The sequence below is a fragment of the Lygodium microphyllum genome, chromosome 28, assembly GCF_053477565.2.
Source record: "Lygodium microphyllum isolate KBCC chromosome 28, Lygodium_microphyllum_v1.1.10, whole genome shotgun sequence".
Classification (NCBI taxonomy): domain Eukaryota; kingdom Viridiplantae; phylum Streptophyta; class Polypodiopsida; order Schizaeales; family Lygodiaceae; genus Lygodium; species Lygodium microphyllum.
The window spans coordinates 109,080,288-109,224,466 of record NC_141162.1 but is presented as its reverse complement, the minus strand read 5'-3'; the positions used below and the strand labels follow the sequence as shown (position 1 = coordinate 109,224,466).

The 144,179-nt window shown below is 42.4% G+C and overlaps 1 protein-coding gene across 7 annotated transcripts; it reads right to left on the bottom strand.

Annotated features, from left to right (window-relative positions):
- Positions 1 to 41,447: 41,447 nt before the first annotated feature.
- Positions 41,448 to 142,580, bottom strand: LOC148011852 (dynamin-related protein 3A-like). Of its 7 annotated transcripts, XM_087670103.1 has the most exons (19): positions 142,437 to 142,580; positions 141,926 to 142,342; positions 141,449 to 141,734; positions 141,332 to 141,360; positions 141,151 to 141,252; positions 95,631 to 95,699; positions 95,427 to 95,486; positions 95,207 to 95,311; positions 95,041 to 95,089; positions 94,840 to 94,949; positions 94,530 to 94,622; positions 87,500 to 87,592; positions 79,339 to 79,476; positions 79,155 to 79,238; positions 42,984 to 43,044; positions 42,747 to 42,892; positions 42,515 to 42,664; positions 42,335 to 42,387; positions 41,450 to 42,230 (listed from the first exon to the last, which is right to left on the bottom strand). In XM_087670103.1, exons 2-19 carry the CDS (start codon positions 142,331 to 142,333, stop codon positions 42,101 to 42,103), a joined length of 2,166 nt encoding a protein of 721 aa, XP_087526229.1. In that variant the 5' UTR covers positions 142,334 to 142,342; positions 142,437 to 142,580; the 3' UTR covers positions 41,450 to 42,100. The 7 variants fall into 7 exon arrangements, 6 of the variants coding, with proteins under 6 accessions (XP_087526231.1, XP_087526232.1, XP_087526229.1 ...); XM_087670102.1 differs by having other exon boundaries at positions 41,451 to 42,230; positions 141,926 to 142,579; XM_087670104.1 differs by having other exon boundaries at positions 41,453 to 42,230; positions 42,747 to 42,880; positions 141,926 to 142,578.
- Between the last annotated feature and the right edge of the window lie 1,599 nt (positions 142,581 to 144,179).

Genomic DNA, 144,179 nt, shown 5'->3' with positions numbered 1-144,179 from the left:
ATTTTTGGATAGTACCACTTTTCTTCTCTATGCTTTTGGGATTTTGGACATCTCTTCCTAGAGCTTCTAGATCATACATCTTTGTCATATCTCTCATACAAAGCCACTTATGGGCAAGCATCATTTGCTATTCTCAACACCCCCCTCAAATGATGAGTCTTTATCCTTGCTAGCTTTCACCCCCCTTCATGATGATGACATGGCCCCGGAGATTAGCTCTTTGGTAGCCTAGTCAAGTTAAGGCTTGAAACTTTACATTTTCGATAGGGTTTGTTACATCCTCTATGGGAAACAAGATCCAGTAAGGAAAATTTTTGTTGTCAGCACAACGAAAAATTCTTTATTTTCTTCATTTTTCTTTTGCTTCTTTGGCATCCTTTGGTTTTCTCAATCTTCTTGGTCTTCTATTACAGTCTTCTATCTTTGTTGGTCTTGGTCTTATGCTATTCATCTTTAACTTGTCCTTCATTATGTTGTGCTCTAGTCTTCTTTGCGAGGTCCTTTTGGTCTTCTTTCTCAGTGAGTTTGAGATGGGTATGTGCCTTTTTCTCCAGTCTTCTTGACACAATTTTCTTTTTTTGCTCAATGCTTTTGTGATGCATAGACACATGTACATTACTTTGACATCTCTTAAAAGCTATAGCTGTAATAGCATGTGTAACATCAACTATCAAATCATACTTTTGACCATTTGTGTACTCTACATGCTCAACTTCAACCAAGCAGTTGGAAGAACCTTCATAGTCTTCTCCAATTGAAACCTTTTATCCACTCTTCTTAGAGAATATCCATAAATTACTGATGATGCATATACTTGTCCCATTCATAGTTTGCTGATCTGAGCCATATCAATCTGATCCAGTGTATCAGGCTCTCTCTCTCCAAAGACAAGGGTTAAATGTTTCTGAATCTATTCAAATGCTTCATGTGAATGTACCACCTCAAGTTCCCTCAACTTTTCATCGAATTTATCCACCTTGTCCAGCTGGTCATGGTCGTGAGCCACTGGATGGCCTGCTCCACCACATCCTTAATCTTCTTCTTGTCTGCGACATCTAGCTTGTCAGCTATCTTCTCGTCTCGGATGGTGCTCCGCATGTTGTATGCATAGTTCTCCAACAAGTTCTTCGACTCCACCTTCTTCTTATGCTCCTCGTCCTCCAACTTGTACTTCTCTGCACCCTACACCATCTTCTCGATCTCCTCCTTGCTCAACCGCCCCTTATCATTGGTGATCATGATCTTATTCTTCTGCCCCATCATTTTATCCTCGACATAGACATTTAGAATTCCGTTGGCATCAATGTCGAAGTAGACAGTGATCCGAGGCACACCATGAGGAGTAGGGGGGATGCCCAAGAGCTTGAATTTCCACAACAGGTTGTTGTCCCTGGTCCTTGTCCTCTCTCTTTCTCTTTTCCTGTTGTGCTTCTCCAAGCCTGACAAGCCTTGGTGGTGGGTATAATAGATGAGGTTATTAAAAAACCATATTGTAAGAAAGGATTTATTCTTGATGGTTTCCCAAGGATTGTTATTCAAATGAAAAGCTCAATTTTAGCTTGGAGCTTTGAGCTCTTCTTCTACAACTCCACCACCCAAGGTAGGAGCAAACCTATCGATCCCCTTCAAGGTGAAGACCAATCCAAGCTTCTTGATTGCCTTGAGTGGCACCCCCTTCCTTGAGCTTCTTTGCCTCGAACACACACTTGATATTGGATGGCTTTAGAGATTGGAATGAAAGTGGACTTGTAAAAGGAGAAAAATGAAGGAGGGACAAATTGAAGATCTTGCAAAGAAGAAATCATACCACTCTAGCTACCTAGCTCTTAGCCATGGCTCTGGTACCATGTTGAGAATCATAGACCTAGAACTAGACAAGCTATGGTGGATGTAAATCAAACACACAATACATGATTAGAATGAGAAATTGTAATTCAAGTGAATTAGGTTCCATGATAGATTAGCTTGGACTCATAAACACAATCTTGAGTGACTCAAAATGATTGTATCATTACATTGAAATCAATGTCAAGTACATGCCTTTATAGCTTTTTGGATAGTACCACTTTTCTTCTATGTGCTTATGGGGTTTTGGACATCTCTTCCTAGAGCTTCTAGAGCATACATCTTTGTCATATCTCTCATACAAAGCCACTTATGGGCAAGCATCATTTGCTATTCTCAATAGATAAAGAGAGAACACTCGCTTTTTAGCATTTTTTATGACATCATCGATGATAAAGAGAGAACGTTTGCTTTTCTAACATTACTAACTTATCCCTCATTTTATCGTAAGATGCAAAAATGTAATAACATAAAATAGTAATCATTTCTTGATTATCTCCATTCAGCTATCCATCATGATTACGGGGTATGACTGCAACCTTGGTTTGTTGTGGAATAACTGATCCTTCGGGTTGAATGGATTCGGGGGTAAATTTCACTTGCGCTTCAGCACGGAGACTACTTCCTTGGGTTGGGAAGTTCCCCAGGCATGACCTTGCTCAGGATTTCGACATCTCTTGGGAGCCATGGGAGAAGCTTGATGGATTTGAGCAGCGCTTCCGTATAGGTGTGGAGAGAGAGAGAGGCTCAGCTGATTGCAGCAGATCTTCATCATGTCAATAGTAGAGAGACTTTTGCATGGGTTGTTCTTCTGACGTAACACTCTACCCCTATTTATATAGTAATTGGGGGGAGGGGGGTAAAGAGAGAACGCTAGCTTTTTAGCATTTTGGATGACATCATTAATGTAAAAGAGATAATTTTTTCTTTTCTAATATTACTAACTTATCCCTCCTTTTATCGTAATATGCAAAAAAGAAATAACATAAAATAGTAATCATTTTCCTAATTAGCTCCGTTCAGCCATCCATCATGATTACGGGGTATGACCTCAACCTCGGTTTGTTGTGGAATAACCGGTCCTTCGAATTGAATGGATTTGGGGGTAACTTCCACTTGCGCTTCAGTAATGACTACTTCATCACATTGGGGAGTTCCTTGAGCATGATCTTGCTCAACATCTTGACATCTCTTGGGAGCCATGGAAGAAGCTTGATGTATTTGAGCAGCACTTCCACGTAGGTGTGGAGAGAGAGAGAGGCTGAGTTGATTACAACAGAGCTTCGTCGCGTCAACAGTAGAGAGACTTCTGCAGATGTTGTTCTTCTGACATGATGCACTACCCCTGTTTATATTGTAATCGTAGGGGGGGGATAAAGAGACAACTCTCACTTTTTAGCATTTTCGATGACATAATCGATCTTAAAGAGAAAACGTTTGCCTTTAGCATCTTCGAGGACATTAGAGAGGGGACTCCATTTTTGTAGCATGAAGATAAAAATTTACGAATATATGGGCAAGCACCGCGTATCGCGTCGTCAAGCGGGTGTCACACTAAGGCTCACAACTAAGGCGGCGACCAAGGCATAGACCTTGGCATCTTGGCCTTGGCATTCTTGGCAATGGGCTACAAAGGCTTCGTTGGCACTGTTGGCTATGCGCGAGAAGGTCCCACTAGCTTGTAGGAAAATCTTCTCGGGAGGTCACTCGTCTTGGCAGTGTCGTCACCCAAGTGCACTTAACTACCAAGTGACTATCTACTAGGCAAGTTCTTTTTGTTATTTTATATTACAAACATAGTTTCAATAAGCCTATCTTAGAACTCGCATATAATACCTCATCAATTATCTTCAAATGTGCAATCTTTATCATTTTGTTTTCAACATAAATCAATTTTTGGAATGTATACACACATTGTTTATTAAAATAAACTAAGTAATGGGGACATTACAAGTTTTTGAGGGTTTTCATGAAATCATCTCGCCAAGAGCAGTCCCACGAGTTGAGTGAAGATTAATTCATGGTTCAAAAAACAAGGTGATTGTGCCATGCATCATCTTGGATTTGAGTTTCAATGTCACAAAAAAACTCAACATCATATAAACCTTTTGGGATAGATATACAAAAGAAAAGTGAGCTTCAAATTTATCTGTTTCTTTATTTATGTATAGAGGATTTAAAAGTCAATGGTTGGGGTGAATGGCCCTAGTGACCCTCATATAGATCCACTAAGCCTATGTCATGGTCTCACCTGCATGGTGTACAATAGGGTTAAAATGCCCTAGATAAAAGACAAAGATATAGACAAGGTTAAGCCTCTTAGCCTAATAGAGTCTCCATAAATCATACTCTACATTGTTGACTTGATCACACAAATACAATAGTTGGAAGGTATCATAGACCATCCTACATATTGAGTCCACCAGTAGCTCCTATAGAACTGATAGTGAGGTGGCAAAAAATCCATTCAATAAGCTAGAAATGATGCTCACATAGGGGAAAGCTACATTGAGACCCTACTTGATAGACAAGGGGAAACATTTCACAAAATTCTTCTTAAACAAGGTTTCAAAAGAGTGTAAGACAATGCTTAGGTTTATAAGCCTATTTTATTATTCACAAATTATTTCTTGGAATAATGATGATGATGACCCATAAAAGACTTAATATTTATAATTCATTGAGGCTAATAGTTACTTATGAACTTTATAATTTATTCTTGTATTCATTGAAAAGTTCTAAAGAAATTGAGTCTCGTCATCATTTGCTAAAGGATTTTATCACATTAATGGATTCTTATCTTAATTGCAAAACTTTTCTTAATGGATTCTTATCTTAATTCCAAAACTTTTCTTTCTAACTTAAGGTGTAGTAATGACTACACTCTGATACCATTGAAACATACCAACCCCTTAGCCAAGGTTGAGGGCATTTGATAATTGTCTAGGAAAATAGTCTTAGCCATTCTTACCTAAACTACAATGAACTTTTAGATAAAGATGACTAGGGATTCCCTAGGATTATGGTGCAAGAGAAGCATTTGTAAAATGAAGATTTCAAATTTCTTCTTCTAGGACCACTAAAATACCATAAACTTCTTGAGAAATCTCTTTCAGCAACTAACGCTTTGAACATAAGCCTAAGGCAATTCAAGGATAAGTATCCATTCATTAGGGAATGGCCAAGAAGCAAGCTTGCTTACGAGGACATACATAAAGTACTACTGTAAGTGATAGGGCCAAGATCAACTCAAGAGTCATTTGTACAAATTGACTACTAGTGATTCATAAGCAAATTCTATAGCAAGGATTACAATTTTGGCTTGTGGTTATAGAGTTTTTATCACATCTAAATGATCATATATAAAATGTGTTTCGAATGCCACTTCGAAGGATATGCCTTCCACATACACAAATTAAACCCAAGGTTTAAGACAAACTATCAAATACATGATTATTTCAACATAACTTATTGTGTGATAAGGTTATATCAGGCCCATGGAATCAATTTTAACAAGATTTTCTAATTGTCACAACATGGCCTTAAAATATTATTCCTTCCTCTTAAAAAATAACCCTCCCCCAACAATGATGATTATAGAAATAAATATTTATTTCACCTTTCCAATGCTTAAGAATTTTAATCACCTTCCTCCTTTTCCTCCTAACTCAACACATAAGAGTGGTGAGATTGACTATTAGGCAAATGAAAATTGAGAGCCTGTTTTCAAGAAGCTCTTGGTTGTTAAGAGGCATGATTATAGGGACATGAAGTCTTATAGCTACCTTTGATAATTTCCCTAGGCTTTGGCCAAGGAGGTTTAATCGATTTCTTGATGATGCATTAAGAGAATTGTTTATGAATGGGATAGGCCTTAATGCTAGTATAAATGTCACACTAGGTAATCCAAAACCCCTAGCTAAGGCCAAAGAACAAGCAATGGAGTATGAGAAAAATGTTCTAGCTACTTGGTAGAAATTTTGGAGTTTTCCCTTATACATGTGCAGAAAGACTTTCAACACATTTTCCAACAATAAAGTGGAAATAGTCGAGATCTTGATGACTTTAGTCGAGACCCTATATTGGATATTGATATATGATTCAACGAGAAAGTTATTACAATTCTAAAGGTGAAATCATTATCTACACTCCATCAAGTAAGAATAGACTTATGGGATGAAGATATTTAATTACCATGCTCATTTGAATTCAAATCATCAAACAAACTTATGTATATGTTTGATTCAACTTCTTTGTTGATAAGCATTTATGGTGAAGAATCTTTATTGATATCAATGAGAAGAGAAAAGAGTAAGGATTGCAAAGATAATGAAGCAAAAATCTCTTTAGTTTTAGTATAATTAGAATTATTTGAAAGGTAGAGACCAAGTGAAAGTACACAAGCATAAGCGACATAATCCATAGAGGGTGCATAACGATCAAAAGGATAGGAAGCTCTAGCATAGTGTCTTAAAATTAGTTGTGGGGCCTATACGACCTATCCTCTCTATCCAATATCATGATCATGTATAATAAGTGGATCTTGTGTCACTACATCATTGACTATAGGCTGTCCAATTTGTTGTACTATAACAAGAGGCTCCTCCTAAAATATCACATTTCATACCTCAACTACTTGCTTAGGCTGCTTATGAATTTTCTATTCATGAAATGCAACATCATGGCTATAGATAACCTTTTGCACATATGGATCTAAAAAAAATAGCCCATCTCACCTACATCACTATATCCAAGAAAGATACATTTAACATACATTGGATCCAACTTATTGTGCTTCTTCTTGGGAATATTGCAGAAGGCCTTACATCTAAAGACCCTCAAATGAGCATATAACAAAGGTTTTCTAGACCATATCTCCTCTACGACTCGACAACCGATAGTAGTGCATGGGGATCTCTTTATCAAATGAACAACAATTATGACTCCTTCAATCCAAAAGTGCTCAAGTAAGTTTGATTAACTAAGCATACTATGGACTCTTTCCTAAATACTCATATTCATATACTCTAGAATACCATTGTGGGATGGAGTGTAAGGAGAAATCAACTGATGCTTAATACCCTGCTCATCAAAACTGCTTAAATACCTTAGAGATATATTCATCCCCACAATTAAACCTTAGATATTTCATCCTATACCTAGACAACTCTTCAACAAGAGTAGCAAAGCACTGAAATGTATCACAACATCTAATTTATGCTTAATAGGATAAGCCTAGACCTTATGTCAATAATCATCAATAAATGTCACAAAGTACTTCATGCCACCAAATGACTCACATGGCATGGGACCACATATATCAGAATGCATATGAGCTAGAGACTCACCCATGCACATAGAGCTAGACTTTTTATGAGCATTCTATTTGCTTGCCATAAAGAAAATAATCAAGTGAATCAAAATGTATGTAATCAAGAGGTGGAAGATACTACAAATGAGTAAGTACTTTCATTCCTTTCAAAGATATGTGTCCAAGGTGACAATGGCATAAAGATACATGTGGTAGATCAGTCATAGCCAATAATGGTCAATAGACCCAAATACAAAAAAAGGATAGAGGATGCTAGTTGTGGTGAAAAGCAGGAACTAGAGGGTTAGTAGATGAGAAGACATTGTGCACAATGAGAGAAAAAGAGATAGAGACAATATGGAAAGTAGAGTGAACTACAATTAATGATTTTAGTTGTATATATACATGATACATTAAATGAGGTAGGTGAGCTCCTATTCTAAATATCTAGGATATTTACAATGAGGATTATGGGATCCTTTTGTCCACATGTTTGCATATCCTTATCTTATCCAAACTTTATCCTAACATCCCCCTCAAAAGGACTCCATTAAGAATTTAACTAAATACAACTAGCTACAATTGAAAAGAAAAGAGAGTTCCATTGAAGATCATGATTTCCATCTATCTGTAATATCATGCCCCCCCCCCCCCTCTTCAAGCATGCAAAGGATTTGCATTGCAATTTCGTGCTTTAAGTGGGGAAGTGATTTGGTGAGGAAATTAGTAGCATTGTCAGCATAGGAGGGTACATAAGTAAGGGTGATATGGAAATTCTAGTAACTCTCATACATGTTGAAAAATGTGCAATTACACCTGCTTTGTAGCCTCTTTCTACGGAACAAAGCAAAGGATCACACTGACAATAAACATTAGACTCGATCACTTTGTGCATGCTTGATTAAAACTACGGTAAAATGAAATACCATGGTCCCTTTCCACTCTTTGCCACCTACCAATACCACCTACTATAAGCCTATAAAAGACACTCATCCCCACACTTATTTTATCCCATCGCTCTCATTCAGTTGTACTTGCATCATGCTTCAGTAATATCGGTTGTTCTCTTTTGTCATTACTTATGGTCCATTTTGATTGTCTTATTACTCATCAATAATCCACTGTAGCATGTTCCTCAATATTTTAACATGGTATTAAAGTGGATCTTAGTCCTAATTAGTTATTAGGCTCACAAATCAAGTCAAATAGGTCATTATTTTTGTTCCCCCTTCTCTCATGAATCTCTCGCCTACCTCCATAGCCAACTACTTGCCTTGGAGGGCTTGGATCTCTCTTTCTAGGCAGCTCCAGCTCGTAAAATGAATAGGAGTGATCTTTTTCAGCTCAAGGTGCTTCTCTGTATCACTTCAAAACCTAATATTAAGCTCTACTTTCTCCAACATTGCACTTCTTCCTCCTTGCTATCCACTTTTCACCTGATCCATGTCGTATAGTTCATGTTAACGATACCCATAACAATGTCTCCTGCTACCATAGGGCATTTTAAGCCCACTATATGAGTTTCCTCCTCACAAAAAATCTCGCCAAATGAGTGCTTCCTATGAATGAAAAACCTCGGTTGGCACAAATTTGATGTAGTAATGGATGAGATAGGAGCTAAATTGATTTATGAAGTAGTGGGAAGGGCACAAGCTACTAGAGTGGACTGGTTACGTTGATTGTTGGGTGCCATTTTTTGTGTGATGTATCCTTGAGTGGAGATTTGTTGGGCTAGCATTGTATTGGTTTTTGATGTGGCTATAGGTAGGGAGTAATATCCAACATTCATGAAGGAACAAGGAGAAGTGTTGAGATATTTGCAATCACACCTAATGTAGCCTCTTTGTATGAGGCAGTTTGGGCTTAGGACATGCAGGTTGTAGTAATCCCATATGCACAGAGAGGGAAGATTGCTACCCATCCAACAACTATAAAGCATTGTACTTGACTACCACTTTTTACATAGAATGAATACAATGTCATGATGCTTTGTACTTTCAGTTAAGTATCTTGTCATTGTCAGTCATATACAAGATTGTGTTTATGAGTCCAAGTCTCAATCTTGGAGCCTAATTCACTTGTGTAACAAACAGTGTCTTTGTCTCTATCATCATGAGTTCATTCTTCTTCTTCCATCCACCATAGCTCACTGCCATGTCCTAGATCCCGCTCATTTCGACAAGAAGGTGGTGCTAAGTGTGGTGCCAAAAAAGGCCACCAAGAGACTACCATGAGAGCTGGAGGGATAAGGCAAATAGTTGTGGTTAGTGGTAATTAGTGTAGGATTATTAAATTGTTTTTTTGGAAGAGTCTGTTCTCATGTCACAAGTGGTTGGGAGGGTTTGTGAAGTGGAGTGTAGGTGTAAGAGAGGCATGACCCAATATTGTAAATGATATGATAGGGTCTTGAAGATGTGGACCTAAAATGGGGCATATGTGTGGCAGAGGATGAATTGGAAGTAGTGGGACCAACATTGGAGTTGTGTGTGGTAGGGGATGAATTTGAAGATGTGGTTGCAAAGGGTGCAACTAGATAAAGAGTTAGAGATTGAGCGTTTGTGGTGGTTGAAGAGACTAGGAAGAGATGGAGTTTGTTAAATATCGCACTCCTACCATAAAGGAAGACTTTATGCTGTGGATAATAAAATCTATAAGTTTTGTGACCATAAGGCTCACCATATCTAGTGAAGATAAGCTATGTAGCTTTGGGAGAGAGAATTTGGGTTTGTGGTCCGTGTTGAAAAGAAAGGCAGTGCATCCAAATATATTCACATGTGATAGGTCAAGAGGGTGGCCAAACCATAGTTTGTAGGTGAAGAGGGTGGCCAAATAATAGTTTGTAGGGAGTGTGATTGGGAAGAGAGTGTTGAGAATGCAAGCTCAACATGTGCAGACATTGATGATGGACCACACATCTCCACTTAGCACGTTGGTGGTCATTATGATACTCACATGGCCACTAACTTATCACTTATTATATTTAGTTTGTTACACCTACCTACAACTGGCAAAGATATAGCACCAGTCGATTAGTGTAGTCGGTTATGCACTGTTTGACTTAGAAGGCCACTTTCCTTTATGTTGTATCTTATCTACACTTTGTGTACATTGTATAGTGTGCGAAGAAGAAGAAAAATCAGCAAAAAAATGTTTTGGCCTCCATCTCTCTTCTTGTGTTCTTGAGTGAGCTTCCTCTTGTGTATACAGTGTGTGTTTGGCGCTGCAACTCAAGAAAATCCCCCATCATGCGATTCTTGACATGGTATCAGAGCCATGCCACTGAGAGAGGCTGAAGTGAAGGAGAAGAAGCAAGGTTCGAGCAAGCAAGCAACGGGTAAGAAGCTCTCCCATTCTTCCACTCTCTCTCTTGGATGATGCCTGTGGAGGCACTAGAAGCAGGGTAGAGCAAAAATATTAGATTGCTGTGAGATTTCTGTGCAAGCAGAGCATTATATATTCTGTAAATAAGCCCTTTTGGATTCTCCCACAGTTATTTTGGGCATCTGAGGCCGTTTCAGGCCCCGTTTTAGAGCCACAAGGTTGCAGATAGCAGTTTCAGGGTACACTGTGATTTTGATGTATTGACCAAAAGTAGATGCACAAGTTACAGATTGCGAATCTGTAATTTTTGAGATGTTTGCAGGAAGCAAACATAAGATTTATATGCAAACAAGTTGCAGATTATATATACTATTTATCAGTCGTGAAAAAGGTTGCTTGGTGTAGTGCTGTGCACGTGTTGTGAAAGATTGCAGGAGACTAGCTTGATGTATTGTATCCTTGTTTATGATAATGGCAGAGAACAGTGGAAATCCCATTATTGAGAAGCTCGACAAGAACAACTACCCTTCATGGAAGTTCTGTGTGATGAACTTCCTCATTGGAAAGGGCCTTTATGAGTTTGTTTCAGGTGAAGAAAATGAGCCAGAGCTGGCTGACTACAAATGAATTAAAAGCATGGAAAGAATGGAATGTGAAAGACAAAAAGGTGATGTACTGGTTATCTGCAATCATTGATAATACGATGTTGGGACATATCAGGAATGCAAAAACTTCACATGCAGCTTGGACAATTTTTGAGAACATGTTTTCAGTAAATACAAAGGCACAAAAGATTCAACTCAAAATGCCTTGAAGGAAAAATGTCTGTCAATGAGTATATGTTGAAGGTGAGGAGCATTGTAGATGCTTTAGCAGCAATTGATGCAATGCCTGATGATGATGATTTGCACTTTGAGTGGCCTTAACAATGAGAAGGTATGGAAATCATTTGTTACTTCAGTATATGTACGGAAGCCATTTCCAGATTTTGATGAGCTGATCTCTCTCATGGTTACTGAAGAGATCAATATGCAGGGTGACTCATTTGAAAAAAACAGATTCAAGCATTTTACTCAAGTTCAGAAAGGGGACGTGGTAGATCCTCTTTGAGAGGCTGTGGTATGGGACATGTTGGCAATAACCAGCAAAACAGGTTCAATCAGCAAATTGGTGAAATGTAGGTTTCAGGAGGTCGAGGAAACTTTAGAGACAGGGGGAGCTGTAGAGAAAGAGGTGGATGGCAGAATAGAGGTTTTGGAAATTCTGCTATTGTTTGCCATTATTGTGGCAAAATAGGCTATATTGCAACCCATTGCTATGCAAAGAAGGATGATATTCGCATCGTCTTCACGAAAGAATGAAGACAAAAATGAGCATCTGTTTACTATGCAGCATATGATGAATGCAGTTACAGGAAAGGTGACACACGATGATGTATGGTATGTCGATTTAGGTGCATCTAATCATATGACCAGTCATGTTGAATGGTTTGGAGAGATGCAGGACTTACAAAATCAAGGTTATGTGCAGACAGGTGATGATTCATGCCACCCAATTTCACACATTGGAAAGGTTCCCTTGTCCTTGTATGATGGCTAGACAGAGAGTCTGACATATGTATTACTACATGTGCCATCAATTACAAAGAATCTAGTGTCTGTTAGCCAAATGGTAGAGTAGGGGTTGCAGGTCTAATTCAATGGAAAAGGTTGTTTTGTAGAAGACTTTAATGATAAGTGCAGGTTGGTCGCAAAAGAAAGTAGAGTTGGCCGAATGTTCACTTTAGATATTGGAATTCCTACAATGGATGCTGCAATGTATGCTAAAGGAAAAGGAGTAGTTGCAGATATTGAAATATGGCATAAACGTATTGGACATGCAAATGTGCAAAGGCTGAAATTAATGCAGTCTAGAGGATTGGTTACAGGGTTGCCTTCTTTTAGAGTTGCAGAATTACATAAAGTCTGTGAAGCATGCCAGTTTGGTAAGCAGACAAGACAACCATTCTTGCATGACAGAGAAGTGAGTAGAAAAATACTTGATGTAGTGCATACAAATGTTTGGGGGCCTACAAAATGTATCTCTTGGTGGCAATAAATACTTTGTCACATGTATTGATGACTGTTCAAGGAAGTTATGGGTATACTTCGTGAAGGAAAAGAGTGATGTGTTTGAGCACTTCAAATCTTTTATGACAGCTGTTCAAATAGAAACAAGCTTAAAAGTGAAGTGCTTGAGATTAGATGGAGGGGGAGAGTACCCCTCTAATGAGTTTATTGGCTTCTTGAGGACTCATGGGATAAAGAGGCAATTTACTTGCAGGTATACCCCACAGCAAAATGGGGTTGCAGAAAGAAAAAATAGGCATATTGCAGAAGTCGCATGGGCATTAATGGCTGAAAAGAATATGCCCAAATATTTTTGGTCTGAGGTTGTCCATGCTGCTGTCTACATTATGAATAGAACTCCCACAGCTGCAGCTCATGGGATGACTCCTGAAGAGTGCTTTACTAGCAAGAAGCCCGATGTATCGCACTTGAAAGTATTTGGATGTGTTGTATATGTTCATATGCCAGATGAGCTACGGAAGAAGCTTGATCCAAAGGCTGGAAAATGTATTTTTATTGGGTACTCTTTAGAGCAAAAAGGGTATCGTTGTTATAACCTTGTCACAGGTGAGTTCAGAGTGAGCATAGATGTTATCTTCAATGAGATGGGCAACTGGTAGGCACCTATTGGTGATGTATTAGATGATGATGATGATCAAAACAGTTATGTAGCAAAAAGAAAAACAAGAATCATGGAGTCTTAATGGACCAAAAACATCATTTGGTACTATACCTATAGTGAGCCCTTGGTCTAGGAGACTAAGGAGTAGCCCCACATCTTCATGTGGATCTATAAGTGTTGCAGGGAAGGACAAAGGAAAGAAGAAAGTGTTGGATGGGAATGATGCATCTACCAGTCATTTGGGATTTGATGGAGATTCTAGTGGTTCAGAGAGTTTGGATGATGAGCTTGGTATTCCTTCAGTCAGGACACCAGGTGTACAGAGAGCTCATAGTAATGTAAAGGCTCCATTGAGTGATCCGGTGGTACGCAGATCTAGCAGGGTCAGATACCCTGTTGAAAGATTTGGTTTTCAAGGTTATGTAGCTCACCATTATACTTATATGGTGAAACTAGTTGAGGATGTTGAGCCCACTTGTTTTGAGAAGAAGAAGTTTCAGATGAAGGATTTGGGTGAGCTAAGATACTTTCTTGGTATTGAGGTGATCAGATGTGATGATGGTATATGGCTATCCCAAAGGCAGTATGGCTTGGATATGTTATCCAAGTATGGTATGACAACATGTAAGCCTCTTTTCAGTACCATTGGAGCAAAATGTGAAGTTGAGTGTTGAAGTTGGGGATGAGATAGAAGACCCTACTATTCTCAGGAGGATAGTAGGGAGTTTGATTTACATGACTATCACAAGGCCAGACTTAAGCTATGTTGTCGGCCTTATCTGTCAGTTTATGCAGATGCCTAGAAAGCCTCATTTGGATGCAGTTAGATGTATATTACGATATGTGAAGTCCACTTTACATTATGAACTTTTTTATGAGGCAGGTAAGGACGTACATGTCTTTGGATACACAGATGTAGATTGGGCTGGTAGCATGTCAGACAGAAGATCTACAAGTGGATTCATGTTTTCCCTTGGTAGTGTAGCAGTTACATGGAGCAGCAAAAAGCAACCTACAGTTGCTTTATCAAGTACAGAGGTTGAGTATAGAGGAGCTGCTATAGCAGCATGTGAGGTGGTATGGCTACAAAAATTATGTTGTATCTTATCTATACTTTGTGTACATTGTATAGTGTGTGAAGAAGAAGAAAAATTAGCAAGAAAACGTTTTGGCCTCCATCTCTCTTCTTGTGTTCTTGAGTGAGCTTCCTCTTGTGTATACAGTGTGTGTTTGGCGCTGCAGCTCAAGAAAATCCCCCCATCATGCGATTCTTGACAGAGAGGTAAAATACAACCTATTTTGAAGATATGTTGATATAACAATTATTTCTTTCCAATATTCTTTTTCAAGATGTGCTACTAATAGCATAGCTCTTGTAGCATTTAGCAAAATGCGATTCTTATGTTCAACAACTCCATTTTGTTGTCGATGATACGGTATGGTAAGCTCATGGTGAATCCCAAAAGCTTTGCAATAGTCTTTGAACTCATTGGATGTGTACTCTCCTCCATTGTCTATCTGGAGAGCTTTGAGTCATAACTCATTCTTATTCTCCACTACTTCTTTGTATTCTTGGAACTTTAAAAATACTTGTGACTTTCTTGTGAGAAAATATACAAAAGTGTCAAGAATCGCATGGTGGGGGGACTTGCTTGAGCTGTTGTGCCAAACACACACTATATACACAAGAGGAAGCTCACTCAAGAACACAAGAAGAGAGATGGAGGCCAAAACATTTTCTTGCTGATTTCTTCTTCTTCTTCACACACTATACAATGTACACAAAGTATAGATAAGATACAACATAAAGGAAAGTGACCTACTAAGTAAAATAGTGCATAACAGACTACACTAATTGACTGGCGCTATACCTTTGCCAGCTATAGGTAGGTGTAACAAACTAAATATAATAAGTGATAAGTTAGTGGCCATGTGAGTATCATAATGACCACCAACATGCCAAGTGTAGACGTGCGGACCCATCTAGCCAGGGGGTCCATCATCAATGTCCACACATGTTGAGCTTGCCATCTCAACACTCCCCCTCAAGCTCAACTCTATCTCTGCAACTCCACATAAGCTTCAGAACTTTCAGAGCTTCTGTGCATCCAATTCCTTTGTGAAAATGTCAGCTATATGATGATGAGTACTGACATATACCAAGTCAATCTCTTCTACAATAAGTACCTTCTCTCTCACAAAGTGGTAGTGCACCTCAATGTGTTTTGTCCTAGCATGGAACACTGGATTCCCAACTAGCTATATGCTGCTCATGTTGTCACAATGAATGACAATTGGACCGTCTCCCTACACATCCAAATCACCTAATAACTTTTGCAGCAATACCACCTCACATGCTGCCATAGCAACACCTCTATCCTCAACCTCCGTACTTGATAAAGAAACTGTAGGTTGTTTTTTGCTATTCCATGTAGCTGGTACACTACCAAGGGAAAACATGAATCTACTAGTAGATCTTCTATCTAACATGCTACCGGCCCAATCTGCATCTATGTATCCAAAGACATGTACATCCTTACCTACCTGATAAAAAATTCCATAATGTAAAGTGGACTTCACATATCTCAATATACATCTAACTGCATCCAAATGAGGCTTTCTAGGCATCTACATAAACTGACTGACAAGGCCAACAACATAGCTCAAGTCTGACCTTATGATAGTCATGTAAATCAAACTCCCTACCATCCTCTGAACATAGTAGGGTCTTATATCTCATGCCCAACGTCAGCACTCAACTTCACATTTTGCTCCAATGGTACTGAGAGAGGCTTACAAGCTGTCATACCATACTTGGATAACATATCCAAGCCATACTGCCTTTGTGAGAGCCAAATACCATAATCACATATGATCACCTTAATACCAAGAAAGTATCTCAGCTCACCCAAATCCTTCATCTGAAACTTCTTCTTCAAGAATTCCTTAATTTCAGCAATCCCATTGTCATTGTCACCTGTAATAATCAAGTCATCCACATAAATTACTATGATGACCAAACCTGCATCTCCCTTTCTCACATAAACTGAGTGAACAACATCAGAAATACAAAATCTAATATTGAAAATATACTCTCCAATCTTGTCAGACCATGCTCTAGGTGCTTGCTTTAGCCCATAGAGTGCCTTCTTTAACTTGCACACATATGTGGGATGCTCTAAATCCTCATAACCTGCTAGCTGCTCCATATACACTTCTTCTTGCAATTCACAATGCAAGAAGGCATTCTTAACATCCATTTGTTGCGAACTCCAACCTTTGGTTGCTACTAAGGCAATCACACACCTGACAATTGCCATCCTAGCAACTATACTGAATGTCTCTTCATAATCTATGCCATATGTTTGAGCATAGCCTTTTGCAACCAGCCTAGCCTTATAACTGCTAACTAAAACATCTGCATTATGCTTGACTTTGTAAACCCACTTACAACCAATAGCTTTCTTACCCTTAGGCAAGGGTACCAAATCCCAAGTCTTATTGGTTTCTAATGCATCCATCTCCTCATCCATTGCTGCATCCCAATGAACATGACCAATAACATCCTCAAAATAAGTGGGCTCAACATCCTCAACTAGTTTCACCATATAAGCATAATAGTGAGATGCATAACCTTCAAAGCCAAATCTTTTAACAGGGTATCTGACCCTGCTAGACCTGCGTACCACTGTATCACTCAATGGAGCCTTTACATTAGTATGAGCTCTATATACACTTGGTGTCCTGCCGGAAGGAATACCAAGCTCATCATCCAAACTCTTTGAACCACTAGAATCTCCATAAAATCCCAAATGACTAGTAGATACATCATTACCATCCAACACTTTCTTCTTTCCTTTGTCTTTTCCTACAACACTTATAGATACACCTAAAGATGTGGGGCTACTCCTTAGTCTCCCAGACCAAGGGCTCACTGTAGGTGTAGTATCAGATAATGTTTCTGGTCCACTAAGACTCCATGATTCTTGCTTTTCTTTCTGTACATAGCTATCATGATCATTATCATCATCTAGTACATCAATAGCAGGTGCATACCAACTATTCATCTCATAAAAAATAACAACCCTGCTCACTCTAAACTCACCTGTGATAGGATTATCACAATGATACCCTTTCTACTCTAAAGAGTATCCAATAAAAATACATTTTTCAGGCTTTGGATCAAGCTTCTTCCATAGCTCATCTGGCACATGAACATATGCAACACATCCAAATATCTTCAAGTGTGATACGTTAGGCTTCTTGCCAATAAAGCATTCTTCAGGAGTCATCCCATGAACTACAGTTGTGGGGGTTCTATTCATAATATAGATAGCAGTATGAATAGCTTCAGACCAAAAATGTTTTGGCATATTCTTTTCAGCCATTAATGCCCGTGCAACTTTTGCAATATGCCTATTTTTTCTTTCTACAATCCCATTTTGCTGTGGGGTATGCCTGCAAGTAAATTGTCTCTTTATCCCATGAGTCCTCAAGAAGCCAATAAACTCATTAGAGGGGTACTCTCCCCCTCCATCTAATCTCAAGCACTTCACTTTTAAGCCTGTTTCTGTTTCAATAGCTGCCTTAAAATATTTGAAGTGCCAAACACATCACTCTTTTCCTTCATGAAGTATACCCATAACTTCCTTAAATAGTCATCAATACATGTGACAAAGTATTTACTGCCACCAAGAGATACATTTTGTAGGCCCCCAAACATTTGTATGCACTACATCAAGTATTTTTCTACTCACTTCTCTGTCATGCAAGAAGGGTTGTCTTGCCTGCTTACCAAACTGGCATGCTTCACAGACTTTATGTAATTCTGCAACTCTAAAAGAAGGCAACCCTGTAACCAATCCTCTAGACTGCATTAATTTCAACCTTAGCACATTTGCATGTCCAATACCTTTATGCCATATTTCAACATCTGCAACCACTCCTTTTCCTTTAGCATACATAGCAGCATCCATTGCAGGAATTCCAACATCTAAAGTGAACATTTGGCCAACTCTACTTTCTTTTGCAACCAACCTGCACTTATCATTAAAGTCTTCTACAAAACAACCTTTTGCATTGAATCAGACCTGCAACCCCTACTCTACCATTTGGCTAACAGACACTAGATTATTTGTAATTGATGGCACATGTAATACATCTGTCAAACTCTTTGTCTAGCCATCATACAAGGATAAGGGAACCTTTTCCAATGTGTGAAATAACATGACTGGTCATATGATTAGATGCACCTGAATCGACATATCATACATTATCATGTGTCACATTTCATGTAACTGCATTCATCATATGCTACATAGCAAACAGACGCTCATTTTTGTATTCATTCTATCGTGAAGACGATACATAGTTTCCTTGCTGCAATTTACCACTGCAAATATCATCCTTCTTAGTATAACAATGGACTACAATATGACCTTTTTTGCCACAATAATGGCAAACAATAACAAAATTTCCAAAACCTCTGTTCTGCCATCCACCTCTTCCTCTAGAGCTCCCCCTGCCTCTAAAGTTTCCTCGGCCTCCTGAAGCCTACATTTCACCAAATTGCTGGTTGAACCTATTTTCTTGTTATCACCAGCACATCCCATACCACGGCCTCTTGAAGAGGATCTACCACATCCCCTTCCTGAACTTGAGTAAAATGGTTGGACCTATTCACCATTTCTTTCAACCCTATATATTGATCTCTTCGGTAATCATAAGAGAGACCAGCTCATCAAAATCTCGAAATGGCTTATGTATGTATACAGAAGTAATAAATGATTTCCATGCCTTTTCATTATTAAGGCCACTCAAAGTGGATGAAACCAAATCATCATCATCAAGCATTGCATCAATTGGTGCTAAAGAATCTGCAATGCTCCTCACCTTCAAAACATACTCATTAACAGCCATTTTCCCTTTCTTCAAGGTATTCAACTATTGCTGAGTTGAATCTTTCGTGTCTTTGTATTTACTGAAAACATGTTCTCAAAAATTGTCCAAGCTGCACGTGAAGTTTCTGCATTCCTGATATGTCCTAGCATAGTATTATCAATGACTGCAAATAGCCAGTACATCACCTTTTTGTCTTTTGCATTCCATTCTTTCCATGCCTTTAATTCATCTGCAGTCGGAGGGATACCCAGCTCTGGCTCCTTTTCGTCACTTAAAACAAACTCATAAAGGCCTTTTCCAATGAGGAAGTTTGTTACACAGAACTTCCATGAAGGGTAGTTATTCTTGTCGATCTTCTCAATAATGGGATTTCCACTATTCTTTGCCATTATCACAAAAACGGAAACAACACAGCAAGCTAGTCTTCTGCAACCCTTCACAACAACTACACAGCAATACACCAAGCAACCTTTTTCACTGATTGCTCGATAATACATGTAATCTGCAATTGTTTGCAGATAAAACTTATTTTTTCTTCCTGCGAAACACCTCAAAAATTACAGATTCGAAATCTCTAACATGTGCATCCACATTCGGTTCAATACAATCCAAAATCACAGTGTACCCTGAAACTGTTATGACAGCAACCTTGCAGCTTTAAAATGGGGCCTGAAATGGTCTCAAATGCCCAAAATAACTGCGGGCAAGCCCTAAAGGGCTTATCACAATAATATATAGTGCTCTACTCGGACACCAAATCTCACAGCAATCTGAGATTTTCACTCTACCCTGCTTCCAATGCCTCCACAGGCACTATCCAAGAGAAAGAGTGGAAGAATGGGAGAGCTTCTTACCCATTGCTTGCTTGCTCGAACCTTGCTTCTTTTCCTTCACTTCAGCCTTCAAAATCAACCTCTCTCATTGGCGCGGCTCTAACACCATGTTAAGAATCGTGTGGTGGGGGGACTTGCTTGAGTTGTTGTGTCAAACACACACTGTATACACAAGAGGAAGACTCCAGAACACAAGAAGAGAGATGGAGGCCAAAAAATTTGCGCTATATATTTGTCAGTTGTTGGTAGGTGTAACAAACTAAATATAATAAGTGATAAGTTAGTGGCCATGTGAGTATCATAATGACCACCAATATGCTAGGTGTAGACATGCGGACCTAGATGCCATCACTACGCTCACCTGACAGCATCAATACTACATCAGTATGCTAACTCGGGTGGCAGCCTACGAGTGTGCACATCTTTTTCCTTGTGCACAGCATCTACACAACATCTCCAGGGGGCATGTGATAACTCGTCACTAGTCACATGATGCATCTAGTGCACGACATCTCCCTAGTCGCATCTAGTGCATGACATTTCCATGTGCACGACATCATTGATTTCCAATCAGCCCAATCATGTGCAATCAAAGTGAGAGAGAGAGAGAGAGAGAGAGAGAGAGAGAGAGAGAGAGAGAGAGAGAGAGAGAGAGAGAGAGAGAGAGAGAGAGAGAGAGAGAGAGAGAGAGAGAGAGAGACCCGATACAAAATCATAGCCATGGAGTTACTATCATTAGGAGAACATTATGGGTGCACACATCTATTAATCAATAGTCATGCAAGGGTTTTTCACATAAATATTAAACTTGTAAATGCTTTTACTCAGCTCTATGCACCTAGGTCAGTGCTTCACACCTAAAGTACAACTTCTAGCCCTCGACCCACATTGCTAGCTCTAAAAGTCTTCAACATCTCTTGCTAAACTTATCACCTACAAGCCTTTTTCTTTTGTGTCAAATTTCTCCTTCCGTCATCCATAAGTGACTTATAATCAAAAAGCGTATACAAATGTCATTGAAAATGGTAATACCAGAGTACCTCTATCTTGTTGAGATGCGTGGAAAACTAGCTACATCTATTTTAGTCCCTAGACCATGTAGTGACTCGTGAGTTTCACTTGCACCATGTACTACAAATGCTTTTGTTCACACAACTATCACCATAGCATAGAGCATGAATCTCGATCCTACTAAGGTGTTACTCAACTTAGCTTGAAGTGTATGCATAAGAAGGAAGTTCCCTAGTACTCCACAAAAGTTTGTCTCAATCCAAATGGCCAATGTGGAAAAAATGATGGACATCCTTCCTAAAAATCAAGGCCTCATGTGCTTGCTTGTGAACCACATGCCTATACATATTGAAGGATGCCCCATGCAAGTTGCAACTGCTAGTCATAATGAGCCGTACTAAATTTGTTGCTTAAGAAGAATGCTAGAGCACTTAGGATTATTCCTAGTTGTGCGCTTGTCATAGAAATTCAGGATCAATCCCAAGTCAACAAAATCAAATAAAAATGCAACTCTCAATGCCTATTTAAGAATAAATCGTATATGCATCGAGTTGACAGTGCCTGTAGGGATTGTCAAATCATGAGCAATGTAGAGTAGCAATGTACGACCAAAACAATTCAATTGAATCCAACTCACTACAACAACATCTCTCTTCTCTCCATCATCCTCTCATGTAACCTGGTCTACACCCAGAATTAGAGCATCACCCCCTCTTGTATAAAATCCTACTCGAGAAGGAGTTGCACATAGCTAACCACCTTAAGGGTCCCAACCTCTTGACCGACATTGTTACTTATCATTGTGTGTTAGCAACTGGAACATTCGATTTGCATCCTCTTGCTAAGTTAGGTGGGAACTCCTGAGAGATGATTCATATCAATTTTACTTCAATTCTCTCAAAGCTAAGCATCAAAGAGAGACTATTACATTTATTTATGACAAAAATAGATGCACCTTTACTGATGACTAGGATATGCTAATGCTTTCCACAAGCATCTCTCACTGCTAGCCAAGGTTGAGCCCAAGAGTGTTGTTGATTGGTCCTAGTGTGTTGCTAAAATCTTGGATGTGGAAATGGAGAGAGTCCTTGGAACCTTACTGAAATTAGCTTGCTCTTGGATAAAACCATTCATTGAAGGGGAGGTATTATTTGTGCTCAAGTCTATTGAGAGGAGAAGTCCCTTAGCATATATGGGTTTTGGATAGAGCTCTGTCTTGCTTTACAACTTTCAAGATGCATGCTTCAAAGATTTGACTAGCTCACGTTATTGGACCATGAGTACCTCAAACCTTTTGGTTCTAAGGATTGTGTATATGTATGTATGAATACAAGAGTAGATGTAATGGTGAGTGATGTGTGTGTGCGGAGGGATGTGTGTGAGTCATGTGTATGAGTATGTAAAGAAGGAGCAAGGATAAGTAGTATGTGATATGTGTCCATGTATGTACTATGTGTATGAGTACATATGTACATGTGTTGAATGTTTCTATATATATTCCATAACTTATAAATATTGTGGCGAATTTAATATATTCCTTTCAGTATTTTTTTCACATGAATGGCGAAAGAGCCTTCAAAATCTGGATATAACTTAGAAATATTGGCAACTAAAAAAATTTGGAGTTATAACTCAACCTACTCCAGTTTCGAAAAAAAAACCCAAAAAATAAAAGTATAGCCATTTGGCAACTTATAGCCACTAAAATCATCTATGTCGAGGATCATAACCCAATTTTTTTTTCAAATTGACAAGGACTATAGCCAGCTGTCACAAAAGTTACCACATGAACGAGAGTTATGAGCCATATTATTCATTAGTGTCAATGTCTATAGTATGGATGGTCCAAAAATACTAGATTTTTGGACAAAACTAACATATTTTTTATATTTTGGATATTATTTATTCTAAATATCATAAAAAACTATGGAAACTTCTAGAACAGGGTGTCATGTAAAAAAAGAAAGTGGTTTTTCAGCCAATTTTGGAGATTTAATGCAAAAACAAGGATTGGCGAAATCAGATGCATCGTGATCGCAATTTACAAGTAGCAAACAACACTCCGAACAGGGAGGAGTGATATGGAAGATTTTTTAGTAGGTGCCATGGAGTTTTACCCCCCTTTAGAGCCAAGGGAACCATCAGATTTGTGATTTGAGTATCAGATTGCATCTTGGAAGCTTCAAATTACTAATTTTGCCAAGATCCCCTCCATAAAGAGCTCTTCTTCTTAGCCACAACCCTTCTTCTCTAATTTAGCTAAAAATAAGAGGCATGGTGAGCAGTTGAGGGAGGTCCGAGCAAGAGGGGAGAGGCCCTTCTCAAGAGTATAGAGCAAGCTGGAGGAAAAGAGAGGGAGGTAGAAGGATACCCCCTAAAGAGGCTGCGAGAGGAAACTAGAGAGGGGGAGAATTAGAAAGAGAGAAAGACGGAAGAAGATCTCGAGAGGCTATGAGAGAGGGGATTAGAGAGGGGGTTAGATAGGAAACAAATTAACTCAACATTCCCATGTCTCGATCTTCAACTCGACAAGCTGCTCTCACACTCTCCCATCTCGAATTCATTCCACCTACTCTATCTCTCGAACCTGCTCGTGAATGATGGCTCCAAAGCAACAAGGCACAAAGACCCTGAAATCCACCGCAACTAGTCAAAGAATGGGTATTGTATGCACAGATATGGGAATGCCCGAGATTGCCAAAGTTGCCACTACCAAATGGAACATTGAGTATGGCGAATGCAAGTGCAAGCAAAGACAAAATTCCCAATGATATCGTGCCAAACCAAGTTATTCAGAACTCAAAAATAGGCTATTATTTTCATATCGCCACATAAAATAATAAGGTTTTTTTCAAAATCAAGTACATAAAATGTTAGGTTTTGCATTTACACTTACATGAGATGTTAGTTTCATCTAGAGAGTGTATTAATGCATGCACAAACTGTTAACTGCTACCTATGATTTGTAGATAGATTAATCGAGATTATAATTCATAGAATCATGATGAAAATAGTTGCAGGAGGTTGTTGCATGAAATGAGTAAAGGACGTTATGCGCACTCGAGATTCGTAAAATAACTCAATATATTTATTGCCAAATGCGATAATGATTAGGAGTTAATTAACGCTAAAAGGTGAAAGTCTATTTAAAGAATCTTGTAAATCATCTCACTAAATTATTATCACAATATTTTTCTAAGTACCAACTAAAGGAAATTCGCTTATGTTAGGTAAGCTAGTCCTAAATGGGAAATTTGTATCTTGCTTAACAACGTTGAAAGATTTGTACTCAACACTTATTTATGGAAAGAAGAATCCTCATTAGAATGTAAGGTTACCTTGGGTTAAGGATCTACCTTTGGCTATGTGAAGCTATGAACTGCACGATGGTGTAATTGTCATTGTTTGAAAGGATTGTTTGTGTTTGCTAGAATCTAGATCTCTGATTAAAAAATTTGACAAAAAAGATAAAAGGAAAGATCACGCTAGGCTTTCCCCAAGCTAACTACGAGACCCTACTCCAAGGGGGTCATGATTATCGCTTCAAAAGGCTTAGACCGACTCCGTAACGAAAAGGTCTGTCTGTATGGATAGTCTTGAGCAGTAGTAAATGTGGATGCCACAAGGGGGACTCTCGCCGTAAATTCTGCATTACTCTTAGAATATATGACTAGCCCCTTCGCGACCCAGGATGGGATCCTGGAACCCTAATACTAGATACAAGGGAGGAATCTTGGTGGACAGAATACCCTCGTGGAATTCTGTATATCTTCCGTAGGATCAAGAAGATGGAAAATGTAATAAACTTCCAATATAATAAAGAAAAAAAATTCCAAGGGTTGTTTGAATTGTATGCGTGTCCATGAAATAAATTACGTGAAGAAACCTGTGATTTAACGAACTAATTAAGGAAGCTAGTTGTATATGTTTCAATAAATGTGTTGTAGGTAATTTAAAAACTAAATATGGTACCATCATCAAAGGAAAGCCAGTTGTATATGTTTCAATAAATGTGCTGTAAGTAATTAAAAAACTCAAGATGATACCGTCATCAAAGGAAAGCAGGTGGATGTGACCCGCGACGAATCCGTGGTTCCAATTAGCTAGAAGCTTTTCTAAATTGGTGATAGAAATAGGAATTCTATATATCTTCTGTAGGATCAGGAAGATGGAAATTGTAATAAACTTCCACTATAATAAAGGAATTTTTTTTAAATTCAAGGTTTGTTTGAATTGTATGCATGTCCATGAAATAAATTACATGAAGAAATATGTGATTTAATGGACTAATTAAGGAAGCTAGTTGTATATGTTTCAATAAATGTGCCGTAGGTAATTAAAAAACTAAAGATGATACCGTCATCAAAGGAAAGCAGGTGGGTGTGACCCCCGACGAGTCCGTGGTCCCAATTAGCTAGGAGCTTTTTTAAATTGACGATAGAAATCGGAAGACGACGACTAGTCATTAGGTAGAACCGACTTGCATTGTTTTAGGGGGATGGAATGGGATTTTGCATTACGAGCAGGAGGGTTGATGTACCACACTCCCGTCCGTGTCCCATTCTCTTTGAACCAAGTGCAATGGCAAGTCCTGAGTAATCCTGCAGGAAGTGGAAACTTGAAATTATTGACGCTAGTAGCTGGCTGTTAGGAGACCCAGACCCGTCTAATTTTAGGAACCAAAAAATTCAAGTCGATCCTAGTGGGTTCGAAGAGTTGTGATGTAGACTCAGTAGGGCCTAAGTGACAAACCCCGTGATACTCCAAGGGAGCGTTGGGTGGTGTCATTTTGGAAAACCTACTGATGGACTACTAAAAGGTGCGCCTTGGATTGAGATTGGAGGACACCTCACACTATCATTAGGTGTAAAAAGATCTCAATTACCCCTTTTAGAGAGCATACACATTAGTTGTGGCAAAAAAGGATTTGAAAAAAACTGGCTAGGTAGTGGGTTTTTTTTTTTAAACCCTATGCAAGTCCACAACAACTCATCCCAACTTGTCTATGTCATCATCCTCAACATCATAGTCATAATCCTTAGCTTGTCCTCATCTAGCTTATCACTAACATCATCATCCTTGTACACTAACTTTATACATATCGACCATTGCAATTTGCACTCTTTTAAGATCAACCCAAATATTTTTAAATGTGTCATATTCAAATATATCTTTTATTTTTTATTTTTCATAGGGCATAGACCCTTCAATATGGATATACTCTCCCAAAAAATGTGAAATCCTAGTATCCATGCTTGTCCTAGCAATTGAAATTACAAGGGGTTGAGGCAAATCAAGAGATGTCTTACCAAACCTCTCTATGGGAGGTACAAAAGCCAAAATGATTTCTGAAAAATCATGATGGAAAAAAGTAAATGTGGTGTGGGAGTGTTGGAGAGGGTTGTGTGAGGGTTGGACTAGTACAACTTGAGTTGTGTTTCTATGAATGGAGGTTTGGAGACATCTCAACATCTTTCTAAAAGTGCTCAGGAAATAACAGACATCATCCAAAAGAGTATAGATCTTCAATTATGAACCATACTTAAGAAATAAAGGAAGCATGGGGGAAAAGGATATTACTTTTTATTTAGTAAGATACATAGTGAATTCAATTTGTGGATTTTTTAAATGAAAGATCCAATTATATAAACTAGCTCTTACTAATCATATAATGCAATGCATTCTTCTTATTCATGGGTCTTATTTTGTGGAAGAACAAGGGCCTCTAGCAACTTATTGTAGCCAACAAAGAATGGGAAAGCATACTATCAAGAACACACATGTTACTTTCACAGTAGAAGATACAAGTGAGGCATTACAAAAAGCAGTGCTCTTGAGGAGTTATTCAATTGGTTTTTTCAAAGACAACTTCAAATGTTTACAAATTTTGAACAGTCAAAGATACATAGAGCTATCTTCCATTACCCTTTACATCCCCTTCCTCCTCATGCATCTTTCCTCTGTAACCTAAGATATTTCTCCTCTTATGTTAGCCAACTATGGATTTGCTATTTGTTTGATCTTCTATCAAAGCATAAGAGGAAAATGCTAGAAAATATCTAGCTCTAGAGGTAGAGTAGCCTAGAGCATAACCAAAAATTTGAATGATTGATATATTTTTTTAGAAACATTAGTTTATAGGCATTATATAGTAAACCTGAGTAGCGAAGAAGCCTTGTAAGGACTTTTATTAGAGAAGGGTGATAAAGCCTCCTCTAAGAAAGTGCTACGCAAAATCAACAGAACATGAGGATAAATTATGGCTAGGTATGAGGGAGCTACCACTAGTTCTTGATCATTTTTCCCTTTGCCTAAAATTATCCCCATCCAAAATCTCCAATTGGAGAAAAAGAATATAAGATGAAAAGGAGATGTGAAAAAGGACATAAGGTGAAAAAAAGATGTAAAATATCAATGGATACTCACAAGAAAGAAATAAAGTATTACCATTTGAATTTCATCCTTATTTAGCTTACTTGGATTCCATAAGTTGATTAATGATGTTTCCTTGATGTCTATGAGTTCCTTTATATACTCTGACTCTTCTCTCCCAAAATTGGAAATTTAAAGTCTCTCTTAAAGCTCATGAAATTTCTTATTATTAGTAGTAGTCTATGTAATTCCTTCTCAGCATCTTTTGCTTTGGTAAAACACACAGATAGGGCCTTGAGTGCATCAATAAACTTTTCATCTGGCATTTCCATAGCTAATAAAAGAAATTCGTCTTTGGACTCATGCTCAACATCGATTATGCTATCAATGTCTGCAAAATCCTATCTAATAATTACCAAACTATAGTCCTCTATCAAATCAAAGATCCTTTGGATATCAGAAAACAATAAGTACTCCTTATCTTTGATTGGAAATGTTAGGTAAAGAAGGTATAATAAAGCTTAAGGAGGAGTCAGATACTTTGGGGATCTCTACACTTCTTTATTCAATAATAGTCTTGCCTTTAAATTGAGCAACATCTAGATTCTTCGTGACAAATGCTTCCATTTGAGGGTCTCCCTATTCCTGTACATAATTATTATCCACAAACTCCTTAAGTAGGCAATAACTAGAGGATTTCAACATGTCCACATGTTGCTCATTAGATCTAATTGGATAATTCACAATGGTATACACAATCAATGCAGAAAACTTTGACATAAGCTTGCATTTTCTAGAGAGCATATAGCATCTAACGCATAAAATTTGTCCAATTAATGATATCAACACTTCTTTGTGAATATGAGGTGTCCACTAGTCTCAATCCATGGCACACCTTTTAGTAGTCCATCAGTAGGTTTTCCAAAAATGATGCCGCCTGGTACTCCCTTGGAACATCACGGGGTTTGTCACTTAGGCCCTACTGAGTCTACTTTGCAACGGGAGAGTTCCGACTAAACCCACTAGGATCGACCTGAAGATTTGGGTTCCTAAAATTGGCTGGGTCTCCTAGCAGCCAACTAGCATCAGTAACTTTGAGTCCCACTTTTAGAGGATTACTCAATCTAAAGCGGACTTGCCATTGCACTTGGTTCAAAGACAATGGGAGACAGAGGGGAATGCGGTACATCAACCCTCCTGCCCATAAGGCAAAATCCCATTCCGACCCCCTAAAACAATGCAAGTCGCTTCTACCTAATGACTAGTTGGTCAATTTACCATCTTCATATTCTATTGCCGATTTAGAAAATCTCCCAACTAACCGGGACCACCCTACCATTGGATGGACCCTTCGGGAGTTACGCCCAACCTCTTTCCTCTGATGATGGGTCATCTTTAGTTTTTTTAATTACCTACAACAAATTTATTGGAACATATATAACCAGCTTCCTTAATTAGTCCATTAAGTCACAGGTTCCTTCACATAATTTATCTCACCAACACGCATACAATTCGAACAGTAAAACAAACTTCTTTATTATAATGGAAGTTTATTACAATTTCCATCTTTTCGTCCGAGCGGAAGATACACAGAATTCCATAAGGATATTCTGCCCACCAATATTCCACCCTCATAACTAGTATTTACGGTTCCAGGATCCCATCCTGGGTCATGAAGGGGCTCGTTAGATTCTTGGAACAATGTAGAATTTACAGCTAGAGCCCCTCTGGCACCTACAATTCCTATTGTTCGAGACTATCCCTACTAACAGACCTTTCGCCTATGGAGCCGGTCCAAGCCTCTCGTAGCGATAATCATGACCCCCTTGGAGTAGGGTCTCCCTGCTAGCTTGGACGTAGCCTAGTGCGGTCCTTCCTTTTATTTTGTTTGACAATAATTTCAATCAAAGATCTAGATTCTAGCAAACACAAACAGTCCTTTCAAATGTATATCAAATGATGCAATGACAATCACCCCAACATGTAATTCACAGCTTCACATAGCCAAGGTAGACCTTATCCTAAGGTAACCTTACATTCTAATGAGGATTCTCCTCTCCATAAAGAAGTGTTAAGCACATCTCTTATAACATGTTAAGCAAGGCATGAATTTTCCGTTTGGGCTCACTTATCCAACATAAGCAAAATTCCTTAAAGAAATATATTGTGTCAATAACTTGATGAGATGACTTGTAGGACTCTTAAATAGACAATTAATTCCTATAACCGTCTCTAGTCAACTCTTAACCTTGTCGCATTTGACCATAACTATATCGAATGCGTATAAAGACATATGTATAATAACCTTTGGCAATTAATTCTAACCTGATTCTATGACTTAGAATCTCAATTAATCTAGCTATAAATCATAGTGATTAATTGTTTATGCTTGTACTAATATGTTTTCTAGATGAGTTATCAATTTGTGTAAGTGAAGAATATGGAAGCTAATATCTTATGTAATTATCTTATATAGCAAAATAATAATCTAGTAATGAATAACTTGGTTTGGCAGCATGATGACATTAGGAACTTCGTCTTTAACTCGCGCTTGCATTAGCCACACCCGATGTTCCGTTGGTAGTGGCAACTCCCGCAACCTCGGGCACTCCCGTATCATTGGCAATACCCGTTGCTTAACCGGTTGCGTTGGTCCCCATGGTTTTTCCAACTCGTCGCTTTGGAGTCATCGTCCACAAGTGGTTTGAGAGATAGGGAAGGTGGAATAGATTTGAGATGAGAGAGCGTAAGAGAATATGGCTTAGTTAAAGATCGAGACAAGGGATTTGAGCTCTCTCTCTCTCTCTCTCTCTCTCTCTCTCTCTCTCTCTCTCTCTCTCTCTCTCTCTCTCTCTCTCTCTCTCTCTCTCTCTCTCTCTCTCTCTCTCTCTCTCTCTCTCTCTCTCTCTCGCAGCCTCTTGAAGGAGTATCCTTCTTCCTCTCTTCCTCTCTTTTGTAGCCTCTTGGGGTCTTCTTCTGTCTCCCTAAGTGCCCCCCCATGCTTCTTATTTATAGTGAATTGGAGAAGAAGGGTTGTGGCTGAGAAGATGAGCTATTTATGGAGGGGAATCTTGAAAAGATCAATGATCTGATGCACAGATCATAAATCTGATGGTTCCATTAGCTCCAAAAGGGGGGTAAACCTCCAAGACACTTGATTAGAAAGCTCTCAGTTCACTCCTTCTTTTCTCTATTCGAAGTGTTGTCTACTGCATGTAGACTGCGATCACAGTGCGCGCGATTTTGCCAGTCACTTTTCTTTATTTTTCTTTTTATAAAATCTTCAAACTAACTAACACATCACTTGTCTTTTCTTTTAAATGACATCCAGTTCTAGAAATATCCATATCTCTTTTTTTAAATTTAAAAGATAATATCTAAAATATTCTAGTCTTATCCAAAAATCTAATATTCTTAGACCATCCTTACTACGCACATTAACATTAGTGACTAATATAGCTCATCTCTCTTGTTCACGTTATAACTTCCATGAAGGGCGGCTACGGTCCTTGTTAATTCATAAAAAATATCAAGTTACGACTCTGTTTTATTTATTTATTTATTTTTAATGTTAGTTAGTTATTAATGTTAGTTAATTTTTTACTTTAGTTAGTAACCTTACTAACTTATTAATTGACTAACTAACTTTTGACCTAACCAACTAACTTTTATTGCTTGGGATTATTATAGTGAACAATGTCTTCTCTATGGGTGAATTCCCAATGGGTGTGTGAACAAAATCTTTTGAGTCCACTTGCACAATTGGACCTACTAAATATGCAAACTCTGCTTATTACTCCTTGCAAAACTCTTAAGAATGATTTACCACTTGATCTAGATCAAGTTGAATATATCCCTGGCAATTGGAAAATGTGACAAATCAATACCACTCTGAATAAAAAACCTAGAAACCTCTCAAAGAGTGTGATATATATAAATTGGGTGAGGCTTGGGATCCTCAATGGGGATTTGAAATTAGATCAGGGTCAATGTCTTTCTTTCCTTAAGTTGACTCATTAGATACTATGGAGGTCATCCTTCCTTTCATTTTTGGGCTCACACCTTGGTAGAAGAAATAGGAAATAGGTAAGGATCCTCACTCTTCAAACATGACAATTCAAGATGCAAAATAGGGGAAAATGAAGAAAGACTTGGGCAGAGATCTAGAAGTAGAACTCCACAACTGACACAACATGAACACAAGATATTGTAGCAAGCTGGACTTTGTAGGTCACTCTATATCAATAGTCTTCCTTGGTGATAGAGAAAGAAGGTGTGGGGATCTCAATAAGTATTCCAATAGGACATGAGAGGAGCTAGCGAACAATCTAGGGAGTGTATTAGTTGCTTTGTATTAGAGGTCTTACTTGGTGATAGAGATAAGGTGTGAGGGGATCTCAACAATGGAGAATCGAGGTAGTGTACTAATCACTCCATATATGACTAAAAGGGCATGCAAAAATTGTAATGAAAATGGTTAGGGGATACAAGGCAAGGAAGCCAAAAAGATCTTGCAAAAAATCAAATCGGGCCCTTTTATAGGTATACATGACATGTTGCAGAAATTTGACCATTAGCAAATCAAGAGATCACATATGGCGCACAATTCATCATTAGAAAGGGCTATTGAAAACCCTAGCACCAAAATCCAATGAGGGCTTGCCACATGGCACTAACAAGGTTATCACTATATACAAATTTTCTTACCAATGCCAATGTGTCATTTTGTCACCTTATGTCCTGTGAGTGCTTCTCACTGATCAACCAATCAGGGTGCAAGCACAACCTATTCTAGGTCATTCTTGCACCATATATGTAGTGCATTTGTCTATTGTCATAGACCGCATCCTATTTGCTAGATGATATGGTGTGCTTATTACTCTATTGGTTGGAGTAGAAATAGTGCTTCTCATGCCATATTGGAGAGTCCTCTTTCTCACAAACTAACTCCTTGTTGTAATGGTTGTGTTCACCCTTCATCCCGTTGATATGGCACAATTTTTCTTCTACCCTTCGTGAGTTGCACGCATCCTCCTCACACCATATGGAGCCTTATTGGCAAATACGTCACAATTTGATCCTTTTATCAACTATCTATTCTTCTCCTCGCATCATATCAGTACCTTGGTTTTTGTTGTGGGATCCTCTCTCCTGTCAAAGCAGAGATGTTGAATGGCCAAGATCAAGCAGACGGCTAGGAAAGTATATGTGCAACAGCCATCCTCAAAGATTTCTACTATACATATTGAGGAAAATGTTGGTACTATTGTCCTAGGGGGTTCCCTGGTGCTTCATGGGAATCTTGAAGAGCAAGGTACTTCTCGGCCTTTAGTTGAGGCCATACCACCAAATGTTAGTGAAACTCCAACTTCTCCTAATCATTTACCTTCAAGTCTTCCTATTGTTGGTGACTATGGGAAACCTTTAACTCTTAGAAATGCTCTTGACCATGGTGAATCTTCAACTATCCCATTTGAGGTGCCTTCCAAAGTAGTCCCAATGAAGAGAAAGAGGAAGTTAAGGTGGCTCTACATGCAAAGATGCTTTAGAGAGACAAGGGAAGTTTGGAAGGAAACCAACTATCTCATCGCGATGGGAACATTTATCAAAGTGGTCAACAATATTTCAAATAGATTGTCCAAGGTTGCTACTATTGATAGACTTCATAAAAGTGGAAACTTTCAACTACACTTTATTTATAGGAGGCTGCAAATGACTTCATCATTGATCTCATGAATAACTTACATTGTTGCTACCCATCCACATAGAAAGGAGCAAGAGCCTATTATTGAAGATGTTGTATCCTCTACAAGAGGTGTGGCTCAACAAGACTATCCTAGAGGAGAATATTAAAGAGGAGGCTGAAAGTGAGAATGTGATTTGCAAGAGAAAGATTGAGTCTCTTGGCCCAGTTGACTATGAGAGGATGGGCAAAGTATTTGGCAAGATGGTTGTAAATGTTTCTCATAATGCAGAGAAAGGGTATTATCTTAGTATATCTCCAAAAGGTAAGAGCATGTTGGAGAGGAAAGATATTCAGCTCTCAACCTCTATGGTTTATTTTTGTTTGAGGTAATGTCTCTCTTTGTTTTTATTGACTTTTTCAAAGTTTATTACACCTTCATCCTCTTATTTTAGGCTTCATTTTTATACATGGCATAGATTGCTTCTCTTAGTAATGATATTGCTAAGAATATATTGATTGTTGATCCACTTCTCTTTATGGATATATTTTCAAATTTTAGTTCAAATATTCAAGGCCTTTTTAAAAATTTTGATAGCACCACACACTTCCATATCTTTTTTATATGTTGAAAGGTATATCCCTTATGTACTTACTTTTCGCAACAATTTATTTCCATATTTGTTGCTGACTAGTGTTTAGTTTATAGAGGGCATCGGAGTCTAATCCCTACATCGACATTTTTTATTGAGAGGTCAACCTTATAAATTCTCTTTTTGGAATTCATAACATGGCAAAAAACATATTTTCAAATGTTTCCCTTATTTTTTTTGTTTTCTCTTGTTTCCTAGTTTTGTTGTAGGTAGATTCTTTACTATTGGCTAACAATTTTTCATATGCAATGCTACTAGACTTGTTTCTATCCATTTCAACACTAGTTTTGAAGACATTGCTCACTCTCAGATACCTTTTACATTTCCCCTTCAAGAGGTCCTAGTACAAATTGGCTCACACAATTACAAATGGAGAGTCAACTTGAATGTTTGTAGGAGAAAAGATTCAAATTTACTAAACATAGATGGGGTGAATATAATCCTTTTGTCTTTTGCTTTTAAATTGAAGACCTTATGTAATTTCAACTCAATTTTTGTGTGCTATATTACAATGTAAGCATTACCCTCATTCATACATGTGGTGGATAAGGGAGAGGTGTATTACACCTCCTCTCTTCCACCTAAAACTTCTAAGAGCAAAGCCAAGGGACAAGTAAAGGCAACAAGCAAAGGTAAAGGCAAGGCCAAGTCAACCACCAAAAAGGCTAGGGTAGTCTCTACAAAGAAAGGAATACCCAAGCTTTCTTCTTTAAAGTTTGATCCATCTCCTTTGAAGCCTCAATAGAAGAGGGTGCCATGAAATTCTAATTCTAAAAGCAACGATAGAAATAACCCTTTTTAAAGGAACTAGTGATAATGAATGAAAGTGATGAAGAAGAAACTATTCCGAAGAAGAAGAAAAGTCCAAAGAAAGGAGAAACTAAAGATAAAAAAGAAGCTAAAGACTACAGTGTCATTGCCTTTGTAATTTGTACTTCAATTTTTTTAACCTAGATATAATTAAAGTTTTGGATCTTACTCATATGAAATACATTTTTCTTTATAGAATCATATTTATTTTTAAATTTCATGCCAACTGTTTCTCTAAAATGCTCATCAGTATCCATTGAATAATACCTTTGGCAACAATGTTTGTGAGCAAGAACAAATATGAAATTGTTTATATATTCATAGTTCAGAACTAAAAATTCTAGAAGCTAATCACCTCATACAAGAGAGAGAGCATTCAGCTCTTCTTCTAATTGTAGTACCATTGATCTTGAACTTATACCTAGGAGTTGTATTATTTAGAAACTCCAAAGTGTCTCTTTCATCCTTTAGACTCTACTTCAAAGTTACATTAACCTCCTTTGCTTCTTGTCCAATTACTTTCATCTCTAGTTTTAATGGAATACAATCAACATCCGAATCTAACGGAATCCAAGTATCATATATAAGTTATACCTCATATAATCAAAACCCATAACAAGAGATTGTCAAGAGATGTTGTAAGATATAGCTAAAGACTGAGGGCGTGCATTGTACCATGTAAAATCACCCTTGTGGTCATGCTCCCTAAATCTTCAAAATAGTACTAGAATATTATCCAAATCCTCCTATGAAAACTTTCTACTTAGCCATGAAACCTTCGTCCTCTGTAAATTCACTATTTTAAAATAAGCTACAAAGACGCATAAGGGTACAAACCATGACAAGAATATTCTCCTCGAGACCCTTCTAGGAATCATGGTTGTTGAGTGTCTTGGGCTTTTCTAAGTTTGAAGCTCTTTACCATTGCTTTATCAGGAGTCTCCCAATTTAGAGATGCCATGCTTAGTAATGGCAAATCCTCAATACGCATATATGAACCTACTCTTGACAAAACCACACATTGTGCATAATATTCAAAAATCCTACCTTCACTAAAAAAATGCGCTTTGATTAGTATAGATAATATCTAAAAAATCTTTATGAATTGCATAGAATGTGCTAGTAAGCTTCCATAGGTTGTGATTCAAAACTTGTGGATGGAAAGATATATAACGCCAATAATCCACTATTTACTACATGCTTTAACAAAAATAATATATTCACCTATAATATTCAGCTCAAAACAGAACTTACAATGGGTTTATTGAGAAAGCATTCATTTGGAGACAAGTGCTTATGCTTTGTCATGTAAGAATGTTGTGCCTGAGTAAACCACCCTTAGCCTGTGATTTTGAAACCAATTATGCATCCCTTTCACTGATATTTGATATTGTCTTGTTTCATTTTCTTCACCTTGTGAAGGCCCTTGCAAGATGGTAGTATGGTAACCAAATTGTTTATACTAAATGATTTGGACTCCCACTTTCCATCTACACTTTTGTTAAAGATGGTGTATGCATTTAGCAAATGAGGACACCTTGTAGATGCCATGTGAAAATGGGAGTGTAAATAATGTGTAAACCTTTTAGTTCTAATGCAGTGTAAAAGTGAAGCATTTAAGAAGTTTTTGGACTTCAAAGCAATGGTAGACAAGCAACTTGGGTCATGCATAAAATGTCTAAGATTAGACAATATAGGTTAATACATATCAAATCAATTATCTAATTACTTAAGAGATTGTAGGATCAAAAGATAGGTTACATGTCTGTATACATCAAAGCAAAATCTTGTAGTAAAAAGCAAGAATCTAATTATTCCTAAAGTTACTAGAGCCATGATGAACCAAATGCATATGCCATTGACTCATTGGGCTAAAGTAGATACTACAATTCACATTGTGAGCAATGCATCTACAACACTTCTACATCATATGTCACTTTATGAGAAAATGTATGATAGAAAACCTATAGTTGCATACTTTAGGGTGTTCTATTGTGTATGTTATGGCATATCGTTGATGATTTGAGGAGGAAGATAGAGCCAAAGGCAATTAAATGCATCATTCTTGGTTATCCAGATGAAAACAAGAGATATAAGTACTATGACTCTCTTACTAGAAAGGTTTACATAAGCAAGGATATAAGATTTGGTGAGTATGAGTAATGGTATAAACCTAAGGCTACAATTGACATGGATGATTATGAGAGCAGTGATGAGGATGTTTATGCGAAGGAATTTGTCGTAAATAACAATAATGGAAATCAACACATTGAGGATGATTATTATCTAATCATAATTACAATTGAGAAAGAGATTATGAAAGTAAAGCATGGCATGGCTTACACAAGGAGTTTGACATTAAGAACTTTGAACTACTTCTTAGGCATAGAAGAGTGAGAGATATACCAAATGGAATTTGGTTGGTGTAAAGATAATACTCCTTGGAAATGTTGAGAAGTATAGGATGACTGTATATAGGCTAATCGATACACCATTGGACCAAAATGTGAAGATGGTTGTTAATGGATAGTATGTTGAAGACATTACTATGTTCAAAGAGATGGTTGGTAATTTGAGCTACTTAACCATAACATGAGTCATGCAATTGGAGTGATAAGCCAATTTATGCAAAAGCCATGGAAATCACATTTGGATGCACTAAGAAGGGTGTTGATGTATGTGAAGAAGAGAGTGAGTTATGGCTTGTTTTATGAGAAGGGAATCAAGCTTTTGGATATACGGATGTAGACTAGGCAAAAAGTATTATGAATAGGAGATTTACTAGTGGATATGATTTTTCATTTGGTTCAACCATGGTGAGTTGGAGCAACAAGAAACAACCTACAGTAGCATTATCAAGGATAGAAGTGGAGTATAGAGAAGTAGCAGTGGTAGCTTGTGAGGAAGCATGGTTGAAACTACTTCTATGTGATATGGGGATTGAAATAGATGGAGGAGTTATCATGTATTGTGATAACAACGCTAGCATTATGCTTGCAAAGAATGTAGTTTATCATGCAAGAGAAATAACACATTGAAGTGCACCATCACTTTATCAAAGAGAAAGTCATGGATGCAAAGATAGACTTGAAACTAACAACCAAATCATGGATATGTTTAGCAAAGCATTAGGTAAATGTAAGTTTGAAAATTTTAAAAGTGTACTATATTTACAAGCTCATTCTAAGCTTGAGAGGAACTGTTGAGACATATGTCATAAGTTAAGCCTATATCCTATGTATACATGAAATAAAGTAATATTATATGAAAATTAACTTAAAGGTCAAAGAGTATCTATCCACTTTGTGAGATACTCATTGTAGAGTGTGGAGAATGGAAGAAGAAGAGAATGAAGAATGAAGAAGAACATGGATTGCACCACTACAAACTTGTACCTATCTTCCTTCGATTGCATGTCTATGTCAATTTGTTTTACAGTTACCTAGACCATTCAAGCTAACTCCTCTGGCATATAATCCCATTACAATTCCACCCTCAATAAAAGCTATGATAAAGTCCAAGTGCAAAAAAGCCAAAACCTAAACTAGCGGCAAGTCCTATTCTGGAGCACAAGGTGGAGCCTAAAAAGGCCAATCCAAAGAAGCTCGAAACTAAAAAGCAAGTGGTTGCATGCATGAAGAAGACACTTGAGCCTTCTAAACAAGATCTACAACCACCCACGTCCATTGCTAAACAGTTGGAGGTGCAACCAATACAACACCAACCCAAAAACAGGAAACTAAACAATACAACATCTGCATGCTACTACTCAATCTATAAAATGGATCCTATGTATATCACCGGTGCCTCCAAAGGAGACTCAAAAGGAGCCACAAGCAGCTTGCAAACCTTCTTAGAAAGTCAAACCACAATCTACTATTTCTAACAAAGTCACAAATCCACCATAACATTCCTCCACAACTTATGACAAACAAACATCCATTAAACAAGCCACCACTTCTTGCAATTAAAGAAAGAGACCCAAACAATTGCAACCATTTGATTGAAAATCTATATTCTTTTCAACTAAGGAGCCATCCCCTAGGAATTCCACAAAACGAAATTCTCACAACTCATTGAAAAACTCAATTGATTATTCCAATCCAAAGTTTCATGACATGGTTGACTCACCAATCGATCAAGACCAAAACCCAAGCTAATCAAATGCTTACTTATGGAAATGGAAAGAAATGGCCAAGGGACAAAGCAAAACCTTCATGACATGCCATTCCACAAAACTAACTTCTCACAACTCATTGAAAACCTCAATTGATTATTCAAATCCAATGTTTCATGACATGGTTGACTCACCAATCGATCAAGACCAAAACCCAAGCTAATCAAATGCTTACTTACGAAAATGGAAAGAAATGGCCAAGGGATTAAAGCAAAACCTTCATGACATGCCTCGAGGATGTCAAAGACACCTTGCTTACTCTTGCATGTCTTTGAGCAATCTAATATTAGAGTGCTACTAATCTAATATCAGAGTAATCACTACCAGTCTTTTACAACTCATCTCCAAAAGCAGTACTAAAGGCATGAGGTGAAGTCCTTCATATACTAAAAAGTGTAAAATCCTAGAAGAGCAACTAAAGCTTGAGAGAAATGCAAGGGGACAAAAGCCATTTGAGCAATGCCATTTGTATAAAGATTGCCCAAGTAGATGTCAACTAATGGCTAATCCTAAGCAAAGAAGAGCCATAAAGACTTCCTAGTGCCATCCAATGTATATGGTACCCACTTCTCTCAAAGTGTTGGCTACAATTTGGAATTTTCCACTAAATGGCAAATTGCTACAAAATATCCTACTTGACGAAATACTAGAAGAGGAGGAATTTCATATAACCAACAATATGGAACTACATCTCACTCTTGGCCCATGCTTTGCACATACTCTATTGCAATCTAGACTTCTATGACTAGATTCCTCAAGTGACTAAATTTCACATAACCAAACAAAATGGAACTACATCTCACTCTTGGCCCAAGCTTTGTACATACTCTAGTGCAATTTGGACTTCTATGACTAGATTCCTCAAGTGACTAAATTTGTATTATAAAACCCATTCTTTATACATGAAAACTATTCTTTTAACATATTATATTGATCTTTATATAAATAAACCCAAAAATAGAAAACCACCATGCACAAGAAAATCTACACTCAAAATGGACATAGCACCTAAAGACACTAGGAAGCATTGCACTTTTGTTGTTCGAGGGCAATAATAAAAGTCACACCACACTAATCCATAAATTAGAGACAAAAATTCAAGCCATAATTTTTTAAGGATACATCATTACTAGTGCAAGGAGATGTCTTAAGGAGAATAATTGTGTATTTTACAATGTTTGTGGACCAAGACAAAGTCACCAAGGAGGCCAAATGATATTTCCAATGCGCCTTCACCAACAAGGAGCATGCAAGATTTAGGCTCAATCGCCAAATCTTCAAATATAAAAAATTCAAGTTCAAGCAATTTAAGAACCTAGGGCAAGTGGTGGATAAGGCCTAGCATTTAGACTGCTCATTCAGGAGTGTGGCCTACACTAATATGTATGGTTGTTGGAGGGTGATAGACCACCAAATGTGCACAACATTTATTAAGTCCCATAGGGTACGTACCAAGATTGAACATGACCAATAGAGCTCTAAGTCACCTTAATTAGAAGAAATGTTTGGCATACGAACAAACCCTATTATAAAAGTACCAAGGCAATGTGAGGTGTAAACAACTACCTATGCTTAATCGAGATGGCTTCCCATCTAACCTATTACATTATGTGATTGTAAGGCTCCAAGAGATCTCGGGTGATACTGAAAGTGCATCTTGAATATCCAATGTGTCCTACAATGTCAACAAGAATGAGTCTACAAGAGTGATGCTAAGTGGGGATGTTATGGAGCCACTTTTTTTGTCATTCCATTTGGGAAAAAAGGATGAGTCAACACCTCTCTCTTCTCAACAACAATTAGTAGACCAAGCCTTGGTTGCACAACCATGGGCATATGGGAGCTATTTGCTTTTGTGTCACAAATGCACATTAATGCCCAAAAATTAGCTCTCATAAGTAACATACGACATATACTTGCATTGGAGGTACCAAGGCAATGTTATAAGACACTTGGGATATTCTATAGGCATACAAGTCTTAGCTAAGCAACTACTTAGTTGGATTTTAGCTCCCATTGCAAACAAAATTGCTTACAAAAAATCATTGGCATAGCCCTTGTGTACATCAAGGCTTCTTGAGCAATTATGTTGGCCATAATTCCATATTACATGCCATTGTTGCCCTAGTCAAAGATTGCCTTATGGGAAATCATGCAATCCACTTGCTTGATGATGTGAAAGACTGACTGCAAATATTCTATGATCACTTGGTTTCTCTCAGATCACATATGCACACCTAAACAAATGGGGAAGATGCAATCTTAGATGTGGAGACACAAATGATCCTATGATGGTCTTTGATCTTTTGTACTATAATTGAGGAGACCTATAATCACAGATTTATAGCATGGGTCATTACACAACACATCTCTCTACTATCTTGCCATGACATTCCAAGAATTCGATACATCCGAGGGTGTGGGTTTGTTGGAATCCCAAACTGGCAGAATCTGTTCCACTCCACATTCTTAGGCAGTTATCATAGTTGGAAATTCAAAATGCTTTCATTTTCTTTTCCCATTCCAAAGTACACAAGCATATCAATCATTTGCAAGGTTTCTTTCCATGGCAATTGAGCACCATCGAGAATACAAACCTTCTTACCAAGGATGACCTCGTTCCCTAGTGCAATCAGCCTATTTAGGATTCAATAGTTGTGGGCCTCTTGTACTTCTATACTTCAGATGTTACACATTTCCTAATTTTGAAAATAGAAAAAAACAATGAAACGAACATAATACCACAATATTCGAAACAAGTCCCCCAGATCAGCAAAGACATGATGGCCAGGCTATGATAAGCAGTGATGTTACATTATACATCCGCTACCATAGATGCTTGGCAAGAGAGCGTGTGGCTGTGTGATGCTTCAAGAGTGTTTCTTCTTTCTACCTATTACTTACTAACGCGAAGTACTGCAGACCAAAAAATGTGCTTGAAGTTGTATAAAATTTACCTGAACAGCTCTGAAGCGCATCAAGGTGAGAAGCTCAGATAATTTGTCAAACGCTCAGTCAACTGCTATGATTGCTTTCAATATGGCTTACATTTACATACCCCCTGTTAAGGCATTGTCGAATTTCTGAAGTATTATTTTCAAGCTTCTCCAATCAATCTTGGCCATAATATCTTTTTCCATTGATGTTTCAGATTTTGGATGTACCCTTACAAGGTACAAAGATGTTAGTGAAGAAGGCCTTCCGTACACTGCTCAGCTTAAGACCTCAAAAAATCAGCCTCAAGGCCATGCATAATTGCCAATCAGTTATAAAAATCCGATGTGAAACAGGATCAATGGAAGCCCAGACCTCTTCTTTTTGAGGCCAGAAGACAGACTTTATTGTTTTGGAGTGCATTAAAATGAAGGACTAGATTGTCCTTAAGAATCAATGAGCTGTTGTTAGATGTACTACTTAACGAGGTTCTAGTAGCATTGATACTTCATTGCTGATTCATAGATCAAAACCAACGGTGCCAATTTCTGCAGCTGCTTGCTGTAGAACCCGCAATGTCTCTTTACAGTGTTTTCTTTTCACTGTGACATCTTCTTTCTCTTGCAGCAGCTCATTGAAGAGAGGTTCTCTGAGAAGATGAAACAAAAGTAATGACCAATCCAATAGAAGAGGCATAAGCACATCACGAAAATTTTCAGAAGGCCTCATTCTGTGAAAAGTTAAACCACTCACCTATACAGCTTCCTAACCAGTGTATTTAAAAGCCCACGTTTCACATGGTACACCTACAAACATAAACGATTTATATCTCTTTACACATCTGATGCAAGAACCAATTCAGATGTAATTCAACACCTCAGATGCAGAAAACTGACATCTTCAACTTCAGAGAATCTTAATCCAAGCCTTTACCAAAAAATGCATTATCGCTTTTGGGACGGAGTCCTGAACATTTCTCCTGACAATGTCATAGTAGGATTTGATCAAAGACCTTGTGACAGCAACCTCTATTGCCTCCCCCTCTGTTTCTATGTTTGATGTTGCTCTTAGAACAGCAGGGGGCTGTAATCAGAGCAGTATTTGTTAGAGACAGAACAAAATTATGTCAAAAATAACATATTGTGCCATCAGTTACCAAACCCACCTCCTTCAATTGAATTGTTGAAAATGAAGTTTCTAAACTCTGGAGAGGTTCGCCAAAATATTTATTCATGGCCACATCTTTGCCACTGGATTGGACCTCACTTCCTCCCAATATTGATGAGAGAACTTTATTTCCTGTGAGTGCGACTTTTAAAACATGACTTCAAAAGTTGCTGGAAAACAACAAAACAAAAACCTCATCTGAAATTGAAAGAACTGACTTCAGAAAGATTCTCACCAGAAGTACTGCCAGTCTGGGAAGAAATGCTTGCAGGTTTACTTGCCTGAGATGTGGGTTTCTGCAATATCATTAATGTGTTCATTAGCACAACACACGCGCACCCATGCACGGGCGCATACATGCCCACACACGCGAAAACACATTCTCTCTCTCTCTCTCTCTCTCTCTCTCTCTCTCTCTCTCTCTCTCTCTCTCGTAATGGATGTTATATTATAAAGTACTAAATGACAAAAGAATTACAAAAGTCATGGCAAAGACGCAGAGGAAATTGCCATATGCCAGGGAAGTAAGTCCTCCCGAGGGAGTAAGTCAGAGTGCCGAATGAGATCTATCTGCCAATGCAAGAGACCTTTAAGCTTAGCAATATGTCCCTGAACATTAGAGGCTGAATCAAAAAGAAAAGCATTCCGAATGGTCCAATTGTGCCAACAGCCCCAGTATCTAAGAAAGTGAAACAAGATCTTCATATGTGACTGTGCCAGTGTGGGGTATTTGGGCCGCGCAAAAACCCAATCAAAAGGGCTTAGCGAGAAACCAACCACTACTCGCCAAACCGCTGACAAGAGTGACCAGATTTTCTTAGCAAGAGGGCAAGAAATAAATCGATGACGGGCCGATTCCACACTGGTGGTGCAAAAGAAACAATTGCAGTTGGAGATTTGACGCTTAGAAAGGGCTGAAGCAAGAGGAAGACCCCCAATCATTACCCTCCAAAGCAAGACCTTGCATTTGAAAGGGGTCTTGTTCAACACCAACCCTCCATCACAGTTACCTTCCACCATGACTGAGATTTTCTAGGATGAGTGCCTCCTGAGCAATTCCACATCATATCTAGCTTAGACATCATTTTGTACTCATCAGCTATGTATTGTTCGGTGTTTTTTCTCCATTTCATTGGTCATAGCATTAGATGACAGTCTTTTCGGGACATGGGGAATTTCCAAACTTCTCAAATGTAACATTTTGGTCTCATAGACCGATTTGGCCTTGTAGACATAAATCTAGCTCTCTCTCTCTCTCTCTCTCTCTCTCTCTCTCTCTCTCTCTCTCTCTCTCTCTCCTCATAATGGGTAATTGTATTAATTACTGTGAATGGAAACAACAAGAGCCACAAGAGGAAAACAAGTAAACACACACACACACACACTCTCTCTCTCTTTTTTTCGTAAAAGACACACACTCTCTCTCTCTCTCTCTCTCTCTCTCTCTCTCTCTCTCTCTCTCTCACACACAAAAATGGCATGTATTACGTTAGGATTAAGCAACATGACCATGTGCTCATAGTGAACAAGTGAACAGGAAGAGAGAAGAGAGTTGCAGCAAGGTCACATCCACTATGTGAGAATGACAATGAAAGTACAATCCCTAAGGTAATAAAGTCTCAAATGGCAACAAGCCTAACACCTTGCAAAAGGCCTCAAACTTCTCTCCAGAGAGCTCTTGTAAACACATTTGCTAAGTTTGTCTTGTCTAGGGACATAAATTGAGTCAATCTCCCTAGCATGGAGTCTCTCTCTCACATAATAATGACAATGCACCTCAATGTGTTGAGTGCAAGCATGAAATACTAGATTCCTTGCAACTACCGTGGCACTCTTGACTATTAGAATACATAGGAGTGGGTGGTTGTTGCCCCATACTAAGATTGGCTAAAAGGAATCTAAGACATACACGTTCCAATAGCTGTAAATATTGTCCAATATTGAGCTACATAGCTAGATGTGGCCACTATAGATTGCTTCTTGCTTAGCCAAGAGATACATGAATCAGCAAGCATAAAACAATTACCACTAGTGGACACGTGTGTGTCAAAACATCCAGCCTAGTCATTGTTTGTGAATCCATGCAAGAAAAGAGATGTGCCTTTAGGATAGAAAAGGCCCAATGTCTGAGTGCCTTTCAGATAGAGAAAGACAAGTTTGACTACTTGCCAATGCATAGTGCCAAGGCTATGCCTAAAGTGTATTACAAAAATACAATAGACAGCCAACAAACCCCTATTCCAAAATAGCCTTGCAGGCACAAATTTTAGGGATTTTGGTAGCACACATCAATTTCCACTCATAAAAATTGGAGCTTTTGTCCAAAACCCTAAAGTTTTACCAAAAAATTAAGGATTTTGTGTTTAGTGTGCAATATTGCCCAATTTCATGTCAAAAATTTGGGGTTATACATTAGCAGCCAATAAGGAGGAAAGCAATCGAGCTCGTGACTCAACAGCAACTAAGGCAGTGGCAACTAGCGAGCCGAGTGGTAGCGAGAAAGAGACATGGCTTTGATGCCTAGCTCAATTTTCATATTCATCCTTGGTGATGTTGACACACTCTACCTCTTTTCTCATTAGGATGTTCAATTTTGAAAATGCACCTCCATCATTTTCAGGCCTTCCACCTTAGTGTCTCCCTAGGAAGCTCAATTTTGAAATTGACCCTCTATCATTTTAAGGCTCTCAACCTCCTATCTCCTTAGGAGGCTCAATTTTGAAATTAAGCCTCCATCTCCAAGTTGAACCTCTAAAATAAAGAGGCATTGTTAGACTTAGGAATCCAAATGATATGTGAAACCCCACATATCCTTACATAGATGACCCTTGAACTTCTCTCTTTTTGAAGACTCAATTTCGAAATTAAGTCTCCTTAGGAAGAAGAGGTGGAGAGACCTTGAAATGATGGAGACTCAATAGCAGCACTCACACACTCACAATGAACAAGTGAACAACAAGAGATAAGAGAGTTGTTGGAAGGTCACATCAATATCTAAGAATGATTACGTAAGTACAATCCCTAAGAAAGTACCACACCCATTCCTAGGTGTTCAAATGGAGAAAAAGCTCTTCTCCAGCTAGAAGGTTAAATGTACGCATGGATAAGGGAGCATTCACACTAGAGCTACACGAGAAGACGGTAAGTGTAACAATGTGTTGGACAAGATTGCTAAACTTGAGATCGAGGCTGAAGAATGGAAGTAAGAAATAGCAACCCAACAACAATTGGAAATTTAACAAATGAGAAGAGAACTCACAACCTGGGAGAGCAGCATTCGAGAGAAAGGAGAAATACAAGAGGACAGAATATCAAAAAGGAGGTGGAAAAAGACAGCCATAAAGAGGAATTGCATATTGTCAATGCCACTCTAGAGGAAGAGAGGATGAGATAGGCAAGACGCCTAAATGTGAGAGTCAACAACATACCCAACAAAGGGGACACTTCACCCAAAGAGGATGGTAAGGTCCACGTATGCAGCCTAGATACAAAGAAGATAATTCCCTCCCTTTTACCAAGGCTTGAAGGATGTGCAAAAGTGCACACTCATATTGTGATTCCAAGATGAGGTAGAGCGAATGGCCTTCATGAAAAAGAAGGCTATACTGTGAGCACTCCTAGAGGACCCTATCTACGTGACAATGACCTCACCAAAATGCAAGTGAGGGATTCACAACCTATGAGATAGATACTCTAGAGATATGTATGACAATGTGGAACTATAGTGGCTCACTTTGGACACGTCCAAGAAGGGTGAAGGAGGTGATGGAGAATTAGGATTTGATCATGATTACAGAGGCACACTAAAGCACAAAGAGGGGGTCTGCCTAGAGTTCAAGAATACACTTAAAAGTCCACCTATAGATGTGTCACAAGACACCAAGGCACCACACGAGAGTCAAGAGGAGTAGCAGTATTGATCAGAAAAGAGCTACAATATTGGATATGCATCATAGTACGTGATCTTGAAGCTCGATATATCTAGATTAGGGTGGAGATCTCACAGGATTGGATTCTATACATCATCCTATGCTACTTCCCTCTAAAAGGATCAAGATATGCTACTAGGGAGAGAGCAGCAAAGGGGTGAGGGAGATGGAGGAGTAGATGTGGAGTCCCCTTCATAGTGTTGGGTTTGACTCATGCCTACGCTCCCCCTAGAGTGTCAGTGATCCGCAGTAGGACACTAGGGCACCTTTTACTCTCCGTAAGAGAGGCTTTTTTGCCCAATCACATTATTCTCTATTTATGTGTTTATGTTACACAGTTCGGTCACTTCCCGCACTTTACACACTTTCGGGTGTGAATGCACCTTAAGGCACTTACGCAACCCTAAGGTCTAAGGGGTGTAGGTTGTACTTTCACTTACACACTTGAATTGGATCGTGTGTCGAGTTGTGTCTATGCTCTCTCTCTCTCTCGAGAAATCACCGAAACAACGCCCACCAAGGTGCAATCCGAGATCAACGAGCTAAAGACACAAGTAACAAAGGAGCTCAACACGTGGGCGAATATAGTGAAACAAGCACAAGCCAAAGTGGCCGAGAACTCCAAATGGATTGAGGTAGCCAAGAAGTCGCCAACAAAGAAGGAGGAGTTTGTGAATGCGGCACTGGAGGAGGAGAAAAGGAGAAAGCTTAGAGCGCTCTACATCCGAGTGGTCGGATGGAAGGAAGGGGATAGCCCCCTGGCAGATGCCCAACAGATATGTGGAAAGCTGGGAGTAGAGGACCCTCAAATAGTGGAGAATGCATGGTGTGTAGGGAAAGACCTCACCAAGGGAAGGCCTCTTATCCTCAAATTTGCCAACTTAGAATCCAGACGAGCCTTCCTCTCTAAAAGGACAGCTCTAAAAGGGGAAAAAATCTACCTAGAGGATGACCTCACACCCGCACAGGTGGCACACCGTAAAGAATGCATGCCACAGATCCTGGAGGCTCGCAAAAGCGGGAAAATGGGCAGTATACAGAGATGGTCAGGTCATCATCACAGATAAGCGCCAATGACGGGGCGCGGCCTATGAGACCCACCTGAGTTTTGCAGTGTGGAACTGCAACGGAGCTATGAAGACAGATGCAGGATTATTCCAGGAGACCTTCACCGGCAAGGACATCGTCCTCTACACAGAAACCCACCAAAGCCCAGGCACCTACTTACCAGAAGTGAGGGGATATAGATGGGAGACGGCATGCCGCCCTAGAGCCCGAACAAAAGGAGGGACCCGAGGGTCCGGAGGGGTGGCTGTGTTGTACAGGGAGGAGCTACAGCCCACGGTGCAAGTCATGCAGAAAGATGAGGAAGCCCGGTTCATGTGGATTCGGATACACAGATCGCCCCCGAGACATATACATGGCGGTGTGCTATTTCCCACCAGCACACTCCCCATACGCACCACAGAAGGGCGAGTCACCATACCTACCACTGTACGAAGATATCATGCACTACTCCAACTTGGGGGATGTCATGTTGGCTGGAGACTTCAACGCACGCACAGCACAAAGGCAGACCCCCTTCTTCGAGAGTGAAGACCACATGTACAAAGAGATTGCACCGGAGGAGATAGGACTCAACCGGGCGTCACAGGACACAGCTGAGTGCACCGAATATGGCGAACACCTACTGGCGTTAGGGGGGGCACACGGACTGGCCATCCTCAACGGCCTCGACAGATGGCCCGGGTCGGATGCCCTCACATGCTTCCCACACAAGCACGCGGCCAACTGCATTGGACGGGGGGCGCATGGAGCATCCACACAGAAACTGGGAGCAAGCACAGTGGACTATATCCTTGGCCCTCTATCACTTATCCCCCGACGTCTAGTCCTTTAAAATATCACCTCGCCCACTCGCAGTGGCTGCCGACCATGCATACCTACAATTTGACATAACCTGCAGGTATGACCTAACCCCCCCAGCAAGCAACCCCCCAATATTCCCCAGGTACCACTTTACCAGGCTAACTGCGAGCGCATACTCCGACCACCTCTATTGGAGCCTGCAAGAAATGAACCCCCACGCACCCCTGGAGGAGGTCACAGCACAGTTGGCGGGCACACTACACACCTCAGCTGCCGAATACTTCCCCCACACATCCCCCTCCCCCCACCCCACCCCTCCGAACAAGAATGTCCCACAGAATAGCTGGTACGACACAGAGTGCAGGGAAACCCGGCTCCGTCTTCAACAGGACGAAGCATGGGGAGTACACACGCATAAACAGGCACGCTTGATCTTCCGTCGCCTAGTGCGACGGAAGAAACGAGCCTACCTCTCCAAAGTGGAACACGAATTCTACCAGTTATTCTTAGGACAGGACAGCAAAGAGGCATGGAAGGCATTTCAGGAACCCCGAGCCCAGACGCCCATCACCTCCCCGGACACTTGGCACGCATATGCAACCTCACTATACCAAGTACCCAAGCAGCCCCAGCTACCCCGGCCCCCAAGGAGCAGACCCGAATCATCCACATTCTTCAGCACGGGGCGGGTTCGGGACGCCATTGACAGACTCCAAAATGGCCGTGCCCAAGACCACGAAGGCTTGGTAGCAGAGCATTTGACCCATGCTAGAGACACATTGGCACCTCTCCTAGCACACATGTTCAACAGAACCCTATGCGAAGGCTTCCCAGCCAGTTGGTCAGCCAACACCATAATACCTATCCTGAAGGCTGGAGACCCCATGGTTCCCACGAACTACTGAACAATCATGGTTGGCCATGTACTAGCCAAGCTCTATGGATCCATACTGGACCACGAGCTGAGCAAGTGGGCAGAGCAACACCAACACCGAGCAGTAGGACAAGCGGGGTTTAGGAGGGGGTTCTGCACCCTTGACCATATCCTCACACTGAGAGCCATCATAGAGGAGGGCAGAGCACATGGAAGACGGGTGTACTGCTGCTTTGTGGACTACCGCAAGGCCTTTGACACAGTCCCACGTGCGAGGCTCACGCAGAGACTACAGGAACTGGGGGTACCAACCGAAATACGATGGGGGATACTGGCACTATACGAATCGGTAACGGGCCGAGTTCGAGCACCGGGAGGGCTGTCAAAGGAGATCACCAGCACCATCGGAGTCAAGCAGGGATGCCCACTCTCGCCCACCCTATTTGGCCTCTACATTGATGAGATCTCAGAGTACATAGATAGATTGGGCGAGGAGGGATCGAGCCTGGGAGGGACAATGATACATATCTTACTATATGCGGACGACATAGTCCTCATCTCCAGCACACCCGAAGGGCTGTAGCGCCAACTGGACGCACTACAGGCCTTCTGCCAAGACAAAGACCTAACTGTGAACCTGGGGAAAACCAAGGTCATGGTGTTCAACACGTCAGCCCAATGGCTCCGACGGTCGGTACCCCCCTTCACATACGGTGGAGAAACCGTGGACGTGGTCCAAAGATACGTCTATCTAGGGATTACATTCTCTGGACCGAGATTTACCCTGAGAAAAGCCGCGGAAGATAGACTAACCCGAGGCTATGCAGCCCTCGGATCAATGGAGTGTGCCCGTATACAGTTCCAGGAACCCTGGACAAAGCTCTGGCTTTTTGACACCTTGGTCACACCAGCCCTCCTGTACGGGGCTCCCATATGGGGGTCCAATCTCTACCACACGCGGAGGGCCCCACAGGATCAGCCACTGCCTAAGGAGGAGGCCACCTATGAGGGATGGGACCAGATGGAGAGACCCCTAATACTTATGATCTCACGGATGATCCGAAGCAAGCCCTCCATACCACACGAGATCATCCGCGCAGAGCTGGGGGCACCACCCCTCGTGGCTGAGGCCCTCTTCCAGACCGTGACCTTCTTGCGCCGAATATGGGACCTGCCACGGCACCGGTACCCCAGACTCGCCCTGAAGTCATCCAAACAGCTAGCAACACAAGGGGACACTGAGTGCTGGTATGCCCGAACAGAGACCTGGCTACGGCTCCATGGCCTGCACATGGACCACCTCCCCCCACTACAATACAGCCTAGACTGCCCACACCTAGAGCTCAGCCGAGAGGAGGTAAATCGCATCACCAAAATGGATATCATCCAGACAGACACCGCCAGGACATGGGTGACCCCCACATCGGAACCAGGAACCAAGAAGGCTTTCTACCGAGAACACTTCCTGCATATCTCCCCGGACGGCTTCATCACCCGCCCAAGCTACATGGACACACACCTATCTCACGGGGTCAGAAGTGCCATCGGACAGATCCGCACGTCCTCACACCAACTACGGGTCGAAACGGGCTGATACGGGGCCAACCCCCTCCCCCAGAAGACCGAATCTGTCAACTCTGCCATCTCGAGCCAGAGACCGAGGAACACTATATCTGTAAATGCCCAGTGTACTACGAAATCCGGGGACGCTTCCACTGCCTATTCAGCGAGGATTCGGACCACTCTCCAAGGTGATGGAATTCAAAGACCAGAGATGCCTGGGGCTCTTTCTACTGGAAATACGACGCCACAGAGACCACCTCCTACGAACCACGGAGCAAAGACAAGGAGCCACCAACCAACGCACACTCAACGACTTCTACCAAATACCAGCTACCCTCCCCACCACCGAGGCCCCACCAGCCCAACCCGCCTCCCGGCCCCCGAGGACCACCTTAGAAATAGCCACAGCGAGAGGTAAAGCCCAGCGACCACGCCCCGCCGGCCCCCGTCCCCGCAAAAGACACTGGTCGAAGATACAAGGGATACTACACCGCCATCGGAGGGCCCTGCCCCGCCGCTTTAGCCTCTCCATGCTAGACCGACCCATGCAGGACATCTTAGGATGAACACCCCAGGAGCAGTTCCACACCGCACTGGGATTGTATCTAGTCCAAATATCATTTTGTACCTACTCAATTTAGTTCAACATAGCATAAATGTTAGCTTCACTGGGACTTTTGAAATCTCCCAGACATTTGTATGCAACATTTTGGTCTCATAGGCCAACTTGGCCTGTTGTAGACGTTAATATAACTTTCTCTCTCTCTCTCTCTCTCTCTCTCTCTCTCTCTCTCTCTCTCTCTCTCTCTCTCTCGTTCACTCTGTGTATTGAGCTTGGAGCTGCCATACCCATCTCAACATTTGGTATCAGAGCACCCAGGTTCGCCGAGCTCTTCGTCAACTCCAACTTTGTCAGGTTCAGCTCGTCCCAACCAGCCAGCAAGCTCACAACCTTACTGCTGCCCCTGACCGGCATCCCAGCAGCATCCACCTGCAACACCACCGTCCAGTCGTCATCATCCAACTGCACACTGCCCCCTGGTCTAGTCGCCGCTACTTCCCAGCTCCACCAACACAGCCTATAGTACCACTTGCTCTATAGTGCAACAGGCTGCACCGCCTACACCTACACGCTTGCCTGTTTGCTCCGCCTTGAAGCACCTCCTTCAGCTCCATCGACAACTCCCACCACCTATTCGCCAACTTCTGCCAGGTTCTCCAGCTCATCCAAACTGCCGCCACTGGTCCGGGCAGTTTGGTTGGCAGCTCTTGTCTAGGAGGTGACATGTATATTTTACTATTTTATTCAGGAAATCAAAGCTACAGCAAGGGTTTTTGCCAGGAAGGTGCATTTCTGCTCTAGAAAGTGCTTTTGGGCACACATTGCAGAAATTTCTTTGAATTTGTGTCAGAAAATTTGGGGCTTTTGCTTGTTTGGCAGACATTTGGCACATGTACTGAAGATTCAGTCTGAAATTGACAGAAATTTTGCAAATTGGACAGCTAAATTTTGGGGCTTTTGCATTTTTCGTGCTGCTGAGCACTGTTCATGTATTGGACAGCGTGCTATTTACTGAAGTCTGTGGAAATTTCAGCACATTGGACAATAGTGATCGAGTGTGACATAGTTTTGTTAATTACAGCTTGGTGTTTGCTGTGATTTCTGAAAATTTGTAGATTTCTACGTTATTCCAACTTTGGTTCTTGCTCGTTTTTTTTTTTTTTTTTTTGGAAGAGTGACATTTATCATGGCCAATCAAGGACAAAGTGATGCATTCACTTATGTATCTAACGAGGATAGATTGGACAGCAATAACTATTCTCTGTGGTCCTTCATGATGAAGAATGTGCTCATTGTTGAAAATCTTTGGGAGTATGTTAGTGGTGAAGAAGTCCATCATGGAGTTGTGGCTCCTACAACTCCTTCCAAGGAGAACATCAGCCACTTCCCCAAAGAACAGCTGCATAGAAGGCTTGGGACACTTGGGATGCCCAAGCATTGTCACTTACTACATTGGCAGTACAACGGTCCATAATCCTACATATACGATCTACTACTTCTTCAAGAGTAATGATGGGAAAAATGAGACACACATTTATTTCTTGAAGATGTGAAGATGGATGAAGGTGATGCTATGCAAGATCATCTTAACAAAATTCAAGATAGCACCTTCTTATTTGGCCTTTCACACAGTCTTGCATCTCACAATGACAATTTCTCCACAACCCCTTACCTTTCTTCAATTGATTAGTTTCATAGAAACAGGGAACGCCCGTTCCGGCACTTAGGAACGGATTAACGCGTTCCGGGAGGTCCGAGCCCGGGAAACGCTGGGGGAACGTTCCAGCCCGTTTCATGTCCCGTTCCCGTCCGTTTCGGGTCGTTTCCCTGGCCGTTCCCTATTTGGAACGGCCATTCCAGCAGCGGGGCATTTTTTTAAATAAAAAAATCGTCGATCGTGTCATGTCCCGCCTTGCGCTAGCTGCCCGACTCCCGTCTCTCGTAAATACTGTCGCAACTCGCTTATCGTGACTGTTGCCCCACCTCGTGCCAGCTAGGCCCCGCTCCCGCCTCTCCCACCTCTCTTACTTGCCTGGTGCTTCTCCCTCCTGCCTATAATTTCTAGATGAATCTAGACTTAAGTGTTCTCTCTCTCTCTCTCTCTCTCTCTCTCTCTCTCTCTCTCTCTCTCTCTCTCTCTCTCTCTCTCTCTCTATATATATATATATATATATAAATAATGCCGTTCAGTCCGTTCCCGTTCCCTAACTTTGGGTATTCCCCCCATTCCAGGAGGTCCCATTCCCATTCCCCATTCCTGGTAACTATGATTAGTTTACTACTAGAAGAAGAGCAAACAAAGGAGAATAGTGGGGTTAATGTTGTAGCCTCTGAACAAGCTTTTATGGCAAGACAAAAGGGCAAGGGCAGTCCATCTAGGAATGCTCCACAAAGTTTGAGAAGTTCAAGCACTTCACAGAATAACAAAAAGCAAGGGGCACACAAGCGAAGAAGGGCAAGTGCCATTATTGTAAAAATCTAGGTCACTACATGATAGAATGCAAAAAATGCATTGCCAAGGAGGAGTATGGGATGTTTGTTTCTAAGGCACATTCTACTGCTACTGCCACAAACACTTGCAATTATGATTCTTCTTGGGCAGACAGAGCATTCAACTCTACAAAGGATGCTAGCACTTGGTTCTTTGACTATGGTGTTTCTAAGCACATTACATCTCGCAGGGATTTGTTTACCTCTATTGTTGCGTCTCTTGTTAGCAAATCTATGCATTATGCCAACAATGCATCTTATCCTGTTAAGAGGTGTTGGGAGAGATTGTCTTGAAAGCCATCGATGGCTCTACTCTCCATTGGCGAGATGCTTTATATGTGCTAGGGATAAAGAAGAATTTATTATCCATTTCTTCTTTAGCAAGTATAGAATGCAAGTCACATTTGATAATGACAAATGCATGGTTATGGATAAGGAATTCTTGACTTTGGTATTGATTGGCACATTATGTCACGGACTCTTATGATGCTCATTCGATTGATCAGTCGATCTATTTGGACCTACTATTACTTCTGCTACGTCACAAGCAAAATTATGGCATGCTCGCATGGAACATGTTACTATGGCAATTTGATGCTTATGTAGCATACTCAGATGTTAGATGGTTTACCACTCTTCGAGAGACCTCCTAAGCATATTTGTGAGGAATGCATTTTGGAAAAGATGCATCTATTCTCTTTTCTTCGTGATGTTGCTTTTAAGGCAATGGCCAAGTTGCAAATTGTGCATTCGGATATATGTGGACCTATGCAGACAAAGTCATTGGGTGGATGTTATTATTTTGTCACCTTCATTGATGACTTTACTCGCTTTTGGTGGGTCTATTCATTGGTGAAAAAGTCAGCAGTGTATGATGCATTTTTGGCTTCTAATGCACTTCTGGAAAATCAATCTAGTTGTCGGATTAAGACTCTCCATTCGGACCAAGGGGAAAATAGATGTCTTCTTTGCTAAATAATTTTTGAAGCAAAAAGGCATTGCACATCAATATACTACTGCATATACTCCACACCAAAATGGGTTTGCAGAAAGGAAGAATCGGTCACTCATGGAGATGGTCAGATGTATATTGAAAGCTAAAAATTTGCCACATGGCTTTTGGATGGAAGCAATTATGTGTGCTTGTTACGTTTTGAACAGGTTTCATACTTTTGGGTGTCTTGCATATGCTCATAATCTCAAAGTATTGAGAAAGAAGTTGGACAATGAGGCTGTCAAGTGCATATTTGTTGGGTATAGCAGTGAGAGCAAAGGGTACAGATTGTACAACCTTGTTTCCAAGAGAGGCTTTGTCAATAAGGATGTGATTTTTTTGAAAATTTACAACTATGGGAGCACACACACTTGATGATGAGGAGCCTGATTGTTTTGAGAATCCACAACAGAGTGTGCATCAGATGGTAGCAATGCAAGCTGAATTTGATTCTATCATTAGGAATCAAACATGGGATTTAGTGACATTGCCTATTGGAAAGAAAGCCATTGGTACTAAATGGTCTATCAGTTGAAAAGACATGCGGATGGATCCATTGATAAGTACAAAGCCGAGCTTGTGGCAAAAGGCTATGCGCAAAAGAATGGCATTGATTATGAGGAGACATTTGCACCATTAGGTGTATGATTGCTTTGGCTGCCCATTATGGTTGTATTCTACACTAGCTTGATATTAAAACTGCATTTTTACTTGTATGTTCAGCAGCCCATGGTCTTTGTAGTTGAAGGATCCCAACACTTGGTATGCAAGATGAAAAAGGCTTTCTATAGTTTGAAGCAAGCTCTACGAGCTTGATATGCAAAAATTGATGCCTTTTTACTCAGTCAAGGGTTCATTAATAGGCCATCAGAGTTTACTCTTTATGTATGTCAAGAGGGGGGATCCTTGCTGGTCATTTGTCTTTATGTGGATGATCGTCTGCTCATAGGAACACATGCTGATCAGATTTCAGCATTCAAGAAAAATTTGCAGCAAACTTTTGAAATGTTAGATTTGGGGCCTTTGCATTACTATTTGGGCATTTAGTTTATTCATGATGCTAGAGGCATTGGATTGTCACAATCCATATATATTGGTAAACTCCTTGAGAGATTTGGCTTCCAGGATTGCAAGCCAGTTAGAACACCAATGGAGACTCGACTCAAGCTATCTTTGCATGATGATAGTGATCTGTTTGACATTCATACATATGCTCTAGCAGTTGGATGCCTCATTTATTTATGCAACATAAGGCCAAATATTCAGTTTGCAGTTTCAACCCTGAGCAAATATATGCATAGCCCGTGCATGTCACATTGGCAAGCTGTGAAGCATGTTTTTTGTTACTTGTAGGACATCTTGGAATGCTTAATGCCAAGGGGGGATTGTTGCAATTACATACTTACAGTGATTCAGATTGGGCTAGTGATTTTGATTCACCTCACTCTACAAGTGGAAATTGTTTCTTTCTTGGCTCATCTTACATTTATTGGCTTAGCAAGAAACAATCCACTATTGCCACATTGTCTTGTGAAGCTGAATACAAGGCAGCTTTCACTGTTATAGTTGAATGTGTATGGCCGAGACGTTTGTTGGCTGATCTTGATGTATCTGTCATAGAGCCTACTCCTTTGTTTACTAACAGTCAAAGTGCCATTGCAGTGGCACAAAACCCAATGATGCATGATTGCATGCATGAAACACATAGAGATCCACTATCACTTTGTCAAAGAGAGGCTACATGCAAGGGATATCACCCTTGTCTACTGTCCTACCAACAACACATCTTCACCAAAGCTCTTCCTCGCGACAAATTTCAAGCATTTCGCAATGCTTTAAATTTGATCTCCTTTGGTGGATAATCCTTGTATGCTAATCACTTTTCACTCCAGGGGGGTTTGTTGGGTTTAACTCACACCTACACTCATAGAGTGTCGGTGATCCGTAGTAGGACATTGGGATACTTTTTACTCTCCATAAGAGAGGTTTTTTTTCCCAGTCACATTACTCTCTATTTGTGTGTTTATGTTACACAATTCGGTCACTTGTCGCACTTTACACACTTTCAGGTGTGAATGTATCTTAAGGCACTTACACAAGACTAAGGTCTAAGGGGTGTACTTTGTACTTTCCCTTACACACTTGAATTGGATCGTGTGTAGATGCTAGCATGATGAGACATGCCTGGCATGACGAACGAGTCTAGCGCGAGTGACAAGAACTGATGTGACTGTCATGTCCGTCCTACAAGAGGCGGCAGTCTAGTGGGAGCAACAGCAGGACAGTAGTCTGGCGGGACTGGCATGAGTGCTGACCCGAAGAAGTTGCTTTGCAAGTGACTGTAAACAATGTGAAGGCATTTGGGCTTGTAAGAGATTATTGGGCTTGCAAAAATTTAGTGAGGAGCTAGGGAAACCCTGGAAATTTGCTAGAATCACAAAATTTGCTCTGATTTTGACAGTACAAAGTACAAGCTTAGTGGCTTTTCACACAGTGTGTGAGAGATGGATAATGTAGACAAATGCAAGTATCAAACCGTGGAAAATGAATATCAGGGAGACAAATCTGATCAAGAACTAACACAACCGTCCATGGAAGCAATGTCCAACACCCCTTCTAAGAACACACGGTACAAGACGTATGGCCGTGGGGTCCCGTCCCCCCAGCATCTGACAGGCATGGAAATACCTCACACACCATGAATGAAAAGAAATACAAAGAAATTCATCTCATGATTCACAATGAACTACGAATTATGAGACAAGAATTGGAGAAAGAAATACGAGAGTAGGTCAAAGTTGAACTGATAGTAAATCAGAGGGCAGAAATGCAAGACATGTAGATAAAGATTAAGAATGACTTACGGGCATAAATGCTGTCCGAAATGCATACGCTGAAAACTGAAATGTTGAAAGTGGTAGATGCCTACAAATCTGAAATCTTAGAACTGGGGAAAGAATTGAATACATTTAAGAAAAAAGAAATGAATGTGCAAGAAGAACTACAAAAAGAGAAAGAGGCTTTGAAGGAATGTGAAAGGGAGGTTCACTCATGGGCAGAAGTGGCAAAGACAACACAGAAGCAAATAGAAGAAGCCAGCCCATGGATTGAGGTAGTAAAAAAGAATAAGGGAACATCCGTGAACAAGACTGAAGTAATGAATGCTACCTTGGAAGAAGAGACTAGGAGGCGGGCTAGGGTTTTACACGTACGGGTAGTAGGATGGGAGTAGAAGAGCAGCCCACAAGAAGATGCTAAGACACTTGCTGACAAAATTGGGGCTTCAAACGTACCTATCGTCAGTGCTTGGAGAGTGGGGAAAGAGGACTCTTAAGTCCAAGGCTCTAATTCTTCGCTTTGGGGATAGAGAAAAAAAAGGCCTTCCTCTCCAAGAGGAGAGCCCTCAAGGGTGAGAAGATCTATTTGGATGAGGACCTTACCCTAGCACAAATAGCGCATCGTAGAGAACACATGCCCAAGGTATTGGCTCGCAAAGAGGGAAAGTGGGCTGTTTATAGGAATGGACAAGTCATCATCACTAACAAAAGGACTTCATGACAGTACAAGGCCTATGAGACACTTCGAATGTCAATATGGAATTGTAACGGAGCCCTACGCTTGGATGCTTGTTACTTTGAAGATAGCTTCCGAAACATAGATATAGCAATGTACACAGAAACACACCAATGTAAAGGTAGCCGACTACCAGACGTGCAGGGCTACAGGTGGGAAAGTGCATTTCGTCTAGCAGCTAGAAAACTAGGAAGCACTAGGGGTTCTGGAGGTGTGGCCATACTATACCGGGAAGACCTCAAAGGGATAGTGCAAGTAATGAAAAGAGATGATGATGCAAGATATTTATGGATAAGGATACATGCAGGAAGACCACAGGATATATTCATCACAATAAGATACTTCCCTCCTGCAAATTCTACCTATGCCACACGAGATGGATCTTCCTTTGATGTACTTTATGAGGATATCATGAGATATGCTAGCATTGGGGACATATTATTAGTAGGAGATTTCAATGCACACACTGGAGATAGACAGAGTGACTTTTATATGCATGATAATGCCATGTTCAAAGAGATCGACATAGATGAAATAGGCCTACGCAGGAGAGCCCAAGATAAAGAAGTGAGTACCTATGGGACACACCTATTGACTTTGGGAAGTGCACATAGACTAGCCATCTTTAATGGTCTGCCACAATGGCCAGGATCTGACAATTTGACATATTGGAATCACAAAGGAGGGGCAAGTACTGTGGACTACTTGATGGGCTCACCAACATTGATACCAAACATCCAAAACTTTAAGATATCTAAGAAACCAATTGGCATAGTAGCAGATCATGCTATTTTGCCATTCATGCTCTCGTGTACATATGAAACATGAAACACCATGCCTCTCTAGACATCCCAAATACTACTTTACAGAAGACACCTCATATATCTACAGTGGTTCTTTGCAAACCAGTTTACATACATTGGACTTGAGTAGATCATTGGAAGAATATACAAGGGATTTAGTAGAGGCCATGCATGGATCAGCCATGTATGCATTCCCACACACCTTGCCCCGATGTAGACCCACACGATCTACTGCTCCCCAAAATAGCTGGTATGATGATGAGTGTAGATTCACCCAAGCTCGCTTACATAGAGAAGTGGAGCTAGGCACTCAAACACATCGCCAAGCAAAGGCGTTCTTCAAACGCCTTGTGCGGAAGAAGAAACAAGACTACTTAGCAAAAGCAAAAGCAGAGATATATCAACTATTTTTGGGGCAGGATAGCAAGAGCACATGGAAGATGTTTCATGAAAGACAGCCACCCATACAGATTACATCACCAGATGCTTGGCTTGACTATGGGAGATAGTTGTATGACCTACCAACACAGCCACCTATGCAGCCCCCACAAGCTTGTAGGCCAACACAGTGGTCTTTCTTCACATAGAAAATGGTTAGGGATGCAATTTATAGATTACAAAATGGGAGGGCACAGGATGAGGATGGACTAGTAGCAGAACATTTCTCACATGCTTGTGACATATTAGCACCCATATTAGCACATATGTTCAATAGAGCAGTATGTGAAGGTTTCCCTATGAGTTGGTCAGACAATACTATAATCCCGCTATTTAAAAGTGGTGATTCCTTGATTCCTAGCAACTACAGGACTATCATTATCGGTCATAATTTGGCCAAGATATATGGATCTATATTGGAGCATGAACTCAATGAGTGGGCTGAAATGCAAGGCAAGTTGTACACGCATCATGTAGAGATTGCAGGACATTGAAGTACCAGAGGGTATTGATGGGATGTCTATGCATTATATGAGGCAGTGACAGGTCATGTACGAGCACCTGGGGAGCTATCAAAGAGGATTGACAGTACCATAGGAGTAAAACAAGGATGTCCACTTTCACCCACATTGTTTGGTCTATACATAGATGAAGTGTCTGATTACATAGACCGAGGAGGAGAAGCTAGAGCCAGCCTGGCAAGGGTGTTGATACCAATATTACTGTATGCAGATGATATTGTTCTCATTTCAGATTCACCGGAGGGATTGCAGTGCCATCTAGACGCTTTGCATATCTTGTGAAGAGATAAAGACCTCATACTGAACCTTGGGAAGACCAAAACCATAGTTTTCAATACTTCAGCAGCATGGGTGACTAGATCTATGCACCAATTCACATTTGGGGGAGACATATTGGAGCATGTGAGGGAATATGTCTATTTGGGAGTCACCTTCTCTGGCCCACGTTTTTCGTTGAGAGGGGCATTAGAGGCACGTCTGGCACGTGGATACACAGCACTAGGGGCACTCGAGAGTCAATGTGCTCACATACAATTCCAGGAGCCCCGCACCAAACTCTGGTTGTTTGACACCCTAGTCACACCTACATTACTATATGGAGCTGAGGTATGGGGTTGCATCTTGTACCACATGCGTCTTAGCCCACCCATTGATCAGATTGGAGTAGAGATGGATTATTATGATAGTTGGGATAGCATTGAAAGGCTATTGATCATGATGATAGCACGCATGATTAGGAGTAAGCCCTCCACCACTCATCCCTTTGTCAGAGCAGAGCTAGGGGCAACACCTATAAGTACGGAGGCACTCTTCAAGGCAGTGACCTTTTGGCACAGACTATGGGAGCTTCCACGCCATAGATACTCTAGATTGACACTAACCTCATCTAGACAACTAGCAACAGGAGGTGAGAAGAACTGTTGGTTTTCACAGATGGCTATTTGGATGAGCCTACATGGTTTGGATATTGACTGTCTTCCACCTTTGGATTATAGCAATGACTGCCCTACACTTTCTCTCAACCGATCAAAGCTGAACTAGGTAATCAGAGCTGATATCTTGAGGATTGAGACAGCAAGGACATGGATCCACCCACCACTCCCTCTAGGATCGAGGATGGAGTTCTACAGGAGTCATTTCTTGTGTCTCTCTGATGATGGTTTCACTATTCAGCCAACATATATGGACACCCATCTCTCCCATAGCGTACGGATTGCTATCAGACAGTTTCGCACCTCCTCACATAGGCTTCAGATGGAGACAGGCAAATGGACAAATATCCTAGCAGAGGATAGGACTTGCCAGCTTTGTGGTTGAGAGCCTGAGACGGAGGAGCACTACATATGCAAATGCACAGTATACTATGACATACGAGGATGGTACCACTGCCTCTTCCGTGATAGATTTGGACCTCTTCGTCGTGTCATGGAGTATGAGGACCATAGATGCCTAGGTCTTTTTCTCCTGGAGCTCGAGAGGCGCCGAACTGCACTACTGCAAGATAGGAGGCCAGCTCATCCAGAAGGACACACACAGAGAGCAGTGATAGACTTTTTCTACAGAGCCGACCCTACTGACACTACCAGCCTAGCAGAGACAGAGCCACCCCACCAAACACCTTACATGCCACGGCGTGGAGTCACATTGGATAGAGTCATTTCCCTTCGTCGAGCACGACGACCCCGTCTACCAGGACCACGTCCGAGGAGGCCACACCACAGTCAGATTAGCCATTATCACGAGACACCGAAGACTCACCACTAGGCATATCAGTGAAGCAACTAGGGACCGCATCATAGCTGAGATCATGTGCAGATCTTCAGATTAGCTACAACCCAGTCTCCACCACACTTTTGTACATGGCTCTATCAGATTTGGTTCTCCTTTCCTTTCCTTTTCTTTTCTATCGATGAAACAACACTCCACATGGTTCAACCCTAGTATAGTCCCATCGTATAGTTATTTTCAATATATTTTCAGTATTGTTTCATAGGCCACCCACTTATTTGTAATGTTATCTTTACCTTACTGATAAGATGACATTAGACATGGATGTACTCTGGATTTTGTCTCATAGGCCACATTGGCCTTATGTAGACGTTAATATATCTCTATTTCTTTCTTTCTTCTTTCTCTACTCTTCACTCTGTGTATTGAGCTTGGAGTTGCCATCCCTATCTCAACACATAGACCTATCAAATACGATTATGCACTGCTCCAAACTACGAGAGGTTCTTCTTGTGCGAGATTTTAACGATAGGACACAAAGTAGACAGTGTGACACGTGACTTTGAGGACCCCACAAAGAGTACATGTGATGGATATGACGAATCAACACATAAGTAGAAAATCAACTAACATGGGAGAAGATAGCATACCCTATGGTTGACACTTCCAAGGGTTGGGATCATGGCACTATCTCATTATCTACAATGAAATGAGGAAATGGCGGAGTGGCCCGAATGGAGCATAGACCTACTTCCAATCCACCAGGCCCAGTATAGTGGATTATGTTCTAGGGTCCATTGAGACAATGGAACTAATCAAATTCTCAACTATCCCCCCTTTCTAATTTGCACAAATCATGCTTACTTATCCCTCACCATATCCACTTCATCACACCCATATGTACCCTCCATCACCCACACAAGCAACGCTCACCTCCTAGCTCACTTCCATCCTATACTCAAATGCCCTCCAAAGCTTTCCACACTCAAGACATGTTGAGCTAAAAATGCATTACAAACTTAAACTATTCAATTAGCTCTCGAAAACAACCCCAAAACATGTTAATACAAAACTTTCCCAGGCAAAACCCTAATTTGGGAGGTTCCACACATCTACAAATAGAAGGCTGCCCTTCCACGCAACCTATCATGTATTTGCAAATTCTCCACCAAGTAGCACCTAGTCTATGTTAGCAATCATGATTGTCATGCTTTGTCATCTCCTGCATGTGAGCCTCAGTCTGAGTCAAACGACGACTTCAGGAGCTCTGCCACGTTTGTCAACTGTTTTGACAAAGGAGGCAGCTCTATTTGAGCATGCATTTCTGTGCATTTTTTCAGTAGTTGGGTTTCTGTGTGCATTCCTAGGGAAATTTATGCTAGTTTGTCTCCACCTACTAGATATTATCCATATTTGTTAGGAGTTTTTCATGCCCATCTAGCATTTTTCCCTGCATTTAGTCTAGTCGGATCAGCATTAAATGCTGGTCAGCCCATTTTTTTAGGACCTAGGGTGCAGGTGGGCCAAATTTGGGGGTAATTGGCTGTAAATGGCCTCCCGTTACTTTGCACATCATCTTCCTTTTTCCTTGGCAAGTGCACACTCTAACTCCATTATCTTCCTCCGTCTCAACTATTGCTATCATCATTAACCTGATTTGGTGCCCTCACTGACACGGTGGGCTGTGTTCACGAATTAATCAGTCCTCTTTTTGTATTCAGCATTTGTTCCTTGTTTAGTGCAGATTTCTTTCTTATTTCTTCTTGCAGTCTCTCTCTATTCTTTTGTCTCTATGTTCATGTTTCCTTTTTGCTACACACTCTTACATGGTATCATCGACCCTCTATATAGGTGCTCGTATTCCCTACTTTTGCCCAAGGAAGACCGGCTTGATGGTTTAAAGTATTTGCTTTACTCGTGTAAGGTGGAGTGTATCCTTGATACCTTCGATCTTTGGGAGTTTGTTACCCATCCTATGCAGCCCTATGGAATCGGCTCAACTCTTGAGCATGATCTTTCCTCTTTGTGAGCTTATAGGATTCTGTCCTAGTGCATGTGCGCAGGTTGCGGAAAAAGTAGCTAAGGTGTGGACAAAGCTTGCTTCTTTATACCATCAAAAGACATTTGCCCACCACATTACTCTTGAGAAGAAATCATGGATGCTCATTGTTGATGACTCTTCCATGCTGAAGGACCACATCAACATGTTGGAGGATATGAGGGATGAGCTTGCATCCATTGGGATGATGATATCTTCATAGGATCTGACTATGATTCTTTTGACTTAGCTGCCATCTCCCTTGTTTGATATCTTCTACACCAGCCTTCTTACATCAAGGACCCATGAGAAGCTTCAGTGGAAGGAGCTTGCCCCACTTGTTTTGGTGCATGATGAGCGAGCCAAAGATAGCGTCAATGGATCCAACTCCACCAAAGCTTTTATTGCAAGTTCAGGAGAGGGGAAGAAAAAGAAAGAAAAGTCAAAGCCTAAACAACAAGAGAGTTCTTCAAGCTCAAACTCTGATTCAGAGAAGCCAAAATGCCCATTCCATGCAAAGGAGACACATCTAGAGGAGAAATATTGAAAGAAGTACCCTCACCTTCCTCTGGGAGCGAAGGATGGAGCTAAATCATCCAAGCCTTCCTCTACCTCTACACCAGCTATTACCCACGAGTCCATGTTCCTTCATATCCATGTGTTGGAGGAGCCTTCTTCAATGGTTGACACGTGCTTCACAGGGTCTTTGGCTCATTGACAGTGGTACTTGGAGTCATATGACTTGACTCCATGAGGAGATATGCTACAAAAACTTCGTCCATCTGAGGGTTTAGTCACTATTGGTTATATTTGTTTGGTGCCTATTAGTGATGTTGACACGTTGTCGTTATTGTCAAACCATACCTTGCTCTCGCTTTCAGAAGTCCTCTATGTTCTAGACTTGGATTATCCACTCCTCTCCGTTTCTGGCCTTACTAGACTTGGTACCCACGTTGTCTTCACCGAGCAAGCCGTGGTTATTGAGGATTCTTCTTCAGAAGAAGCTATTTTAGTGACAAGTTGGCAAGAGAACAGGCTTTACAGGTTCCATTCCCCTTCTTTTACGCAAGGTCCTCCACGGTAGTTGTCTATTGATGCACACGTTCCCACTTGTGCACCATCTGTTCCACACGTTCTTCCCATCCCCCGCCCTCTTCTTTGGTGGTTCCCTTCTTGTACCCCCAATCCCTTTCAAAGGGAAACGATCTCAATGATGTAGTTGTGGATTTCTTGGCCCCTAGTGTTTCAAAGGAGGCTTCCCATGATCATGAGGAGCTTCTTCATCGGCATTCTCCATCAACAGACTTCATTGACATTGGTGTTCCTTTTGCCATCCCTTGATTTGTTTCTTCTTTGGCCTTCTGCCACATCCAAGATCTAAGAGGGGTATTGGGAGTCATGATTGTCATGCTTTGTCACTTCTCGCTGCCTGTGAGTCTCAGTTTGACTCAAACGAGGACATTAGGAGCCCTCACATGTCTGTCACTTGTTTTGACGAAGGAGGCAACTCTATTGAGCATGCATTTCTGTGCATTTCCTTCAATAGTCGGGTTTTTGTGTGCATTCCTAGGGGAGTTTCTGCATTATCTAGTCTATCTCCGCTTGCTCCACATTGTCCACATTTGTCAAGATTTGTTCGTGCCCATCTAGCAGTTTTCCCTACATTTATTGCTGTGGGACCAGCATTTAATGCTGGTCAGCCCATTTTAGGGCCCGGGTGCAGGTCGGCCAGATTTGGGGATAGTTGGCTATATATACACCCCCCCCCCCCCCCCCCCAAAACACTCACTTGGTGGATCATCTTCCTTCTTCCTTGGCAGGTGCACACTCCGACTCCATCATCTTCCTCCGTCTCCAATGCCGCTGTCATCATCAGCCTAATCTCATGCCCTCATTGACATTGCGGGCTGTGTACAGAGGTTGATCAGTCCTCTTTCTGTATTCAGCATTTGTTCCTTGTACAAGGCAGATTTCTTTCTTCTTTTTTATTGCAGTCTCTCTTTGTTCCTTTGCCTCTACATTGCTGTTTCCTTTCCACTGCGCACTCTCACAACTACATTGTTGTATACAATCCTCTTGCCAGATACCTCAGATCATGTTGCAGCCAGCCCTTCTCCAGCCTGAGGTGCCCTTGGCAGCTATCATCATCAATCCTATTATGCTTCAGAGCTGTCAGATTCCTGTGTTTACTAATGCCTATTGTCGCTCTATTGGTCTAGCCATTCTCCTCACAAACAGTCACCAGATTTGCAGCCAAGAGGCTGTGTTTGCAGCTGCCTACTGCCGCCCAGCATCATCTCACCCTCTTGGAGTTGTCACCTCTACAGCCAAGCTTGTGTTTCCAGCCTGATCTACATATTGAGGCTGCTTCCCTAGCATTCTCCACTGTGCAAGCTGCCCTACTGCTGCTACCTTTGATCAAGTTAATCCAAATAGGTTCATATGTTGGCCTGGGTGTTATATCCCTGGACCTCAAGATGGGTGCTCGTAGCATTGGTCACGGTGGTTACAAAGTGACTTAGTGCAAATGTACTAAGAACCATAGTTGTTAGGTACAAAAGGTACAATACGGTACGGTACTAAATGGTACCTTAAGATTTTATAAGGTACGGTACGATATTAGTACAAGAAAAATAACTTGATTATTTTGGACTAAAGATAATAGAATAGATACTTCAAGTTTAAATAGCAATGCTATTAGAGTATATAAATGAGTACTTGAGGGTAACATGCCAAAACCTAATGTTGCATGGGCAACATGCACTACTGCTACCTACAACTTATACTACATAGATGGGAGTGGATACATCATACAAGGCTTGAGAGAGAGAGAAGGTTGAGAGAAATTGTTTGAATCTCAAATAACCTAATCTCATGGGAGAATCATATTAATATAAGGAGCATTTAGCTAGTCCCAAAGTGAAGTTCAAATGGGAAAGATGTATCCATTAAGTTGGTATCTTATGGTACTAATACGTAAGGTACGGTACCTAAAGTACGGTATACTATGAAACCTTTCGTACGTGGTACTAGTGCAGCTACGGTTGAGAGAAAGGAAGAGGCTAGAGAGAGAGAGAGAAAGAGAGAGAGGGTTGAGAGAGAGAGAGAGAGAGAGAAACTTGAGAGAAAAAGAGGGTGTGAGAAGCTAGAGAGAGAGAGAGAGAGAGAGAGGCTGGGGGGAGAGAAATAATAAAGAAATAAGAAAGAAAAAAGTTGTAGGCTTGATGGATAGTGACCAAAAAGTGCCTATTTTTTCGTACTAAATCATACGGATACGTACCGTACGGATCAGTCCGTACTACTTACAGGGACAACCCTGCTAAGAACACTTTGGGGTTAGGACAGTTGAGTCCTATAAATAAGACTCAATGCCCTATTGTGCACATTCATTGTGTAATCACCACTCTTGGACTCTTAGCCCACTGGCCAATGCATCCGTACATCAGGATGGCGTGGGCTAGTGGTGTGTAAGGTTGTCACGTCCGATGGCCTCTGATTAGTACCGTCCGATACTAGTACAATACTAATCCAACTAATAAATATTGGACCTATGTCCGATGAAAAAAATTATACACATAATTCTAATGCCTATACTTAATGTTGGGACTCAAAATAATACACTTTAAACATTCAGAGACTTTATACCAGGAGTTTACATATTAAGAGGTTGAGGATAGAGAGGATGGTCAATGGAGAGCTTGAAAGTGGAGGTAGGGTGGAGATATGGTGAAGGAGAGCTTAAGGGAGTGAGGTTAGAGAGCTTGAGGAAGAGAGTTTGAGAATAAAGAGCTTGAAAGTTGAGCTTGAAATTTGAAAGTGAAATTAGAGAAAGAAAGAGAGGGAGAGAGTATATTGCTTTGCGGGGGCTTGGGCATATATACAAGTGTGTTGTGGAGAGGAAGCCTAAACAACACCTACAATTTACCCCAAATGGTCACAAACAAGCACTTTGAAACAATCGGACAGTTTCCATCAAACACCATCGGACGTGTCATACTAGACAAGATGGACCAAACGAGTTGACCCGTCTGTCATAGGTGGACAACTAGGGTGGTATGGGATGCCAACTCTTGGGATGTGGTCGTGACTCAGATTGGGAGTATGTACAAGTGTGTTGTGGAGGGGAAGCCTAAACAACACCTACAATTTACCCCAAAAGCAACCCCAAATGGTCACAAACAGGCACTTTGAAACAGTCGAATAGTTTCCATCAGACACCATCGGACATGTCGTACTAGACAAGAGGGATCGGACAAGTTGACCCGTCCGTTCAGACGTGGACAACTAGGGTGGTATGGGATGCCAACCCTTGGATGTGGTCGTGACTCAGAGTGTTGCTAGCTCTAGGCTCAAGAGTGAGCTTGTTTGGCTCTACAGTTGGGAGGTGAGTCTGATGTCCAATCCCTTTTATGGTGAATATGGCTTGTGTCGTGTCTTGTGTGCAAGTTGGATCCTACGGGGATGTTCATTGGTATCAAAGTATTAACCTACAATTGGGCGCAAGATCCAATGACGTGCACAAAACCATTTTTTATCACACAACCATGATGGTTTGCACGTAACAAGTACGCCTTTATCTCATTAAGGGTGGTATGGAACATTGTTGGAGGAGAAGCATGCACTAGGTGTTGAGAAACAACTTCTTCCATGTATCCACTTTAGTTAGGGTTTCACATTGGCGGCCCCAAAAAGAACTGGTGTCCTCATTCTGGTCTTTGGGGATGGCTATCTTCGCATAGTTATCTCTCCTCTTGATACCCAAGATCTTCAACTTCCACTTAGGTCACGGGGCTTTGGAGGTTCAGCCGCGACTTGGTGAACAGGCCTCCAAATTCCTTCCAACATGGAGTTACTAAGCTAATGGCTTCTCTCCAGAGGTGAAGTCTAATTCCACACTTCATCCAATCTATTGTTCCTTACTACAGGAGGTTACATTTCAAGTGTAAATCTTCGATCTCCAAGATTCTCTGCATCTTGTCTCTTCAATCCCCTTTCTTTATCCCTTTATGAGTCTAAGAGGGAGTGTTGAGAAACCACTTCTTCCATGTATCCACTTCAGTTAGGGTTTCGCACTGACAGCCCCAAAAAGGGTTGGTGCCCTCATTCTAGTCACTTTTTTAGTAGGCGCCCACACAATGGTGCACCACCCTAGACAGCTAAGGCCTATAAGTAGGTTGCCCCTTTATTCATTCCACACTGTCACCCCTCTTTCACCTCTTTGTCACTCCAACACCCTTCTCTCTCGTCGCCACTGCTACTCATATCCTTATCAAAAAACATTGAAGTTTGTGGTTATCATCCACCATCTCCACTTAATGTTGTACTACTATGTTTTACTATCATGTTCTACTGCAGCGTTCTACCTATTGCCGCATTCTATCGCCATGTTCTACTACTGAATTCTAATGTGGCGTTCTATTGCTGCATTTTGCAACCTAGCGTCCGAGAGCTGCACTTTGCTCCCTTGGCAGCTAGTGATCATCTTCTTACCCCTAACACCATTAAAAGACTACATTCCGCTTCCTCGAAAAGACGTCCTTCATCTTTCAATGATTACTTCAATAGCCCACTACTCGAAGGATTGTGTTTCACTCTCTTCACTATGCAGATTTCCTACAAGTATTGCTACCTAAGTCAAACAAGACAGTACAACCATCGTCCAAGCTTCGGCTCCGCTCTATCAGCTTTTCTTCTCACAGCATGATTCAATGTATCATCGTCGTGTTCTCGTGTTTTGGAGTGTCTCTTCTCTCTCAATGTTTATTGTACACACATTGTGTTTCTCCCCGCAAACCCTACTGTCTCTCACATATCTTGACATGGTATTAGAGCATACATGTTATCTTGACATGGTATCACAACATACCTGCTATCTTGACACGCAGGGTACGTGTTGTGGGTGGTGAACTTGGGTTTTTGTGTTGGGGTGATACTAATGCAAAAGATTTTTCGATTGTTCCAACAATTGGTGTCAGGGCAGCTCCCACTCCCAGGCTACGGCAGACCATCGTTGGAGACAGAAACCTTCTAGGCCGAATCAGCATCAGAAAAATTTCATTAACAATAATTTAATATTTAATGTTAATGTTAGCATTTATTTTGATGTTAGTGTACTATTAAATTTTAATATTGCTATAACATTTTTTTGCTTATGTTAATGCTACCATTAATTTTAATATTTACCTGATTATTAATATTAAAGTTAATCTTGTGGTCAAGGTAGGCTTTGGGTGTCAGAGAGAAACAAAAAGAGGCAAGCAGGGAGAGAGAAAGTCTAAATTTTGAAAGCAGATGAGGAGAGAGTGTGTGATTTGTCATGTTTGGCCTACCATCTACAAGCATCTGCAAGCCGAGAGAGAGAAAGTGTGATTTCTCCTATCAGGCCTACCATTGCAAGTGTTGTTTAGGCAAGCATCTTCCTGTGATCGAGATTATCTCTGACAAGTAAGGGATCCACCAAAAGCTTGATGAAGGGCTTTATGTGCCCAAGATGAGAGAGATTATGCTCAATGCATCAAGCAGATACAAATCATGTTACAAGGGAGAGTGTACGCTTGGTGGGTGGCCTTACATCCTAAGCCAGAATCATGGACTGATCTCCAATCCGTTTTTCAAAAACGTTTCATGATCGATGATCCGATTGAAAATTTCCGAAAATTATTTGAGTTTGATATGGGGAAGAAAATCTCAGATGCATATTCTCAAGAAGTTCAAGATTTATTGCATAAGTCGAAGTCCTTGGATGATCCTCAAGCGCTACTCTACATGCGATACATTTTTGGATTGCCACCGAACTACCAAAATGAGGTGCTTCGCAATTCTCTTCACTTGCTCAAGAATGCCTACAAATATGCAAAAAGTTTTGATATTACTTTGGCTGCAATTCAGAGCTACAAGTCGACTAGGGATTTCCATCAAGCTACCTCAATCTTTTAAGTCAAAAAAGCCATCTACTTCAAAAATAACTCGTCAGCTGACTTCGGAGTTGCATAAGAAAAATACGGCAAGCGTAAGGTCACTCACAACAAGGATTGTTCGAAGGGTCGTCGTTTCACCTACCATCATACCGGTCATTTTCACAATGATCGCAAGTATGCCCAAAACAAAAAGGTGAAGTCTACTTCTAAGACTTCGATAAATACTCTCGAAGCTCTAGGTTTTTTTTCTATTTTATTCGAAGAATGCTTTCTTAAAGCTAGCTATAACAACAGTAATTCCATTAATAAAATTATTTTTAGCCCACATGATCTTTTAAAAGTCATAGGGTGTATAAATGGCTAAGATATTACAGTTTTATTTCACAATGGTTCTACTCATCATTTTATTTCTTTTCACTTGATGCAGAGTCTGCAACTTCACACGGTACCTGCTAACCGAGTTTATTGTGTCTAATATGCGGAAGGCCCTATGGCAAATCACTAGGATCCGATGGTGCCAGAGTTGGATCTTTCAATCCAACAGTATCATCAAATTATGAATTTCCAACTTATGAGCCTTGACCATGTGGATATCATTCTTGGCATGCCATGGATCTTTCAAAAATACTCCTCCTTGTATGTTGACTATACAAATCACGTACTTTCTTTTGAGCTTGAAAGTCATTTTCATGGCTGTTTGGCCTCTGGGATCACTGAAAATAATATATATATGATTTCAACAATGGAGTTTACTCAATGTTTTTCTAATCTAACTATTACTACTTACATTTGTTTCACTGAAAAAGTTCAATCATTTGATAATCAATGTAATTCGATTTCTTTTAATAGTAACCGTAATATGAGTTCAAATGTAAGTGAGTATTTGGATCCAATATTACATGAGTATGCCGATGTATTTCCATTCAAGTTACCTGGTAGACTTTCACCGTCTCACGAAACCTTAGACCATAGGATTGAAACCTTGCCCGATAACCATCCCATCTATCAATAGCCTTATAGGTTTAGCTCGAATGAGGAGGACAAGATAGCTAGGCAACTTCAAAACTATTTTGCTAAGGATTATATTCAGCCAAGTAAATCCCCGTGGGACGCACCTCTTCTTCTTGCCAAAAAGAAGGATAGCACGGAGTGCTTTTGTGTCGACTACAAGGGTCTCAATAAAGAAACCATCAAGAATAAATAGCTATTGCCATGAATGGATAATATTATGAATCAACTTTGTGATGCGCACTATTTCACCAAAATCGATCTAAGGTCTGAATACAATCAGATACGAATAGCTTCGGAGAATGTTCCAAAAATTGTGTTTTGAATGCAATATAGACATTATCAATTTTTTGTCCTTCCTTTTGGATTGACCAATGCTCCCGCAACTTTCCAACACATCAAGAATGATCTATTTCATCCATATCTAGGAAAGTGGATGGTCGTTCTCCTCGACGACATTCCTATTTATAGTAAGTCCTTGTAGGAGCATGCCAAACACTTGCGTATTGTCTTATGTCTATTAAGATGAGAGCAATTATTTGCTAAACTATCCAAGTGCGAATTCTCCCACATGAGCTATTATATCTTGATCATGTCATCTTGCTTAATGGCATTCGTATTGATCCTGAAAATGTATGAGTAGTACTTGATTGGCCTATTCTAGGGACCATAAAGCAAGTTAAAAAAATGTTAGGTTTCACTAGATTTTTCCAAAAATTCATTGAGGACTATGCTCATATTGTTGAACCCTTAACACATTTGCTTAAGGTTATCCGAAGCAAGAACAAGCGCGTTAGTCCGCCCATTGTTTGGACTAGTGAGCTCGATCAATGTTTTCAAACATTGAAACAACTTGTTAACACTACACTCATGTTGCAAATTATTGATCCAAATAAACCTCTTGAGATTCATATGGATGCAAGCGATTATACTTTAGGTGCTATTCTTTATTAGGAAGGCCAACCTATCACATTTGAGAGTCGTAAGCTCACTGATACCCAAATGCATTAAACCACCGAAGACATGGAATTGTTGGCGATCATCCATGGGCTTAAAGTATAGCATCATTATTTATACAACGCCCGGTTTATTATTTTAACAGACCACCACTCATTGCAATACCTACATGATCAACCTAATCTCTGTGGCCACAAGGCAAGATGGATGAAGCTTGTCTAAGAGTTGGATTTTGAAATTTGCCAAACGGTGTGACTAATTTAGTTGCCATACTCTTAGTCGAACTCTTGAAGACAATGTCTTGTCCTTCTCTGAAATTTCGACTCGATTCTATCTTTCTCTTAAAGGGCATTGCCAAAACGATCTTCACTTTTGCAAGATCCAGCAACTAGTTCAAGAGAGACCTAGTAGCCCAAGAAGCTTGAGCGGTCTAGACACCCTAAGGCTGGTTACTGAGAGGAAGATGGCGGAAAAGTATTATCTTCAAATTACTTTTTCAACAAGACCAAGTGTGTGTATCTGCTAATCAACATATCCGCAATAAAATTTTATACAAACGTCATGATACCCAGAGTGCTAGACTTTGGTCTTGGTTACCCGTTGTGCCAACTTAATAAAGATAAATGGCACAGACATGCCAGGATGTTGCATCCTTTATAAATCCCTCATAGGAAATGAAGGGGCATTTCTATGGATTTTGTAGTAGGATTGCCTCGTACAAATCAAGGTCACGGTCGACTGATTGACAAAAATGGCTCGATTGATTTCTACAAAGACAACCATAAAAAGCCATGAATTGGTTGTTCTCTTTGTTGAACACCTTTATAGACTTTATGGTTTGTACAATGAAATAGTCAATGACCAAGATCCTAAGTTCACTAGCCAAACAGATGAATGAATGAATCAAACCATGGAAGATATATTTCATGCAGATGTCTCCCGGAGACAATCTGATTGGAAGTATTATCTTCCTCAAATTAAGTTTGCTTATAACAGTGCTAAGCGCTCTACTACTAGATATAGCCCATTTATGCTTATGTACGGTTATGAGTCGAAACCACTAATTGGCACAGAGCTCAAGGGGGTGATTAACATTGTACTCCTAGAGAGCTCCAAAAAGGCATGTGGATTTACCTTTAAGTCCCAATGGACTCTGATTCAATGACTAATGGCAATTGCTATAAATTATCTTTGAGGTATTACGATCTTTTCCAAATTACCAAGAAGATAAGTAGCGTATCCTATGACAATCCGAGTTCACCTAGTGTTCCAAGTTGTTTGAAAGAACGACTAGGACAAGGTGAGCAAATTGTTACGATTGAGAAAGTCCCAAGGCTAAAGGATACTGCTCGTTATGTTCCACTCCAACCCAAATTGGTTCTTGACCTGAGGACTAAACGATCCCGTCCAACCATTTATCTCGAGTATTTGGTCAAGTGAAAAAAAATCTCAGAAGCAAAGACTCCTTGGGAGTCAATACATTCATTGAAGAGTCATTTTTCTCTCTTCATTCCTGAGGATATTACTGAGAATAGCAATCATTCATAAGGGGGGAAGTGTTATATCCCTGGATATCCTAATGGGCGCTAGTAGCATTGGTCACGGTGGTTACAAAGTAACTTAGTGCAAATGCACTAAGGACACTTCAAGGTTAGGACAATTGAGTCCTATAATAGAACTCAAGATCCTATTGTGCAGATTCATTGTGTGATCACCACTCTTGGACTCTTGGCCCATGCCGACACATCTGTACACTAGGATGGTGTGGGATGGTGGTATGGAACACCAACCCTTGAGATGTGGTTGTGACCCAGAGTGCTACCAACTCCAAAGCTCAAGGGTGAGCCCGTTTGGCTCTACGGCTTGGAGGTGAGTCTAATGTCCAATCCCTTTTATGGTGAGTTTGGCTTGTGTCATGTCTCGTATGCAAGTTGGATCCTAGGGGGACGTTTCACGAGGCATAAAGTAATTGCTCAATTAAGTGATAGAGAATGAAAGATTATTAATGAATTAATCAATGCACAATGATACTCGATAACAAAATGAGAGATCGTGTATTAATGACTAAAAGAGAATACGAAACTCAAGGCAACCACAATGAATAATGCCACGTGCTGGAGATGCACAAAGTATCTTTTCCAAGTAAAATCAAACCCTAAATGGCTTAACCATCATAGAACACTCTAACTAAAACCCTAACCCTAGTGTCAAGACACTACGCACAAAAACTATATTTAAAGACTGTTCAAATGCTTAGAGAGCCCCACTCATGGATCATAAGGCATCAACACATAGCCCTAGTTGTCCATCTCTAATAGACAAGTTAGTTCGTCCAATCTGTTCCGTCCCATACCACTCATCCCATCCTATATGCCATTGTCCAATTGCACCTAGTTGAATATTGTCGCAGGTCAAAAGTTGATCAGTTAAGATCTAAGCAAACATTTTCTTACTGCTCCCACATGCAACCAAATGGCTCTAGCATATCTCTCTCTCTCTCTCAAACACACACCCTCTTCTATAAAAATTTCTCCCTCTCACCCTTCTCATTCATCCTTTCTACTCACTTGCGCTTTCCACTCTCTCTACTCCCACAAGGTCTCCTACCATCTCAAACTCTCTACTACCTTAAGCTCTCTCTACTCTCTCAACCTCTCTACCCTTTCCCTCTCAAGCTCTCTCTACTTTCTTAACCTCTCTACTACCTCAATATTATGTTTTAAGTCTAAACATTAAGTATAGACTTTAAATCATATGTATAAACTTTTTGTATCGGAAGTACATCCAAGTTTTATTAGTCCGATTAGTACTATACTTGTACCGGACGGTACTAATCGGACACCATCACATGTGACAACCTAGCACGTAGCTCATGTGATTGGCCTACAAACTCCTCTCCATTGGAGATGGATAAACTAATCTAGGAAAGATAACAAAAACCTAGAAGAAATAATGTTTATAGTCATGGTTGCACGTGTTCATCCAAGTGGATATAGCAACCTATGACAACACAATGAATGACAAATCATGTTTTAAAAGGTATTAAATGTAGAGATAGCCGAATAGCTCAAAACTATGATGATGAAACAGCCTTCATAAAAAGATCGGTCAAAATATCTTCTGAATAACCAACCAAATCTTAATTCATGAATCCATGCATAAGAGAAGAAAGAGCCCTGAAAAAAAGGCTTAAATCCTTAGTGTCTTTGAGATACGTGAAGACACTCTTCATTGCTTGCCAATGATTCACAAAAGGGTTGTCAATGATGATGCTTGATTGGGTAGCTGAATACTCTATCAATGATGGAAGGGCAATAAAGACATGCGCTTGGGATCTCGACCCCATCGGATTTGCTATTTATGTGGAAGAGGAAGATGGCTCAGCATCATGAGAGCCACCTCTCGATGTGGAGGTGAGAGGTGGTGCCGGTGTTTAAGAAGCCAGCCTTTGCTCAACGGTACCAATCACAATATTCCGCAAATTCTTAGCGACAAGAACATGTTACATCATGTATTCCCACATAGAATAATTGGTGGTGTCAAGCTTGTCATCAGCCACAAGTATGCCTGATAAATCATTATCATTACTCGCCATGAGTGCAGATCAATAATAAGATAATAATTTTTAATGAAGAAAATAAATCCCTAAATAATGATGAACCATTGATAGAAGAGTTGATGGCCGCTTCAATGGAGTCTAATAATATCAAAATAATACTTCTCTATTTCTTTGTCCTGCCGAGGAGAGAGAAAAATATGCTGAAAATAATAATCTTGTGAAATGAAATATATTACCCAAACAAGGCAGCAATATGCTGAAATCGGAGATAAATGGCTGAGGATACTCCAATTATGTAGACAGCAGTAGAAATAAATAATATTCGTCCAATAAATGTGCCCAAAAGAATCAATTTCTCTTCAATCTTGATGGAAATCAGCATGAAAAGTCCCATGAAGGAAGTCTTCAACACACACCAGCCAAAAAAGATGATTTGACACAAAAGCCCCAATTTTCAGCAGCCCAAAGGTGAAGAAGCACAAAGACAATGTTGGGAGGGGCGGTTCAGATGCTGAGGAAGTGAAATTGGGCAAAAGATAAAATTGCAGAAATTATGAAGATTTATTACCCAAATGTCACCCGATTAATGCCAAATGTCGCACCTAGAATGATTAAGCTTTGATTTTGATGAAATTTGCTGAATTTCAGAAAAGCCCCATTTTGTCCGAAGAAATTTGGCCAAAATTTGAGCTCAAACAGCAAAAAACCCCAAAGTTTACCACAAAACTGAAGAGAATTTTGAAGAAATTTTGTGAAATTTTTACCAACATAATGCAAAGATGCTGATGTCAAATTTGTTGATGAATTGGGCCTCAATTTCAATAGAAAAGGCCCAAATTTTTTGGTGAAATTTGATCAATTTGATGAAAAGCCCCAAATTTGTTGATGACTATGTGGAATTTCTTCAATCCACTGATGAATTTGGGGCAATTTATGACAATTACCAAATTTTGTAAACAACCCCAAATTTTGCCAAATTTGTGCTTGGGAAGGGCAAAGGTGGGAACACGGGTTTTGCTACTAAAAAATATGAATGAATAGTAGTATCAAAAAAAAACAAAGTGATGTGTCGAGGTTGTCCGTAGAAAGGCAGCACGTTGTGTGATCACGTGTCAAACGTGTTAGATTGTCCGCATGAAGAAGACAAGGATAGTGTACTGGACTGTTGCGACACACATTAAGCGTGGGCAGGTGGTAGGATGTTGGCGTGATGGTCGTGACCTAGGGCAATGGTTGAGGCGACTAGCATGGCAAGCTAAGTGACGACGTGCCAACTCGGACAACAAACAGGACAGCATGTCCACTATCAAGTCCTGGCAACAAAAGCACGGAAGTTGATGCAACAAGGAGAATGGATGGCATAGGCTGCAACAACTAGTGCACGGCACAGACAGCACTGTCAAAGCTGATCGCTGGCAACGCAATCTTAAGGTGAAGCTGGCAATCGCACGGAAGAAGAGATTGAGTGGGGGCGACAATAGCAGGCACGATGGTGTGCAATTGTTGGTAGCCACTAGTTGGGGCGATGAAATGTAGCATGGTGGCAATGGCTTTGTGTGACACATGCCCAAGGTGTGGTGCTCAATGGCAAAGAAAATGATTGCCAGTGATGACGATGTAGGCAAGTGGCTTTGATACCATTGTTGGCCCTACTATCAATTAATCATCCGTTAATCAAAAAATTGGAGATAATGTATTAATGACTAGTAGAGAGTACAATGCTCAAGATGACCACAATGGATACCACACTTATGTGCCATGATGCACAACGTATCTTTTTATAGTAAAATCAAACCCTAAACAGCCTAACCATCATAGGAAACTCTAACTAAAACCCTTTAGCAGAAGCTGCTTTTGACACATAAATCACTGAATTATAGTGAGTAGATGACTAACTGTACTGTGATCAGCTGACAAGGGTCATGATGAGGTCATCATTGGCCATCAGCTAGTTTGCTAAAGGAGCACAAGCATGTGGAGGGTGTTTCAAGCTTCTCTCGAACTGGTCATAATGAGGATAGGCACAACTTTTAAAGGAATCACTGGAAATGGACTCTGCGTGTGTGTGTGTGTGTGTGTGTGTGAGCGAATAGGCAATAAGAATGAGTAAAATGATGAGGAGCTTGCACATAGAAAAATCGGCAAAGGTAGTAGTCAAGCCCACAACAACTTGAACAATAGTACCTATAACCCTGTTTTAAACAACACACAAGAACACAAAAACTGTGGAACCAAAATCCGGCTAACTAGTAATATTGCAGTGGTTGTCATTAATTGTTTAAAGAATCAAGCTGATAACTTATTTCATGTTGGAAAACAGGGGTGTGAACTTATTTGAACACCCTCATCAATTTTCGCAAATACTTGTGAGATCCTTTTAAGTTTGAATCTCAACCTATTGTATTCCAGAGCACATTGAGTATTACTTGCATGTTGCAGACAAAACAAGCATGGTAACAGATGATATCCTCAGAAACTAAGAATACCAACGTTTATGGACTCAACCTTTGGAATCTCTCAAATTTTGAGAGCATAACAAAGAACAAAAGGATCTTAATAGCATGACTCAGGAAGAGCTTTAACCTTGGTACGATGTTGCTGAAGAGCTAATTCCACAGCTTTGTTGCCACCTACAAAAGAAGGGTGTGAAGAATTGATGTAATCCATCTGTACCACAAAAGCATAAGTAAGATGTTGATCTATGGCTCCAGCATCGACAATCGAAACTGCAATACTTCCAAGTTGTTTAACATGAACAAAATAAAACCTCCATGTCAATAAGATGGCAAATCATTCTCTCTGCAGGCTGTAGACCTTCACGCAAAAAGCTGGCCACAACTTCTTCAACTCGCTTGCGCAAAACTGGAAATTGTTGCAGCTCATAAGTCTCACAATGATGAGAGATCTGAAAAATGGAGTTCAATCAGTTGTGCTCTATACTCAGAAAGATCTCTTACAATTGAAGGAGGAGATTTAGACTTATGCTATCATTATGAAAAAAAACCATTGTCCATTAATAATCATCTCGTTGCAAGAAAACACCACATGAAAGTAGCAAAGATCTACCTTTCAAAAAAGCTAGATTGGACCAATTTTAGTACATGCATCCCTCTAGTATGAGAGGCTAATGTTATATCTTATTTTTGTGGGCCATCTCATGGGCTATACATTTATGCCCTTTGTCCCTGATTTGGGCTCCCTAAGCATTTAAATTGACATTCAACGTAGTCATAGCCCCTAGTGTCCTACACCCTAAGTGACACTAGGGTTAGGGCTTCCTATGATAGTTAAGCCATTTAGGATTAGGTCTTACTATAAAAATGCACTTTGCGTGTCACTAGCACATATGTATGGCATTATTCATTGTGATCACCTTGAGAGTTGTACTCTCTTTCCAATCGTTAATGCATTGCCTCACACTATTCATAGTGGTCGTTTTGAGAGTTGTACTCTCTTTCCAATCATAATGCATTGTCTCTCATTTTGCGATTGAGTATCATTCTACATTGATTAATCTTGCATTACCTTTCATTCTCTTTCAATTAGTCACACAATTACTCCACACTTGGACCAACAAATTTATGTAGGTTTAGTGAAAGACCCATCACTAATTCTTTTTCACATGTGTAAATGGCTTAAAATAGCAATTGATGTAAGGCTAGCTGAACCCCAACTCTTTAAAGGGGTGCTCTTAAATCATCATGGTGGCTTTCATAAAAGAAAATTCTTGCAATATTGCAGTTCTAGAGTTGTCTCAAAGACTCCAAATTGACAATATATGGATTCGATGCACAACGTGCAAGTAATAGCAAGTTTTTAATGTAAAGTCTATCAGAGTAAGCAGTGTGGAAGTGTATGACAAAGACAAAGAATGTTGTATAAGGATGCAGATATGTACACGGGTGCTGAGAGGGTGTCTACGTATGTCTCCACCTCGAAGATCTCACACTCTGTGAACCCTGGGGGCAATCTCCATCATCAACAGCCTGGAAACATGAGTTTAGAACTAAGGAAGTGTGAGGAGACTGGCACCAATAAATAGCCCCTATAGAGTCATACATGTCCCTTCTGCAAAATGCATCATTTTCAGCTACTCCAGCATTACCAGGCCTTTCCCACAACCTTGGAGTTTCTCAGGTGTCAGATCTAGTTTGAAAATCTCATATGTCATTGATTGATATGCATATCTGGAGCTAGCCTCAACTTGTTAATATGCTCCCGTATAGAAGATGACTTGTTGATACTCATGGCCTTCATTTGAGCTTATCCAGGTGCTAAGAGTATGTATATCTGAGAGAGAGAGCTGCCTCAACTTGTTAATATGCTCCTGTATAGAAGATGACTTGTTGACACTCATGGTCCTCATTTGAACTTCCAAAGAAACTCATTTCATGACAATCATATGTTTATACATTGGATCAAGCTCCAGCCATATCTCTCGGGCCATCATTAAATACTCGATATGAGAGATAACAGTTGTAGTACACATGAGAGAAATAAAAACAAGTGGATGCGAGCATTGAGTTTATCCCAATGTACTTGAGCCTTTGCCAACTCCACCTTATCACTTGAAAAGAGTTTAGACTCGTCTCGCAAAGAAGGATGATGAGTAGCCTCTGTAACAAGCTCCGCCAAATCATAGGACTTCAAAATGGCAAGCATCATAATCTGCCAGATACAGTAGTTCTCGCCATCGAGCTTTTGATTTGATGGAAGAGCCAATAGCATGGGCACCTTCCTGTCCATGATTGTTGAAACTCTGTCTCGGCCTCAGAATACATCTTTAGCTAAACGCCCTGTACAAAACACAAAAAGCAACCCCCTCTAACTGTGTAAATGCAGCCTGTTAGGGCTCTGTGCCACTCATCCCACTCCTTCACCTATCGGAGGTGATGAAAAGGTAGAATCTTCACTTAGAGGCCAAAAACGCAGCCTTCTTCCTTCTCTAACAGCAAAAATCAGCAACAACTTCAACAAATCTTCTCCTTTCTCACACATCCACCCTCGTCTCAGCCTTGTTCTGATGCGCAAGCCTCCTACTCACCCTTGAACATTGAAAACGCAGCCTTGTGTCGAGCTGGAATCTCCTCTTCAGGTAGGTCTTATAACCAGCCTTCCTCCTCAGATAGTGTGGTAAATAAGTTGATTAAGTCTTGGACACTCAACACCCTATTGGCCCCAAAACTAGCACCCCTTTCGGTATTTATTTAACTTAATTGAAGAAGAAGTTGATGTACAATGGGATTCTCCCAATCCCTTTTGATATTCCAACTCCCCTTGCTGTTCAAAATGACCAGCAAGTCTTCAATCTGATTTGCCCCTTGATTCAGGTAATCAATTGGCCTTCGCCTGCTTTGATGGAGATGGAAAATGCCCCAAATTCAATTAATTGCTAGTCCCTCCACTTGAATAGGCTAAAAACTGCTTCAGCCTTGTTGAATCCAAGTCTTGGAGCTTCCAATTTCTGACACACTTCCCAAGGCTGCTACTAAACCCTAATTTCCACTGCAGACTAGGGTTTACAGCAAAGAAATCTGAAATTTCTCAGCCTTTGGTGATCTCAATGCTGTAATCTTCGGAGCAAGCCTGTAGAAAGGCTGGGAGATGAGAGAGAATGCTAAGGAGAGAGAAAATTCAGACTTTCTTCGCGAAGAACTGAAGAAAATCTATCATTTACTACCATTGCCCTATCTCAACAACTTGTAGATGCAAAGAACTGAAGAAAATCAGTCATTTATTGTTGCTACCTTGTCTCCACAACTTGTAGATGCTGTCACCTGTTGTTGATTGGTCTTCTCCTACCCCTGGCTGCCTCGGAAGGTCCTCCAATGGCTGCAAATCAGACCAGCAACATCTCCTCCCTCTCTCTTGCAGGCTGAATACACTAAAAATGCACTGACATGGACATTGATATTGTTTGCAAGAAATTTTCATGAGTTGTTTCTATGATGCATGTACATATTGATGGCTTCTTCCATAATCAAAGCTAATATTGTCATGGACAATGGACCATGATGCATATTTATATTGATGCTATGTTGAATCTCCATTTGCATTGTATAGGATTATGAATTATGATAAATTACATCATATGGATCATACTTTATAGGTATAGAGTCTCACAATAGTTTTCTTTCATCTTGAATGAAACTCGTTTCTAATGTTTTAGGAAACTCATATGTAACCTATGAAACCCATTTCATACCTCCCATTTAAAAAACCCTTGGCAATTATGGGGTAGAGATCTCTTGCAGCCGGATCTATATATTGCCCTTTGCTACTTTCCCCACAAGGATCAAGATATGCCACTAGGGAGCCCCAACAATAGGAGAGAGAGGGGAATGGAAGAGGGGAGTCCCCGTTCACAGACTTATTAGATGAGATTGTACACTATTCCAAACAAGGAGAGATTCTCCTAGTAGGAGACTTTAATGCCAGGATGCAAAGCAAACAATGTGACACATTTGATTTTGAGGATCCAAGGAGGCTACATGTGACAGATATAGAGGAGGCAAGCACATGCAGGATATCCACTGATACTAGAGGGGATAGTACTTGTTGCGGCCAGTACCTACTAGAGCTAGGGTCGCAATACCATCTCATCATTTACAATGGGATGAAGAAATGGCCTCAATCTAGAGCATTGACTCACCCCGCCGGCTCCAGCATAGTAGACTATGTACTAGGCTCCATTGAGATGAGGGAAGTAGTTAAATCCTTCATCATCCCCCTTGTCCAATCGGGACAGATCATACCTACATATCCCTCACCCTATCCTCCTTACCACACCCACATATTTCAGCTACTACTCATATCCCACCCACCACTTTCTATTTCAAACATAACTTGCGGACATATATAGAAATCATACATACAAGGGGATCACACAATTTTTGCATATTCCTCCCCCCAAGGTCACTCACCTATGGGCCATGCATACCATCATGCCCATCCACAAGTCTAGAGACCACCTAGATCCAAGTAACTACATAGCCATCATGATGGGCCACACATTGGCAAAGATATCTAGAGCAGTGCTAGAGACAAAACTCACTGTATATGCAAAGAGAGAGAGATTACGAGCAATAGGACATGCTGGTTTCCGATCGTGATTCTCTACACTCAACCACATCTTCACCTTTAGGAGCATGATTGAGCAAGCAAAAATAAGAAAGAAGAGGCTTTATTGGTGCTTTGTGTAAGCATTTGATATAGTTCCACGAGATAAACTATTACATAGGCTCCAAACACTGAGGATCCCATCAGACATGATTTTGGGCATCTATGCACTGTATGAGAGGGTGGTAGGCCAAGTGAGGAGAGATATAACCACACCATGGCACAAATTACAGGAGCCATGCCACCTCACACCTATCAATGACCCAAAGACGTGGCACTCCTACACAACAGGATTATATGATATACCACACTAGCCACCAATTCCCCACTCACTAGAGCCCCACTCTACCACATCCACCTTCTTCACACATGATATGGTGAGGAAAGCAATCAAGCATCTATAGCATGGATGGTCGATGGATCACATAGGCATACAAGGTGAGCACTTCATTTATGCAATAGACATTTTGGCACCTCTCCTTGCCTTTATGTCCAATAGGGCTCTAGAAGAGGGCTTCCCAAAGGAGTGGGCCATGCATACCATCATGCCCATCCACAAGTTTGGAGGCCCCCTAGATCCTTATAACTACATAGCCATAATGGCAGGCAACACATTGGCAAAGATATCTGGAGCAGAGCTAGAGGCAAAACTCGGTGCATATGCAAAGAGAGGGAGATTGCGAGCAGAAGGACATGCTGGTTTCCGATCATGATTCTCTACACTCAACCACATCTTCACCTTGAGGAGCATGATTGAGCAAGCAAAAATAAGAAAGAAGAGGCTTTATTGCTGCTTTGTCTAAGCATTTGATATAGTTCCACGAGTTAAACTATTTTATAGACTCCAGACACTGAGAATCCCATCAAACATGATTCAGGCATCTATGCATTGTATGAGAGGGTGGTAGGCCAAGTGAGATGCCCAAGAGGACTTCCATACATGGTCTCTAGCACCTTTGGAGTGAAGCAAGGGTGTCCTCTATCCCCCATACTCTTTGGTCGCTACATTGATGAGATAAAAGATCTCATCCCACAAGGAGACAACGATGGGGTGGAGTTATCAAGTATACTTGTCTCCAATGTGCTTTATGCTAACAATGTTGTTTTGGTCTCTAAATCACATGAAGATCTACAATAGCACCTCCACGCCCTTTATGACTTTTGTATACAACATGGATTGATGGTTAATCTTGGGAAAACCAAGATCTTGATCTTTCACACATCAGCCCCATTGAGGAGGAGATCAATCTTCACTCTAGGAGCCGAACAGGACTCATATCTCCACTTAGGAATCACTTTCACTACACCTCGTGGGAGATTCGCCATGGCACAGGCAGCCAGAGACCGACTCACACGAGGATATGCAACATTGACCATGATGGAGAGAGAGTATGGCCAAGCACACTTCCAAGAGCCTCACACATAGAGATGGCTATTTGACACATTGGTCACAACCATGATGTATGGTGCACCTATTTGGACCCTTGACCTAGCTACATAGTACATACCTATGGACACAGATCAAGAAACCACACATCATTATGCTCTCACGATGATGCACAACAAACCATCAGTACCACATGAGATTATTAGAACCGAGATCGTTGCATCCCCCATGATGATGGAGGCCCTTTTTCAAACCATCAGTTTCATACACAAAGTATGTGACATGCATCGAGAAAGGCTACCTAGGAGGGCCTTTGAGGCCTCTGGGTAGCTAGCTCAAACAAGAAAAGAGACTTCATGGTATGTACAGGTCGAGTAGTGCCTTACAAGATATGAGATAGACATGGACCATCTCTCCCCCGTTCAATATGATCCTAACTCCCCCTTCATAGACCTCTCCCACACACAAAGAAACTTGGTCATGCAACAAAATCTCTACTAGCTGTACATACAACATACATGGCTATCACCTAGGCAGCCCCTCCCCCTAAAGATGTCTTACTATAGATACCACTTCATGAAGACTACCATGGATGGCTTCATTGAGAGACTTGGATACCTAGATGTACACATGTCACATGAGAGGCAGGTAGCCATTGACCAGGCTATCCTCTCACCAGCTCAAGATCGAGACTAGGAGAGCAGCCCACATTCCTAGAGTTGGGCAGATCTGCAGATTATGCCAAGAGGAGGTAGAGAGCGAGGAGCACTATGTCTACAAATGTAGAGCCTACAACATAGTCCGAGCTAGATACCCCACACTATTTGGAGGACACACATCACTCAAACTAGTTACGGAGTCCCCACACCAGCGCCACTTGGGCCAGCTCCTAGTTAAAATTCAAAAGCTCCGCACATCACTACTACACGCTTGCACTACACAGAGAGGGGGGCTTCAATCACAACTTACCGATTTCTTCCAAACAATAACCACCCACAGGGCACCTACACAGAGAGGGATGACAGTCCAGAGAGCTTAGGAGATCAAAGCAACACACCGCCCATGAATACAAGGGTACTAGACACAGATACTACATCAAAGAGTGATGAGAGAGATCCACCAACGAAAAGAGCAGCAGCTGACAAAGTTGAGGGCCCAGCCCAGATGCTACCCTCATACTATTTCATCCGGGATGTATAACATACTCTACCCACCGATCCTAACTCCGTGGAACTAGATATACAAGTATCATTTAGCCACACGACTAGGCATGTACTATCTCATCCTCCTATTGTATCCCTACATGAGCACTACGAGACCACTTTGGCTTCTTTTACAGTATATCACTACCAACACGTCACATTTTGATGTCCAATGATGATCAACATTGTACATGATTTTGTTAGGCCGATTTTGGCCTCAAAAGACATCTCTCTCTCTCTCTCTCTACATTCATCTCTTTCATTCAGCCCGTGCATCCGCTTCTGCAATGCTGCACTCCAACAGATGCACCCCTGGTCATGAACAAACTGTTTGCCAAGTTAATAATGCAACAGTCCCATATCTGACATGGCAAGAAATTCTGCAAAGCAGTCTCAAGACCAGCAATCTGCCAAGCAGGACTGCCAGGCAACAGCATATCATTGGCATATATACCCACACTTACAGACATAACTTGCAGTCTCCATGTAACTGTCCTGAACCGGGCACTTCCAGACATTACTTGTAGGCTCTATGTGACTGTCCTGAAAACCAATGCTAAAGCAGATTGGTATGTATCTCCGCATAACATCCACAAGGTGCTTACTTCAGACCATGGGAGAGCCTTACCAACCATCTTACCTTAGTTTCAGAACCTAGAACCTCAAAGCCTGACGAACATAAACCTCTTCAGCCAAGTCACCATAAAGAAATGCAATCTTAATGTCAGGCTGATGTACTTCCCTATGCATGTGAGCAGCAGGATTTGTGGTGTTTTATATTGCTATCAGGCTTACACTTCAATTATCACACACACACAGACCCAATGCAAATACAAGACTAGCTTGACTGGAGCTTATTTATTTTTGCTAGATACTTTAGGCTGAATGCATCTGCTAATTGAACTTGCAAGCTGCAGGATGAAGGCTGAGACCCTGATTGCATCCACTAGTTTGCCAAGCTGATCCATGGTTCAACCCAGGGACACAAATAGGACACAAAAGGACCCAGCTAAAGTAAATGTTCAACTAACTGTCATGATAAGTTTGGAATAAAAAGCAAGTCCATGTGGGGATAAGCTCCAGTAATCATAAGCTCCATTAATTTACAAGTGACAAGTGGCAAGAGTAAAAGCCAGTGACAAGCTATGACAGCAAGCCTTACAGCATATGAGGAGATATGTTGCAGCAGATTTCTCACAACGCCCAATTGAAGAACATACCTTCACAAGCTCATCATAGATGAAACCAGCACATTGTAAACTGGGATGTAGCAGACGACCAATTTGACGGCGGACCAAAACTTCAAAAGGTGCCTGTAATAGTACTATGTTTGATAAAGGTTAAAGCTGCATATTTTGTCAGATTGCACAGTAATTGTGCTAAGAAACATTCACTGACCTTCTCTTAAAATGCAGACATTATTTCTCAAACAAGCAATACCACAGAAAACCAACTCAGGCAGGAACTATTCTAACTTGTGAGAAGCTTTGATGTGTGACCATAACACACTGGCAAAAATATATGCTACTAAACAAAAGCAGTAATTGCTAGATAAAGTTAGCGGCAACCCAAACCATGAGTGCAAATTTTTTGTTCTTTTGCAAATAAACTGTGGCTAATTATATTACTTCAGAAAAAAACCTGAATACAAAGAAGTGCTCATGCTCAACAGACTAGCTAGAGCTGATGCACAATGACAGATATATCATATGTACAAGCCTCTCGGGGCGGTCTAGGAGGGGATGGGGACAAGAAGCCATGGAGGGGGGGTGTATCGCCATCTGGGGCTGCCTGCCTGCATCATGAAAAACAGTCCTGGCTGCCCCAAGTGTGCATGAAATGACAACGGAGCTCCTGACGAGCCCTGGACTCGCCCTGCACCTAGTCCCATCGGCCGTGGAGAGAGTGGATGATGGAGGTCTAGAGCTCTGCTAAGGTCGCCTGTACTGAAAGTCTCTCTCTGCCAAAAGCCTCCTGACATCGCACCTTCCAGATATGCCATCCAGTAAGACTCCCTATGATCTCCCATACCTCAGAGCGGTCTACTGTGGGCTCCAATACCTGGCGGATGGGTAGAGCCTCCAAACCAACCACTACACATGACCCTACCTCAATAATGAATATCGTGTCCTACATCCCGGCCTCATACAGAAGGTGACGGCCTTGACTCACTGCCTGCCAACACAAAGCTCCCCATGAGATACATCCAAGGATGGGTGCTATACAGTGAACGATACAGCAAGCTCCTCTCCACACAAGCTGCGCGGCCTCACATGACCAAAGGCAGTGCTTTGGGGTTTCTAGAGGCTGCTATGTGCAACGCTTACAACCTCCCTCCTTCTGCATCTAGGCTAGCCAACTTCCCACTGCCAAGCCTCCATGTGCCACTAGCCATAAGAAATACAATACCCTCCTCTACCTCCAACTATCCCACAGGCAACACCAGAAGGTCCGTTGAAAAGGCTCCGTGATGCTACGCTCTGCCCAGTGCCTGCTACGTGACGACGCCCAATCCATGTCCTCCTGCATCAGTACGTGTCTGCCAATCCTAGCAATATACTCCAGGAACCTGGGTGGCTTCTTGGCGACCGCAGTGGCCGGCCATAGCCGCTCTCCCAAATCCCACTCCAGCTCATCAAGTGGCATGCCCTCCCAGATCCAAAGGCGCTACTCCCTGAGCTCCTTCCAAAAGATATAAGGGTCAAACCGCCATGTCTTCCCCTGAAGGCCAATCACCCGAATCCTCCTCCATGAAAGGACAACTATCCCCTCATCCTGTTGCCCTGTCAAGGGCCAAACACCCCCCCTCCTGCACAGTGAAGGTCCCAGGTGAATGCCGCCCACTCTACCTACCACTTGTAGGGGGAACCTGCTGGTGAGAACCTAGCAGCCCATACCTCCCCGGGCTCTATCGGCTCTCGAATCGGGGCAGCAAGCCACTCCTAAGGTATTGTTGCATCTATCTCCCTTCTCCTCAACTCCACTCCTCTCTAGCAGCCCGATACTCACTGCATCACCTCCTCGTCCACCATCCTGTACACCTCCCGCCATGTCCTAATGGTACGAGGTCCGGCCTCCCAACCAGCCCACTGGATGTGGGGGCACTCGCCAATCTGTGCCCGTTCCTGATCTCTGACCTGGGGGTTCCACATCACCGACTGACAGTCTATCTCCTCCTAGCAGCCTTGGGGGCTCTGGATTAAGGCCTTACGGAAACCCTACCACACACAGAGCAAGCTGCGTAAAAAGGGGGATCTGGGGGGGTGATTTGAGCTGTCGTAAAGATCCATCTCAGGAACGGCCTCCACTCACTGCCAAGCCTCGGTCTACAATCCTGAAGACCCTCCTGCAATAGGACCTTCAAGGTTTGCCCTCCTGGTGTGAGGCTGCGGACTACTAGCTTGCCCAAGAGGGCCATACTCTAATACTCTGGGTCTATGATCTTAAGCCCTCCCTTTGACCGATGCCAGATGATGGTCGCCCACACCACCTTGGCCCAGGAACCCCTAGAACCGTCTGACCCAGACCAAAGTAAGTTCCACACTAGGCAACAAAGTTAAACTACACAGGATGAGAAGAAGCACCAACAGGAGGCGATGTACCCGTCGCTAGGAGGACATGGTTAACCACCGGGGCTCCGCCTACTAGGGAGAGGCAAGCAGTACTCCAGTAGGCCAGCTTCCTTCAAATAGAGTCAAGGACTAGAAGAAACTGTTGGGCGGGAGTAATGTCGAGTCCCACCTGGAACCCTAGGTAACGGGCGGTCTGCCCTCTACTCACCCATCTAAATCCCAGGTGAATGCCCCACTCCATGCTAGAGTCCGGGTCTGTAAGGAAACCAACCGACTTTCGCCAGTTGATTTTCGCTCCCGCTGCAGTACAGAACACCTCAAGAGCCAGTCTCACTCTCTCCAGCATCAACTCATCGTCCACTATGTAGAGTGTTGTATCATCTGCATACTCTGAGTCTAACAACTCCGTCTCCTCTCTCACTAGAAATCGGAGGCCGTGTAACCCGCTCACACATGACCTGAGGAAGTGAGACATCGCCTCTACAAAGAGTAAGAACAGATACGAGGCCAGGGGGCAGCCCTGCCAAACCAATCTCTCCAGCCGAAACTCCTCCCCACGCCTACCACCTATGAAAACTCTGCTGGTAGCCGATCTGTAAAGTGCAGAGACCCTACGGATCCATACCTGGGAGAAGCCCAACCTCACCATGGTGCCGTCTAGGAAATCCAGTCCACCCTGTCATAGGCTTTCTCGAAGTCCAGGAGTAGTATGGCCAGTCCCTGCCCACTATGCTGAGCCCACTCTGTTACCTCAAAGAAGGTGAATACATTGTCTAGGATGCTCTTATCCTAGATAAAGTTTGTCTATGTGTCCTGAATGATGTCTGGAAGCACAAGGCGTAGTCACCTACCAATCATCTTTGCCAGTGCCTTATAGGCCACTGACAATAAGGTGATTGGTCTCCACTGGGAAAGCTCCAACTGGTCTCCCCCTTTGGGGAGAAGACTGATGAGGCCTGTCAAAAGCCTCCCTGGCATCTGTCCTAAAGTGAAAATCTCCTGGAAGGCCATCACTAAGGGATCCTTCACCACCTCCCAGTAGGTAGTGAAGAAAGCCTTAGAAAGGCCATCCTCTCCCGAGCATTTCTGCCCATCCTATGTATGGAAAGCCTCCTCTAGTTCCTTCTTTGTAAAGGGGGCTGGGAGGCAGCGTCCCATCTCCTCTGTGACGAGGGATGCGATGTGATCCCAGACCCATTGTCTACATCGTTGTCCTCTAGCTGAGGCTGTCTCCTGCTGAAAAAGGCATCTGTAGTAATCAGTGGCAATCTCCATCACCTCGTCTGGGCAACAAGTCCTCCCATACTGATCCCGAAGGCCGCGTATCTGCTCTCCTGAGGTGCGGGGCTGGTGCTTGAAAAAACTCCCTGCACATCGTGTCCCCCTTCTGCACCTAGAAGGCTATTGAGGTGCGAAATGAGAACTCCGAGCGCCTGTCCTCTAGACCGGCGATGGCTACATGCGCGCACACCTCTTGTGCGTGGAGAGTGGAATCCCCTGGTGCCTCCTGTAATAATCTTTGTGTGACTGCAGGGTCCCGCTGGAGGGCTCTCTCCTCCTCCCAGCTCTGTTGCCTGGCCTGTAGGGCTACCTCCTGGCAGATACTACTTGACTCGGCTAGGACCTCTGCGACCTCCTCTACAATCCGGTCCCTCCTACCCCATTTCCTAGTCCAAATCTGCTCAATCTGTCTCTTCATCTCCTCCCTCCTATAGATCTGTCTCTTCACCTCTCCCTCCTGTGGAAGGAAGGGTCTCTCCAAGCATCGCGTGCTCCTACTACCAGTAGAGAGACCTCCCATGCCTCTGCTCCTCCCCAGCCATGCCCTGGTAGTTTCTACCTCTACCTTGCTGGTTCTCTAAAGCCTCCAAGTTATTGAAGTCTCCTCCAACAATCCAAGAGTCCACCTCTGGGAGTCCTGTCGCGATCACTACCCCGAACAAACCTGCTGCGTGCCCTAACCTCAATAGGGGCATAGACATTGAGGACTCCAAGGCACGAGTCCCCAATATCCAATCTGATCCATAGAACGCTCTCTGCCACTATCGTCCCGTGGTCTCGTACACAAGCGGTGAGACTCGGACCAATAGAGATGCATACGCCTCCATTCCTGCCATGGGCACCAATGGAGTGCTCCCAGTAAGTGTGTGAACCGCTCGGGAGTACCTTCACTACCCGCTAGGCTTGGGCGGGAGTGAGCTTGTGCTCCTATAGAAGTAGAATGTAGATCCGTCCAGCAAGGATAAGCTGCAGCTCCTACCGAACAATCAACTTCCTAGAACCACATGCCCCACTATAGTGGAGGCTATTCACATTCCAGGATGCAAGATGTAAACTCATGGGGAGACCTGTGACTGACCGAACAAGCATCTATTCGGTGTAGAAGCTACTGACAAAGAAGAGAAACTATAAGGCATGCGTATACGCTTCGCTGCTGGCTTGGATGGTGAGCTCCATTCCTCCATGGTAGCCCTCGGGCGGACCATGGGGGTGATGGATGCACCTGGTGGTACCACCAAGGCATCTATCAATCAGGCTGAGAGGCAAGACTCTGTACACTGGTAGAAACGAGCCGCATGTGCCAAGGGCCACTCGATCACATCCATCAGCACTCTCCACTGCAGAGGGGCTCGAAAAATAATGCTTAGATAAGGGACCTCGGCCCCAACCCACCAGTTAATGTCCATCATGCAACCTGGCCACTGCTGGGAGAAAAGTATCAGTTCACCTTCTCCCATCCACTAGAAGATGTGGTCTGCCACCTAGCTCTTCACCTCCTCCTCTATCTGAGTCGTCGTCTATTCTCCTGTGTGGGAGGTCTGAAGGAAGGTGTAGTTTGATCCATCTGGTGGTGCCAATAGATGGACCTTGCCGCTCCTTGACTTGCGTACCACGAAGATTTCCACCTCCATGGGTAGCAGGAACTCTCTACGCTCTACAACTCTTAGGTAAGACCATGGCCCACTGCGAAAGAACTCTTGTGGTAGCAATTGCACCTGTCTCGAGAAAGTGTGACGGGCGGCATGGACAAAGGAACTGATGGCTGTGTGGGGAGGGAAGGGGGGGGGCTAGACTGCCGATGAGTGGAGAATGTCAATGTATGGGGATCGATGGATGTGGGGGGAGGGGTCACTTGTGCTGGGTGGGGATCAAGGGTACTGGTCACCGAGGGGGATGGAGAGAGGGAGGATCAAGGGGTGGTGGGATGGTTCGAGACACATGGCAGGTGTGGGGGAGGGCCAGTAGCTTTGGAGGATGAGGGCTATGGACTAGGGTCGGGAGGGGAGCCGTGTGTGGGGGGGGATGATGGATGTGGGCCCTTAGGTGAGGTCGCCTATGACGCCTCTGTGCCATGTGGGGGGTGGATGTGTAGGCATGTGGTCCTGCCGGGTGGGGCAAGGAGGGGGGGGCCGCGTGGTGTTCTACCGGGGGGGCCAACGCTCGCCCTCTTGCTCCCTACTGCCGTGGTTGTGTCTAAGGGGCTAGCTACAGCCCCTCTTGCCGTCTCTCTCTCTGTTGTCTCTAGACCCGTGTGAAGCCGTCCGCGTCCACCTGTGGGCCTATCGGCGACGCTGCCTTGGCTCCAAAGCGCATACACTCTACTGCCAGATGCCCAAAATCATGGCAACGCAAGCACTGCCCGGGCGGCCCCATCACAATAACCTACTGCCTAAAGGGGTATACGCCTACCTCAATCTCTAAAAACTGTGGTATTTTCTTTGTCTCTTTCACTACCACCCATACCTTTGGGACTCCCACAGCTGTCACTGCGCTGGCAAAAGAGGCGGGAAGGACAGTGCCGAAGAGCCGTCCAAAGTCTTCCACAAGCTGACAATACTCTATCGCTAGTCCGAGGAAGAGTAGGGTGACCGGGTGTCTAAGGAAATTGTTATGGAGCGCAAATGCCTCCACTGTAAAATCACTATACCAAGGGACCATGTAAATGACCCCCTTCGTGGAGTGGCCTTCTAAGTCAAACAACGCATAATCGACTATACTAATCGACTGGCACTATATCTTTGCCAGTTGTAGGTAGGTGTAACAAACTAAATATAATAAGTGATAAGTCACTGGCCATGTGAGTATCATAATGACCACCAACGTGCTAAGTGTAGACGTGTAGACTCATCTAGCCAGGCGGTCCATCATTAATGTCTGCACGTGTTGAGCTTGCCATCTCAACACTCCCCCTCAAGCTCAACTCTATCTCTACAACTCCAAGTAAGCTTCGGAACTTTCGAAGCTTCTCTACACCCAATGCCTTTGTGAAAATGTCAGCTATTTGATCCTATGTGCTGACATATACCAAGTGAATCTCTCCTGCAAGTACCTTCTCTCTCACAAAGTGGTAGTACATCTCAATGTGTTTTGTCCTAGCATGGAACACTGGATTCCTAGCTAGGTGTATGCTGCTCATGTTGTCATAATGAATGACAACTGGACCATCTCCATGCATGTCCAAATCACCTAGGGGGGGGGGGGGGGGGCACGGGTTGGGGGGGGTTTTCGACGGTTGCAATGGCAGGGGCGTGGGCAGCGGCATGTTGGACGGAGCTTGTAAAAAAATCCAGACTTATGAGTGCAAATTAAACATTAAGACCCTAGAGATACTATACTTGTTTAAACAAGACAATCAACTCATCATTCAACATGAACCTGAGATGCTAACGACACACACCTCAGGGACAAAAATTATATTTTTTGAACCCTTGATATTCTGAATCGCTGTCCGTATGTCCTCGTTTGTTACATCATCACAAGGGTCTACTTCCTGAGAACAAAAGGAGCACACTTCCATGATAAGAGCAGATGATTTATCTAAAAAGATATGACTTCATATTGTTGTTTGCTCCGGTCTACTTCCATATATGCACGCAGAAAAGATTTTTTCGAAAATATGTAACCTTGAAAGATGTGTCTGCAGTTTCTGGTGCTGGATGAAAATGCATGTAAAAAACATTTAAAGGGTGAATTTTCAACAAGCATACATTTAATCTTTTCACAAAAATGTTTTGAAATATGTAATGTATTCGAGCTCCTCCTGATAGCTCTTTTGTTGCCATCTCTTCATTTTTCCCATCAACAGCCGAAGTAAACCCTAGGTGACGCAGATAATAGCTTGTCAATACATATTGAATTGCTATGTTTGCTGATGTCTGAACCCAAGAAAAGTCAACCATAATACTGACCTTGAGAATAACTTGTAAGTACATCAAGGAGAAATGTAGCTTGATCCGACTAGAGGACACCATCCCAACACAAATCAAACTGAATTCAAGGTTTCAAAGCATTGCACATGCTGTCAAAAGTTGGACACAAATTTTCAAAAAGTTAACTGCAACCTACAAGACTTACTAGAGGCTCGCCATAACTAGCAAGCTCCTTTCGTAAAGTAGCAATTTGAGTGTCAACAGAAGCTTTCAAACTGGGTAAAATGTTTCGAATGTGCTGTACTAATATCTGCATTGCAGCACCCAAAATTACAGCAAATTTGACTAGCACATGCTACTGCTTGTGGAGAAAAGCAGCACAAACACAAGTGCCAGAATGAAAAAGAGTGTAATTGAATACTCACAGTACTCAACTTCTTTGCTATCTGAGGAATACCACAACGATCCAGTAGACTATGGTATACCTGTTAAAAAGAAAATTATAGATGTCAAGCAGTCCAAAATTAAAAGTCTTGCTGATTCTTATCTTTCAAACCTGAGTTTATATTGACAAAAAGAAAACCAATCAAAAAAAAAGGGAGAATGAACAATGCACACAGGTACCATACCGGGTGAGAACGGAAGAAGCTCTCTTCATAGGCAAGTGCATCTTGAATACTTTTGTTTCCTGCAATGTCCTGTTTATGCCCCAACTTGATCAGGTTTATATCCAAGATATTGGTGTTCAAACTAAAGCTTGAAGACTCAGTCATCTTGTGTGTACTCCCAATTATCACTTTACACCTAGTAACTTCTGAGCATGGTCAACTGGCTCCAGTTGTGAAAGTTTAAGCAGCGGCAAAAGTTAATTGTTTTCACCAACACAGTCCGCACATTTCTTTTGCAAATCATGAGTAAAACTATGCCCATGTTGACAGGGCTTGTTATAGTTAGGAACTTGAGGTGTTAAACAAGTGCAAAAAGTACAATGAAACCAGCCTTCCTCCTCGGAAAGGGTGGTAATAACCTGATTAATCAATAATTACAGTAAGCAATCAAAATCCCATAAACTGAAATGCACAATTTACCACTCACCCGCCGGCGCCACCACCTCTACTTCTCCTCTGCTGCCCACCGCCGCTGCCTAACCCCCCTGCTACCCGCCGTTTCCCCCTTCCCCCACCCACCCACTAAACCCCTTACCCCCCCACTAACCCCCCTTTCCCCACCCACCCACTAAACCCTTACCCCCCCACTAACTCCCCTTCCCACACCCCCCCCCCCCACAAGCCCCTTTCCCCCACCCATAAACCCTGTTCCCACCTACAGAACCCCCTTTTCCCCCTACCCCCTCGCCGGCCCCCTTTCATTACGGCACGACCCCACAAACGTCGCCGACCCAGCTTGTTAGCCCTAAAACTAGCGCTCCTCACAGTATTTCTTTATCTTTTATTGGAAATGGATGGAGTACATTGAGATTCTCTAATCTCCTCCACTGATCCAAGCGCGTCTTAATGTCATAAATGGCCAGCCAATCTTCAAACCAATTTGCCCCTTGGTTTCCTCGCGGATCGGCCTTCAATTGTGCCCCTTGGGTGACAAATTCAGCCCCAAATGTTTGTTACTGAATGGCCACTTGAATCTCTTGAAATCCCCGATTTCAATGACTGAAATTCAAGTCTCTAGACCTCTACTTTTTTAGCACGCTTCCCAAGGTGCCTATCAAACCCTAATTTCTGCTATATATTAGGGTTCACATCAAAGATTCACCAAAATCTCTACCTCCAATGGCTGAACCTATTGGAAATTGCAAAGGAAGAATAAGAATAGACAGGAGATAAGATAGAATGCTTAGGAAAGATAAATTTTTTATTTTCTTTGTGAGAAAGAGGTGAAATCTATTGCTACCCTATCTAGATAACCCGAGGAGCTATTGCCTACAGCCTGGGAGTGCTTTGATATAGCCGCCTCGTACCACAACTACCACCTGCTCCAAAAAGAAGTGCGGATGTTGTCCAATGTTGCTATAGTGCTCCTGGAGGCCACCAAAAGCCCCCTAATCAATTGGCGACCTATTTTTCCAGGTTCATCCCCCAACTTCTACACACAAAATGGACTCCCTCCCTCTCTCCTAATCTCCAACCAACCTCTCTCTCACTTGCATGGTCAAGTTTTGCCTAGTGACAACCTTCCAAATCCCATTGGCAACATTATCCAACTTTACTAAACTAATTTTCAGAATATTAATTCTAAAAATTAACTTGGTAACTATTTATGCTCAAAAATAATAATCTGACTAGCCAACAATCAAATTGGCGAGCTAGTTTATCACCCAAGTAATCTTAAGCACTCACTAGCCTTGGAATTGGCATTAATTGATTAATCAACGCTAATTCCCTAATGTCACCACTAACACTTATGGCTAGTTAAATGTTTTAGGCCAAATTCTAACACCAAGTACCACCTAGTACTTGCCAAGAATAACTTGTTACAACTTTTGCCTTTGGCACCAACTAATATCTCGGGGCCCCAGCTCCCACTTTGTGAAATAACTCACATGTACCTCACATGCAAGTCACATTTGCACATTTGATTAACTCTGTAATGAAATGCTAAGCAAAGTATCAAAATTTCACATCCCCATGACAAAGCTCCCCCTTGAAATCCTTGCAGTCATCCTCAATTGCACTACAATGTGCCAAAGCAAAGTATATGGCACTAAAAATTTCCCAAAACACATCATAGTCAACACAACATCGGCCACTATTGCTCAACCATGCTCATGTCAAATACTTGCCGGAAAATTTCCAGCCAACAAAATCATAACATAAGACTCACAAAGAACACAAAACTCCTGCCAAAAACCAATAGAATGCATCTTTAATCAGCATATCTCAATTATCTTAGCCAAACAACCATAGCAAAGCTGAAGCTAAGCATAAACCATGGATAAACTTTCAATAGGATTCATAAAACTGGCTGCATACCATTGAGAATTGATCATCATCCATTGAAAACTAGCAACTAGCAATCAATAGAGAAAATTAATTTTACAATTATTTATGGCTCAGAAAAATAATCTAACTAACCAACAATTAAATTGGTAAGGCCAATTTATCAACCAAGTAATAGCCTCGGAACTGACATTAATTAATAAATTAATGCAAATTCCCTAGAGTCACCACTAACACTTATGGCTAATTAAATGTTTTAGGCCAAATTGTAACAATAGGTACCACCTAGTACCTATCACATATAACTTGTCACAATTTTTACCTTTGGCACCAACTAATATCTTGGGGTGGGTCCCAAGTTCCACATTGTGAAATAACTGACTTGAACCTCACATGTGTAACTCACATTTACACATTTGATCAATTCTTTAATCAAATGCTAAGCAAAGTAACAAATTCCACCTCTCTATTACACAGCTCCCCCTTGAACTCCTTGCAATCATTCTCAATGCACTACAATGCACCAAACCAAAGTATACTACACTAGAATTTTCCCAAAAGCCATCATAGTCAAAACAACATTAGTCACTATTGCTCAACCATGTTTATGCCAAATACTTGCTAGAAAATTTCCAGCCAACAAAACCATAACATAAGACTCATAAAGAATCCAAAGCTACGGCCAAAAACCAATAGAATGAATCTTTCATTAGTATATCTAAATTGTTCCTGTCAAACAACCATAGCAAAGCTGAAATTGAGCAAACCACTCTCAATGGTATTCATTAAACACACTATTATCTATAAAACCAGGTAAATACCATTGAGAACTAATATGCATCCACTCAAAACCAGCAATTGATAATCAATTGCTGACGATCATACATTGATGCAAACCGATACATACTAATGCAAGTGTATAGTTTCAGAGCTGCTGTGAAACCATACCAATCTGCATACCAAAGTGGGGTGACTAGTACACCGAATAGTGACCTCATGGCAAACCTATTGTCAGCAAAGTACCTTGGATGCATGCTGAATATATTCAAGATCCACTATACACAAGAGCTGTCCATCCATAAGCAACATCATTGATCCTCTTCAATATGTGAAAGTGCCCATAATATCTCATTGTATGCAAACTCTAGAAAAGGAAAATATTGCTTCCACTATGACTTATGCTCCGATACACAGCATCTCAAGAGACAAGCATTGTAGAATTTGTCTCTTCTAACTTACCATATGTTTGCGAATGGAAGGATGAAGAAAATTTCAACGTGGTACCCATGTTTCCAAACAACCCCTTCCAAAATAAACTGGTCGTCTTAGGATCTCAATCACTAAGATAATCAACGCTAGAATGCCATGATACTTCAACACATGTTGCAAAAATAAGCATGCCATATAATTAGCCTTTATCTTCTTCCTCACCAAAATCAAATGGACCTACTTACTAAACCTGCAAATAATGTCCATATCCCATCATTCCCCGTAGTTCAAAGATAAAATCCATAGCAATGCTCTACCAAAGCCTATCAAAAACAAGCAAAGGCTACAATAAACCTGGCATCTCTTGCCTATCATAGGTCACTTTCTAACATACAATGCATATCCTGACAAATTGCTTGCAAAGTGCTCTACTGCCTTAACTGCAGCATTAAACCTCTATACCTTGCATAAGGAGGAGCATGACCCTTAGTCATCATCTTAGGCCTCAACTACTTTGTGATACACAACCGTCCATGCATCATCAAAAAACCATCTCTAAGCACAAAGTGCTCGTACCTCTAGCCATTGCAAAGCTAATCATACACATTTGTAAAATTTGAATAGGTAGCATACTAATCTTTCATAGTATCCAATTCAGTGTGATACATCCTAGTGACAACCAGAATCTAAGGCTTACGTAACAATGTATCAACCATCACATTCTTTTCCCAATCTATGTGCACAATCTGAAAGTGAAACATAGACAAGAAGTTACCCATTTCATGTGCTTCTCTGACAACTTAGTCTAAGTCAAAAAGAAGCACAATGTCCAATGGTCCATCTACAACGTAAAAACAGCTCCTAAGAGCTAGTGTTTTCATGTCGAAAGTGCATAAATTACAGTAAGCAACTCTTTCTCATAAACATACTCATTATGCAATCCACACCCATGCAACGCACATAAGAAAGACTGAAAGTACTGGTCTAGTCTAAGACACATCAATCAAATTAGCCTGCACAAGACAATGAGCTCTCAAATACATGGTTGTTTCTTAAATGAAGCCAATGGGAGAAAAGATAGACAATGCTCTTTTTTCTATGCAAAAGGAAGCGTGGCTAATTATCTTGCTCAAAAGAAGAAATATAACGAAACAAAAGTGCTAAAATAATCTAGTTGGGACTGAATCCAAACCAACTCAAATGAATACAAGGCCTCTTAGGGTGGCCTAGGGGAAATACAAGAAGAAGCCACAAAGGGGGTATGACATTACCAAGGGTTACCATTGTGTAGTGTGAAAAACAGGCTATGGTAAACCAAAGTATGGAGCAACAGTTGTTGAAGCTCATGTCGATGCCAAGAATCCCCCTAGAGTTACTCCTAGCTGCCTTGGAGGGAGTGGATAATGGATGACCAGATCTCTACTAAAGTACCATATATAGAAAGGCTCTCATTGAATGTCAGCTAACAATAAGCCTTCCACCTGGTAGCTCCCACACCTCCAATTGTGATGCCGAAGGCTCTAGTACATGTTGGCTAGGCAATGCCTCCAAGCCCACCACAGTAAGCATCCATGATAAAGATCATGCCATGCATCTTCACTTCATAAAGTAAATGGCACCTCTAATTGAGTGTCTGCCAACAAAAAGCTCCCCGAGTAATACACCCGAACCTAGGCTCTACTCAATAAAGGATCCTACAAGCTCCTCTTCATACTAGTATATAACCACAAACAATGCTTTGGAGTTTATAGGGCCGCTAGCAAACCCTATCTTGCCACACTTGAACCAACTAGTTATCTACTACTAGAGCTCCGTGGGCCACCCACCAAAGGAAGTACAAGACCCCTCCAAGACCACCTCATCCACTAGCTATCCAATAGGCTTATCTAGAAAGTACGTATAAAGGCTATGTGATGATGTGCTCTACCCATTATTGACTACCGACGGGGTTCAAATCCATATTATCCCACATCAATATATGTTTATCGATCCATGCCACGCAAACAAACCTGTGAGAGTGTGCAGCAAAAAGGAAAGTAAATAGGGAGTTTTTTTGGAGGGACGATGGCTTAGGATTTATATCTTTAGGTTTAGGCTTCGTCTCATCAGATTCCTTAACATCTTTTGATTTAGGATTGTGTTGAACCTTTTGAATCAATTTTAGAGGGCAAGGGGTGGGGGGGGGGGGGGGGGGGGTGTGCGGGGGGTGCGGGGGGGCGGAGAGAGAAGAAGAAAAGCAAAGAATGAAGAATCAATCTCACTAAGGCTGAATGATACAATCGTCGATCTCTATCAGCCCCAACACAGCTCTAGGCATCAATGTGGGTGCCCAATGGAGGCACAAGGAGAAGATGATGATGATGGAGACAAGATGGAAAGATGAATTGATGAAATGAATAAACAGTGGAATGGACTGGCTATTTATACCCAAAAAAGCCAAAAATTGGTTCACCTACACTAAAGGCCCAAAACATTACTGACTTGCTTAGAGCACCCTAAAACTAGTGTGGCCACTATGCCAAAACAGAAATGCATTAGTGCCACCTCCACTAATGCCCAAGATAGATGAATTGACAGACAATCTCAATATTAAAGCCCAAAAGTCCTCATCTAACTCAAACTAAGGCTCCTAGTAATAAGCAAGAAATGATTGCATGGACACACATGACTACTAACACCCCCTCTCATTTGCTAAATGTATGGACACACATGACTACTAACACCCCCTCTCATTTGCTAAAGTAATAAGCAAGAAATGATTGTATGGACACATATGACTACTAACACCCCCTCTCATTTACTAGAAACTAAGGCTCTTAGTAATAAGCAAGAAATGATTGTATGGACACACATGACTACTAACACCCCCTCTCATTTGCTAAATGTGGCAAAAGGCCAAATGAGATGGAATGGATTCAAGGGTCGCAAGAGAAGTGCCACTACTGATGCAGTCCATTTATGAAGAATGCTAGCCAAGGAGTAAGATGCCCTCTCCACATGAAAGCTCGATGTCGATGCAATGGAAGGCTAGCATAGGCCAATGGAAGTGGGGAGGCCTCAAATGGATCACTCCAAAAAAACTCCACTCAAGGATGCGTGACCCAAGCCTCTCACCCAACTAAGAAACGATAGCAAGAAGCTATCAAAGGCACCATAACTTACCAAAGATGAACAACAGGGACCAAGGGCCATGGGATGGGTATGCAAGCAACAAGGGATGGTGACTTAATGACAAAAGAAATAGGTCATTGCATGAAGGAAAGGCATGTAGAAGATTGCAATCCCTAACAAATCTCCTTACAATCCTAGGAATCCCCTTCTAAAATACCTAGGGCCAAGAATATACAATTGTATCATGAATGTCCCCCTCTAAAAGGAATATATCAAAATATATCTTGGAGGTCCCTTCACGAAGGAAGGGAAATAGAACATGTATAGCCTCCCTCTCCTACCAACCTATCACAAGAATGGCTCATAATGATTCATCCTCAATAAGGATGATGTCAAGATAATAAGTGGACTCTGATACCATCTGAAAATATGACTAATGTGAAAGCAAACCAAAGAGACAATAGGGTTTGCGAGGGGAAACACGGTGCGTGGTATAGCAAACACTAAGAGAGAAGAGAAACTCAAAAAACACCAAAGAAGAAGATGATGAATGATGTATCATTGAATCATGCTAAGTGAATTGAGCTAATACAGCGGAGCTGAAGCTTTAAAGATGCACTATCCTATCTAATTAGGCGGTGGCACCTAAAAGAAACCTGCACTATAGAGGGAGTGAAATGCAGCCCAAGAAATAGGGTATAGAAGGTAATGCTAAAGATGAAGGATAGTTGTCGAGGGAGCGGACTGCAGTCCTCTAGTGCCATCGAAGTCGAGGAAGATCACCAGCTACGAACAAGAATTCTCAAGAATGAGGAATCACAAGGCAGCCTAGTAGATGACACAATTTGACCCTAAATGGACCACCAGAAACTGCAAAACACAGCCTCGATAGAATAGCACGTGCCTCCGAAGGTGGAGGTGATATTGGCAAGTGCCAAGACTGTAAAATGCAATGATAGAATGTCGCAGTAAAACACCGCAGTAGAACACAACAATGGAGCGTCACAGTGAAACACCAAGTGGAGATGGATGCAAAAGCCACATACCATAATGTCCTCCTCACAAGGTATGAACAACAATGAAGAGGATGAAGAAAGGAGAGAAGAATATGGAAGAGAGTGATAGAGTATTAGAAGGAATGAATATGTGGGATGGTTGGAATAGTAGAATGGGTAGAGTTAGTGCCGTAGTAATAGGCATGTCTCAAGTGGCGCCCACTAAAGTCTCTTGGGTGGCATCTGAACTCTCTAGGGAGGCGCCCAAAAAGCCTTTTTGGGGCTATAAATGGAAATCAAAAATAGAAATGAAGGAAGGAAAATGTATTGAATGACTTGGTTTCTCAACACCCCCTTTTAGGCCCAAAAAGGAGCAAAAAGAGAAATGTGAGAGAAAAGAAGATCAACCTAGGATCCTAGCGTTCCACATGTAAGATACCATGTAGTAAAGGACAGTAGACATAATGAGCTGATAGAACTTGAACAACCTTGGGAGAGAAGCCACAAGCTCAATTACTCCATACTAGAAGGCATACGAAGGCTTAGCCATCAAGCCATGGCTAAAACATCCAAAGCCCCAAACTAGGAAAAACCTATAGATCCTAGGTGTTAATGGTAAAAAGAGGATGAGTAAATGGACAATAAAATGGGTGATGAAATGGGTGATATGGCATGGAGATGTCAACCACCCCAAGAGTTGTCGACAAGGTATGTGAAGAACTATAGAATGAGAAAAGACCCCTTCTAAAGTTGAAGAAATGGGATCCCCCTTTGAAGTAGAAGAAGAATGAGCCCTCTCTAAATCCCTCTCCAAGTGAGATAGGGAATCAAGAAACTCATGGATCACAGCCTTTGAAACATCTAAAGACGAAGGAAATGCCACCAGCAGTGCCAAAGAAGGTATCTGGGGCTCCACTGGAACAGAGGCCAAGTAGCTCCTAGAGGTGGCCTTTCGAACTTGAGTAGAAGAGGGAGTGGAGAGAGGGATATCACACAAAATCTCCTTGATACTTGCTACAGAGTTGATGTCCATGGAGCAAGACAAGGGAGGGGAGGTAATAGATAGATCTAATGGAGCCATGGGTGGACAACAATCACTGTCTCTCAATGAAGCGAACAACGGAACGAAGAAGAGAAAGGAGTTGACAAGCCTCTGTCTCTTGAAGAAGCGGACTAGCAAGATGGTATCCCAACACCCACTGTCTCTCAATGAAGTGGATTGTAGAACCCGTGGCCGAGAAAGCCATTGCACCCGAAAAGGGACGAGGGAAACCTTCGTAGCACATTGCGGTGGTCTCCACAAGGTCATAGCACCTAATGAAATCTTAGAGCCTCCTTTTGCTCGCAAGGACTTAGTGCGCATTGGATGCATCTTATTGCCTAGAGCATAAAAACCTAAGAAGCTGATGCAGAATGATCTCCATGCCCCAAAAAGGTGAGGTGGCACGAGGGCTAGGGGAAAGATGCATATGCTCTAGTGGGGTAGGGAGCAAAGGTCAATGATGACAATCTTCGATGGTATTACCATTCTTGCCACAAGAGGTGCACCCAATGATTGGTCCTTCTATCTTTGTAGAGACCATAGCACCAATGTGGTAAACCTGTAAAGAGAGAGTGGGAGGGAAAAGAAGATAAGGAGAACTCCCAATAATGCAGCAAATGTTGAGCTAAAAATGCATTAGCCTAACATAAACAGCTCCAAAATATACTTAATTAATGAAGAAAATCTCTCATTTTAAAAAGAAACGTGATCCTAGAGAGTTACTATGCTTGTCACCAGGTGGTGATACTTTTTACAGTTGCTTTTCTTATTTACTTATATAAATATTTTATTTTTCTTTTCTTTTGTTGATGTTGCTTTTCACCCCCAGAGTTCTCTTGGAATAAGCCAGGATCTTTGCATGGCCAGAAGAGGCAACCATTTGGACAAATTGGACTAATGGTTTGTTTGAGCCTTAGGACCAATTCCATATTGAATGGGAACTCTAGAATGCCAGTGGTTTGGGATTGTGTGCGTAGCCACTGGAGATGGTGTAGGACAATGAGCCTAGCCCAGACAGAAGATGCACATGTGAGAATGCTCACAGAATAAAAGTCACCGTAACTAAGCCATATTGCACTTTTTGATGTGGTTGCAATGATAAAAGTTGCTCACAACAACTTGAGGAACGCAGGGGTCACCATCCCTAAAATTTACGGAGTTACTATTTTTGGACCCCAGAATCTATTCACATCAATATCTTTGTTTTTGCACAACGATTGATTCTTTGGTCTATGCCGAGGTCAAATTTTGCACCGATCGTGGAGAATTTTAGACTGAAAGGTTTAAACGGGAAAATTGTTACGATGTCATGATCTATTGCCACAGCTTATAGATGCTCATTTTGTTACACATGATGATAATTTCCTCTAGATTTGGGCTAATTCAATACTGGAGTTCATTTTGTATGTTGCTTTATGGCTTATTACAGCCTAGTAGCCAACTGGCTGCCACCTATGCCCTAGGGCCTACATGATGTCATGAATGATAAAGCTACTTTACTCTTTCGTCTTTTACTACTCAATGTGCACTCTTTCTCTCCCAAGACATTTGTTTTTAGTTCCTATCTTTGAAGTTTGAACTCTTAAGCTTTCATGTCACATGAATAATGGCAGGTCACAATGGAGTTTGGACACATACTCTTTTGTAATACATTGATTGTTAAAGTTTATCCATACGGTTTGTATGTCATTTGCTCATCTCATGTTCAATATGCAATATGCTAATAAAATTCGATGAAAATTTATGTTTTTAAAGCTTAAATTGTGCTTGTTTATATATTTCATTGCAATAGAGGCCAATGTGATGAGCTGAAAACTGTTTTATATGTGAAATGCATTTTTTAAATATGTCGTTCCCCCCTGTCCCTATTCCCTCGTTTTGGCCAACCCCCGTCCCCGACCCTGCTTCCCGTCCCATGTCCCTTGTTTCTATACTCTTGTTGCAAGAGGAGCTGACTGGGAAGAATGTTGCATTGCACTCAAGAGAGATGGCTATGATTTCCAGATTCAAAGGCAAAGGAAAAGTCAAGTAAAATGCAAAAAATTAGTGAAAGGGTGATGCTGGACAACCATCAAATAAGGCTTTCCAAGACATAGAAAAGTCTAAAAAGAAGAGGAAATGTCATTATTGCAAGAAGCCACGTCACTATATTAATAAATGCCGTAAGAGATTAGCCAAAGAGAAGAGAAACGACTCCGGTTTGGCATGGTGATGCTTCAGCCAACTTTGTGGAGGAGGACTATGCATTTCTAACTTGCAGTTATGATTCTTCAATGGCTGATTTAGCATTTAATATTGCTGAAATGCGGCAAATATGGTATTTTGACGGTGGAGCTTCAAAGCACATCACTTTTAGGAAGTGTTTGTTTTCATCTTTGCATTCAGCCCCTGCTAGGAAGTGTGTTATGGTATTTTGACAGTGGAGCTTCAAAGCACATCACTTTTAGGAAGTATTTGTTTTCGTCTTTGCATTCAGCCCCTGCTAGGAAGCGTGTTACATGTGTGAACAACAGCAGTTATGATGTTTGTGGCATTGGGACAATCAATATTATTGTTGCAGATAGTTCTGACTTCATGCTTCTAGATGTCTTGTTTGTACCTAGCATTACAAATAGCTTTTTGTCTATCTCTGCTTTTAACAAGTATGGCTTTCACGTCATCTTTGAGGATGACAAATGCATTGTCAGAGACAAAGAGATAGATTATGCACTTAGACTATCTAGGACCCTGTACAAGGGTTTGTTTTTGTTGGATACCTATGATGCACAATCTCATGATGCTCTAGCAATCACTACTTTATCGCTTGCTATGAAGAATGCAAAGCTATGGCATGCCCACTATGGACATATGAGTTTTGGGAGTTTGATAACCCTTTAGAGGTGTCATATGGTAGATGCATTGCCCCTAGTGGACTCCACCTCCTCATGAATGCAAGAGATGTATTTTGGGCAAGATGCCCAAATAAGCCTTCAAAAAGGATGGTGTTGTGCATGCTGTCCAAAAATTGCAGCTTATTCACTCTAATGTTTGCTGTCCCATGAGGACGTGCACTTGGAGGTCATCTTTACTTTGTTACATTTATTGATGACTACTCTCGGTATATATGGGTGTATGGGCTGAAAGCAAAATCTGATTTGTTTATGCATTTTAAACATCCTGTTGCAAAGCTTGAGGCTGAAACTGGCTTGAACGTGCAGACACTTCGCACAGATAGAGGGGGGGAGTACATGTCTCGTGCTTTTGAGACATATTTGCTTGATTGTGGCATTACGCATCAAGCCACTGTTAGAATGACTCATCAACAGAATGATGTTGCTGAAAGGAAGAATCGCACTCTTATGAAGATGACTCATTGTATGCTCAAAAGCAAGGGGCTACCTCATAAATTTGGTTAGAAGGCCTTCAGTGTGCAAATCATGTATTGAATCATGCACCCACAAAGGCACTAAAGACAATCACCCCGTTTGAAGCTTGGCATGGCAAGAAACCCAAGGTTGAATACTTTCAAGTGTTTGGTTGCATAGCCTATGCACATGTTCTGAAAGGGCTTCATGGGAAGCTTGATAACAAGGCTGTAAAATGCATATTTATTGGCTATAGTTCGGAAAGCAAGGGTTATTGCTTGTATGACCCACAAAGAAAGCTTTTGTAAGTACGGATGCTATATTTGCTGAAAATGTTGCATTTTCACATGATCAATTTCAAATGCCAACCATCCATGACATTCCAACAAGCTCTTGCTACACCATATGTACCTGAACAGTAGGGTATTGATGATGGTTTGCCACATGTAGTGGAAGATGCACCATAGCATGAAAGGGCTGCTGTAAATGCAGCAAAAACAGCCCCGAGATGGCTGTTACAAACTCTCCAGGAGAGTAAAATGGATGCTCCTTTAGCTCAACGCACTAGAAGAGCTGCTAGACATGCAACACATGATGCAGGGGGAGCCCATTTGGCTGATTTTACAGAAGTAGGTGATTGTGATAAGCATATATTTATGAGCTCACTATTGGATGATGATGAGCTTACTTCCTTGGATAAAGCTCAGCAAGATGTACAATTTATGCAGGCCATGCAGGATGAGTTAGACTCTATTGCCACTAACTCTACATGGGATCTTGTGGATTTACCACTTGGTAAGAAGGCCATTAGCACAAAATGGGTTTTTTAACTCAAACGCAAGGCTGATGGTACCATTGACAAGTACAAAGCATGGTTGGTAGCAAAAGGCTATGCACAAAAGAAGGGCACGGATTATGAAGAGACTTGTGCTCCTACATCCCGTATGAGTACGATGAGATACTATGGTTGCAAATTATGGTTGGAAGGTACATCAGTTGGACATTAAGACAACATTTTTTAATGGGGATTTGCATGAGGATGTTTATGTGTCACAACCTCCACGGTTTGCAGTTAAGGGAAAAGAGCACATGATATGCAACCTAAACAAAGCTCTTCATGGTCTCAAAAAGCTCCTCGTGCATGGTACTCTAAAATTTATGCATATTTGGCCGGCAAAGGATTCAAAAACAGTCAAACTGCTCCCACTCTATACATAAGAATGGGGGGGGGCAGGGCCGGGGGAGCGGACTTGCTGATTATCATTTTTTATGTAGATGATATGCTGCTCTCACTCGACCTTCAAAAGTAAAATTTGCAAATTTCAAGGCTGAATTAAAACATGCATTTGTTGTTCAGATATGGATTGTCTACACTATTATTTGGGGATTCAATTCACCTAAAATCAGCATGGTACCATCATGTCACTGTCACAGTATGTGGATAAGCTATTACATAGGTTTAGTATGCAAGATTGTAAACTCCTATGGAGTCAGGCTTAAAGTTGTCTATGCATGATGGTGAAGAGATGTTTAATGTTGTAATTTACAACCAAGCTATTGGCTGTCTTATTTATCTTTGCAACACATGCCCTAACATTCAATATGCAGTATCTCAAGTGAGTTGATATATGCATAGCCACAGACTATACATTGGCAAGCTATTAAGCCGATCTTCAGATACTTGTAAGGAACTCAATCACATGCACTATTATTTGCCAGGGGGAGACTTGCAATTATAGGCTTACAGTGATTCGGATTGAACTAGTGATGCAAACACTAGGCACTTTACTAGTGGACACTATTTCTTTTTGGGCTACTCATGCATTTCATGGCTGAGCAAGAAACAACCTACAGTGGCTACTTCATCCTATGAGACTGAGTACAAGGCAGCCTTCACGCCAATAATGGAATGTGTATGGTTGCACAGATTGTCAACGGCTAATCTACATTTACCATTGGAGGGTCCTACATCCATTCTTTCTAACAATCAGAGTGCTATTGCAGTGGCACGAAATCCTGTGTTTCATGCTCGCACAAAACATATTGAGGTGCATTACCATTATGTCAGAGAGAGATAATATATGGGAGAGATCAACTTGATGTATGTTCCTACACAGGAAAATGCTACAAACATTAACACCAAGGCACTACCTCATGAAAAGTTTGAGGCTTTTCGCAAGTCCTTAAACTTGCTACCCTTTGGTGATTGATCATTCATCTACTTTACCACATTGGCACTACAAGGGGGTATTAGAATTTACCAATTCTATGGGCAGTGCCCAATGTTTTAGTCTTTAGTTCTTTTTCAGTTCTTAGTCTGAATACAACCAAAGTTATAAGTTGTATCATCACTCTTAGAGTTGATGAGAATGAGCGGAAGCAAAGAGAGCACACACGAGTCGAGGTCATGAACTGTGAGAGTGTGAGAGTGAGAGTCGAACGATAGGTGTATACCAGTGTGGTACACACAAAGAATAAAAGAATGTATTTATACTTAGGGTATGGTACACTCACACCCGCTAGGGTGAGTTCACATGTGTAAAGTAATATATACACGAGAGATACACGAGAGAGCATAAAGGGCCTTTACACAACCCAACAACCTCCCACTTAAAGGTCCTAAGCAAACCTTTAACCAACTCGCACAAGTCTAATGCAATGCTCATGTGGAGCCTTTGCAAGACTTTTAGTAAGAACATTTGCAAGGTTATCTCGTGATTTGATCTTAGTCGGTGTAGCTAGACCATCATCCAAAACCTGTCTTATAAAATGATACCGAACATCAATATGTTTGGTACGTGTATGAAACATGGCATTCTTAGCTAGGCATACAGCACTCTGGCTATCACATTCAAGTACAGGTGTTTTGGTGGGCAGCCCAAAATCCTTGACCAAACAACCAAGCCAAATAGCTTCTTTTGAAGCTTCAATGGCTGAAATATATTCAATCTCAATTGGTAGATAGTGCTACTATCTTTTGCAATCTAGAGCACCAAGAAAATGCCCCACCGGTCAAGGTAAATATGTACCCACTAGTAGACTTGCTAGCTAACGTACCCTTTTTATAGCAAATACATTTTCTTTGTGTACCCTTAAGGTACCATAAGATACATTTCATTGCTTCCCAGTGTGCTTTGTCAAGATTTGACATAAACCTGCTCACAACTCCCACTGCATGAGCACTGTCAGGTTTAGTGGCAACCATAGTATACATGAGTGAGCCACAAGCTTAAGCATAAGGAACACCCTTCATAGAGCTAGCTGCCTTATCGTCTTTTGGGCAATCTGCCTTGCTAAGCTTAAGATATGGTGGAAAAGGTACACCAAGAGGCTTAGCATCTACCATAGAAAAACGATCAAGTACTTTGTTGATATACCTTTCTTGTGAGAGAAATAAGAGTTGCTGCTCTCTATCTCGTGTCACACACATGCCCAAAATGTGTTCAGATGCACCCAAATCCTTCATGGAAAAGGCTGAATTCAGTTGTCTTTTCAATGCATTAATCTGGCTTTTATGCTTACCAACAATAAGCATATCATCCACATAAAGCACAAGTCTAATAAGGCTTTCATCATTAGCCTTCTTAATATATAAGCAATGATTTGTACTACTTCTTTTAAATTCACGTGAGAGTATGAAGACATCAAAATTTTTATACCATTGTCTAGGAGTCTATTTCAAAGCATACAAGCTTCTCTTAAGCTTACATACCAAATGCTCCTTTCCTTGTATAACAAAACCTTCGGGCTGTTTCATGTACAACTCTTCTTCCAAATCACCATGCAAAAATGTAGTTCTAACATCCATCCGATCGAATTCAAGGTCCATAGATGCTACAATGGCAAATAACACTCGAAGAGTGGTCATTTTGACAACAGGAGAAAACACTTCCTGAAAATCAATGCCCTCCTTTTGTATATAGCCCTTAGCCACAAGTCTGGTTTTATATTTGGGTTTGCCATCCACACATTTGATTTTATAGACCCATTTGTTAGGAATGGCTTTCCTATCCTTGGGCAATGTAACCAAATCCCAAGTATCATTCTAATACAATGACTTCATTTCTTCCTGCATAGCTAGCTCCCACTTTTTCTTCAATTCACATGATAAAGCCTCTTTATACGTAAGAGGCTCACCTTCATCTGTGAGTAAAATGTATCCAAAGAAGGATCAAATCGATGTATAGGTCTTCTGACACGTGTAGACGTTCTTACCCAATGATCTGTATTATCAAGTAATGGATCCACATCCAAGGGAATGTCAATGACCTTATTGTTTGGCTGCTGAACTGCATGTTCAGGTTGCTGTAATACAATTTCAGGCTGCTGTAATTCATTCTCAGCATGCTGATTTTGTTGACCAAGCTAGTTTTCAGCATCCCTTTGTCAAAGTGCAACAATGCGAAAGCTGGATTCCGTACCAAGGCAATGCAACTCTCATTGTCGCACCGTAGAAGAGTAGGATGAGTCTGGGGGCAACCAAGCTCCTCCAACAATCTCCAAAGCCACACAACCTCACATGTGGTGGAAGATGCAGCCCGATACTCCGCCTCAGTAGAAGAAAGGGCTACCGTAAGCTACTTCTTGCTACTCCAAGAGATAACACCTGTACCCAAGATAAAACAGTAGCCTATAGTAGCCCATCGGTGGTCCACATCACCAACCCAATCTGAGTCACTCCAACCTGCAAGAACCTGATCTGAAGCATCTGTACCTACGAGATAAGAAACCCCTAAGTCAGAGGTCCTCCTCAAATACCGAAGAATCCTCAAGGCAGCCTGCCAATGCACATGTTTGGGTTCCGTCATGACCCTGCCAAAAGACCCACAGCAAAACAAAGATCAACACAAGTGTTGAGAAGCCAAATCAAAGATCCAATCAACTGACGGAAGCGTGAAGCATCCATCACGGGAGAATCTAAGTGTGTAGTGGCCTTCCAATTTGGATCCATAGGAGGAGTAATGGGCCGACAAGTCTCCATCTCAAAACTCACCAAGAGCTCCTGAATGTACCTCTACTAAGAGATGAAAATTCCCCTTTGAGACTGATAAATCTCGTGACCCAAGAAGAAATGAAGAAGCCCCAAATCCGTCATCTCAAATGCCTGATGTAAAGCTATCTTGGTCTCTCGGACCTTCTGTGCATGATCCCCTGTCAAAATCAAATCATCAACATATAACATGAACAACACACGACCAACCTCGGAAGTGTGCACATAAAGCTGCGGGTCGGCCTTGGAGCGCCAATATCCCAACTTCGACTGAAGACACGAGTCAATCTTCTCGTTCCATACACGAGGAGCCTGCTTGAGGCCATACAAAGCCTTCTTCAACCTGTAAACTTTCCCATCCAAGGATCCAAAGCCAGGAGGCTGCTCAACATAGATCTCCTCCTACAAGTCACCATTCAGAAAGGCCAACTTCACATCCAACTGATAAACAGGCCATCTCCTATGACTAGCCAAGGCAAGAACAACTCGAATAGTCGCCATACGAGCAGTAGGGGCAAAAGTATCATGGAAATCAATGCCTGGGCGTTGAGTAAAACCTTTAGCAACAAGACAAGCCTTGTGCTTGTCCAAAGAACCATTACTAAGATACTGGGTCTTGAAGACCCACTTGACACCAATCACCTTCTTATGAGAGGGACGAAGCACAAGAGACCAAGTGTCATTCCTCTCAATAGCCTCCAACTCGGCTTCCATGGCCTTCCGCCAATGATCAGACTGCAAAGCCTCCTTCACTGAAGTGGGCTCTCGATCCTGCATAACACGGGTCAGTAAACAATAATTGGAGCAGACAAGCTCCGAAGAATGTGTCTGGTTCCTCCGTGACCTCCGTGGTCAATCCTACGGTTCCCACTCCTCAGGGACCCCCTTGATCCCTGAATCTCGGAGGGTGTCATAGGCCCAACGAGGAGGAGGACGAACCTCTCCCCGTCGCTCTCCATCTGCCGAAGGCTCATGAACATCCACCGGCGGAAGCTCCTCAGGGGTGGCCAGTGGAAGAGAAGACTCTGAATCCAAAGAAGAATCTCCATCAAGAGGCTCTGGCTCCAAAGAAACTGTCTCGAGAGCCCAACTCTCCCCTGGATCTCCAAGGACGGGATGCTCCTCACCCCCCTCTGTGGCCGGTACTTCCACAAACCGCACATCTCCACTCATGTAGACATCCCGCTTAACGGGATTAAACAAACGATAACCTTGGGATTGGGAGCTATAGCCAACAAAAACCTGTCGTCGGGCAGCCGCCTCGAACTTATCACGCTGCGTCTTCAGAATGTGCACATAAGTGTCACACCCAAAGATCCTGAAATAAGAGACATCAAGCTTAGTCCCGAAGTAAGCCTCGAAAGATGTCATCCTATCAACAGCCGAAGTGGGAGATTGATTAAGGATGTGAACTGCGGTAGCCACTGCCTTTGCCCACAGAAACTAAGGTGTCTATCGGTGCTTCATCATGGTGCGTGCCATCTTAATCACACTTCGGTTCTTCCGCTCCTAAATGCCATTCTCTTGGGGAGTGTTGGTGTTAGCGAACTCCTGGTGAATGCCCCTATCTGCACAAAAAAGAGCAAACTCGTTAGACATAAATTCACCTCCCTTGTCTGAACAAGGTCTTCAGTCGCCGGCTAGAACAGTTCTCCTTAAAGAGAAGTCAATCCTTGAAATGAGAGAAAGCCTCTGACTTCAAAGTCAAGAAATAGGCCCAAGTCATCCTGCTATAGTCATCTACGATCAACATGAAGTACAAGCTCCCCTTTAGGGACTTGGTCCTCATCGGGCCACAAAGATCCATAGATACAAGCTCCATGGGTGAAGTAGACTGCCTAGAAGCTTTGTTGGGAATCGCATCCCGATGCAATTTCCCACGATTGCAGGAGACACATGGCTGATGGCTCACCACTATGTCTGGCAAGCGACCCTTGCGACGCCTTCCGAAGGTACTCATAGTTCAAGTAGCCAAACCGAGCATGCCATAGCTCGGACTGTGTCTGAGAAGTAAGAAGAAGATAAGTAAGAGCTAAAGAAGACTTCAATTTGTAGACTCCATTCTCCTCATACCCTGTAGAGAGAACCTTCCTCGATCCACGATCAAGGACTCGAACAGTATCACTATCAAACTTCACTAAGAGACCAAGAGCACAAATCTTATGAACCCAAAGTAAATGATATCCCAATCCTGGCACATGCAACACCTCAGAGGTGTAGGTACCACCACGTCCATCTAAAATAAGTTGCATCTCACCCCGCACATAGACACAGAAGAGCTGTCTCCAATGAGAATCTGCCCACGTGAAGGTCGCAAATGGGCAACACCAACGGAAGGAGTCATGTGCCATGAGGCACCACTGTCCACAATCCACTCTCCAGCCTGGGGAGCTGTCATCGTAGCATCAGAAGTAGTCGGTGTAGAGTCCTCAATGACTGCTAAGTGTAGAAAAGCAGTTGATGAGGGTGCAGTCACCGCTCCAGAGTCCTTTGTGTCCTTCTTGGTATCCTTCTTGTCTTTGTCAGGGCAATCCTTCTTCCAGTGACCGGTCTTTCCACAAATATGGCAAGTCGATTCCTTCTCCTTATCCTTCTTGGATTTATTGTCCTCCTTCTTCTTCTTTTGGTCCTTCCCCTTCTTCTGAGAGGCTTGACCAACCAATGTCTTCGATTTGGAAGCATTCTGTCCTTTCAATTGTTCCTCCTGGTACAAGACCATAGGAACCAACTCTTCCCACCAAAGAGTCGACTCCCGCCCTAAAGCAATAAGATCGGAATAAAAAGTACCGAATCGTGGCGGCAACTGGGATAGTAAAGTGATCGCCATGTCTTCGGAGGAAATAGGCTTCCCCGCATTTTGAACCTATATCTGAAGCTACCGAAGCTTGTTAATGTGTTCCCGAAGTGAAAAAGACTTATTCAAAGACAAAGTCCGCATTTGCACCTCCAAAGAAACCCTCTTCATCAGGGTCATCCGGTTGTATATCTGGTCGAGCTCCAGCCATATCTCACGAGCCACTATTAAGTGCTCGATGTAAGCTATCACGGCTGTGGTGCAAGACAAAAACAAAAAATATCGAATCCTGGCATTCAGTTTGTCCCAATGAGACTCGGTCTTTGTCAACTCTGCACGAGCATTGGAAGAGAGTTTGGACTCAACCCTCACCGAGGACCTGTTAATCTCCTCCATCACCAGTTCCGTCAAATCATAAGACTCTAAAATGGCCAACATCATCACCCGCCAAATGCGGTAATTGTCACCATCAAGCTTTTGATCCGTTGGAAGAGCCAATAGGACAAGCACCTTGATGTCCATGATCGCCTGGAACTTCAAATCAGTCTCTGTAGACATGTTAACCTGCAATACCTCCACAAACGCAAAAGCAGTCCCCCTCTAACTGTGAAAACGCAGCCTTCTAGGACTGATTCCTCCACTGCCCAAACCTTCTTCACCTGCCGAAGGCGATGAAAAGGTAAAATCTGCAATGGAAGGCCTCAAACACAGCCTTCCTCCCCTTCGAACAGCAATAACCTGCAACAAATTCACTGATTAGACTCCTTTCCCGCACACGCACGCTTGCTTTGGACTTGATCCGATACACAGCTCTCCTGCTCACCCTCGAATCCTAGAAACGCAACCTTGTGTCACCCTGAAATCTCCTCTTCAGATAGGTTCAGCCCTCAATCAGTCCATCTTCACCGCTCTAATACCATGTGAAAGTGCAGCGATGCGGAAGCGTAGGACAAAGACTGAGAGAGAGTGAACACAGACAGGAGAGAGAGAGAGAGAGAGAGAGAGGAGACAGTGTAAACACAGAAAATCTACGGTGTAGTATGCTGTATAAGAGTGCAGAAATACACAAGGGGGCAGAGGAAATATATGTGTATATCTTCGACTTGTTGACCTCGATCTCCGTCAGCCCGAGCACAGTCTGTCGCAGCCAACAGATCTCAAGATAAGAATCTAAAATCATTGAATAATGTATCAACAATGTGCTGGAGGACTGCTATATAAAGCAGAAATAAAAGGCATAAAATAAACAGGTCGGCTGCATTAAATGCAGCCGACTGCAATAAAATAATGCCAAAAAAACTGTCCGACTGCACTGCAGGCTGCCACATGGCACCTGCGCAGTCTGCTGACATGGCTGGCTGCTGATGTGGCACTGTACTCTGTCGGCTGCTGACATGGCTCTGTAATCTGTCTGCTGTACCAAACCCTAACTGTGCAGAAACCCTAACACAGCCTGTCTAGGGATGACTCAAATGCTAACACCCTTTGCTGCCCATTTTCATCTGGCTCAATGATGATACGCTGATTATCATAACCAGCATCAAATGGAGCTGAATTTTCAATAGCTGATGGTTGTTCAAGTGGCTGATCATGCTGAAATTTCACTTTCTTTTTGTCGAAGTCATTAGATGTGACATTTTTTAGCAACTTTGATTCATTAAATACCACATCCCAATTGCATAGCACCTTTTTCATGCTTGGAACCCAAACTCTATAGCCCATTTCACTTTCATCTCCACAAACCATGAAGATGCCTCTATGAGATTTCATGTCAAGTTTGGTTCTGCTATCAACAGGTACATGTATACTGCCAAAGACTCTTAAGTGGTCATATGAAGCAGGTTTGCCAAACCAAACCTCTTCAGGGATGCCACTTTCAAGTACACGATGTGGAGATCAGTTGCAAATATGCACCGCGGTTTTAAATGCCTCTCCCCAAAATGATTGCAGGAGATTAGCTATGGACAACATGCACCGAACCTTCTCACATAACGTGCGATTCATTCGCTTAGCCACACCATTAGATTATGGATTATAAGGAACTATAAGCTCCTGTTTAATCCCATTGACATCACAAAACTTACTCAATTCTTTAGATACAAACTCTCCCCCGTTATCTGTTCTTATGCATTTTAATTTTAAACCCTTTTGTGCACTAACAAATGCATAAAACCTTTTAAAAACGTCCAATGCCTCGCTTTTCTACTTAAGCAAGTAAACCCATAGCTTTCTAGAATGGTCATCAATAAAAGACACAAAATAACAAAAACCACTATGAGTTTTTATTGGCATAGTGCATACATCAGAATGGACTAAATCCAAGATACATACCTTCCTAGAGGCTCCATAAGAGTATGGACTCTTTACATGTTTTTCCAAAACACAATCAACACAAAAGTCAAGCTTTGAGTTTTTCACATCAACTCTTCCAAGTGAAGAAAGTGCCTTTAAACCCTTTTGGCTCAGGTATCCAAGACACTTGTGCCATAACTCCATGTATAACTACACTTCAGCATCTGCAACAAACTTTCCAATAAGTGCCTTGCAGTAGAGATGATATAGAGTGCTCTTTTTACCACCTCTAGTGACTAGCATAGACCTTTTCTGTATCTTCCACATTCCACCACCAAAAGTAGTGAAGTAACCTTTTCTATCTAGCCACCCAACAGAAAGCAAGCTCTTCTTGATGCCAAGTACATACCTAACATCATGAAGAATCAATTCCTGACCATTTTCAAGAGCCAAGTGTATGATGCTCATTCCTTCAATATCACATGCATGGTTGTTGCCTAGATAGACTTTTCCAAGATTACCTTCAGCATAAGAAGAAAAACACTCCAAAGAGGGAGTTACATGAAATGAAGCACCACTATCAACAATCCACAATTGTGACAAACCATCATAAGTTGACAACAAAGCATCTATCACATCCATTTTAGTGATATACATGTCCTCCACTGTCATGGCATGTGGATATGAAGATGCAACCAACACATCAGCATCTTTATCTTCTTCTATCTTCTCAATAACGATACTAGATACCACATTTGTTTTTTATGTTTCTTTAGGGGTAGAGCTGCCATCCTTTTCATTCTTTCTACCTTTTGCATTAGCCTGCTTCTTGCATTCGTGTTCCATTTTATAGTACCTACAATCGGGCTTTTTATGCCCTTTGCGACCACACTGATAACAAGTTACATCTTGCTATTTTTCCTTGCTTTTGCTACGATTTTTGTTCTTATTTGTAAAGTTTGATCTTTTTTCAGTTCTTCCTCTTACATTATAGGCTGATCCATTGCTTTTCCCACTTGCCTTGCGTCTAATCTCTTCATTGAGAATAGAACCATGCACATCATCAAATGTCAAGTTGGGGTTGTTGCTCAATGACACAACCAATGCTTCCCATGAATCGGACAAAGTCATGAGCAAGAAGATAGCCCTCAATTTAAGATCCAAAAAGTGGCAAGTCTGCATCCCGTAACTGATGCAACATACCAATGAAAGCATTCAAATGCTCTGAGGTAAGCTTAGACTCATCAAGCTTCAAGTTGACCAACTTTCGCATGAGATATACCTGATTGTGACAAGAGTTGTATTCTCATATATTGCCGTGAGTTTCTCCCAAACTGCATAGGCAGTAGAAAGTCCCTTGATATCAACCAAGATATCATTTGTGACAACCATTTTAATATAAGTAATGGCCTTTTTGTTCATTTTAGCCCAATCCTCGTTTGACAAAGCAACACGCTTATGTTTTACTAAGGTATCATCACAATCCTTCAGAAAGAGTATAGCCTGCATATGATCTTTCTAAAGATCAAAGCCATTGCCATCAAATTCACGAATCTCAAAGAGATTCTTTGTGTCAGATGTAGAAGCACTGCTAGCCATCTTCAGCAATAAAAACTGCACTAAGTGTTGAATGCTTTCAGCCAATAGCAAGGTTGCTGAATGTAACGGCAAATACACACACTTGTACTTCCAAGATGTCCAAAAAGTCAATGTTTTGCTGCAATTTCAGTCTCAAGTACTGATTACAGCACATACACAAATCAAATTTGATACATTTGCATTAACGACAGCTCCCACTTCAGTAATACATCACCATAATGCCCAAATGCAATAGCCCAAGTGCAATATATACCACTGTTTCACTGCATAATGAGCATTCAGCGATACATATACCAAGAGAAGCTGCCCTTTTACAGCATTTGAAACATCCCAAGTTCAAATTTCTCTCACTCAACAGTGAATCTACTGCGAATTTCACTGTCAAGACTCAAATCGACTCAAAGTGCATCATCGATGTGGAAAGCCCCAAAATTTCTGCAGTAAATCTGCCCTAATTGCATCAATACATCTTCCTGAGCATCAAATGTAGACAAATGTTGTAGAAATTTCACGAATTTTGCAAAAGCCCCAAATTTCGAGGTCCAAGAGTGCACAAATTTCAATGAAATTGGCTCAACAAAGCAAAACTTCACTTATACGTGAAAAGTCCCAAAATTTTCGAGGCCTGTGCACCCAATGTCTGCAATTTATGAGTCAACAGTCACTGTTATGCGTATCCGGCACCAAATCTAGGAAAAGCCCCAAATTTCAAAAGTAAATTTGCACAAATCTGTGTTCTGTGCTTGCACACGCAAACACTCAGTAAAATAAGAGGCCTGATTCTTCAAGAAATTAAATATATTAAAAAATGTTTGAAAAGAAAATGAAATGACCCCAACCGTTGACCTTTCTGGCCTGTCAACTGTAGTCACCCGTCATCCACCTAGTCGCCCATCACAAGCAATCCACCTAGTCCAAGCAATTCACCTGAGTCATTGCTATCTGCCTAGTCGTGTGCAGTCCACCTAGTCAATGTTGTCTCCCTGGTCGTGTGATGTCCGCCTGTAGCAGGCATTATCACAACTGCCACTTGTAGATCACAAGGCCCGCCAATCTGACACACCTATAGGAGGCATTATTGCAACTTCCTGTCACTACACTTGCTTGCACTGATTCTCGTGCTCTAATACGAGTTTGAAGAGTACGAGCGGAAGCAAAGAGAGTACGCAAGTCGATCAAGGTGCAGCAGGAGTTTAGTGAACAGTGAGTGAGTGTGAGAGAGAGTGAGAGTCGATAGATAGGTGTGTACCAGTGTGGTACACACAAAGAATAAAACAGTACACTTAGACCTGCAAGGGTGACTTCACACGTGTAAAGTAATATACACACAAGAGTAGCTTAAGGGCCTTTACACCCAACAACAATTAGCCTTCCCACACCGTGATTTGCCCTATCTGCCCCTATCGCTCATTTTCTCTCGCCACATCAAACATTTTCATCGTCAATTGATGTTGATCAGTCATTTTTTGTTGGCCAACTGCCAATTTTAGGGTATTTTCCAACACTTGGCCTGCTTTGGAGGAGTTGGGCTATTTATAACCATCAGTTTAGGACACAACATTCTTCTCTCTCTTTTGCTAACTATATACTCTGTCTCCATCTCCATCGCTATCTCCATCACCATCTCCAATGCTACCATCATTTTCCAGCTTGTTCCGGTGCCCTCACTAACGTTTTGGGTATCAAAAGATGATGTACCAACGAGCAGTAGGGTTTGTGGGGAGAAACACGGAGTGAACTCGGCAAACATGGAGAAGAGAAGAGAAGATAAAAGAAACTCTAATGAATGAAATGATGAAGTTCTGAATCATGGAGTGAATGTGATACAAGGGAACAAGGGTGTTGTAGCACAAGGAAGATGATAAAGACAGCCATGAACCACAAACCGCAATGTCCTCCTGAAGGGGTGTGAAGGTAGTGGAGAGGCTAGAGAGAAGAGGTGACGGACTGAATGAATCAGCCGTGAGGAATGAATGAGAGAGTGGCCTATAAACAGGCACAGTCAGTCTAGGATGGCGCCCCTTTTTGGGGCTGCAAACCCTAAATGCAAAATGCAAAAACGCAAACTGCGGGCAAAGGGTTTCTCAACACCCCCTCTCAGGCCCAAAAAGGGGAACAAGAGAAGAGTGAGGTGGAGATGCAATGCTACATGCCGAAGAATGCTCATGCAGCAGGTGCCACTTGGACAGTGTCCCTCGTGGGGAAATTGTTCACTTACCCAAGCGCCCTAGTACAAAGATGATGAAATCATGCAATGCATAGGAGGAATGTTGGAGTTTGTGTGGTGCCGAGAACCATAAGGATATGCCCGTACTCAATCTCGGGAGGTGGCTCCATGACCAAGGGACAAAGAAGATCCACCTTGTAATCTGAGAATACCACCTAAAAGAAGACCGTTGAAGATAGTCAGGAGACTCGATAAGCAGTAAAACCCGAAACTCAACCTCAGGAGAAAAGCCACTAGCTACGTGACTCCATGCTGGAAGGAATATGAAGGCTAGCCACCAAGTCGCTCCTGAAGACCCAAGGGCCCCAATCTAGGTAGATCCTCTAGATCCTGGGTATGAGTAGAGGAAATGACTGCTCAAAGGAGAGCCACTCCTCGAAAGTGAAAGGTGGTGGTATGTGAAGAACTTCATGGCACATAGGGTCCCTCTCTGAATCGGAAGGAGTAGAAGTAGGAGTCCCCCTGTGAAGCCGAAGAAGAATTGAAAGTCCCCCTCTGAGGGCGAAGTAAGAAAATCCCCCTCTGAATCCCAGTCTGAGAGAGAAAGGGAATCCAACCACTCATGGCTCACAGATTGCAAAGCATCTGATGACGAAGGAAGTGCTGCCAATCGAGCTGAAGAAGGTATATGAGGCTCGGAAGAAGAAGCCGGAGAGCACCTAGAAGTAGCCTCTTGAACCTGAGTGGAAGAGGGTGGGGAAGAAGGAGGCTCAAGATGAGCCAAGGGTGAGGAATAATCACGGGCTCTCAAGAGAGTGGACTGTGAAGGAGATGTGGGCCGTGGAAGCCATTGTATCCAGAAGTGGGTGGGGAAAACCTCTACGCAGGGGGGTGGTCTCCAAGAGGGCTTATCGCCTCAGAAGCTCTTAGAGCCTCCATGTGCTTGAAACGACTTAGTGTGCGTTGGTTGCGGCTTATTGCCTTGAGCATAATACTCTGATAGCCGATGTAGAATGATCTTTGTGGCCCAGAAAGGAGAGGTGGCACAAGGAGTGTCTGGTGGAAGGCGCATATACTCCGAAAGGGTGGGGAGCAAAGGTCGATGTCGACAGTCTTCGGTGAGATGACTATTCATGTCGCAATAGTAGCACCTAGTAGAAGGGCAATTTGTCAGTGGAGACGCCATGGTACCGGTGTGGCAAACTAGAGAAGGGAGGGTGGAAGGGAGAAAAAAGAATATCTCCCAATGCGCAGTGGAAATGATAGAGAAATCAAATGTTGATGCCGAACCCGCCACCAGTCTTGTCTTCTCTGATGAGGAGAGAAAGACTAAAAACGCAGGAAAATCCAGCAATAGCAATCAGTATGCTGAAATCAGCTCCGAACAGTGTGTGATAAGCTAGAAATAGGCACCAAACTGTTGTAGACAGCAATGGCCAGCTTGAACTGCAATGTCCTTAGCGTCCAGGGTGTGGGCAACAAGCTGAAATACCTGAAATTTGCAAAAACGAGATTGTTTTCTGAGTGGAGAGTAATCAACGACAATCGCTCTACTGTAAATAGCTACAAACTGCGCGTGGAAGGCTGGAAACAGGCGCCTGACTGTAGATGACAGCAAGGGACAGCTGAGACTGTGATGTCCTCCGCGAAAGGAGTGTGAGCAGCAAGCTGAAAACATCTGAAACCTGCAAATACGAGATGTTGATGCAGCGGAAGAAAAAGAGAAGTGGATGTTGAACTTGCCACTGGTCTTTGCCTTCACTGGACTGGGGGATCTTTGCTGCTGTTTGAGTAGATCCAACTCTGATACCATGTCAAAAGATGACATACCAGCGAGACAACACGGTTTGCAGGGAGGAACACATAGTGAACTCTGCAAACATGGAGAAGAGAAGAGAAGAGAGAAGAAACTCTAATGAATGGAATGATGAAGTTCTGAATCAGTGAATGTGATACAAGGAAATAAGGGTGCCCTAGCACAAGGAAGATGATAAAGACAACCACGAACCACGAACCGCAATGTCCTCCTGAAGGGGTGTGAGGGTAGTGGAGAGGCTGGAGAGAAGAGGTGACGGACTGAATGAATCAACCGCAAGGAATGAATGAGAGAGTGGCCTATAAATAGGCACAGTCAGTCTAGGATGGCGCCCCTTTTTGGGGCTGCAAACCCTAAATGCAAAACGCAAAAAAGCAAAAAAGCAAACTGCAGGTGAAGGGTTTCTCAACATTGGGTAGCGTGGATTGACCAGTCCATCATTGTATTCAGCATTCTTTCCAGATTCAATGCAGATTTCTCTTTCATTCCTATTATGTTTTCGCTTGTCCCTTTCACTCTATATTTGTGTTCCTCTTTCATTCTGCACACTCACAAAAGTTCTCTCCTAAATAGGCTACATCAAACTGACAAATGAAAGTCAAATCTTTCGGCCTATCTTATGCACCACAAAAGGCCTCAAACTTCAATACTTTTCCACCCTCATCATAGTCCTTTGTTGCCCCTTTGGGGATCAAGTTATCATAAACTAGCTACTACAAAAAGGGTGCACTTGTTGCATTTGCACCATGATCATGTGAGAGTGCGCAGCGAAAGAAGAACACGAACACAGAGGAGAGGAGAGATGAAGCAGAGAATGAAGGAAGAAAATCTGCACTGACTGAGATGAATGCTGAATACACTGGAATGGACAGAACAGTCCCTGCACGCAGCCCGGAGCGTCAGTGAGGGAACCAGGACAGACTGGAAGCAGAGGCAGCACCAATGCCGGAGACGGAGACGGAGGGAGCAGTGCTGAACCTGCAGAGCATGAATGAGATGAATGCTGGACTGACTGGGGGGACAGCTATATATAGCCCCCAGCCAGAAAACTGGCCGACCAGCTAAACTGGCCGACCTGGCCAGATCTGGTCCGACTGGCCAGTTCTGGTCCGACTGACCAGAACTGGTCCGACTGCCCAAAATAATGGGCAGTCACCCCAAAAACAGCCCAGATCTGGGCTGTAAAATGCCCAGGGCTGCATGCTGACTAAAGCAGACTGAAAACACACTGACAGAGCTCCTCTGTCTCCTGTCAGACTCTGACAGGAGCTCACAACCAGGAGATGACAGACTGAGACTGAATAAGAGCAGGCTAACACCCCCTCTCAACTCCTGGGAGAGACTGAAGACCCAAGAACCGCATGTGATGAAGCAAAGAAGCCTGAGGCAAAGGCTTCGTAAAGAGATCAGCTGCATTGGCCGCCGTAGGACAATAGACCACCACCAGCTCCGAATCCACGATCCGCTCTCGAACATAGTGATACTGAACCTCAATGTGCTTCGTACGAGCATGAAACACCGGGTTCTTGGCCAGAGCAAGAGCACTCTGGTTATCCATGCGCAGCTCCGTAGGTCTGGTCTGGGTAAAGCCAATCTCCGCGAGTAAGCGACGGAGCCAAACTGCCTCCATAGCGGTCGAACATAGGGCCCGATACTCAGCCTCTGTAGAAGAAAGTGCCACAGTAGGCTGCTTCTTGCTGCTCCAAGAGACAGCACCAGATCCAAGGGTGAAAGCATAACCTGTAGTGGATCGTCGCGAATCCACATCACCTGCCCAATCAGAATCACTCCATCCAGAAAGGGTAATCCCATCTCCATACATGATCCCAAAGGATTGAGTCCCCTGCAAATAGCGAAGAACCCGCAAGGCCGCCTGCCAGTGATCCTAGGTAGGAGTCTGCATAAAGGAAGACAATAAAGCCACCACAAAGGAGATATCCGGCCGAGTGTGAAGCAGCCAGATAAGAGAGCCGACAAGGCACCTGTAACGGGTGGGATCGGTAGGAGGAACTCCAGCTGTCAAAAGCTTGGACTCAGGGTCCATAGGGCATGAGATAGGCCGACACTCAGCCATATCAAACTCCGAAAGAAGCTCGGAGATGTACCTGTGCTGCGAGATAAAAATACCCTGTGCCATCTGATAGATCTCCAGACCTAGAAAGAAGTGAAGGATCCCTAGATCCGTCATGTCAAACTCCTGCTGTAGAATGGACCGAGAATGCTCCACCTGCTGAGTGTCGCTCCCTGTAATAATAAGATCATCCACATACAAGATGAGAAACACCGAAAGAGAATCCACAACCCGTAAGTAGAGGTTGGGATCATAAGCGGAGCGCGCAAAGCCACTCTGTAGAAAGAAGCGGTCAATCCGCTGGTACCAAGCACAAGGAGCCTGCTTTAGGCCATAAAGAGCCTTCCGCAGCCTGTAGACATGATCCTCCTTCCCCTGCACAAGAAAACCAGGAGGCTGTGAAACATAAATCTCCTCCTCAAGAACGCCATTCAGAAAAGCAGACTTGACGTCCATCTGATAGACAGGCCAACGGTGGTGAGCAGCAAGAGCCAAAAGCACTCGGATGGTGGACATCCTAGCTGTAGGAGCAAAAGTCTCAAAGTAATCCAACCCTGCACGCTGGGCAAAACCCTTGGCAACAAGCCTAGCTTTATGCTTGTCCAAGGAGCCATCTGCAAGATATTTGGTCTTAAAGACCCATTTCACACCAATCACCTTCCGTTTCGCGGGACGCGGAACAAGCTCCCACGTATGGTTTCGCTCGATGGAGTCGAGCTCGGCCTGCATAGCCTGTCTCCAAATATCCTGTGCAAGAGCCTCCTCCACAGTGGAAGGCTCAGAATCCTGAAGAATCTGTGACATAAGAGCATAGTTCACACATAGTGAACTGTCCCGCTGGGCCTGTAAACGGGCTGATCGACGAGGACCTGTAGAAGAAGCAGGAAAGTGAGTAACACCTGAATCCTGCATGAGCCGGCGATACCATAAAGGAATCCTGAGAGACTCCTTCTGTGAGGGAGACCGGGGGGTCTCCGGAACCTGTAAAGCACCCAAATCGGAGAGGGACTCCCCCTCACCGAGTGAAGGTAAATCCTCCGTATCTGAAGAAGGCTGTGTATCCCGTGAAGATCCCGAAGAGGCGGTAGAAGAGCTCGTAGAAGACGAAGGCACATCCACCAAAGGGGTAAGGGAAGCCGAAGGAGGAGGAGGAATAGGGGGGGTGCTAAGGGTGATCCTGGAAGGAAGTGAAGGGAGAGAAGGTGGGAGGGGATCCGTCGATGATGAAGAAACATCGGAAATAGAACCATCAATCGGATCCTCAGAGGCCGAAGCCTCATCAAAGATCACATCCCTGCTCACCTCAACCTGCCGCGTCGTCGGGTCGTAGAGCCGATATCCCTTCGTGGTCGTACTATAACCAACGAAGATAAGCTTTCTGGACTTAGAGTCGAACTTCGTCTTCCTCTTCTTCTTGTCCACATGGACAAAAGCATCGCACCCAAAGATGCGAAAATGGGACACGGAAGGCTTCTTTCCAAAGAAAGCCTCATATGGAGTCATGTCCTGTAACGCCGAAGTCGGAGAGCGGTTGCGTATATGCACCGCTGTAGCCACCGCCTCACCCCAAAGGAAATGAGGAAGACTCCTATGCTCTAGCATAGATCGGGCCATCTCAATCATGGTCCGATTTGCACGCTCCACCACACCATTCTCTGATGGTGTGTTCGGATGGGAATACTCCACCCGAATACCATGATCCCTGCAAAACTGAGAGAAAAGGTGAGAAGTGAACCGAAGTCGGAGAGCGGTTGCGTATATGCACCGCTGTAGCCACCGCCTCACCCCAAAGGAAATGAGGAAGACTCCTATGCTCCAGCATAGATCGGGCCATCTCAATCATGGTCCGATTTGCACGCTCCACCACACCATTCTCTGATGGTGTGTTCGGATGGGAATACTCCACCCGAATACCATGATCCCTGCAAAACTGAGAGAAAAGGTGAGAAGTGAACTCTCCACCGTGATCAGCTCGAACACCACGGACTTTGGAAGTTGTTTGGGTCTCCACAAACACCTGCCACTCACAGAAACGGGAGTACGCCTCGCTCTTGTACTCCAAGAAATAAGGCCACACATAACGACTAAAGTCGTCCACAATCAGCATCAAATACTTGGCCTTCCCAAGGGAGGCCGTGCCCATAGGTCCGCAAAGGTCGGTATGAACCAACTCAAGCGGTGAAGTAGCCCTCCTAGAAGCAACCTGCGGGTGAGGCTGCCTGTGCTGCTTGCCCCTCAAGCAGCTAGGGCACAAAGTGTGAAGAGGAGGGAAATCAGGAAGTCCCTCCACCATCTTCCTCCTAGAAGCCCGGCGAAGAGAATCAAGGTTCAAATGACCATACCGAGCATGCCAGAGTAGCCCAAGCTCATGGGAAGTCCGCGCAGCCAAGGCTGTGAGCGTATAAAGCCCACCCTCCTGTGTACCTGTCCAAAGGGCATCACCTGTAGAAGCATCCTCCACTGTGACTGCATCCTGAGTAAAAATAACTCGGGTACCTAACTGAGTAAGACCATGCACAGATAATAGGTTAAAACCCAAATCAGGCACATAGAGCACTTTGGCGGAGGAAGACCGCCTGTCTGAAAACATAGGTAAAGTCCCCACTCCATGAACAGGAACTGTAGAATTGTCACCAATGGTGACTGTACCCCCTCTGGAACGAAGATCCTAAAGCCAATCCTGACGGAAGGTCATATGTGAAGATGCGCCACTGTCGACGAGCCAAGGCTTCTCCCGAGTGGTAGAAGCTAGGGCAGTGTCTTCCTCAACAAAGAGATGCACAAACGCAGATTCTGTTGTGGCTGGGGCCGCCTTGGAGTCCTTCTCCTTAGGCTTCAAATGGGGATACTTCTGCCAACACTTCTCCTCGGGATGAGTGCCCTTCCCACAATGGGGACACTTGGGCTTCTTCTCCTTCGCATCCTTCTTATCTTCCTCCTTCTTGTCTTTGGACTTCTCCTTCTTTTGTTTCTTCTTCTTGCCACCACCTGTGGCAGCCGTAAATGCCTTGGTGGAGCCACTGGCTCCCACCTCTTTGAGTCGCTCGTCATGCTCCAAGACAAGCGGGGAAAGCTCCTCCCATAGGAGAGTCTCACGGGTTCTCGTGGTGATGAGGCTGGTGTAGAAGACATCATAGCGGGGTGATAGCAGCTGAGTCAACAGAATCATCGCCATATCCTCAGACGATATCAGACGACCAAGAGAGGCAAGCTCGCCTCGCATATCCTCCATCTTCGTGATGTGCTCCTTCATGGAAGAAGAACCATCAAGACTGAGCATCCGCAACTTCTTCTCCAGGGAAATCTTGTGGGCAAATGTCTTGTGCTGATACAAAGACGCAAGCTTTGTCCATACTTCCGCCGCGGTTTTTAACCTGTGAACATGTACAAGAACAGAATCATGGAGACTCATAAAAAGAAAGGAACGGGCTCGAGAGTTGAGCCGATCCCATAAGGCTGCACGGTCCATAGAGGTGCCATCGGACGAATCCACGGGGGGTCGGTCGATGGGCGAAGAAACAAGATCCCACAGATCAAAGGTATCAAGGATGCAAGCCACCTTGCATGACCATAGGGAATAGTTGGAACCATCCAACTTGTCTTCCTTCGGAAAGGAAGGGAGAATCGGCACCTGGATAGAGGGAATCAAGGAAGGCATCCGCACAGTAGATGCAGTCTTCACTGAAGAAACCTTCGCAGTAGATGGAACCCTCTGAGATGCATGGACTGAAGAAGGACGAGTGCGAGGAGGGTCATCCCGTTGTCGAACTTCACGATAGTCCCGCCTCCGCTCAGAGGAATGATGAGAAAGAAGCTCATCCTCTGAGTCTTCAAAGCCTGAAAACTGGTAAGACATCTTCCAATCTGCAAAATACCAAAGAAAGTTGTGCCGCTGACGAAATAGGACCAACAGTGTGGTCACCAACCACCAAGATGCAGGCAGAAAGTGCCTACAGCCACCTGGATCTGCAAAACGCAAATAGATCTGATGGCGAACACCAGAAACGAGACCACCAGCACCGGGAACTTGCCCAGACAGAGGTCGCCTGCAGGATAGGAGCAGCCAGGGTAGAAGCGACCTGCAAAACAGCAAAACGCAGGCTGTAGGAGGGTCGCCCTGCAGCAGAGGAGGTCGCCTGGCAGCAAACGCAAGGTTGCTGCGTCACTGGATGACGTGGCAGCCCCTGTGTACAGCAAACGCAGGCTGTACAGCCTTCTGATGCAGTCGCCTGGCTGGAATAGACCTGTTGGCAGCCTCCTGAAGGAATCGCCTGGCTGTTGTGGGACTGTGAACAGCAGCAGTAAGGTATTTCTCGCGTCCTCCGTGCTCTCAATCAGGCGATGATACCATGTGAGAGTGCGCAGCGAAAGAAGAACATGAACACAGAGGAGAGGAGAGATGAAGCAGAGAATGAAGGAAGAAAATCTGCACTGACTGAGATGAATGCTGAATACACTGGAATGGACAGAACAGTCCCTGCACGCAGCCCGGAGCGTCAGTGAGGGAACCAGGACAGACTGGAAGCAGAGGCAGCACCAATGCCGGAGACGGAGACGGAGGGAGCAGTGCTGAACCTGCAGAGCATGAATGAGATGAATGCTGGACTGACTAGGGGGACAGCTATATATAGCCCCCAGCCAGAAAACTGGCCGACCAGCTAAACTGGCCGACCTGGCCAGATCTGGTCCGACTGGCCAGATCTGGTCCGACTGACCAGAACTGGTCCGACTGCCCAAAATAATGGGCAGTCACCCCAAAAACAGCCCAGATCTGGGCTGTAAAATGCCCAGGGCTGCATGCTGACTAAAGCAGACTGAAAACACACTGACAGAGCTCCTCTGTCTCCTGTCAGACTCTGACAGGAGCTCACAACCAGGAGATGACAGACTGAGACTGAATAAGAGCAGGCTAACAGATCAACACCATAAGAAGCCTTTGAATAACTAGCGCTCATCTCTTGAGCCCCATAAGCACTAGGGGGTGCAAATGCATTACCATAGATACCGCTTTGTATCCCAAGCATCATGTCAATGCTGCTATACATGGGATTGTGCATTCCACTACCCATACTTGGATACATTGGACTTTGCATTCATGCATTGGTTGCTGCATGCTATAAGGAGTTGTGCCATACATTCCCGTATGCGATCCTTGACCCACCATAGCATGAAATAGTACCACCACTAAACTATCCTAGCTACTCCATACTTGCATGCACACCTAGCTATCCAAAACCTATTGGATTGGCACCACCAAGATGGCCTTGCATTTGCATATCTTGCCCCATTGGCACTAATTGCTTTGCCTCATCACCAATCTTTGGTGCATCTTTAGACTACGGTGACTATCCTTTAGGAGCTTCTTGCTGTCCAAAAGCCTTTGATGATGACATCTTCTTTTTGCCCTTGTCGTTCTTTCGAGAATTCAAAAATATTTGCAATTGTGGATCCTTAGCCAAGTGGACAAATATGTCTGCCGATGTCCTCAACCAAGCCTTAAATTGGTCATCATATTCTTCACTTCCTTGCTGGTCATTAGCATCTTGTGGCCTAGAAGGACCCGCTTCTTGGTCAACACCCACATTTTCTTCTTGCTATCTATGATGTTAGCCTATTCCACAATTAGGCAGATTGAGATGCATCATCACTGCTTGATCCCATCTCACTCTCCGAAGACATTCTTGTTGTAACTACTTAGCCAACAATGAAACCATGAAACCAACCTTCCTTATTGGATAGGGTAGTAAATAGTCTGATCAAGCACTAATTACAACAAGCATTAAATTTACATAAACTGAAAATGCAGATTTACCACTTAATCTTGGATAATGGATAGCCTGTTGGCCCCAACACGGATGCCTTTGCGGTATTTTTTTTATATCGTATTGCAATCCAAATGGAATATATTGAGATGAATTGAATCTCCTTTGCTCTCCAATTGCCTCTTGCTGTCACAAATGACCAGCAAGCCTTCAAACCAAGTTGCCCATTGGTTTGCTCGGGGAATTGGCCTTCAGTGCGCTCTTTGGGTGACAAATTCAGCCCCAAATCACTATTGACCGGCTGGCCTCTTGAATTTCTTGAAATTCCACGATTTTAGTTGCTAACATCCAAGCCTTGGGCCTGAAAATCTGAGCACACTTTCTGAGGTGGCTGTCAAACCCTGATTTTTGCTGTAATTTAGGGTTTAAAGTAAAGATTTTTTTTTCAAAGTAGGTTTACAGCAAAGAATGGTGAGGCAAGAGCAAGCACATATCCTCCATTCAAGGAGTTTTCACAAGTATACAAGTCAACTACAAGTAAAATTAAAAGTAGAATTTTCCAACCATAATTACAATCCTTTCCCACCAAGAAACGAAGTTAGCTAAAGCAATCCTTTTAACTTGAATAAAATAACTAATTATGAAAGAACAACTCAAACCTAATTATTGTGGCAAGGTTCAATGCGTTGTGCATCCTTGATGACATCTTTTGAGTTCATCAAAGAAGCGTCCTCCTCAAATTCTCTAAAAGTGCTAAGTGGATTTTAGCACAATTTCCGCATAATTATAGAGGAGAGAGAAAAAGCTCAACAGATTCTAGCAAAGCTTCCACGCACATGTGGAGAAGAGGAGAGAAGCTTGACAAGTTTTGGCAAAGCTTCCACACAATTGAGGAGAAGAGAGAAAGAAGCTCGGTGGGTTTCCGAGAAGATGCCACACAATTGTGAAGAAGAGAAAAAAAGCTCAACATATTTTAATAGAGCTTCCATGCACATGCAGAGAAGAGGAGAGAAGCTCAATGGATAGCGACAAAGCTCCTACACAATGGTAGAAGAGAGGAAAAGGCTAAGAGAGAGTTTTCTTGTAGCTTCACCTACGCCTATGAAGTGGTATCTCCTTCAAGAGAGTTGTTTATGTCTCTCAAGCTACCCATGGGCTATATATATAGACAGAGAACAGGGCTTACCTTAAGCTTGAAGCAAGCTATTTTGAGTGCTTCTTGAGTGGTTTAGCTCAAATTAGTGAGCATCCATCTTTTATAAATTTAGGGGTTCAAAAAAAGCAAAGAGACGACTTCGCATTTGTGCGTAGCTCGCATGTAAAAATTCTTACACAATGAGCAGAACTTAAAACAGCCATAACCTTTGATCCAAAATTCAGAATTCCAATCTGTTTGAATAGTTGAAATCATGGCACCAAGTTCTACAATTCTATTAGTATGTGTTTGAGAATTTCTAAAAATGCCAAAATTCAATCTTCATGTTTACCTTTCTAGAATTCCCACCAATATCTTGAAAAAGTCAATAAAAGTAAGGTCTCCAACACCCCCGAGCATTATTAAATCTTGAAGCTCACTCATGTGCAACATGATATGCAACATTCTTGATTACTTTTATCACTAAATTTTATATGACATCTAAGTTACCAAGGTGGGTACGTTACACCTAGCCATGATCTGCACTCCCAAAAGCCCTCGTGGAAAAGGCCTTTCCACGTCTATCCACCTAGGGCAAGCCCAAGGACCAATAGCTTACCCAGCAAGACTTAACTCTAATCTCTAGATCAATGATCCCCAAGTTGCTCTCGAAGTAATGATGGATTATAGTGTCCCAAGCCACCTTAGCATGCAAATTCCTATACCCACCTAATCAAACCCAAAGAAAGTTCTACACTAGTAACATAGCTGAACCACATATGACGAAGAGAAACACCAATAGGAAGCAATGTAATAGGCTGTTGCCAAAAGAACCTGGTTAACCACCAGGGCCCTATCTGCCAAGGAGGGGCAAGCCGTGCTCGAGTAGGTCAACTTCTGTCTAATGGTGTCAAGCACCAAGATGAACTATTGGGCTGATGTAAATGTCAAGTCCCACCTAGAGACCAGGGTACTTGACTATCTGACCCCTGCTCACCCATTTGAGACCCAAGTGGATGCCCCATTCAATGCTAGAATCTCGGTCCATAAGAAACCAACCAACTTTCACTGATCAATTTTCACTCCTACAACCATATAGAACACCTCCAATGCCAGTCTCAATCTCTTCAACATCACCTCGTCATCCTCAACACATAGAGCCATTGTTGAGAAACCACATCATTCCATACAATTTCCCTTCTTCATTCCCATTTTTGTTTTCCATTTCCAGAGACTCGAGACAATTCATGCCTATATATTTGGCACAAGCCATTTATTCTTCACCCACCATACTCACTCACTTCGTGAGACCGTCTCTCTCTCTCTCTCTCTCTCTCTCTCTCTCTCTCTCTCTCTCTCTCACACATCATTTCTTGCTACCAGGCACCAGCCTCCATCATCAGGGCTGCATTTTGATGGCAACTTCCCTCTTCCTTAGTTGTTGCTTCTCCTCTACCCCTGGCGATAGCACTCCTTCTAGCGTTGGCTTTTGATAGCTGGCACCAGTTGATTCTCCTCCAGGCAGCATCACCAGCTTGCATTTGGCTATCTGGAAAGCTCCTCCATCACCTAGCAACCTCCTCCATCACCTTGGCATTAGATTTGCAGCCCTTGCACCTTGCTTTGGCAATTAGGAGGCTCCACCCATTTGCATTTGCTGCATCTAGGATATCCACTACAACTACCAACCTTCTCCTCCACCAAGTGTCCCCATCAGAGGCTGCCTACATTTGTGTTTTCAGCTTCTAACTCCTCCTCCATAGGTGTCACTCCCCAACAGTTGGCATCGGTCATTAGGCCTGCGTTTGCAGATTCAAAGGCTCCTCACCCTTTGACAGCAATCTCCCTGCTCCAAACAGCACCAGACTTCATCCGTGCTGTGCAAATTCAAAGGCTCCTCTTCGACGACAGCCAAGCAACACCTCATCGTCCCTACGTTTACAAATTCAGAGGCTTCTTTGGCAGTCTCCTTGCTCCAAGGCATCCTTAATGCTACAGCACCCTTGTATCAGATTCACTACATTATTTCATTCATTCATCATCTTATTCATCTAAGTTTCTCTTCTCTTCTTAGTTTTGGGCATACACACTTTGTGTTTCTCCCTACAATCCCTATTGTCTCTCTAGTTGCTTAGTCATTTCTTGACACGGTATCAAAGCCAAAGGAGCTCAATGAGCCACAAAGATCCTCTACATCAAAGAAGTCAAAGACAAGTTGCAGGTTCGACATCAACATCTTATTATTACTCTGCTTCCCTTGCGTCACTAGGGGATATCCTTCTTCTCCCTCCCACCCTCCCTTTTACAAGTTGCCACTCCCGTACCATGGCATCTCCAACATGTGGCAAGAACTATCACACCATTGAAAATTGTCGACATTGACCTTTGCTCCCTACCCACTGGAGTATATGCGTCTTTCACCATGCACTCCTTGTGCTACCTCTCTTTTTTGGGCCACAGAGATTATTGTCACAACTCTTAGCTTACTATGCTCAAGGCAATAAGACGCATCCAATGCGCTCTAAGTCCTCACAACCAGACGTAGGCTCTAAGAACTCAAGAGGAGATAAGTCCTCTTGGAGACTACCACACTGCGTCAAGGTTTCTCCCACCCATTTTCGAGTCCAATGGCTACCACTGCCCGCATCTCCTCCACAGTCCACTCCATTGAGAGCCTACAATTGTTCCCCACCTTGGGCTCACCCTAAGCCTCCTCCTATCCTACCCTCTTGTACTCATGTTTGAGAAGACACCTCTGGGCACTCTTTGGATTTTGCTCCTTACAAGCCCCAGATACCTTCTTCAACACAGTCGACGGGACTTCCTCCGTCATCTAACACCTTGTCCATGATCCATGAGTTGGCGTCCCCCTTTCTCTCTAAGGGGGGTCCAGAGGGGATCTTTTTCCTCACCCTCACAAGGGGCATCTCCCTTTTCTTTAGCTTCAGAGGAGCTCCTCCATCTCCAATTACAGAAGGGGATCCTTTTACTCTCGACGTTCTTCACCCGCCATCTTTTACTTCCAAGGTTTGGCTCTCTTTTAAGCAATTTTACCTCCACTAAAACCCAACATCTAGAGGATCTATCTTTGATCGTTGCTCTTGGATTTTCAAAAGCAACTTTATGACTAGGCTTTCGTATTCCTTCCAACATGGTGTAACGGAGCTAGTGGCTTCTCACCTAAGCTTGTGTTTTAGATTTTACCGCTCATCCGGTCTCCTAACTATCTTCACATGTCTCCTTTCAAGCAACATTCTCGAATTACCAAGTGGTCTTCTTCTCTTCACCTCACTCCTCTTTTGTGCTCTTTTTTGGGCCTCAAAGGGAGTGTTGAGAACCAATGTGTCGAGTGTCGTCGGATCTCAGTCTGTTGTCGATGTAGATCAAGAATCCTCCGGATCTCCTGTCGGTGTGGCTGTGGGGTTCGAAACCCCCGGATCCTCGTGCGGCGTCGGGTACGCTGGTCCTCAGCCTGCTGTAGTGTGAGCCCGGAGGTCTGGCTGGAGGCTGGTATAGTAGCTCTCACTCTGTCTGTCTGAAAGAACTGTGTAATAGTCGTCTGGGTGGGCCCCTCTCTGACTGGGACCCGCTGTGTGCTCTGCTCTCTGATGTGCCATGCCTCTCCCAGAAAACGGCCAAATGATCTCTGATCCATATCAGTCATACATCCCTGAAGTGAGCTGCTCAATGTGTATCTAGATCTCAACTCTGAGTATGCCGGGCATCTGAGAACAAAATGCTCCTCACTCTCCACCTCTAATCTGCAAAGGGAGCATATCCTCTCCTCCCGTGGGATGCCACTGGCTCTGCCACTCTCAATCATAAGCTAATGTGATGATACCCTGCTCTTTCTCCACCGCCGATGTACCACATCCTGCATCCAGGAGGGATCACCTGCTATTAGCGACTTCGACGACGACTGCTACTACATCCCAGGATAGTATATCTCCCTGCATCTGTTACATATACACATCGCACCACTTTATCACAGCCGACAGTTGTTCCCCTATCACAGCCGACATTTGTTCCCCTTTTGTAGCCATTATCTGGAGTACCAGAGCTACATACGCACATACACATATACGACACTTATCACACTCACAGCACCGTATTTTCAGTTTCCAGTTTTTAGCTTTTCATTCAGCACTTTTATTTTGGATAGCTGGACCTCACCAGTTGTATCACAGTTTGTCTCATAGGCCAGTTTTGGTCTTTAGAAGACGTTAATATTTCTTTCTCTCTCTCTCTCTCTCTCTCTCTCTCTCTCTCTCTCTCTCTCTCTCTCTCTCTCTCTCTCTCTCTCTCTCTCTCTCCCCCCACCATCATCATCTCCTGTTGCTTGGCGCCAACTTCCATCATCATTACGGATGCGTTTTGGTGGTAGCATCACTCTTCCTCAACTAGCACTTCTCCTCTACCCCTGGCGACAACACTCCTGCCGTTGACTTCTGACAACTGACGTCAACATCTTCTCCTCAAGGTGGCATTACCAACTTGCCTTTGGCTGTTTGGGCGGCTCCTCCATCAACAGGCAACTTCCTCCATCGCCTTGGCATCAAATTTAAAGCCCCTACACCCACGCTTTTGGCAATCAAGCGGCTCCATCCATTTGCATTTGCTACATCTAGGATCTCCACTACAATTGATTTCTCCTCCACAAAGCATTAGCATCAAAGGCTGCTTACATTTGTGTTTTCAGCTTCGGACTCCTCCTTTACCTTCAACGTCACTCCCCTATAACTGGCATCAGTCATTAGGCCCGCATTTGCAAACTCAGAGACTCCTCACCCTTCAACAGCAATGTCCCTGCTTCAAACAACATCAATCTTCATCCCTACGTTGCAGATTTAGAGGCTTCTCTTCAACGACAATCTCCCTGCTCCAAGCGACACCTCATCGCCCATGCATTTACAGACTCAAAGGTTTCTTCAACAATCTCCCTACTCCACGGCATCCTTCGTGCTACAGCACCCTTATATCAAATTCACTACATTATTTCATTCATTCATCATATTGTCATCTAAGTTTCTCTCCTCTTCTCAGTGTTTGCCATACACTATCTATGTTTCTCCCTTCAATCCCTACTATCTCTATGGTTGCTTGGTCATTTCTTGGCAGCCATATCGTTTCCATGCTCCAAGTACAACAACTCCATCTCAACCCCCACGAGGAGCATGAGGCCCTAAGTGTGAAGATATGCTAGGGTTTGCACTGAGGAAACACAACATATACGACCAAGACCAAAACACAAAGACCCAAACACAAACAAACAAAACTCAAACCCTAAACACAAAACTCAAACACAACAACAAACACAGAGAAGAAACTTTGAAGTGAAAGAATGTTGTAAATGAATGTGTATAGAATGCCCAAGAGCAGAGCAATGTGGTGTCGGAGAGTGACGTCCATCGGAGACAGATCCCAAGTGTTATAACCACCAATCAAAGATGAAAGAGCATTGAATAATAAAGGGCAACAGGCTAGTCACCAAAACATAGCAGTCGGAGGCTGAAATCTGGTAAATGTAGTAGTGTACCACCAAAGAAGGATGACAATTGATCGCCCAAGGTAGAGTTGTCAAGTGACGACAGGAGAGTGTTTGTTGATGTAGATGCTGGACAGCAAAAACACAAGTACTACAGCAATCACCTAGTGGGAGGGATGATAGCAACCTGTCGCCTGGCACCAGATGCTCAAAACGCAAGCTGATCAGGTGCTATGACGACACAGCAAATGGAGACCTCTAAACAACAAGGCAATGGCTGAAAGCAGACCACCTAGGGCTAGATAGTGATGGGCTGCAGAGTTGGTGATGGCTTGGACAGTAGATGGTAGGTGGTTGATGGCTGAAATCTGCATGGTAGAGTGAGAAACCTACACAAAAGGAGAAGGCTGAATGGTGGGTAGCCTATGCATTTATAGATGTTGAAGGGTGCCCCAAAAAATTAGGGTTTTGGGGGACCACTAAAGCTCTCTCAAATCGCACACCAAATTTACTTTTTCCATTAATTAAGCATGTTTTGAGGCTGTTTAAAAATGCTAATCAGCTATAAAGTGTGTTTTAGCTCAACACTAGGGGCCACACACTCTCAAGCAAAGTGGAACATCACCTCCAAAACAAGCAGACCATATGAGGCTAGAGAGAAGCCGTAATGGACAAACTACTCCAACCAAAACTCTATCCCTCACTCCCCTCCGATGATCACCCTACTGGTGGTTGGTTTACATAATGTAAGTACACCTCTAATCCATTATAGAGGAAAGCCTAACTGTGCCATGGTGCCCTCCAAAAAGTCCCAATCAATTCTATCATAAGCCTTCTCAAAGTCTAAAAGCAACACAACCACCCATTGGCGCTATGTTGCATCCACTCTATGGCCTTGAAGAAGGTGAAAACATTATCCAACATACTCCTATCCTAGATTAAACATGTCTGTGTATCATGAATGATATCCGAGAGAATGGGGTGGAGCCTATTACCAATCATCTTGGCCAGCGCCTTACAGGCAATTGATAGAAAGGTGATTGGCTAAAACCGGGACAACTCTAAGTGGTCTTTCCTTTAGGGGAGGAGACTAACTAGTCTTGCCAACATGCGGCACAATGTCCATCTAGAATTGAAGATCTCCTAAAATGCTCGTAAAAAAGGATCCTTCACCTCCTCCCAAGATGCAAAGAAGAAGGCCCTATGCAACCTTTCCTCTCCGGAGCATTTTTACCTATCTGTGACTCGAAAGCCTAGAACAAATCCTCGATGAAAGGGGAGAGGGACCGTCACATCTCCCCTCCTATGACTAGTGATGGGATGCAATCTAAACCTATTGTCTACACTAACTCGCCGAGCTGAGACTCTCTCCTCCTAAAAAAGCTACCTATAGCAATCAATGGCAAGTCCCATCACCTCCTCGGGGCATGACTAGGCCCTCCCATACCGGTCACAAAGGCATAGCTAGGGCACCTAGAAGAACTCTTTGCACATCATATCCCCTTCTCATGCCTAAGAAGCAACTAAGATGCAAAAAGAGAACTCTGACCTCCTATCCTTTAGGCTCATGAGAGTCATCCATGCCCAAAAACGCATCCTTCTCCAAACGTCACACTACTATTGCATTTTACTGCTACTGTTGCATTTATTCGGATGGGCGACCTCCACGCATCCAAGGACTTGTGTTTGATAGTCTCCTTCATAATAACTGCTACATGGGGTTCCTAGATCAAATCTAGCATCAAGCTTTAGAGGTTTACTACATTTGAGATCTATCCCAAAGGATCATATTATCCTTCAACATACATTAGCCTGATCCGGTCCTCACACCATTCCACTAAGTATATAAACATTATTCCACTCTCTTCATTTGGCTTGTCTACAAGCAAAATTAGAACCCACTCCTACAAAATAAATCCTACCATCAACTAACATTCATATGGCCAACACCATCTATGACAGGTCTGGTAGGGTTTGCATTGAAGGCAACAGTGTGTATGACAAACACCAATAGTCATAGGGACTGGGCTCAGAGACAAGAATTGCTCTCTCCTATCACCATGAGAGAGGGCTCTAACATGGGGATGGGACTAGGATGCTATGAGGATGGGATGGGACTAGGATGACAAGCTAGGAAATGGTCGTCCCATGTTACAATACTAATAGTGGATGAACTGAAAAAACACAAAGCATGAATGAAGTACTAATGAATGATATGTAATGACAATATAATGAACTCATGCCTCTGTCTCTAGGACTGGGACTGAGGAGAGCCAACGAGTCAATGATGCCAAACTAGCTCTGGATACCTGCACCATTGCGAAGCTCACATGTGGAGATGGGCAGCAGCACTTGTGGACAGCAGTGGTGGGAGCAAAACATAGTCCTTCACGCAGCAAGATGTTGGTGAAGACTCTCCATAGCAACAATGATGTGGGCAGCGATGGAGGGAGCTTGAAACACAATCCTCCAGGGCAGCAAAACGCGAGCTCTACTAGCTGCAAAGCAGTTCCACGATGAAGCTCAACAAGGTAGACCTACTCTAGTTTTGGTTTCTACAGATAGATCATCTTCATCATTGTTAAGAATTATGGCAAAGGAGAGTTGCCCAATTCCATTATTAAGAGACCTAAGAGGGGATAACTGTCTCCTGCCATGAGGGCAGTAGGCCCTTCCCATCCTAGTTCTTTGCTCCTTTGTCCAGACTGTCCACTGTTTTTCCTCATTTACATGTGTCCTGATTAAATGCAATTAATTGTATGTCTACCATGCAACCCTTACCATGCTTCGGTAAAGAGAGTTCAAAAGATGTTGAGTGTATGGAAGACTAATGAGTGAGTGTGTGTCAAAGCGATTAAAACCATTTTTCCGTTAGAGGCCTCAAATGTCAATGTATTGTGCCATAGACTCCAAACTGATTTGGGATGAGGGGGCGAGTGTTATTTGGAATGACTAGGTGTAAAGGCCATGTAAACTAAAAGTGGCCACATCCAACTATATCTTCACACACTCTATGAAGCATATAGCCTGACTCAAAATGTGCACCTTCATGGGCAAAGCTGTGAAGGCAAGGGTTATCACATTCAAATGCAAAGAGTTTTGATAAGTCGAGTTGTGACCTGTGTGCAAGACTCGGCATAGCTATTGCATGAATGCAAACAAAGACCTACGATGCTCCAATTACCCCCTAAATACCTGAGCAGCAAATCATTTAGCATTTTGATGCTCTTGATAATAATCATCGTAGAACAGTCAGAACAAGCACAAGGAGTTGTAAATAGGGAACAGGAATATTACGACAAAAACTAACATGGATATTCCAAAAAACAAACTAAGCAGAGCACACAATTTGCATGCATCAATTAGAAGGTAGGTAGTCACACCTCTTGACATCGATTTACAACTCCCACATAGCCAAGGCGGAGAGGGATAACATTTCCCAAAAGAAAGTTTCGGGCATCTGTACCTCGATCCATTATATCCAACTGCACCCACAAGAAAATCGATACGGTTCTAGCTATAAACGAGAAAGAAACTGAAAGAATATCAGGGAAATTTGCACACCTTTGTAATCACACCAATTGTGCGCAATCCTGCCACAACAGTATGGCGGTTATTACAAATAAGCAACCTATGTAGAGCATATATTCATATCATAAATGAAAGCAGCAGATCAAATACCAGTTGGGTCTGCTATCCTTGCCATCTGAAGGGCATCTGAGTTGGCAAGGTCAGCATTTGCTGGAGATACTGCCAATATGATGCATGTCTCAAACTTGATATATGAGTGAATCAAAGACCTCACACGGTTCTCTATATCACTTGGCTGATCACCCACTGGCACCTTTGTGATACCAGGCAAATCGACCAGGGTTATATTATTCAACACGTTTGGCGAGAAAATCTTCAACCGGATTTGCTTGTCAGATATGCCTTTGTTTGAACCTATCTCTCTCTGTGTCTCCTCCTACACTCGACATTAACACATCATATGAGATAAAAAACAGCTGGCACATGGATACATGGTCCAGTATGCAGCTATAATAGGAAATGGTCCAGCCTAAAATCTCATAAACGTAATGCTGATTGTCCAGCTTCAAATCTGATAAACATAGTGATGATTAAACAGTAAAGTAATAATGAGCGGCAGAGAGTCACCTCAATCTCCTTGCGAATTAAGGAGAAGTCGACAAATCGACGTCTCGGGGCATGCAAGAATTCACCCCATTCTTCAACTTCAGACTGATCAGCAGCATTTTTGGGCAACTGGACAAGTTGCAAGACCAAGGGCCGGCGTGTGCAGATGTCGGGCCCGCGGGGCAAGAAATCGCGGCCCACAAGAGCTTCCAGAACGCTGGACTTGCCGCTGCTTTGGCTTCCAACGACGGCAACCTGGGGCAGATCGATGGTGGAGGCACTGCCAAGCTGAGCAAAGATGTCCTGGAGCTTGTTCACCAGTGGAATCACTGATTGACCCAAAGGGACAGGCTGACTGGAAGCACCAGCAGCACATGCTGTACTGCTGTGCTCGCGGGCGTCACTGCCGATCCTGTCCGAGAGCTCCATGAATCAAACCTGCAATGGTGTCCAGGCGAGGGTAGCAATGTCAGACTCACAACGTATCCAGCTCAATTGTTGCATTTTCGTCTGCTGTAACAGCACAGCCCACCATGCTTTTGCTTGCGCAGAAAAAGCATCTTGAGTCGAGATTAATGGGCAGAAATGCAGACGCTGGATTGCAAATTTTCCATCAATTCCTTCCAATTTGGAAGAAAGGATTAAAACCTTGTAAGCTTTTGTGCGCATAAAAATGACGAATACAGGCAATTCAAAACCCCCCAAGCAATTTTTTTATTTGCAGCACTACTTTTGATTTTTCAAAAAACATGTGTGCCAAATATTTTCTCGTGAATAAGAGACTCTTAGGCATGCTATTGGTGACATTGGATTTAGTGAATTGCTCAAGTGTAAGTCCCTCGTGCTTGTAAGGAGATACTAGGTGCCGTGCCTAGATTCTCCCGGCACTGCCATGCTTCGCACCGAGGTTCAAAGCACCAATGTCGATAAGCATCTCTCAATATTTGCAACATTGGACTCCCATGCCTCATGCTTCATCTTGATTTTAGATTGTAATGAAACAATGAAAGATATATTCTGAATGTAGAAGAAGATGAACAAATAATATAGAAGACCAACAATAGAATTCATATACTGGATCTAGGAGTCATAATCATAAACACTAGTCTAGATGGTCTAGCCAAAAAAGTTCTAGGCCCTTATAGTGATACTAGCTAGTGCACAAAGCACTTTGCACCTAATCTATAAAATCCCTCAACTGTAAAAAAGGCTATGTGTTGAGATTGTTCACAGAAGCATCTGATAAATCATATATACTTACAGTCTACAATACTCAACATACATTTGTGTATATGCAACAATCCTCTCATTTGTGAGATGTTGATTTTTTGAACAAACAAACACACACACACACACACACACACTCTCTCTCTCTCTCTCTCTCTCTCTCTCTCTCTCTCTCTCTCTCTCTCTCTCTCTCTCTCTCTCTCTCTCTCTCTCTCTCTCTCTCTCTCTCTCTCTCTCTCTCCACACACACATGCATGTGTGCTTTATTGTAGTATTATTACACCTCCATCTATCTTTGTCAATACTTCTAGTTGTGTATGTCACACAATTACAATTAATTCCTGGCAAAGTAGGAAATTCATTCGAGGAACACAATTACATATTATTGCTTTGTTTTTCATAGAAAGACTATGCAAACAATGTATATAGTATTGTCATAAGAAGGGACTCTCCAAGTCGAATAAATATATTGTGCAAAATAAAAATCATGAAAAGGCTTGTATCTTACAAGCTCACTTCCCAATAAATGCTGACATGCATATGAAGGTTCGTTAGTGCAAGATCAGTCAATGTTAAGCCTTCTTACGCCTTATTTGACAATTGAATGGTACAAAAGAGAGCAAAAAGCACTCCAAGCTCCATAATGTAGACGTATATGAGTCAAAGCAATGAAATGGAACCATTAAAAGTTGAGGGCAGCACAAAAGCGCTAGTGTGCTAAGCAATTCGTGTAGAAAAGTAGAGAAAAAGGAGCATTGTATGTTTGCATGAAACCTAAATTCTCTCAAAAAAGCATTCTTTTTCTCAAGCATATTTTATTTGAAACCAATGGTGCCTTAACAATGTTATGCATCAGATAAGCACTGAAGCTCTCATAAGACTGCAAGGAATGCTCAAAATTGGCACCCATGGTCTTAAAAAATGTTTCTTTTACCTACAAAGACACATAGCTACCAGCAAAAAGGACCACAAAGAGTAATGGAATGTCTTTAAAATAGCAATATTACCTACCAACATTTGAAGAAGGAATGCAAATCGATGTGCTATA

Excerpts from the sequence above, each read along its gene's own strand:
- LOC148011852 (XM_087670103.1), bottom strand. The coding sequence starts at position 142,333 with ATGGAGCTCTCGGACAGGATCGGCAGTGACGCCCGCGAGCACAGCAGT. Across the intron at positions 79,239-79,338 it reads GCCATCTTATTGACATGGAG|ATGGATTACATCAATTCTTC; the intron begins GTTTTATTTTGT and ends TTTGTGGTACAG. Across the intron at positions 42,388-42,514 it reads AAGCGATAATGCATTTTTTG|GTGTACCATGTGAAACGTGG; the intron begins GTAAAGGCTTGG and ends TTATGTTTGTAG.